General features: G+C 41.4%; 2 protein-coding genes across 2 annotated transcripts; one reads left to right on the forward strand and one right to left on the reverse strand.

Moving 5' to 3' along the window:
* Nucleotides 1-47,667: 47,667 nt before the first annotated feature.
* On the reverse strand, nucleotides 47,668-116,025 carry mtss1lb (MTSS I-BAR domain containing 2b). Its single transcript, XM_054610777.1, has 15 exons — nucleotides 115,939-116,025; nucleotides 96,730-96,791; nucleotides 96,012-96,085; nucleotides 65,186-65,270; nucleotides 64,315-64,406; nucleotides 63,185-63,259; nucleotides 59,157-59,314; nucleotides 58,079-58,186; nucleotides 57,824-57,921; nucleotides 56,358-56,502; nucleotides 56,143-56,217; nucleotides 52,579-52,734; nucleotides 51,884-52,066; nucleotides 50,426-50,591; nucleotides 47,668-48,651 (listed from the first exon to the last, which is right to left on the reverse strand). Exons 1-15 carry the CDS (start codon nucleotides 116,023-116,025, stop codon nucleotides 47,765-47,767), a joined length of 2,451 nt encoding a protein of 816 aa, XP_054466752.1. The 3' UTR covers nucleotides 47,668-47,764.
* A 15,296-nt stretch (nucleotides 116,026-131,321) lies between these two features.
* On the forward strand, nucleotides 131,322-138,171 carry dhcr7 (7-dehydrocholesterol reductase). Its single transcript, XM_054615032.1, has 8 exons — nucleotides 131,322-131,408; nucleotides 132,052-132,166; nucleotides 133,576-133,798; nucleotides 133,896-133,986; nucleotides 134,084-134,297; nucleotides 134,439-134,643; nucleotides 135,628-135,759; nucleotides 135,970-138,171. Exons 2-8 carry the CDS (start codon nucleotides 132,060-132,062, stop codon nucleotides 136,432-136,434), a joined length of 1,437 nt encoding a protein of 478 aa, XP_054471007.1. The 5' UTR covers nucleotides 131,322-131,408; nucleotides 132,052-132,059; the 3' UTR covers nucleotides 136,435-138,171.
* The last annotated feature ends 6,008 nt before the right edge of the window (nucleotides 138,172-144,179 follow it).

A 144,179-nucleotide genomic window follows, 5' to 3' on the forward strand; every position in this document is an offset into this window, starting at 1 on the left:
CTAGAAAGGTGCTATATGAATGCAAATCCATTTACCCTTTACCAACACCCACCACTGCATTTAATATGATCGGTTGGTTGGGCTTTTTTGACCGACAGATGTTATGGTAGTTATCTACAAAGCTGTTACCATTTGAAATCTTTTATGATTGTTGCTCGAGTTAAAACAATGATCCAGAGTTTACATGCTTTGTTGAAGGTAAATGCTGCAGGAACCTTGTGCCAAAACTGATCGAGGAAAGAAATGTTTTTTATAAATAGTATTAAACTGCTTCACTGAGCCAGCCTTCTGTTTATGTATTGTTCTGTTTCTGTCAGTTATTTTGATATGTTTTTTCTTTGGTGTAACGGTTTCCTTTGAGCAAGGCATTACTCTTGCCTTGTACTGTATAGTATCTGAATCATTTCCATATGTTTGTTGCATTTAGGGAGGAATCAACCTTCCTTGTTTACTCCAGTTTGTGATTTTTTGACAAATTCTACAATGCTTAATGACAGCAGTAAGAAAGGGGAAAGTCAATGGCTTGCACAGGATGCATATTTTATAATTTTATGATTGTAATCATAAATGGTATATCATTTATATCCTTTATAATAGATGATCAGTGTGGTTCTGGACAGATTGGCTTGGGGCAGAGAAAATAGACCAGAAACTCTCGGTGAAGATTACGAGCTCCGTGGTGCGTCCTGTAGGAACAGCACAATTGGGTCACGTGGTTTCGTAAATTGCAGGGCTCTGCGGAGCTCTCGCATTCAGTGTGGACATTACATTACATTCAGGGCCCAATATGTCCTGTGTCTGCTGTAAAGGGTTTTTTTTTAGGAGCTGGACACAAATGCAGATACAATGAGGCTGAGATAGATGGTAAGGTTAAATAGGTTTGAATGAAAAGGAGTGGAGGGGCTGGAGCTCCACAGGAGGAGGTCAGCAGGCAGCACAGAAGAACAGCCTGGAAACCTAAAGGGGCAAGCAGACTGTGGGGAAACGTTGAAGGCCGCTGAAGAGTAATTGGATTGATTTTAATGGATCAGTTGAATTAATGAAGGACACATATTGATCCTTATATACCACCTTCTCTTTAACTGCCTACTAGAGGAGACATGAAAAGGTGTTTCCCTATTATTTACAGATTTACAGTCTCTAATTCCACTATTGTTTCAATCAAAGCTAAGTGCGTTTGAATCTTACTATTCTTAAATTTACCATAATTGTTTTATGTAATGTTTTGCAATATTATCACTAACTGTTTCTGTTAAATGTATTTATTTTACTGTAGTAATAATGAGCTGGAATCTATCAGACAGGTAGATGTGTAGTTATGCCTTTAGCCGGCGTAATTCAACACCGGACATATCCTCATAAAAAGGTTTGTATAATATCTTATGAAAAGTAACTCCTAATTTTTCTTGCTTTTGCCTTCGAAAGCCAGCAACTCGTGTCAATTACCCGTCCACCTCCCCTCCCGCCCTGTGTGTTTTTGCGGTTCTTTATACTTATTGACTTTATCCTATACTTCCTTGTTCATGATTACGTGGATGACAGACAAAATAATTATGTGGGATATCTATAAATTACACTGTATTTTTTTTCATGGGCATAGCTATGAATGCTGGATGAGACGAGCCTAAACTCAATAAAAGGACGCAAAATGCATTAAATCCATTTGGAGTGTGAGTATCACTTGGATAGAGGGAGCGGAATCTACGTTGGTGTGGCTCCGAAATAGGCAGGAACCTGACATGGCCGGGGCAACATAGGAAACAGGTACGCGGGGAGTACACTGCATGTGCTGTAAATCACAACTTCAGGCTGTCAGATTCACAGGTTAGAACGAGACAACTTGTAAAACTGACAGAGTGAAGCCAGAGACACTGCCGTTAACTCTCGCAAGCCTTGAGAAGCAGCTGGGAAGTAATCAGGGAGATGCAGATGCAGCTGGGGTTGAGAGACATCCCAGGGCCGACTGTGGAGCTGTCAAGTGATGCAGAGAGCATGACGTGACCATGGTGCACGTCGAAAAAACAACTCCTGCTCTTTCAATCTAAGCAAGACCTGATGTCTATCTCTCTTATCAAATTCTATTGTTGCTGTTCCGGAATAGACAAATATGAAACAACTAAATATTAACATGTGCATGACTCGTAGCTGAGCATACGTTTTCTGGCAAAAGTTCTGAATGTTTTTGGTTTTGGGGCCTCAGATGACTAGACACAATCTGAGGAGATGGGGCTTACTTTATTTAAATGTCAGCTCTATCTATGTTTTAGTATATTCAGTTGGGCACTGTGTTGTTTGTGTGTGTGTGTGAAAGAGAAATAGAGAGTAAGGTCACGCATTGTGTATCTAAATCTTTGAGGGAGCCGGTGAGCCTAAAGTATTTATTTTTAGATTTCCTTCCACATGTTTTGTTCTGACATGATTTATTAAGGAACAGGAACTGTCAGTCTCTCATCTCAACCTCTTTGTCTGCAGCTCTGTTTCTCCTTTTTCCTCTTCTTTAAAACAATAAAAGGGCATTTCCATTGTACTATATTAATAGTTATTTTTCTTATATTTTATTTCCCAAGTGATTTTATACTACACAAGAAGGCATGTGTAATGCATGTGGTTGCAATGCTTTAGATCTGAGTTCCTAAACTCCTAAATAATAAGCTTAGCACCAATCACACTGTATTAAAAATGATCCAACATTTTGTCAGCAGGATCTCATTTGGATATGTCAAGCAAGGTGATGATTCCATTTTTAGCATGTCGTTAATTGCAGCCTACTGTCCCCACTTCTCATCCTGATGGTGGCTCATTAAATCCTATAAATAATACTTAGTCACAAACACACTATCACACTATCACACACACACACACACACACACACACACACACACACACACACACACACACACACACACACACACACACACACACACACACATTGCTAAAGTCACCAGAGGGTTTTAGAAATTATTTTAGCATAATCTAAAGCGTGACCAAAAGGGGACCTCCAAAAATGTCCCCTTATGGCTTGAAGGTCCCCTGTTGGTAAATGTGAATTTGCAATTCACACACACACACACACACACACACACACACACACACACACACACACACACACACACACACACACACACACACACACACACACACACACTAACTACAGAATTGAATGAAAAACTAATGACATGGATGTAACACATATTTAATCATTACCCATAATGATCAGTCCATTCATTTAAAAAATATTAACAAAAAAAAATCACAAATCATACTATAACGTCTGTGTCAATATACAAAGAGAGAAATAATTATTGATGGTGTAAGACTCAGATGTATAACTGCCATGTATTCATACAATAAATAGTATCTACAAAATCAGATCATGCGGTTAGAATGTTGACCTCACAAAGTGCACATCTTTTTTTCTATAACCAACTGCATACGAAATGATAAGGTGGAAATGAAAAATAAAGTAAGAGATGTTATCTAAATGATAACAAAAAAACATTTCCAATTCCACTACTTACATGATCTATTTTGCTTCACATATAGCGATCTGTATCATGCCTATCATAGGGGTATTCATTATTTTTTGGTAATAAAGTGTAATCAATCTTTTTTAGTCTATTTTGATATGAGCAATACAGACTAAATAATGGATGAAGCTACATGTGATGAATAAATGATCATACAACACTATAAATAGCCATACCCATGCATAATGGTTGGGCTGCTTCTGTTCCTGTTGCTTTTATTGAAAATTACCCGAGATCAGTATTGATACATGCAAACATGTGATTTAAGGTGTGTCTAAATCAATGCCTGGCTACCTGTGGGAGGGTAAACCAGGTTTGTACGTGTTCTCCCACTTCCATAATCATTGAGATTTATAAAACAACCTTATTAAAGACCAGCATCATACATCCCGCTGGTATAAAAAAAAGTGATGCACGTAGACTTTTGGTCATTAATGTTACTTTTTATGCATTCGGATCCTGGTCGGTCAATACTTCAGAAATACTGATTCAGATGTTCAAAAGCAGATTTTCAATGTCAAACGAGCTTGTCTCATGAATCTACATTAACCACAGGTACACTGCAGTCAATCATTAAAATATTACTTTTTTATCTCCAAAATAACTTGTACAACTTGAGGAATTCAGTACTGAAAGTGTGAAATAGTGAATACTGATCTGTATGTTCAACACAATAACCATGTATTCAAATACAAATGAACTGATTAATGAGAACAGTTAAGAAAAAAAGTTCCTGAGAAAGAGAGAAGTTCCTGTAAGGTGTTGAATTTAATTAGTCAATTCAAACAGTGTAGTTTAGTAAGTCCCTGAACACCTCTAATTTCAATAAATGTCACAATCCATTTTCCCAGCCTCCTTTTTATCTCATGTAAAAGAATGAAGACCTTTAAGCTAAAGTCTGCTTCAGATCCATTATTCTTGTGATCTCAGTTCAATCAGTTGAGTACATTTGAACATTTCTTTCCTGAGGCTATGAACCCTGGAAAAACAAGGCTTTACTATGTAGTGTCATTAAAAGACAGAACCTACGGGCGCTTTATTAAATGAGGATTTGCAAACTGAAGGTGTGCCCTCACTCAGATCAGGGAAAATATGATTTCAGCTGTCATGCATTTCAGCAGTGGAAGGATTTATTAGTATTATTATATCCGCAAGGAGGATCATGCGAAGATCATGATGTATTTAGTTGGCTCATTTTTATTGTTTTTTGTAGGTTGTGTTTGGCTAACGCCTAACAGCTAATGGAACTATCAGTATAAACACTGCTGTGCCTCCCTGAGTTTAATATTTGTTCCTTATTGTTCTTGGTATTTTAATGACTTCATTCATTCTGGATTAATCACTTGCCAACTTATCAAGGTTAACTACCATTTTGTTCTTTAGGGATATTTCTTAGTCGTTCTCTGTTACCAATCAGTAGTGATTGATGCATCGCTCATGTCTACAACATTTTTAGACGACACAGAAGCCAGGCTGTTCCCTTCACTGTTCCTACTTATACTTACGAAAAGTAATGATTGTTGATTTCTATTTTATCCACTTAATCATGATCAGGACGCTTATGAAGAGTGACAATGTCCACGTAGGGAGGTGGTCATGGGGAATGGATGGATCAAACAAACACAAGACTTTAACCCAAGAGACCACTGTTTGTGTCCCATGTGAACTTACATTTGTGACGTAGCTTACATACTTAACTAACACCACGTGTGTAATTTACATATTTTACACAACAAACATACTTATTTTAACCCAAACTACGACCTTTTCCTAAAACCTTACAAAGTAGTTTTGTTGCTTCAACAGGTTCTGCACTACACATGCACATTGATCGCTTGTGATGTCGGACATTTGTCGGAGAACACACAAATAGTTTATCTTTATATATAGATTAAAGAAATATGCTCATTTAAGAGTTGTCATTTCCAGCTCGTCTCATTCCCAGGGCGTCAAATAGTGTCTCTTTGTCGCGCCCCTCAGCGTCTATCCCCAATGCACAAAGCACCTTTTAGCTTCTGTATGAGATGCAATAGGGTTTTAAGTAACTCCAATAACAAATATTGCTAACCTTTTTTTTTCCAGTGTCTCTTAACTTTTGCAAATGTCACCATGTCCACAGTCGGCCTGAATATTTCGCGCTTTAGAATACAATTTTTATTTGGCTTCACAGTGACTTTCTACAATGAACTTACAGTCTTCCTCATGTAGGGAAAAATATAATTCTGAAACATCTAAGCCCGTTTGACTAGCGCAGTATAAAACAATACTCATTAAAAATGTTGGACCGGCGCTTTCCCTGCATCACATCTTGTGAAATGTCAGTGGTGCTAATATAGCTGCCAGCTCCTTCCTGCCAAAATCCTAGTTTACACATAATTACCTTTGCATGATTAGCACACGTGCAGTGTTCCCGCTGTGATAGCTCCATCTCCTGCCAGCGGTTGGTGTGTATCATCCAATTGTTTTACATAGGATTGCAGCATGTAATCAGAAGCATGACAGCCTGAATTTATGAATTTAGCATATTGACATTCTGAGCCAGCAACAAACATAAACAGACATAGTTACTTAATTATACATTTTCTTTTGTATCTGAATCCCTTACTTGCACAAACACACCACCTTTAATCTTTAATGAATGCTGCGTTTTGGATCATGGCTGGTATGTATCTGTGCTAAACTGAAAAGAGGTCAATGCTACTATAAAGTAGGGTATTAACCTTGTGTGTGTGTGTTTGTGTGTGATCACTTAACTCTTAAAGACTCAATAAATGAAGAGGTGCTCTTTCTCTCCTTTGCTGTGTCTTCATCTGTTGATTTCCCCAGTGAGTGATTACAGGCAGATGAAGAGGATGTGGATCGCTAGCCACCTTCTCCGAAGACGACTGCCGGCTTAACCGCCCTATAACTCCATTCTCAATATTGATCAAGGGCGGGTGATGCACCATCACGAACGGTTTGAAATAAGAAGATGCACCGATACTGAAACTGAAATCACTTTGACTCAAAAGGTCGGATCTGCTACAACTGACAAAAGTCCACTGTTATTTTATAATTAACAATTCAGTACATTTCATCAAGTTAGGAAAGCAATGTTTATATTGAACCCGATGTAGCCTTACACATATAAAAGAATGATCCCAGGCATGCAGTTTATTAATCAGACACGGGTATCGGATCGGTGAAAGCCAGGACTGAAAAAGTCGGATCGGTGCATCTCTAGATTTAAACACAAACTGCAGGTGTGCATCCGTGGGGAGAAAGATGAGAAACAGATTGGATATAAAGAGAGCAAACAATGTGGGAGGTGATAGAAGGAGAGAGATTATTGTTTTTTTGGGCTTGTTTATGCCTCAGTCTGTGTGTCGGTGGGCTTGTGAGAGTTGCGCTGGATGTAATTTGCTGCAGCATTGCAGTGGTGCGGTGGGTAGTAGCTCCTGAGAGCAGCCATCTCACCTCACTCATTAGAGGGAGTAATGAATCGCTGACTATAGATCAGTGTCAAGGGGCTACTCCACTCCGTCTGCCCACTGCATCAATGTGTGTGTGTGTGTGTGTGTGTGTGTGTTACTGTGGATGTATTTGTGTTCTGTCAATATGTGTGCATGTCAGCATTTTGTGAGTTTTTTTGTCTAAGTTTATGAATGTTTTTATGTGTGTGTACCTTCTTAGCTTAGTGTTTTTCGTATAAAAGCAAGATTACCACAAGATATAGAAGTCTATGCATAGTCTGGGTGGGGCTATAACTAAGGTGCATGTTCTGAATCCAACATATTTTGTGTATCTATTTGAAAGCATTATGCTAAAGGGGCATAGCTTTTCTCTACAACACACGCAGAGCTGGATTCCTCCGTCATGTCTCGTCACACGTACCCTGGGCCCCATCATGCATCTGTCTGCCACCACCATCCTCTGGAATGGGGTTATGGTCTCCAGGTCAAGACTAAAGGCTGAGAAGGACCTCTCTGGGCTTCACTAAGACACACATTCACAGCTTTCTCTTTTGTACAAACTAAATTCATGAGTGGTACAGACTTCTCGTTCGATCGTGTCTTTCTCCCCGGGAGAAACACACACACACACACACACACACACACACACACACACACACACACACACACATAAAAAATGAATTTGCTGCCCGACGGTGTCACATCACCTACTGCATTTCGTAATATTCTCAAACCTGACATCTCTGTGACTGTCATTTCACCTTGACCGCCTCCCGTATCTACTCTGGACCAGTTTGCTTTAAAAAAAATTGTCGTAACGTTGCCTCTTTATTTCTGTCACAGTACAGCTCCGCTCTGATGACGCGCTGTCATTAATATTTTCTTCCCTGGTGCTGCAAAATGACTACATTCACATCTGGTCTTTTAGTCCGCTGGTTTCTGACAGAAGGACTTGAAGCTCTGCATTGTGAAAGTCTTTTTTCTTTTACTGTTTGGTACCATCTGTGTAAATAAAAGTTACCCAAAAATGCTCATCTATAGCCCTATATAGGGCATTCCCAACACCATCCTGCTACATACAGTTCAGGTTCCCCGCCCAGGTCTGAACTTTTTTGCTCTGCGCTGTTAGCTGCTAACCATTGGCTCAGTCATGTCAGGGTTCAGAGCGGTGTGCATGCAGGATATTCCAGCTGTGTGGATTGTAGCTGCTGCGGTAGTGGGCCAAACACATGTTGCATTAAGTCGATGAACGCTTGCGTTGATTGGCTGCAAGACAAACCATACAAATAATAATTCCTAGATCTGTGAACAGAAAAGATTGATTGCAGGTATCGTACAACTAGATAAGTTTTACTACTACTTGGTACTGTTTTTATTTATCTTTTATCGATACCAATACCCAGCCCTATCAGATGATTTTATAGGCGTTTAACATGCTGATCAAAGGTCATGTACGTGCACCTATCCTAAAAAAGCAAACTGCTGCAAAAAGTGTTTGCAGTTCGCCCAAGTGAGTTTGTTGAATCCGAACACTCTTATGAGTATATCTTAAAGCAAAAAGGACGAAAAAAAAAAATGTTCTTGCTTGAGGCCCAGTAACACTGTAATCACAGCTCAGACAGTATTGAACGGACCACATTGTTCACACAGCAGACTGCTCAGCTCTGGCCATACAGGTTGATCCTGTAGGGACTTCTGCCGTGTCATCAACCTCTGGGTCAGTGTCATTCAGTCATTCTTTGTGTATGCAATTGGAGCATGTGTGCACAAGTGATTCGGCAAGCTGGAGATTTAATTGATTAATTACAAATGTTTCTTTGGAGGGCCATCATCATGCTACCCACCCAGTTACCCACCCAAAACCCTATAGAGACTGTGTCTGCCCCACGGCCACTTCAATTATTTAAAGTCAACAGAAGAGGAGTTATACAAAATAACTTAATAAAAGTTAAGGCAACCAATGCAACAGTGCATCAAAACAGGACAATTAAATGTGGACTCTTAAATATTAGATCTCTGTCATCTAAGGGTGTACTTGTAAATGATTTAATATCAGATAATCATATTGATTTATTTTGTCTTACTGAAACCTGGCTGTGTCATGAAGAGTACGTTAGCCTTAATGAATCAACTCCAAGTTATATTAATACTCATATTCCTCGAGGCACAGGCCGAGGAGGTGGAGTAGCAGCTATCTTTGACTCAAGCCTATTAATAAACCCTAAACCTAAATTGAATTACAACTCATTTGAAAGCCTTGTTCTTAGTCTTTCAAACCCGAGCGGGAAAGCATTAAAGTCAATTTTATTTGTTATAGTGTATCGTGCACCAGGTGCGTATTCTGAATTCCTATCTGAATTCTCAGAGTTTTTATCTAGTTTAGTCCTTAAGACAGATAAAGTTATTATTGTAGGGGATTTTAATATTCATGTGGATGTGTATAATGATAGCCTTAGTACTGCGTTTGGTTCATTATTAGATTCTATTGGCTTCTGTCAGTGTGTACATGAACCGACTCACTGTTTTAACCATACCCTCGACCTTGTTCTATGGTATTGAAATAGAAAATGTAATTGTCTCTCAACAGAACTCTCTTTTATCGGACCATTATCTAATAACCTTTGAATTTTTTCTACCAGAGTGTACGCCATTAGGCAAAAGTTTCTACACTAGATGTCTATCTGATAATGCTGTAGCTAAATTTAAAGAAGCGATTTCTTCAGGGTTTTATTCAGTACCATTGCTCAATATAACAGAGGACTCCTACGCTAGCTTTAGTCCGTCTCAGATTGACCATCTTGTTGATAGTGCTGCATGCTCACTGCGAATGACACTGGACTCTATAGCTCCTCTAAAAAAGAAGCTAATAAAAGAAAGGAGGTTTGCTCCATGGTATAATCCTCAAACCCGCGATTTAAAGCAAATATCGCGAAAACTTGAAAGGATATGGCATTCCACCAATGTGGATGAAGCTAGTCTGGCGAGACAGTCTTAAAATATATAAGAAGGCACTCCGTAATGCTAGAGCAGCCTATTATTCAGCATTAATAGAGAAAAATAAGAACAACCCCAAGGTTCTCTTCAGCACTGTAGCCAGGCTGACAGAGAGTCACAGCTCTGTTGAGCCGTGTATTCCTATAAACCTCAGTAGTAGTGACTTCATGAATTTCTTTAATGATAAGATTCTAACTATTAGAGAAAAAATGTATAATCTACTGCCCTCAACCAGTACCGATCGATCCACAGCTGTAGAACCTGAAATATATTTAGATGGCTTTTCTCCCATCGACCTTCAACAATTGACTTTAACTATTTCTAAGTCTAAACCTTCCACCTGTCTCTTAGACCCGATTCTGATTAGGCTGCTTAAGGAAGTTTTACCTTTAATTAGCAATTCTTTATTAGAAATTATCAATCTGTCTTTACTAACGGGCCATGTACCACAGGCCTTCAAACTAGCTGTAATTAAACCTCTTCTTAAGAAACCTACTCTAGATCCAGAGGTGTTGGCTAACTATAGACCTATATCTAACCTTCCGTTCCTCTCTAAGATCCTTGAGAAAGCAGTAGCAAATCAGCTCTGTGACTTTATGCATAACAATAGTTTATTTGAGGATTTTCAGTCAGGATTTAGAGTGAATCATAGCACTGAGACGGCACTGGTGAAAATTACCAATGACCTTCTAATAGCTTCAGACAAAGGACTTGTCTCTGTACTTGTATTGCTAGACCTTAGTGCTGCATTTGATACCATTGATCATCAAATCCTATTACAGAGATTGGAGCATCTTATAGGCATTAAAGGAACCGCACTTAGCTGGTTTAAGTCGTATTTATCAGACCGATCTCAGTTTGTATATGTAAACAATGAAAGCTCGATGAAAACCAGGGTTAGTCACAGAGTTCCACAGGGGTCTGTTCTTGGACCTATTTTATTTACCTTATATATGCTTCCCTTGGGGAATATTATCAGAAAACACTCAGTAAACTTTCATTGTTATGCAGATGATACCCAGTTATATCTATCAATTAAGCCAGATGAAACTAACCAGTTCTCTAAACTTCAAGCATGTCTTACGGACATAAAAACCTGGATGACCTGTAACTTTTTAATGTTAAACTCTGAAAAAACAGAAGTTATCCTACTAGGCCCAGATCACCTTCGAAATCAATTATCTAACGATATAGTTTCTCTAGATGGCATTGCTCTAGCATCCAGCACTACCGTTAAGAACCTTGGAGTTATCTTTGACCAGGATCTGTCTTTTAACTCTTATATAAAACAGATCTCAAGGACAGCCTTTTTTCATTTACGTAACATTGCGAAAATCAGGCAAATCCTGTCTCAAAGCGATGCTGAAAAACTAGTTCATGCATTTGTTACCTCTAGACTAGATTACTGTAACTCCTTATTATCAGGCTGCTCTAATAGGTCTCTTAGATCTTTACAGTTGATCCAGAATGCTGCAGCCCGTGTTCTAACAAAAACTAAGAAAAGAGATCATATTACTCCAGTATTAGCTTCTCTGCACTGGCTCCCTGTTAAATCAAGAATAGAATTTAAAATTATTTTACTTACCTACAAAGCTCTAACTGGCCAGGCACCGTCTTATCTTAAGGAACTTATAGTTCCATATTACCCAACTAGAGAGCTGCGCTCAATCAATGCAGGGTTACTTGTGGTTCCTAGAGTATATAAAAGTAGGATGGGAGCCAGAGCCTTCAGTTATCAGGCTCCTCTTCTGTGGAACCAGGTTCCAGTTTCAGTCCGGGGGGCAGACACACTCACCACTTTTAAGAGCAGGCTTAATACCTTCCTTTTTGATAGCGCTTATAGTTAGGGCTGGCTCAGGTTCGCCTTGGCCCAGCCCCTAGATATGCTGCTATATGCCTAGACAGCCGGGGACTACCTAGGATACGCTGAGCTCCTCTCTCCTCTTCTCTCCCTCCATCTTTATGTATTAATCCCCTATTTATGCACATTACTGATTTTGCTTCTTCCCCGGAGTTCTTGTGCTTTCTTGCCTCGCAGGTTCCCAGGAATCGGGGTTATATTTGGACTGTCATCGTGCCACCTACTGAGGCCCTGCTGACACCCACTACTACTACCACTATCATTATTAGTCACATTACTATTATTATTGCCTGTACTATTACGCTTATTGACTTGCTTGTACCCTGGAGTCTTTGTGCTTTCTCGATTCGCAGGCTTCTATAAATCGTGGCTGTACCTGGACCGTGGTCGTGCATCCTGCTACGGCCCTGCTGACACCGACTGCTACCACCATTATTATTACTAGTCACATTACTATTACTATTACCTGTACCATTAAGCATTTTAGCTTTACTTCCACCCTGAAGCCCTTTTGCTTTCTCGTTCTGCAGGTTTCCATGAATCGTTGTGGTACCTGGACCGCAGTCGTGCCTCCTGCTGTGACCCGACTGACACCCACTGCTACTTCGATTATTATTATTAATCACATTACTATCCCTATTTTCATAACTATAATTCTACTGTAATAATTGCTGCTGTTATTAAGTAGTCTTATTATATGAATCATTTACGTCATATACATTGAATGTGTTGTATCTCTGTTATGCTGTTCATTCTGTACACATGACATCTATTGCATTCTGTCCATCCTGGGAGAAGGATCCCTCCTCTGTCGTTCTCCCATAGGTTTCTTCCTTTTTTCTCCCTGTTAAAGGGTTTTTTTAGGGGAGTTTTTCCTGTGCCAATGTGAGGGAAGGACAGAGGATGTCGCATGTGCACAGATTGTAAAGCCCTCTGAGGCAAATTTGTAATTTGTGATTCTGGGCTATACAAAAAAAACTGAATTGAATTGAATTGAATGTCAGCTTCAACGCTAATAGTGGGTGCTCTCTCTCTCACTTAAATTCATGGATTTCACACACACACACACACACACACACACACACACACACACACACACACACACACACACACACACACACACACACACACACACACACACACACACACACACACACACACACACACACACACAGCTCCTGAAATGACGGTTTGAGCTGTGGAGAGACATGGAGCTGGAATCAAAGGCATGGATCAATTATCCACAGTTACTACAAGAACACAGCTTCAAAGGATACATATCAGATCACAATCTCTGAGGGTTATGCTTTCTCCACCTCCTCTCAGATTTCACAAACACACATACACAGAGAGAGAGAGAGAGAGAGAGAGAGACAGAGAGAGAGAGCACAAACGGACACACACACATGCGTGAGGTGTGAAAACATCTCATTTTTACATCTCTGCATTTGCTATCAGTAATGTCATCAGCGACGGGGTACTTCTATTTGATCGATTAATCCCACGGATGAATGTTGTCATTCATAACTGCAGATGGAGTGTTAAAAGTGCATCATTAGTTTATGAATCTGACCCACTTACAGAGGATGAGACAGAAGGAAACAGAAAGAGAGAGGGTGCTGCTTTGTCGGAGGCCCCTTGAAACCAAATTAATGAACTTGAGAAAGTGAGGAGGCAGCGTCACACATCAACACATGCAACACCGTGGAAGAAAGGGAGGCGTACATTCCGTCGGTGATGGAAGTGTTCACCTATTCAAAGAAACACAGCAAAATGGAAAAAAAAGAGACATGAATGGCGGCCTGAGCAGTGAGACGTCGAACGAACCCTGGCTCTCGCTGAGATGCTCCGGTTTCAGAGGAGGAAAAAAAAAACGAGGCTGAGAAAAGTGGGCCTCCAGATGTGACTCCTTGTTCTTACGCCCCCCTTGGCATCATCTTCTGACGGCTGGAATGTGTTCAATTATATTCATAAATATAGGATAGTCTCACAGCTGACAAATATAGACTGGATTTGTATTATTTAAATGCAACCTGGGAGGAAAATTACAGCGTGAATATGCAAATGGGTTAAGAAGATTAAAAAGATCAGCAAAAAAAAAAAAAAAAAGTAGGAGCGTATATGTGGCATGGCAAGGTTTCACAATAACAGGGAGAGGAGAGGAGAGGAAGAGAGTGAGATTAAAAAAAAGAGAGAGAGAGAAACGAAAAACAGAGCAGAGGGAAAGAAAAGTAGAGAAAAGAAGAAGAGAGGAGATTATGAGAGATGGGAGGAGAGGTGGGATCAGAGGAAAAATGAGACAAAGTAGGAGTGTTTGAGAAAGGAGGTGTATGGAGTTGAAACAGGACAAAAGGAGGAGATAAAAGGAAGGAGCAGAGGTGTTATCTGTAAAGAGGAGAGGGAGCATTATGTGCAGGGAATGATACATGCAGTGGGCCTGCTGAGCTCTTTTCTTAAAGAGCAGAGGGGGCCAGACATAAAGACTGATGCTGATCTTTATTGTCCCTCACTTGGACGCCTTCAGACCTCGACTACAACGCTGCCTCTGCGCACACACACACACACACACACACACACACACACACACACACACACACACACACACACACACACACACACACACACACACACACACACACACACACACACACACACACACACACACACACAGGTTCACTCTGCTATCCCATTCACTGTACATTCAATGCCATACTCTCATTCTGAGAATAACAAAAATAAGGAAAAATAAGAAGGCGTTTTGAAAGAATCCACTAAATAAATCATAGTATGAGCAAGGCGTCTTCCCCTCCTCCATTGTTTTTGAAATGAATTTGAAACTATTTCTAAGTCTTACACAGCTAATAAGTTGCCATGGCAACGATACACGTAAATCTTCCCTATCCAAGTGTGGCTCCACCACGGTAATAAACATTGCAGTATCGCCTAGTCTTCATCTAGACGACAAATTGGCCGTAGCCATATCTGTTCTTTATAAAAAAAAATAAAAAAAACGTGTGTTAGTGGGAGAAAGATTGACTGAAGAACTGAGGACAGTGGGGGAGATGAAGCAGAAGATCTGTAAGGCAAAGAGAGGAGCTATGGTGTTCAAACTGGGGCGTTCAAAGCTTTTAACAGTTGCTATCACTCTCCAGATGTCTCTCCACAGAGGCGTTTCATTTCAAATATGTTCAGCAGAATCTTCAATCTACACTCTGTTTTTTTTTTCTTCTTTGGAACCGTATTAAAGTAAAAAAAATTAAATAAAATAATAAAGCCTGTAATGTACAATTTACATTAAATATTAAAACTGTCTCAAGAGTAGAACTAGATCCATTTTTAAAGCGAGAGAATCACTGTTTCACTGTGGTGGTGCAATCCCCCAAAACCATGTTTATAGCACATCTTCTAGGCAGGCTGTTGGTTCAATTGACCTCGGTGGGCTGCTTACAGTATATCTAGTTAGTCAGTTTAAAAGATAACTTCCAAGCAAATGAAAATAATTATAAAAAGTTTGTTTTTTCTTCCAAAAAACTTCATTGCACGGCCTTCAGCGTGCAACTAGGAAAATGTGTTGAAATCGGACTCTTTTGAAAGCAAAGACCCATCAAACAGAAATCCCTTCCTCAAAAGAAAGCCTTGTAATTCTGTCAATACATTACAGGATTAACTCAAGAGAGGTTTCTACTTTTTCAATTCTCATAATGAATCAGTGTGTTGCTTCTTTTCATATTGTCTCAGAAGACTAAATCACACAAACTGTCTGAACATTAACAGAAAATACATCTATCCAGAAAATTAGAACTCTCACATGACTCACAGATTTATGAGACAAAGCAATACTAAAGCTCCTGAAGCCTGTCTTAATGCTTTGATTCACAGTTTTTTTTTTTTTCAACGTAATAAAATCTATGGGGGGTAGCTGAAAGTATTGTTTAGAAATACCAAAGGCTCAATCACTTTGCAGGCGGGCGCTGAGGTTTCTGGCTTTCAGAAATCAAATCTCACGACCGGTAATCAGTTTTGAAAGAAAATCTCCCTGTGCATCTACTTCCTATTCCCACTCTCCGACTAATTGTACTTTTAACTGCTCGGCGATTGAAGATGGTGCAACGTGCGATCAAGGGGGAGTCACAACACATTTCAGTAACAAAAGCTACGGAACTTGCTTTCAAGCCAAAAAACATCAAATGACAAGAACTATTTTGTGTTTTTGACAAATCCTCTCTTCCGCAGATATTTGTCTGGGATGCGTGCTCTAATTAGTTGGCTTGCTTGTCTCTATTGTGAAGCGGTGTCTGTGTTATTTGTGTCAATTACCGCTGTGTGCGTGTGCAGGGAGTGTATGATCAATTCTGCTGTCACTCGTAAATATGGATAGAGGCAAATTGAGGTCATGTAAAGACAATGAAATAAAAAAAAAACCAATATTAGTAAAAATACTTTTAATCTTGTGTCCCAGTTTTAATTGCTTAGTTATCACATTTCTTCTGCCAAATATAGGCCTATGTAATAAAGACATAAGTAAAACATATAAATCATTATATCAAAATGCCTGTTCCCAAGATTTTTGATTACACATACTAGCTTGGTGTGTAGTAATAATAATTTTTGTTTAAAAATGTACAATTAAAAAAATAAAATCCTATTTCACTGGCCTTGATGTTTCCTAGCCAGCATAATCTCATAAACACATAGATGCCGGTGCGTCCGTCCTCTCTCTCATACCTGCTTCGGCATTCCCTTCATCCAGAGCAAGTACTCCTTATACCTCATGCCATCATTTTTACTTTTGCAGATATTCAATATTGTATTAACCAGACCTAACCATAGCTCTCAGTTGAAAAAAAATGCTTCCATCACATGTGACACATGATGAAACATAATGTGAAATGTTGAAACAGATTAATTGATGAGATCAACAGAGATATCATTAAACTTGCACTTTTAAGTTAACTTGATGATTTTTTGTGTTCTTCTATGATCACTTAAAACACTATTAATAATGATTGGTTGTTTATCAGTAAACATATTTCCAAAATGTTGTCTATCAAATGGTAATTATTCAGAATTTTGAAATAAACCAAGCAAATATATTTTTCTGTTAGATTTTTTCAAAAGGTAGCCCTCCATAATACTGTCTAACATTAAGGTAGCTCTCAATCTCAAAAAGATTGGTGACCCCTGTCTAGAATGTATGTAATAAATGTCAGGAACACACTTAAAGTTTTCAGAACAACCAATGAAATACTTGCTCTCTAACTTGCTGTCGTTTCACTCAGGAATGTGTCACACTGTGGAATCTAAACAGTTAAATGGGCCCCTTCATATCTTCTCCACCTCCACCAGTGTCGACTCCATCGGGGGGATATTCCTGTTCCCCTTTACGGCATCTCAACCCCCTAAAAAGATTGATGACATCACCGTGGGGTCCAATCGTCAAAGACTCTTTATAAACTTTCTTATGCACCCTGTCATTACATTTATTTCACTCTTAAATGAAGTCTCTCCTGACTGAACTTCTATTATCTGCAGACAAACAGAAGCCGAAGTGTCACACTGGGCTTAAATAATCACAGTGTGGCTTAGGTTTAGCACTGCAGAACGTCTGAGGGAGAAACAAAAACCTGCCTCGTAGTGTTCTGGGCTTAATCTGTTAATGAAGGGTATAATTATGCAACATCATCAGGTAGAAAATGAACCAGTCCCTAATCCCTCCCACCCAAGCTTACTCATTGAAAGAATCAGTGGAACTGATTGGGGGAGAGTACATTGTGGGTGAAAGAGCCAATTGAATTTTCCACCTCCTCCCTTCCCCAAGAGACCGCGCTCCAACAACTCTCCCCTTTTTAAATGTTATTGCATTTACAAAACCATTAAAATATGTGCTCATTTTTATCTTTTAAATAAGTAATTGGAGATGCCAGCTCTACACAGTGGCTTCTGCAGCAGCAGCTAGTTGATATAATTGCAATGTACGCGTGACTTGAGTATAATACCAATTAGCTGTGTTACCTCCTTGAAGAGCAAACTGTGTCCAAATAAACACATCTTAATTATGCCCGCAGAGATTTGGAGTTGGAGAAGACACAATTAAAGTGGCTAATTAATTCAGTGTTTTATCATCACAGTTTTCCTCTCTTTTTTTTACTCTTCTGGTTTTTACGCCAAGAATCATGCAACTGAAAGATTAATAAACCATTCGTCCCCTCCACAGGACGTTGGGTCAGCCTTTGTAGTTCAGTGTCCTGGCAGCCATTAGCCTCTGTGGGCTTAAGAATAGGGGACCAGCGAAATAGAAATTCACATGGTGCCACTCTCACTGAATGTTCTCTACATTTACCAGGCCAAACACCCCACTTGGCTTCAATGCTCCAGTCGGCTTGAGGGACTCTATACCCGTAAAGCCTCTCAAACCTGACAATGTTTCATTTTGTTTGAGTTTAATCTATATGTTTAGTCTTCTTCTGTTCTGCCTCCGTAACACCATCAACTGGGTTCAAGGAGCCTTAGAAAACTCTGAGGGACATCTTTTATTTGGTTCAAGCTTCTCCACAGCAGTCCAGCCCTATGCCTAGCCTCCACTGAATTATCAAGTCTAAGGCACCAAAGCATGCTGGGGACTTGTGACGAGGTACCCCTGTGGCCCTCAAGGAGTCTAGTTAGAGTATTTTAAACATGCTACCACTGCAATTGAGCAACAGCTCTTGTGGATTGGAGCATAATAAAGTAAAACAAGGTTAAAATTTGATTAGATCATAATAAGATACATGCGATTGTACAGTAACTGAAGTTAGCTAACAACCAGACATTTCGGAGCAGGACGAGTCTCTGTGCTTCCATCAGATCAGATAGGAGGTTCACAGTAGGCCAAGGCTGAACCGGCACAGTACAAACGCAGGTTCAAAGTGTCAGTCCCCAGAGTGTCAGTTACGCTCTTGACATTACGTTGTGAAGAGAAGCCGATCACACAGTGAGTCAACGAGTCTCTGTGGCTTTGTGAAATAGCATCGTGAAAAAAAGCTTGCATCAGAGAGTGACTGTACTCATTCTCTGATGCAAGCTCTTACATTATTTTATCTCAAGCAACAATGGAAGGAAGCACTGCAGACAAGTGAAGGCTTCCTTTTTTACTCGTTTTTCTGAGACGCCTTTTGATCTCCCTGCTGTAATAATTATGTAACACTGGATTCTGAAGAGACTCTTCTATTGATAATGCTCATTAGTCACTCTAAACTCCTGTATGTCTGTAGAGACCCTTCACACATGCACTGCAACCCGGAACTTCTCTAGATATTACCTAGATATTAAGGAGCTGTATTTGAGAATGCAAAAATCCGAATCAATTGTACCAGACATTAAACTGACTTTACCCAGCTGGCTCCCTGGTTCAAAGTCCATGCAAACTGGCACTAAAGCAGAAGACTACAAACATCTGAGGGTGAAGAAGAAGGGTCATTGGACGAAAACTCCGACAAAAATATTTTGGGGACTTCTGTCAGTAAGGGACAACACCGAAAGCATCCGACAAATTCAAGGAACCGCTAGAGACTTGGGTGATTATGACCAAAATACAAACACAATGTCCTGTGTCCTGCACACCTCAGCGCCAGGCCTCGACTAAACCATAGGGAGTATTCCCAGTAGGCGAGAACCCGTCTCACAGGGACAATCTCCTGTTGTGTGCTGCATGTGTGAAGGGAAATGCTGGACAAAGGCTCTACCAAGACCCTTGCTGTCTGTCACGTGAATGTCAAAGCCCCTGAGAGTTAGCGGCATTACCTGACTTGTCCTTAGATGTACCATGTTTATGTCTGTCGGCTCCACCTCACCTGATTAACGTTAGTGAGATCAAAATCAGGATATCAAGAATGCTTTTTATGCGTAGATACCAATGTTTAGATGTCATCAAGATCACATCTTCAAGTCTTTTCCCCCGTTTTATAGTTACCTAAATAATCTTTGTACGGTGATGCCCAACAGAGAGAAATTATCTGTGTGAAACACAACACTTTGCTCTTTAATAAGCATAGCCACAAGAAACGACAATAATCTCAGATAAGATAGTCAGGGTATTTAAATCTTGCTAAAATGTCTGAAGCCGCAATATGTAAGAGAGCGATTAGGTAAGGTCATGTCATACATCATGTCACCTCCCACTAACAATAATTACAGTACCTAGAGGAATTTCACAGTAGGCTAAGACTATGTTTAAGTGATTTTTTGGAGATTTTAATACTTGATTATGGAACCAATTACTTTCTAATCAGTGTTGGGAGCCTAAAACAATGTATAAGTTTGCCATTAGTTAGCATTTCCCTGTTCCTCCCCTGAGCAGCCTGGCTCTGTGTGGTTGGCCCATGGACGGGGCATCGCGGACAACTCGGCAGCCAGGCTGCCGGGCAGCGAGAGCGGGGGGGGGCTTTATTGATATGCTAATGCTGTCCTTCATTAGTCGCCTTTAATTAGAGAGTGTGCTGCTGTGGTGCTTCTGGCTAAATGCAGCAACCAAAACCAGATCGCTTATCAACAAGCAAGGGACACACACCAATACCAAACAGCCTGGGAGAGAGAGAGGCAGGGGCATCATAAATATATGTTGATGAAAAGCAAAGTTTTTTGGGGGGGAAGTTGAGGGAAAAGAGGGCAGAAGGATATTGGAAAATTGGTAAGGAGGAGGAAAGAGGAACAAAAGTGAATTATTTTGCGAGGAAATTACGGTGTATAGAGGAAAACATGTTTATCTCTCATCCAGTCAATAGAAAACCCAGTCACGGTTTGATCTGTTGCAAAGCCACTTGATATATTCCACATTAAGCAGGGCCTATGTTATTTGATTTCAGAAACCAGTGGATGTTAACCATGTGCAATCAAAACATAGCCAAGCCTTTTAGATCCATTCCCTCAAACATGGTTAGTAGGTTGTACTCATTTATGACCTTTACTTGCACTCTATTGAGTTATTGACTTCCTGTCTAGTCTCATCCACCAATGTTTGTAAATGTAAATAAATGCAAAATAAAAGTATAATGTGCTAGGTGCTACAAACATGCCGACTGAAGGTTGGCCAAGTGATTTACAAGTTTGACTGATGACGGTGTCGGAAATCTGGAGTGAGTCCAGTGCTGCGTATTAGTGAATAAAAGTCAAGACAGACAATTTGACTCCTTAAATGTTGGGTACTGCATAACTGTAATAATCTTTAGTTGTAGCCATCACACCATCCAACACCATAGCATTCTAGACACTTAGGGGCCCAGACTGAGGGGTATAACAAAAACTACTTATATCATAAAAAATTTAAAAAATATATGTTTAAACACGCCCTATGCTATTTTCTGGGTATTTAACATGGTTTAATGTAGGCTACATAAAAATAGTTAAAAAAATATTCATGGGATATACATATTACATACATAGGGTATATGAAGACTGACTCATATATAAATACATATACATATATCGGTAGACGCTACAATTTACTGATATTCCCCAAACGTCTCTTATATAGCCTACAGCTGTCCAGCCACTCCACATTACAGCCTGTAACAACAGCATGAGACGACTGTTTCAAAATCAGAGAGAGCGCTTGCTGTATTTTGAATTTATGAATGATTCTCTGTAAAAATCAGCTGGGGGCGGTGCGTAGAAACAGCTGTGGCTCCATGTCGTGAGGAGTTGTTTATTCCCGTTTCCACATTAATGGAAGACGGCTCTGCGTCACCTGTAGCCGGGCCTTTTCTGGTCCCAGCTACAGTATTTTGTAAATCTACAGATACTTCCTTTGGTGACTATGATTTGGATTGTCGTTATTTATCTGTGCTTGTTGTTCTAAACTTTTTGTATTAATTTCATTGAATTGTGCTTGCATTGTTATATAACGCAAAGAATTTATGCTAAACAAACAACTAATGTGCATTTCAATTAGGCGTCATTAGCCCCGAAACACTGAATCTCTCTTTCCGTACTAGTATAATTTGTTCATTTGTTGCGTCAAAATTCATAGGCACCTGCTATAACCGATCCAGTCCACCCGGAGCTCTCCCTATCACGATTCTCTGGCGCCGTCTTGCTGATAACGTTGCTGATCATTTCTGATAGTGTAATCTATCCATTTACTCTGGCTCTGCTCAACTGGAGTAAAGGTATACAGATAGTGATGTCATAACCCAAACTTGTTTCTCTAGAGTTTGGTGATGTTTTTAGGCATGGCTGGTATGATCCTTAGGGGGCCCCAGGGCAAAACTGTGAATTTCTCCCTCTCTCTGGTGTATGTTGTATGGAGGCTATCCAATAACCTTCAAGGCCCCATAGAGTACACAGAGCAAACAAAGCATGACAAGCTTCATTATATTTTGCCTGGAGCGATGCTGGAATACCACTCCCAGGTTTGCTGCTTGTTAAATAAGTAAACAATTATTTGATTAAACATAAATATACTGAAGTCTGGCCACTGCACAGTTCCTTGCTTGGCCTGGTTGGCAATCCAGAATGGATTTAAGTAAAATTAATGCTTGGCATTTTGAGCTATACCTTATCCATAACAATAATGCTAGCACCTGTGATCTTAATGTTAATATCGGTGTGTGTGTGTGTGTGTGTGTGTGTGTGTGTGTGTGTGTGTGTGTGTGTGTGTGTGTGTGTGTGTGTGTGTATGTGAGCATTAAAGGTATAATCCTTGTTGATTTGGTGACCCCTGTGGTTTCTGGTGGTAATAGCAAGTATAGTACAAAACTACAGCAACACTCCTTAAGAAGCTGTTTTTCTGAAATAAAATATAAGAGCTGTTTCTGTTTACAGTGCAGCAAAACAAACAGCATTGTTTTAATGAAGAATTCAGTCAATAACTGACCTTTTTCCATCATACCATGAGCAACTGCAATCTGATTTAATGCTGCTCCCGGCAAACATTTTTCCAGGTGTAGGAGAGTGAACAGTAAACAGTGAGGCTGTTAATGAGATATCAGTCCAAACCGTAACTCAGAAACACGAGCTGCATTGTTTCCTTGATACCTCCAGTGTGTGTGGTGGCAATTTGAAAGTTGTGGGAAAATGGCAGACACCCTCCTTTGGAACCAGGCGTCAACCTCCGGTTCTGCTAAGTGAAGCCAATGCTGAAGTGTCATAAACCTGCATTCTCTCTACTGACCAAATGCACTTTGGAAACCGCTGGGAATACTGGTGTCAGGAAAACATTCCTGAACATGCCTGAGTGGGAAAGTTTTTGACTTCCTGAGACACCATTAGAAAAATGAAACTTGTGTGGGACCATAACAATATTGCTCCATTATTTCCAGGGCAAAATAAAATAAAGGTAGAGCACAGAGAATCCATACATGACTGTGTTCAGAGCAGTTGGACTCTTGGTCTGCTAAGGTTTACTACTTGCTCACAGAAGAAACTCTATTGCATCGAACTCTGACCGCATCAAGTGATTTCTTTGAAACGCTAGTTTTCTTTTAAGCTTAAAGTGCGACTGAAGAAGAAAAAGTCTCACAAGCTGGCCATGAGATGTCCTACCAAGGCCACAACATGGCACTCATGATTTGAAGGACTCTCTCAAGTGCTGCTGCATCAGTTAGTACATGGCAGTTTATATTCTGTTATAATTTATGCATGTGTCTGTGTAGTCATCTCTCAGTTTTACTTTTCAAAGACATACTTTTTCGCGGTGTGTTTTTTCTGTTTTGTCATTCTCTCAGTTGTGGACATTCTGTGAGAGCAAACAGCCCCTAATTTACCCAGACAGGTTTTCCTCCATCAAACTTCTCTTCTCAAGGCCACTCGGTATGCAGATGAGACGCTCTTGATGGTTTCTGAGGTACTCTGTGATTTCTGATCCGGCTCCTTCTTCTCATCTCTCCCTGAAGCCTGACAGGCATGTTGGGATATGATGAGAGCCACAAAATGCAGAGAAGACAGACGTTTTTCTGTCATCTTCTCAGAAGCCAAAACTCCAGACATCCTTTTCATCTCCAGCAACCTTGCTTTGTTATTCTCTCCACTGATTCTTCCCTTTCTCTTCCCCCCCACGCACCCCCTCTATTTTCAATAATATATACATTTAAACATGAGATCTGCCTGATTCATTGTGAGGATTCACAGTAGGCAACATATCAGTGCGCTAATCAAAACATGTCACTCTGTAGCCTTGTTGCTCCATGATTAGAATTTCATCAGCAGCAAAACTATCACTCTTTATTTTCCTCCTTTCCCCTCACTCTCTCTGTCTTCGCCTGCAAACAATTCGTCGTCATGCTATGTCCACTTTTGAAGTGCAAAACCCTTTTTTAAACAACCATTGTCTTTTTGAAGAGTTTGTTGTCTTCAGTTGGTATGCATCGTAGTATCTCAAAGTTCAACTAACATTATAAATTCTAGTGCAGTGCAGAATGCTTGGCCTGTGGTTTTAAAGCTTGCAGCTTTTTGGAGAACCGCTCATACAAACAACTCCACCATGGCTCAGGAAAGAAAACACCAGGATCAGACTTTACTGTCATGGAAAGTGGGCAAACTGGCCCCCCACTAAAAAGGGCCCCTAACAGGTATAGATTTGTTTTGATGTCCTCGCTTATCATACCATGAACTAAATTAAATAAACGCCCCATAAGCACTTAGAAAATATGCAACTTAACTGTATACTACTTACCGTGTGCTTCTTCCTGCTTTGACATAACCACAGCATATGGATTTAAGTAGCGGAGGTAATTTGCTGGCGGTAGCGTTATTAGTGTTATAAGTTAATATCAAGTCTTACAGCGGAGAAATTTACTCACGTGGAAAAAGAACACCCCATGGGCCGCAACATTGGTGAATTACACTTAGCAGAGATATTCATTTCCATATTGGTAAAATGAGTTCCTTGCTATGAAATATCCTCCAAAGGTATACAGCAGAGGATGGATATAATAAGGGGAGGTATTTTGCTGGAGGTCAAGCTGTTAGTCTGAATGACAAAAACATACAAAATTTAAGTTGTAATGGCAGAGTGACGCTGTTCCTGTGTAAGAAAATGGCCAGCATTAATTTAGCTTTAGCGGGCTATATCCAGGATCCAGCAGCAAAAATGAACTGCATTCAAAGAGCTGCAGTCTGCCTGCTGTGGATGACATGCTGGACTTAGACTGTAGGGCCCGTACCAGCGGCTGCACAACCGTTTGCACATGGTCAGGTAAGGCATGATGTCCTATGAGTTGTTCTTCATCACAGGGGGGCCAGAACAGTCTGATGCAAAGGCCATTGATTCCTGATCATGTACACCTCAAAAGGACATTATACTGCATGTACTTGCGAAGAAAAAAAGAAAGAAAGAAAATTAAGAAAAATTTGTTTGTGTTTTCTCAAGCCACTCACTTTTGTAACCCTCAGGGAATTGCTTATACCTGGAATAATTATTACCATTTCATTAAGTTCTTATGCAATGGAAAAGTTGTTCACAGCTCCAGTACATAGGACGGACGCTAGATTCCACTTGGCAACAGGAGATATTTCTGGTCCGCTGAGCTCAGAGAACCCATTGGCTAATACGAGCCAGAAAGCTAACATTATGCAAGATTCCAAAGTCAACAACATTGTGTACGATTAACAGAAAATATAATTAGGCAGTATGTTCAACAACAAGACTAGCTAGCTATCCAGTCATGTCATTGTATGAAAGTCAATATTTTCATGAAATCTCGATTAGCATATTACGTTTAAAAGCAAATGAGATGTAATATGCCATCGCTTAAGTGTCAAAGTTCAGAGGGGCAGAGTAAATTAGATATTAAAATGTTTTTATGTTTTTCCATTTTATGTTGCCGGCATATCAATTTAGAACAGTGAACAAACAGTGTAACCTGGAACTACTTAGTAGTTGACCATTATCAAATTAATGGATACCCTGCAGCCAATCAGAGTCTATGGCATAATCAGAGTTTATTAATATTGAACGTGTCACATTTTCAAATTGCACTGCATTCAACAAAGCACTCCATGGGGTCCACAGCAATACAACCGCCAAGCGGGAAGTAGATCAGATGAGCGGTTCTCCAGATATGTGATAAAACACAGAAAGAAATACAGAGAATAATTGCTTTATAGTGAGATGTTCATTGACATAGATGGCAGGAAAGAAAGGAAGCGAGGAAGAAAGGAGGCCAAGAAAGAAAAACAAGGCAAAAAGAGAATAGAAAAATTTCAGAGAGTGCCGAGATGGCTTCGGATAAAGAGAAGCAATCCATAAAAAATGTATGATAGTTTCTAGAAGCCATATTCATACCCAGACTAATCAGATTGTACAATTGATAATATATGAATCTGCATGATCTCACAGTCAGATATAGAGGGTCTCTCAATATCAAATCACTAAGGGAACCCAAGCAGAAGCAGGATATAAGCAATGAATGCTGCAAATTAAATACCAATAACTGGTGTTTAATGTGTAAAGATTGGGGACTTGTAAGATCATTGAACCATTGTTTTCATGCCCCGCGAGGAGCACGATATCTTCTCTTTCATAGGTGTTACTCTGTTAAGCACCTCTTCTGCCAGACTGTGCTGCATAGATATAAACTTGAGCTTAACTTGGCCCATTTGTTACTGGATAAGAATTTCAATGCTGTCAGCTTTATGCATCCCATCCATCAGATCATCCATTTGTACTGGGCCATCCAAATGTGTGGCGACTCCATAACTATTCTATCTGTGACTGAAATCAACCTGTTAATGTTCTGATGAATGGCTGGGATGGATTTGTACTGAGAGCCAGACTCCCCTACAGCTTGCAATAAACCTTGACGGTTGGTAATAAACACAGATTGGGTGATGTGGCAGCATGTTTGCTACCAGTAGATTTGATATAAAATTAGTTTTAACAAGCTTATTGATTTGTACAACTTCTACTTTAGCATTCTCTGCTCATTATTAACCAGCTTCTTGTACCACATTCAGAAGTAGCTGGGGGCAAACTCCTTTGAGGCTTAAAGCCACATGACAATATACCCAGCTCAGGGATGCCCCATTGGCTGATATGTGGAAGGTTGTATAAAATGTTGTATAAAATGTTTCCCCCTTTTCAGTTCTTCCTACCGACCTCATTTACATTTTGTTTCATGATTTGTATTACTGATGACCCTGATTAGGGGGCCACAAGCCAAAAAGTGTCGGTCTAACAATTAAGTTTCTTCTGAACACAAGTGCAGCTGGATATCTACCTCTTCGGATTTTTACCCTTATCCATGCACCTTGGCAGTTGGTGGAGTTTGTGGTGGAAATCCAGACTCCGCTCCGACAAAAGTCAGGTTCTTGGTGTGTCTGATTTCAAGAGCTTTGTCCCTGTCTGAAACCATTTCACTATGGCTGTGGTGAATCATTGATGACAAAAATACACCATATTCCTCCCAGGCGGCAACCTCTGTTCAGCCGAGTAAAGCCAATGCCATAATGTAATAATATTGCACTACCTCTACTGACTAGCAGGGGGCGACTCCTCCTGTTGCAGAAAGAAGTCTGATTCTATGAGAAAATGACTCTGCTTCTCACTTTATTTATTACCTCAGTAATTATTGTAAACACGAGTTTATGGTCTCAATATCTAGTTTCAAGTCTTCTTCAATACAGCGTGATGTTCATTTAGTAAAATATGGTCCATTTAGACTCAAATAGACCATAAAGCAGGGTATGCTTCAGGGCTGGCTTACTGAGATTGACAGGTACACAGCGTCACAACGTCATTCCTCCGCATTCCAAATATGGCAGCTTCTGTTCAATGGTTGCGAAAAAAACAACAGCCGTAAACCAAGATGGCAACAACGAAATCGACAAAGTCAAGGCTTCAGAACGGCAGTCCACAAACTAATTGGTGAACTCACGATGACTACGTCCACTTCTTATATACAATCTATGATTCCTCCAGAGAACAAGCTGCAGCTAAAAAAAACTCGCCCACAATCCTTAGACAGAAACAACAATGTGGTGCTCTGTAAACTCTGCAAATTGAAAATAGCTTAACACAGCAGTGCGGCTGCTAGGTATGAACAGTGCAGTAAGCAATACCGGAGTGCTTTGTCAAGATGGCAACAGCAGAAAGACTGCATCGACTGTTAACTTGTATTGCTCAACATGCATTGATATATTATCAACATGCAGAACGTGTTTCTGTTAGTAGTCATCACTTGAAATAAGTTTTGCTGATGTTCTTTATTGCCCGATTGTCATCATTTCTGCACCGCTGCTGTTATAGTAATGTCATGTTAGCTAATGTGTCATTTAACATTGTTATTCAGTCGTTTTATAGTTTCTGTTTACTTTACTGATCATGTCTCAGTGAGAAAATTACTTCAACTGATGTTTAAAGTCTGTGTCTGTTACAATCTGTAAATTGTTTCAATTATTTCTGTTGGCCCACACTGATAGAAAAAAAACCATTTGATTATCTTACTCCAGCAATTAAATTTATCCATGTCATCACATATTAAAGTTTTAAGTCAAGTACTTAAATGGAGATCATTATTCTCCAGTTCAGGGAAAGGGTTGATATGACATACAGTGATTTAATTAATCTATGTGTCATAGCAATCATTTGGAATTTGAGCTCCAGTATTCAAGTAAGGCCTCTGACAAATAGGGTCTATTATCTTTTTACTTTTGTTTGTTTTCAAGAAAAGATGATTGAAGGAGTTTTCTTATTTTTGGGGGGTAAATTAATTGCTATATTAATGGGAAATTTGAAAAATACACTTTAGAATTATTTATAAATTACTCCTTAAATCAATCAACAATAGATGCAGTCCTTCGATCAGAGGATTCGTGTTCGATCCCCAGCTCCGCTAGTCCATGTCAATGTGACCTTTGGCAAGACACTTAACCCCAAAATTGCTCGCTTGCATGGTAGCCCCTCCCATCAGTGTATGAATAGGTGTGAATGGGTGAATGATGTCATGTAGTGTTAAAGTGCTTTGAGTGGTCGGAAGACTAGAAAAGCGCTATACAAGTACAGTCCATTTACCATTTACACATTTTCTGTAAATGTCAAAGAGTTAATCGTGTTATAATATCTAAATAAAAAGTTGTTATTTAGATCTAGAATATACCGACCACGGAGAGTTGGGTGAAGCATTTTGGCAAAGTCTGTATTTTACTGACATTATCGCACAGAGTGTGTGATTGTCTGAACCCAAGTCTTGTACCTAAGGATAATAATACTGCACTGTGTGACATAGCTGAAAGGTGCACAGACAGAATGTAATATCTGTTAGACCAAACTCTGCAGAGGCCAAACTACAGCCCATCAAGTTCAGGATTCAGTCAATCCTCCCAAGCTGCTCCAGCTCTGCCTCAGCTACCAGCAACACCAGTTAGAATCACATCTTCTTTGCCATTTCACAATGTTGTTAATCCATATGTGCTGTAATATCCCCTGAACATCCACACTACATCCACACAGATGTTTTGTTTTAACTTTTTCTGATTAGACTGCGTCTCACATAATTCCCAGCAAAGCTCCACCTCACTGGAGGTCTCATCAGCAGGTTAATGGAAAGTATGTGTCTGTTACAATCTGTATGCTGGGCCTTTAATTAAATACCTGACCTGGCATTGCTTAATCCTGTGGTGACTGGTGTATTAGTTTGATGTGATTATTAGGAGAGGTGTTAACTAAACATGTACATTTACGCAAATACTGCACATAAATACATATAGTATTTTCTTGTAGTATTTCAACCTTATGCTGCTAATTCTTAAAGCCTTAATATGTGTGAAATAAATCATGAAAGTAGTATATATTGCACTTACTCTGGAGTGAATTACAGGGTTTCCAATAATTCTGTCCACTAAATATTTTTACTATGGTGTGCAAAATGTCCTGAAACTCTCGTTCTCAACTCTGCCGGTTTTGATGCTTTTATTTCAAAGGCAAGATATCCGTAGTTAGTTTGACACAAACTATGATCTGGCCTGCTCCTGGGTTATCTTCTTCTTTAGTTCTGTCACAGTAGGAGAGCAGGCAGCAATGAAAGGACCCAAACACAGACCAGGTAGGCAGTTTGTGCCAGTTGAATGATTAAAGAAAAGACTATCTTACAAATTGAGACCTCAAAAAGCAGACAGATAATGGAGGAACTAAACTCCATGTACAAACAAAGAATGAAAGACCAACCTTCAAAGGACAAGAAGAAGCACTGAGACTTATACTCAAGGAAAGGAGTGTGATAACAAGGGACTGGTGACCAATTAAAGGTTGAGCTGGGAAACAGCAGGTTGGAGGCTAGCTAGTTTGGTGCTAGCAGGCCCCAGACTGGAAGCAAGTAGGCTGGATGCAGGTCAACTGGGAGACAGACTGGGAATCAGAGGTGTTGATTAAGTCCAGAAGCCACCCAGCTCAACCATTGCATATAGAGCATGCCAGATGATTAACAGCAGCCTCTTTACACAGAGAAAGAGGAGCAGAAACAGGCAGGAAACAGTAAGCAAGGACAACTAGTGCAGAACTCCGAACATAAATAAAGAAAAACCGACAAAGAAACAAAGGACCTGGGCTAGCATGTGTAGTAACTGACTAATGGGGATGTGGGAACAGGTGACTGCTGGGCTGATTGGAGACAGGTGAAACTAATCAGTGCGAGGCAGACAATCAACAAAGGTGGGAAAACACACATAAGAAAAGGAAGTTAAAACCAGAGGGGACACTAAGGGAGAATGAACTTACAAATAAAGCAAGAAACCTGAATAAATAACATGTAACAAGGAAAAAAATAAACAAACTGAGGACAATAAAACTCACAACACATCCTCCAGAAACGGATGTTCAAAAATATGCAGTACAGTCTAGTCTTTACGTAAAGAGTCAAAGGGCATAGAGCCAGACTGTAACATGTGATGTGATATTCATTCAGTCTTGTTAGTTTTTCCTTGTTCAATGTTATTCATTCATGAAGTGTCTCCTGTTGTATTATGATTCTCACCTCTTTCATTGCAGACAACTTCACTTCCAGCTTTTCTGTGTTTTCCAACCTCATCCAACCCAATCCCAAAGTTACCCCTAAAGCCTTTAACCCTGAACCCTCAGGGACACCTGGCTATGACTAGGACAGAATTCTGCTGTGACATATCTCATAACTGTGATGACACCACATCATGTTATGTACAGTTGTGGCGTTTTACCTGACCTTTTTTATTCCCTGATTTGAATTACCTTAGACAGTTGGACAGCCCGAAGTCGTCTTTACGGTCTGTGAGTGTGGACAATGGGATTGGGCCCCATTGCTCCCTTTGTCCGCTACCAGTTAATCAAAGTACTTCCTAGTCCAGTGCAAGGAGAATTAAAGAGATATTACGGCTCCATATCAGGTCATCGCATTGGGGTACAACAGATGCACAGAACTATCTGGTATGCTCTTGCCAAAAGGCTAACTAGCTTGCGCATGATCATAAAACATGAAGACGACTCATTCTTTCTGTTTGATTCGCTGAGGCGTCCGCATGAAGGTGTCATAGTAGCCTACTTTATGGGTGAGAATAACAACTATTGAGAAGATCTTTAATAAAAGACCAAAACAAATACTTTCTTTTCAAAAAACATTATGTCGCATATCAGCTATCAAGCGTACCCGAAACGTTCTGTCAGGCCAAGCGCACCCAAAGAGTGCGTTCCTCATGGTATTTAGACCTTTCTTTAGTGTAGCTCTAATCGCCTCAGCCTAGTGATTTTGGATAGTTTTGCTTTATAGTGGATGACAGGTCTGACGTAGTCTTCTTTCACAGAGAGCTTCTTTTTGTTCTTTTCCTGCTCTTAGGCTTTGGCTGTTTAATATAAAGTTTACCGACCCAAATTTTCAGAAAAGTCTTTGTAATATTTGTTTTTTTTCTCATTAATACTAACATTAGTGTATTGTATATTGTGGCACAGCAGTAGGTAAAATAATTATGCTCAACAACCTGGAAAATAGGTGCTGCTTTGATAATTGTAAATTCAATAGTGCGACTAAATGATGTGTGACGTGATGTGGAATTGGTCTTTTTTTGCTCATGGACACAGGACACACTTTACATCCCAGTGCATGAAATCATACACAACAGATGGGACAGTGCTCAGCAGAACAAAGGATGTGGGAAAGGTTCTGACTATGAAGTAAAGTGTGACAGTATTCATGTTAGATGATGTCACCAGGTTTCCGGGGCTCCACGCGTTGAATGTAGATTTTAAAACCTCTCCAGCATTTGTGATTTCTGTTTCTCCGGCTTCATCCTCACTGTCGCTGTGTTTTGTGTAAGATACAGGGACACCTTTAAACCGTCTTTTATCTACAAAGAGACTAAATTGACATCACACACACACACACACACACACACACACACACACACACACACACACACACACACACACACACACACACACACACACACACACACACACACACACACACACACACACACACACTGCACTGCACTAGCCATCTCTAGAACAATGAGCAAATAGGCAGAAGGCATTTATTTACAACATTTGTATGTTTCACACACTCTGCCCTTCAAAGGGCAAAATCAAAACCATAGAAAATAATGTGGATAGGCAGAATAGAAGGAACAAATACATACATAATATACACAAGCTATATTTTTAAATAAATGCAGCAGTAAATATAAAATCTCTCTCCTGATTTAAAAGTAGCAACTGTCTCAGTGTGTCCGATGTGAGCTTGTTACAGCCATGTGTAACTAAACGCTCATTTCAACATGTTTGATCTTTGAAGTAACAAGCTAGTCTCTGGTGACTGAGGAAGTTCAAGTTGTAAGAAGCAACTTTGAGATGTATTTTTCCCTGAACCAGTGGGTAAACAAGCAGAATTTTTTTTTTTAATCAATGCACAGAAAGCACAACTTCCACATGCTGCAACTGTCTAATGATGTGTTCTCACCAAATGCGAAGCAAACTTTTACATAGAAAGTCTACGCAAAGATGAGTGAATTTAAGCAATTTGTTCGGGGTGATATGGCAAATATGCGAATTTTGCCTCATTTGCGAATTTGCGTTAGATTCTCTTCCTGTTGCCACTGAGCTCCTGACGTTGTTGAATCAGAAATGGAGGAAAACATTTTGAAGTCTTCTGTGGACACCCAGAGCTTTTTATTCAAACGTATAATTAAAATGCTGAGAGTACTTAGTGGAAGTTATGATCTCGAAGATCTTCATGTCGTTCGCTTTGGTGGCACCTTTGGCGATAAGAGGTAATGGCAGACTTATTTTATTGTTTTATGTTTTTGGATCTCACTTACCAGAAATCCAAACAGTGTTGTGTGTGTGTGACCGCAATCAGTTGGTATTTGGGATTGAATTTGCACTTGTTTTTGAAGTTTCATGGTTTGTAGTCATTGCTCTTTTCTTTGGTTGTTCGGCTATAGTAGGGTTAACTCGTAACCATACAGCAACCTCCGGTTCTGAGAAGTGAGTAGTACCTTAATTCGCATTCTCTCTAATGTCCATCAGGGGGCGACTCCTCTGGTTGTATAGAAGTCTATGAGAAAATGACTCTACTTCTCACTGGATGTACTCCCTCAGTAAACATTGTAAACATGAGTTTATGATCTCAATCGCATGATGTGCTACCAGAGCCCCGTAAAAACAGTACGGTGCTTCACACACAAGTGAATTTAAGAGTAAGTCTGTTGATCTAGCCCCGCCCACCTCTCAGGTGGAACAACTACTGCTGGGCGATGGAAAATTTGTCACTAACTGTGTGCCATTTGTGAATTTTTCTGGGAATGATTCCACTGACACCCACTTGGTAATACTGCAAATGCTAGGCCTTGTGTTACCTCATTCGTTGATAGAGTGACTTAACAGACATTTATTCAAATGAAAGGAGAAATGATTACTTAAATGATTACAGAGCAGATAACCATTTTTACTGCTGTTGGTGTGGGGTGCCAAAAGACAAATTAACACACAAGGACACTCTCACTACAGCAGCTGCCAGTTTACCACTGTGATCATAAAACCTAGTTAAATATGAGTTAATATTTGGTGGATTTGCTCTATTTGCCTTCAGATAACATAAACTCATCCGTCACATAAACACTAAACCATATTCCCAAGTGTGGCTAGTGACGTGTGCTTGGCATGGCTCTAATAGTTTCAGAATAAGCTACTGTGCATGCGGTCATGTAATGAAGAAATATATTGATTGTGTGGCTCATATATTCAGTCATCTGTCTTTAACTGGAGGACATTTTTTCACACTCAAGACCTTCCTTGGCAGTTTGTATGCTTTTAATTGACATCAGCGTGGTATTCAACTGCATTTCTTTGCAAAACTAACATCCATGAGAGTGTATAGAGTGTAGAATAAAAGGTGGTTGAGAGTTTAAACCTTTTTGAACTTCATATGCCACTTTGTCTGCATGCTGCCAATTCAAGTAAGTCTTTTCAGTGCGTCACTCAGCAGTCTGCTACTAGTGGTGCTAGTGCTGAGCCATTGCAACATTTAATTAGAGAAGCAACATGAGAAGGACAGAGAGGCACACTCCCACTCACTTCTCTATCGTTTCAGCCGAGCACACACACACACACACACACACACACACACACACACACACACACACACACACACACACACACACACACACACACACACACACACACACACACACACACACACACACACACACACACACACACACAAAAGACAGTACATCAGGTTTACAGTCTCAAGCTGCTGCAAGTTTGAATGAAGCGTGCCTCCCTTCCGATTAGTTGTGGCCCACATATTCTTTATTAAAGTTTCTTTGTGCAGTTTGGTGCTGGTAAAGTGGGAGTAGGTGTTAAGTAAAAGACGTCTGTCCTTGCTCTGTCAGTGTGGTTTAATCAAGCCAGGCTGACAAGATGTGCTTCAGTCCACCAATTTACTATTCAGTGATTCTCAGCAGATGATGGCTTTGACATTTTGGGGTTTTTTTGTTAGATTTTTGTAGATAAAGAATGAAGATTATCGAAACGTTTGCGTTTGTAAGGATTAAGTGCTACTTCATGCTTAAAAATAGGTTCCGTATTGGCTCTTTGACTCTTTTTGTAAGGAGGAAGTCTTTTTTTTTTAAATTTACCCATCTTCATACTGTAAGCTCACAAATAAAAGAAAAGCATATCTAGGCGGCTTGTCTGACATATCTGGATGTAAATGGCCTGTATATAGGCAGGGTGTATCATCACTGCTCCATCTGCCTCAGACCTGGCTTCTGCATGTGCAAGTTAAAGGTCTTGGGCGCCCCCTAGCAGCTCACAATAAAACACATCTAATTCCTCCCCACTCTCTGCTCATTTCCACCTCTCTGAGTACTCTACAACTCTTTGTCATTGTAAATGACCTGGAACAACGGTGGAGAGCGCACACTCAGCATTCACTTAGAGAAACTGTAATGTCCACTAAGGTGTGGACAGGACCTGGTTTAGTGTCTCTGTTCTAGTGATCCTAATCAGTCTCTGTATTATTATGGAGTGCAGGGCCACATTGAGGGAAAACCTAATATTTTGAGAATAAAGGCTGTGATATATGTATCGGAGCCTGACTTAATTTGGAGTTCCCAATGAATAAAAATGATTGTTCAGATATCAGTTCATTATTTCTAAAGAAAGCATCAACAATTCTCAACATGACATTTCTTAACGCAATGACGTAATCCGTGATACCATCGCTTTTTCTGTGGATACCAACTATGCTGTATTCATTGTCTCAGAGCTGATGTTTCAGGTGATCGGAGATCTTTTTTGGTGCCCAGCAACCAGTAGATGATGACTCTCATTGATCTGATGAGTTCCTTCAAAGTCCTCATCATGTTTTGCCAGAAATAACTGGTCTCAGACCAGCCAATCAGCTGCAGTGGCATGGTTTTCCCTGCCTGAGAATATTGTAGTGAGCCTTGTAGTCAGAGGTGTCTACAGTATAGGTTCTGGGCAGAGTTTTATGAAGGTTGCACCCTTGGAAAAACTTTCAAAGTGCTTTACCTCAGGCGTGATTCTTCTGCTACCACATGGAAATCAATTTGGAGAAATCGTCAGAAAGGATTTCAGAAACTTGCCAATCAAGCTAGCCCCAGCTAGCTTTCTTAAGATTGTGAGCTGCCGAGACCAGGATGTCCTCAGGCATGCTTTAGATGTTTTTTCTTCTGTCGGTGTTGATGGTCTTATAGAAGAGCCTAACAACAGTGAATGTAGGGAGAGGTTCAATGCTGCTTTCCTGCCAGAAATCTTGGATGAGATATGTCACAATATACACTAAAAGCAACACCAAAGAAAGTGGTAGGGGTATTAAAGTTCCCTACAGGGACGCCATCAAAAGGAAGCAGACATGACTCGGCACCTGAAAATTAGGGAACCTAATGAGCAAAAGTTTGGGAGGTTTTTGAGGTTCTGCATTGGCTTTTGTTTGTTGGTCATTGCTGGATGTTTCACTTTTAAATAAGGCAAAACAATTAAAACTTTTGTAAAAACTGTGCAAAAAGACACACATTAATTAAAACATGGGCTTACAAGCAAGCAAATTCTCTTCACAAAAGGCTGTTCTGATACAATGATATATATTATCTTGATAACAGAGAAATTGATTGATCAGTGTGATCAACTTGTTGCCTTGTTATTGGTTGAAGTTGGTGGATTCCATTTATGTCAGGGACATAAGTTATCATTGTTTGTATACTTGACTTTAAATTGTCTTTCAAATACTTTCAGGACATTAAGCTGATATTACAGACTCTTTCTTGATATTTTACATGCAGTTCAAAGACTGATTCTCTCAAGGTCATCTGCAATCCCCATGCATAAATTCATTCTGAATGACCAATGTTTGTATACTTAACAAGTTAGCTAAAAACGGTGTGTGTAATAGTGTGTTTGAGTAATGTCTAAATGGCATACATGAAGGATTTTAAATATATTATTTTGCAGTGATAAAATGTCACTGTACTTAAATGTAGGTACTTGTATATAATTATCTCCATTTTCTGCTACTTTATATTTTTATATTCAAATTTGCATTACTCTCACAGGGACCAGGTAACCTTTACCAGTGATATTTAAAAGACATTTTGCTGATGGCTCAAACTTAATTATTTAATGCTGGACCTTCACCTGTCATACAATATATTCACATTTGCATTTCTATTGTTTAGTATAGTAAATGATTTGAATACTTCTTTGACCGCTGTTATTCTGACAGATCAGATAATAAATAAACAATATGCTCAGGTTACAGAAGCTGTTTTAACCCCTGAGTTCTCATTGAATTCCCATTGGATTATCAATATAATGTAAACTGGAATAAATAAGTGTTCAAACATAGCACAATATTTGCATAATATTTATAGAGACAAACCTTCCAAACTATCTGTAGGTGTGAGGTCCGGCTATGTTGTGGCATCCTCTTGGTTAACTCATATAGGACTTTCTTTTTCCTGGCAGATAAAAAGCAAAGTGCACATTGTGCAATGCAATGGGTGAAAATGGCACATCACATGGGAACTGGCCTTTTTTGGGTGCTCTCCTCCTGTCAAACAGCAGCCTCCTCAGGTAGGACGGACTGGAGTTTGTCCTCTGCTGCTCCATAGAGTTGCGGCAAGGAGAGCATGAGACTGGGCCATTCTCAGTGCAACCCCGTGCAGGCCTTTATCTTATTGTGTGTGACAATATATATTCAAATACAGTAGTTGTAGTCAACAGAAGCACTGTCAATCACACTAGAAATTATGGTGTATTTTAAATATCCCCATACTGACTGTCACACAGTTGTTTTATTGTTCGATTTTGACATCAGATGAGTGCAACGACTTTAGAATACATTCAAATCCATAACATTTCTGAAGAACCGTGTACCCACTCCTACACAGTGTGTACATAGTGTGTACACAGTGTGTACATAGTGTGCACATACTCTGTTTATTTGCCGCACTGCATCCATAAATGAAGCTTGCTCGTCCTGCGTAATGGTCCAAATGATTTCTACGCTGGAACAGCTGCATTTCCCTGACATGCACATTTTATATTTGCTCCTGTCCACATGCTGATCTGCTTCATGAGGCTTACTGTTGATGACAGAGACGCTGCGCTCACCAGAGCTCCACTCCTTCTGGATCCAAAATCTTGATCACCAATCTCATGTATCTTAAGAAACTACAGACATCTTTGAATAGCATGCAAATGTAACCATCATAGCCTTGCAGTCGACCACAGCCTGTAATATTGGATTTTTTCTAGAAATAGTTTAACTTTAATCTCATAAAATCCTAACATTTTACTCTCATAATATTATGACTTTATTCTTAAAATCTAAAAATGTTTTCCCTTCAATGTGGCCCTCATACTCCGCTGTACTCCATTTCTCATGTATAATGGAACAGGGCTTTTCTAACACTCTTTGTCGGTTATTACAATGCCTACATTTAGCTATAAAAGCTAGTGTTGGTAATACTCATCATACATTTTTTGGGGTATATTTGTTTAGATTCTCTTTTGATCCCAACAATCAGCAATCAATAAATCAAATCCTCTGACAAAAAAAGTAAAAAGAATCTGTTACATTTGGCTGTAGAAGGATTGTTATGAACACGTTCATCATTTCCTTAGGCACAAATGACTATTGCAATAATATAGATGTAATTTAACACAGCTGTGGTTTCCAACCTTCTTAAAGCAAAGCAGTCTCTACTGGCAACCTCATGTCATGAGCTGTATAATGAACACACAGTTGTGACAGGTTTAACCAGAGCCATGTTCAGTTCATACATTGTTTAGTATTTAGTGACCTGAAGAGTTTAATCTTTTCAGTATTCCACGTTAAAAAAAAAGAGAAAAGTCAGAGAAAAGAACAAAATTTGGAGAGACAGAAATGTTTTTTATCCCTATTCCATATCTTGTTTATCATCCTGTGACCCCTTAGATTTAGGGGCCACAATTCAAAGTTGTTTTTTTCAGATAACTTGTGGAATACGGTACAATTCATTCTATCTTACTAATGCAGAACAGCATGAGCTTCAGTACTCACAATTATGAAATATAAGTTGTCGATATTTTCATTCAAGGACTAATGACATTTTCTCATTGGTGTCTGTTCCTTTAAAGATCGAGATAGAATCCAATAACTGACTAACTTTTATTGTGCTAGATGAGTTGGAAGGCTACAAAATTTGCTTTGCATTGATATTTGGTAGTTTTCATCTGCTACAACATTAAGAACAGTTTGTACACAAGTGTCTTCTTTTGTTTATAATTTCTGATTTAAGTTAAGGGAAATTTCAGCTAATATATAATCACTTCCTCACATTTCATCACACAGACTATTCACTGTTAAATAACAGCATGACACTGTTATAAATGTTTAAGTTCATTGACTACAGTTAGCCTCTCTGACTCCTAGCGACCCTCAGCAGGCATACGAATAATTCACTGACCCATATTCATTCACTTCTCTCAGCGCACAGATTCTCCTGAACCGACCTTAACCCCAGTCTCCTTGTTGAATAATAAAACCAGCTTCGCACAGCAGCGCACAGTTTAAGTACAACTTTTATTAATACTGGAATCATCACAGTGCGTTTTGTTACATTAGCAGTGACTAAAGTTAACAAAAAAAAGGGTCAATTTTACAAAAAAGGAAGACAGAAAAAGAAAACCTTATCATCAGCGACGGAGGCCAAACAACCGTAGAAATCAAGTCACAATAAATTAAAGAAGAGCAGAAGAGGGGATATGAGGAGGAGGAGGAGGAGGAAGAGGAGAGAGAGAAAGACGAGACCAAAGCGCCTGCAGAGGCTACGCGGCGGGGGGGGAGGAAGAGAAGCAAGAGATCGGTTTGTAACGAAATACAAAGCAGATGTTGTCACAATGTTATCCTTTGAACAGAATTGTTCCAGTATCAACGCCTCATTGGTGAGCGGCGGAGGGATTTTGTTGTGGAGTTCATTTGGAGGCTGAAGAGAAAGAAGAAGAAGAAGAAGAGAAGGAGAGCGAGCGAGAGACACTACTGAGAACAAGAGCGGCGACAGCGAGACATTGAGTTCAGTTACGGTGGCACCAGGAGGCCACTTCGGTCGATCCGCTCTGCACGGGTGATGGGAAGTTGCAACATGTTTCATCATGATCCCCTGGAGGACTATAGCGGACCGTCAAGAGACTTTGGAGAATCTACCTTAGTCATGTTTGCTTCAGACGAGTGTGACGAGTGTGTGTGTGTGTGTGTGTGTGTGTGTGTGTGTGTGTGTGTGTGTGTGTGTGTCAGTGTGTATGTAGTGGGTTTCTTCAGTATTAGACAGCAGGGAGGATTGACAGATTGTGTGTGGGAGGGAGGGAGGAACAGTAGGGGTCTTAACCAAGTGTCCCTGTGCAACACACATTCATGCACTCATACACATTCAATATAACCTGGGCAGATGGCTAAAGGAGTGGGTTGTACATCGATGCAGATTCACAATTCCTCGAACAATCTGTCCTTCACTGGCACATCGCAAGGTCATTCTTATTTGAATCAGTCCGATAAAGATCTTCAGCGTGTTCAAATGGGTGTAACTCGTATCGAAAACATACAGTACGTTTTCACGGATACACATTTTAAGGGAACTAAAGTTATGAAGAGAAATATCCCACATCACAAATAAGGCAGTGCATCGCAACATTCCCTTATAGATTTGTGACGGTGTGTTCATGCTGCGAGTGATGTTTCACAGTGGAAGTATGCCAATTTCCTATAAATCTGAGTAACCAGGGAAACTCATCCGAGGTGCGGACGGTCAAAAAGTTTATTGGCTGAGAGAAGTTGGCCACGGTAAAATGTTCATCCACCCCTCAATGGGCAGACCGGGCGTCTGTTTGTATCCTTCTATTAATTCCTTCTATTAATTCCATTGCATCACAGGTTGACTTTGGCAGCTCAAACCGTCCTCGATCTCTATTCCATTATTGTAAGTCTACAGAAGCTGATAGCTGAGGCAGTATTGTGAGTTTTTTTACTGGCTTGCAAGGACTGTTATGCAAGATATGGATTTAGCCATGCAGTGCCAAAATTTAGTACGAAGAGCGCATCCTACATGGTTTGCTAAGGTCCTGTAGTAGAAAAGGCTGCATATCGGGGGAATTGAAACTCTAGGAGAGTTTTGAGAAAAGTCAAAAGGTTTGGATGAATGCTTCATTTATCTCTTTACTTTACTTTTCAATTAAGACTTTGCTATTATCATCTTGTTTTTAACATCTACTTAAGGTATGATATATAACATATTTTTTCCTCTTACTGATGAAAACTCGAATTCATGGGTGATACCTTTTCTCAGTTAAATCCACTTTTGTCCTTTACAGTCTTGTTTAGTCTGTTTTTACCAAAAACTAATGGCAGCTAAGCAATTGTTAGCAGCTTTATTAAATATTTGCCAATTGACAATGCTGCAGTTGTTTAACTTTATAATTCTTCCTATCTTCTGATATTGTTCCATTGCATCTAAGAATTTTGTGCTTTAATTGTCACTTGTGGCAGCTGTTCAATATTAGTTTCCCTTTGATTGGACTTTTTTTTCAGCCAGTTTAGCTCAAATTAACAGAAGTACCAATACCCTGTATTGAAGTGTTTTGACACTAAACATAACATTTCCAAATTACAAAACTGCATTGTACATTTTTTGACTATATTTATTTACATCTAAGTTAAATAACACATCAAATGTTCTTGATTTAAGCTACCAAACTACCATGATATTTTAATTAACCTAATCAATCAGTTTTTTTGCGTTTTCGCATGTTTAAAACTAAGATTGTTAGTGGGGAGAAAATATGTTTACCTTGAGAATGCAGTTTAGTTCTATGGGAACGTTATTTTGTAGGAGTCGGTTTAGATGGTCTAACCAACCCTGTGCTTTACACACTGGCAGATTTATTGTGACGGCAATGTGGGTAAAAAAAAGTCCCACTGCATGTTGAATTACTGCTCACATTTGCATCTTTTGACAGAAGCTAACCGAGAAACCATCAAAGTAATATAAGCTGCCCGTGAGATGATGCCAAAAAAGATGTCTTTAGAAAAAACCTGATCAAAATTAATTAAAATTTAATCTAGCACTGAGATGGAGTGTCAGACCTCCATCTGCCTGCCTTGGAGCCAGCACATGTTACTGTGTACAGCGGGGAGAGGTTTAACCTAGCTAATGCTTCCAGCCTTTCTTCGAACAACACACCCCGGACCCATAATAGTACCACCCGTTAGCCATTACCACACACACCCACATCTGAACCGTGGCACACACACATACCTTACATACAGAGACACACATGGGGAGGGAAGAGAGTGAATGGGAGACGGTCAGAGAGAGAGAGAGAGAGAGAGCTGAGCTAATACTGGCTCTGGAGTGAATAAAGACTTCATCAGAATTATGTTTCATTAGCTTTGATGGGCTTCGAGGCACAAAGAGACCGAGTACAGCCTAATGGGACTCTCATCATGACAAGCACTGTTTTTTAAACTTGTCAGCATCCCTGGGTGTTCTGCGCCAGTGGATGGAGGTAAGAAAAGGAGAAGATAATGGAGAGGAAAAAGAAGAGAGGGATACACAGGTGTCAAAAAAGTCTCCACACATAAGAACGTGAGTGTTGAAACGCAAATTTGAAAGTTGTTTAACTTGTAGATTCTGTAGGCCTACACCTCCAGGCTTTACAGACTATGGTGCTGTTGAGTGTTTACTTGTCCATCTACCGTAGTCCCAAAATCTCAAAAGACTTATCCCCAAGTTTTCATTGAACAGTAAAGAAAAAACATTTTTAAAACATTTTGGAAAATTAGCCTTTTAGCCTGCATTATTCATTTTCTTTCTTCCTGATGTTTAATAGCTGGTAACCAGCCAAGACTCCAGGAAGTAAGGGCACCTGGCCAATAAATGACCCAGCACATTGTCCCCCATAAAACCATTTTAGTTTATACTATATCTGACTTTAACTTTAGAGACAAATTATTTAAAGTGGCAATAGGCAAGTTTCTGCTTCACCCGTAGCATCTCAGAGTACCATTATTGTTAGTGGCGCTGTCACAAAGCTATCCACTGTCACCGGCTGCCATCTCTGGTACTGGGGATGGTTACTGCAAAAAGTTAAATTAATAGCTTCCGATAGCTACCAGGGAAAATAAAAGTGCTAACCTCTTCCTGTTTGGGTTGCGGAATGGTTGACGCACTTCCTTTGTGCCAAAATGTGAGCTTTAATTTACCAAGGGCAGACAGGATTGCATAGTGAAAGCAAGGCTAACAGGGAACCAATTAAAATGCCAATGGTATCATTATTTTTTTAGCCATTCCATTTTTTTATGCTAAGCTAAGCTAACTATCTGCTGGTAGGTATTTCCCAAAATGTCAAACAAGTCTTTTAACATTCGACAGTCTGCGTAAACTGATATTAGTCATAGGTACATACATAATACTCAACAGCACTATAATCTGTGGGGCTAGCTGTATGTATGGAGACACAGTGTCATTATTTCAACTTTGAATCAAGTGTGCTTACTATATATAACTGACTGTAAAATGAAGGAACTGCACAATGTTACATGTTCGTCCTAATCCAGATGTTGTCCAGCTCACACATAATTAAAATGCAGTAATGTCAGTGAAAGTTCCAATGGGATATTTTCAACCTTTAAACTCAATAAAATTCAAAAATGTTACTTTTTACAGTGGTATTTGGACACGCTGTACAGTAGTTAGTGTATCTTTCTCAGTTGAGGAGGAGAGGATTATATTGTGTATATATCCTATGATGTGTGCGTTTTTGTGTGTTTGTAGACACGCATGCCTGCACGCAAGTCAACCTGGCTATGTTTCTTTCCATGTTCCTACAGAGCGTCCTGTTTTCAGTGTAGCCCATTCCTTGCCAACAAGCCAGTAGGCCTACTTCTACCCACATACACGTACACTCGTAAAAATGGGCATATTGACACATCTGTAGCAGAGAGTAGTTAGTTCAGCTTGTTCAGACAGTTAGTTCAGTACACAGTTAATTCAGCATGTTAAAAAAAAAAAAAAGACATTATTGTTTAGTTAGATAACTTTTTTTTGTGCTGTTAACAGGGCATTTTAAAGGAAAATAGCAATGTTGTGTCTTACTCCCGTCTCACACTCATTCTACAGTCAGCAGTGGGATCTGACTGTCTCTTCACGTACACTTTGAGCATCCTGGTTGTTGTCCTGAGTTGTTATCCATCATTCGGGCAGTATTAACCCTTTTCTCAAAGCAATAACTTACTGTAGGTAACTGGCAGTGAAATCAGTTCTTTCAGTTTGCACTGAAATTAACAAAACATACAGAACATACACATTCAGACTACTGGGATTGGCTCTATCAATGTCCTCGGACATAAGAGTGTCTCTAAAATCCAAATCATACCGTCAGAGCCGTGCCATGTGGAATTGCTTTCAGACCGGGGAACACAAATATCCTAAAGTGGACAAAACAGTGGTATTTTCCTTTAACGCACCCACACTGGAGCATCATTGTGAATGTACGTACATGCACACTACCGCTGTATTGCTTTCCTACGGTTCAGATGAGTCAAACCCGCACCGTTCGATGCCACCCCTTTCACCTTGCAGTACATTCAGCATACGTACGTTTATTCATGTACAGTGTGACCTCGGCGGGCGGTCTTACACAAACTCTTCAGATTAACATTTTTTCACCCAAAATGTGTTTTTTTGGAGGAAGGGGGGGTGGGAGTTATGGTGCCCAAGCCTGCTGCTCTCCCCTTCCACCCTCTCACCCAGTCAGATTCAGCTGATACAACACACAGCATCCACATGTGACAGCACACATACAGTAGTTTCCCCATCAAAGCGAATATACGTATGCCGAAGCACTGCTTCAAAGATCAACACAAAAGAAACGTGTGCTGGCAGAGTGTGCCGATGTTTAAAAATTGCAAAACATTCTCCTATCTTTCTCTTTAAATGAAATCATCATCATTTCTCTTAATAAGCAGCCACGGCTCAGAAATAATTCAACAAAAAGGGGCTTGTAAGAGCGCTGATGAACAGCTATGTTCAGATCACTGCTAAGAGCATACAGACATGTTGATGAAGAGTTCACCAGCTAAACAAGGACACACTCACTCTGGGCCCACACACCCTACATCCATGTGTTACACAGCTTAGTAGTTTGTGTATCAACTGGAGTTTTTTTCTTCTTTTTTTTTTTTTTTTTTTTTTACATTTATTAAAAGTAAGACTAAATATTCAAAAATACTGCAGATTGATAAAAGAAAAGAAATACTGAAACTGAATATTCAATGTAATATTTTCTAACAAACCTTTTATACCAAATCTGTGCGCCTGATTCCCATTTACAAGTACAGCACATACAGTACATATTGTATGAACAGGCAGTGAAATGCTCACTCCACACACACACACATCTCCCTCTCTCTTTCAGCTCAAACAGTCCAATTCAAACCCTCCTGCTTCTTTGTCATGTCAAAGTTTAACATTTTTACGTTTCAGGGGACACCGCTAATTAGAAACCAGTGTTGTGCAAGTTACTCATAGAATGTAATCAGTTACTCAACAGCAACAGCAGTTGGTTACATTACTTCAGAGAAGTCATATCCCCAACTGAAGCCCTGGAAACAGACAAAGCTACTCTTTGCTAGCAAGCTAGCAGCTAACTGCCCAAGGCTAAGCAACGAACTGTACGCGTGTTCTCTTCATGCTTTTGCCTCTTATGGTAACATTATCGCAACTATAATCCTCTGTACTAGGTTCATGAATGGTGTCCTTTTAAATGACATTTTTTGTTAAGAATGAAGGTTTTAACGGGAGCCAATCTGAGACAAAATTCAGCTATGTTCAAGGTTTCCCATAATGCAAAAATATACAATATTTATAGGTGACACTATATCTGCAGTTGAGCGGGCGTGCTGATGTGTATTTGCACTTCAACATGAAAGTATTTTTGGACATTGCCAGTCCAACAGCCATCACTGTTGAACACGCCACAGCAAATGTATGCCTTTCAAATGCATATCCAACAAACATAATCTACATGTGCAAATATATTTAAAGTCTATTGTCAATGAATGCTTAAGTATGGTTGAACCCAAAACATTTTTCTCCCACATTGTATCCGTACAATATCTAGGCGCGTTGATAGTTTTGGTTTTATCTGTCCAGGATTTAAGATTTCTGCCTTTACCCCAACACAATGGCGGTGAATCTCAGAGACACATAAAACCTAAACTGTTTGCATGGCTACTGAGTTTGTCACTTGGGTCAACCAACCATTTAAAGCATATATCTATAGTAGTCTGACCTTTCTGTACAGTGTAATTTTTTTTTTTGCATTATGTGTTCAGATACAAGTGCAACAACATGATGACAAGCTTCAGTACTGTTCTCAATCCAAAGCTTGTAGAATCTTTAAGATGTCCATTCCATTTTCAGATAAATATCTTTGCTCTACTTTCTTTTCCCTTCTCTCATTTGACCAATCACTCCAATTCAACCAGTCTTCATCACTTCCTCTTTGTCCTTCCCTGTCTTCTACCTCTTCTACGAATTCAATAATTTACTTCCCCCTTATTGGCAACCGTCTCTCTCACTTTCACGCTCCCTTTCATTCAGTTTGACAACCGTGACACCCATTGGCTGTTGTACATACTGTATTACCTACCAAAGTGCTTTACAGTTATTTATTCAGCATTTTTGTAATCCATTTCCTCCACCAGAAAGAAACAGGGACAGGGAGAGAGACACACGCCAAAAAAACGGCGAGGCATGAATTCACAGTCGATGTGTAATTTAGCATTCCTGATGATTGCCTGAATGTGACAGAGGAGAACCTTGCGGTCCCCCATCGATCCTCCTCTCGGAAACAAGAAAATAAAACACATTTATTGCTCCATTTCTGATTCAACATTGTCTCTCTGGTTCTAGAAAATATATATGAATATATCTATGCGCCTGGGTTACTTCTCGTAACTTCCCGATCGGTTGTAACAAGGTAAATGACGTCACGATAGGAACAAGAAAACACACGTACGACACACAGGAAAAAAAAAGCCCTGCCCTCGTTGGGTGACCAGCTGTCCTGCAGCAGAGCTACCCGCCCCCCCCCTCGCACACACACAATCAATCACATTTTCACACGCAGACTTACTTTTTCACACGCATACACATGAATCAACACACACACTGCACACAAACACACAGAGAGAGGGGAAGGGGGCACTAGCACGGTTCAATGCCAACAGTATTCTTTTTTTTTTTTTTTTTTTTTTTTTTTTTTAACAATAGGATGAACCAGAGGAAACCTCTGGCTTGTTAGCTCCCCGTGCTAATACCAAAGCTTCAGTTCAGTGGACTAATAAGTACAGTATGTTGCTGCTAAAACAGCCGGGTTTCTAATCCAGACGGTCACATGGCATTCTGACCCCCCCCTCTCTCTTTCTCGCCCCCACAGCACCCTCCTTCAGTCCTCAGTCTTTCATCTGTGATTAGACAGCCGGGTTAGTTGGGGAAGAGGATGGGGAAGGGTGTAAGTCGACAAACGGATCCCAGTCTTCCTCTCTTTCTTTTGCCTTTTCTTTTTTTAGCTGTTTTTCCTGCGAGTCTTTTCGTCCCTGGGTGAAGGTGTAGAGAAGACAAACATGCGTCCAACACACACTAGTTATAGTGGCCTGCTAGGAGCCTGTCAATATTCAGTATGTCACTTGTAATTGTCAGCATGAGTTAACATTATTAATGTTATTATTATTATCATTATATTATATATCATTTACTCTAATGGTGTCTTTAAACTTATTTTTTGTGTTTGTTTTCATTCATCTTCTGTTATATTATAGCTTTCCCTACATAGTTAAGTGTCTGTGTATGTACTAGGCGGTTGGGTTGCACCACACCAACACCTGACTCCCTACTGGCTGACATGTATCATCCTCTCGTTTCTTGTCCTCCAATCACAAGATGCGCGGCGCCGAGCGGTCATTGGAGACGGTCTTGCGGAGGCGGACTCCTCTCCTAATGGTGGTCAACATGTCACCGGACCCTTCTGCCCCTTCTGTCCCCAACGGAGCGTTGGAGGGTCCGGTTGGCGGCAGAGCTGGGTCATCTGGGAGAGCGGGAAAAGGAAACTGCCCCTCTCCGAGGGCGTGCGCGCTGGCTACCAACTCGCCAATCTTCTCCACTAGGCTGTGCCGATTGGCCGCTATCATTTGATCCTCCTCTGATCCGGCTCCTGAGCCAGATCCTATTGCAAGGCCTCCATGCTGCTGGGCGTAGACCTCCAACGCCGCCCCCGATCCCCAGGCGGTGTTAGGCAGGCTGAGGCGCTTCGGTGATGCCTTTACATAATCAAGCGCTCCCTGCCCATCCTCGACTCCGGTAAAGAACACACACTCCTCACTGCCCACGCGCACCGGCACACCGCCCGAGTGCCCTCCACCTGCGTACCCGCCACCAGCTGCGCCAGGTGAATGCGAGTCTCCGGGAACTGTGGGTGTCTTTACGGGCACGATGGGGGGTCGGATGGGGATAGGTCCCGCACTGGACAGCGTACGCCTCACGCCCGGTTTGGTAGACGGGGTTCGGCGGATTGTGGCGGTGCCTGGAGTACCTGCTCCACCTCCACCAGGTCCCCCGGGTTGTCCTGGTATGCCATGACCCCCAGGACCAAGAACCCCACTGGGTAGGCCGGCTGTGCTGGCTGGCCTCTTGGTCTGGATCATGCGCCGGTAGTTCTGGGCGATGTTAGAGTGTCGAGGAATGGTGGAGGACTTGTCAAACTCTGTCTGTCCATCTGGTCCTTCAGCATCACCGTTCACTGAGTAGCAGTCATAATCTGAACCTAATATGGAGGGGAAAGAGACTGTTGAGTGTTTGAGGAGAGAATTTCTATCAAATGAAAGAGACAAAAGAAACTGTACAGTTGTCGAGTTATTAGATCAACACAGGGATATAAACTGCATTTGGATGGCGTAAGCCAAAAACTGACAGCCAGCATTGTGTTGCACGAACACGTCTAATATTTTTTAATTATCTTATTATTGTCATCTCTAAGCTGTTGTCAAGGTAACTGTAAGAACTCTCATATACTGTGGAAGCTGCTTGAATGATTAACTTTGTTTGACTTTGGTAATTCGGCAGAGCTAAATATTTATATTTTTAAAAAGATACTTTCAAAATAATTTATAATATCATCCTTTGACAGGTTGGCCTTCCTGATATTTTGCAAAACATAAGATGATGAATGTGGAAAGGAGATATAAAAAAAATTAGTTACTGTTACATTATAAAGAGAAGTAGAGTATTTACATGTCTCCTCAGAAGTCAATGCGTGCTGCCATGACAAATGATAACTCAGGAACAGCTTTTCAAGCTTCCACTTATAACAAACTTTCTTCGTAGCTTTACCTGGTTTTTAGGTTTACTTAGACAATGAAACTGTGTGGTTAGGTTAAGGCAACGAAACCTTTGGTGGTTTGGGTTTAAAAAAAAGACATTTGTTTGTTTGTGTAAAATAACTAAGCTAAACCGGCTCTACTAAAGTCTGTAAAGTCCTTAACAACCTAGGGTAGAATAAGTAAACGTTGACTTGGTTTCACACTGGACATGAACTGCGGTCTCCTGGGTGTAAGTCTGGGTATACAAGTTTGTCTGACCTCTCCCTCCTCTCGCTATTGAAACTACTCAGTTAGTCTAATAGTGACGCAGATGGCGTCCGTATCAGAAGCCAAGGGGCACTGACCACGCTGGAACCTGACACTCTGGGAGAGGGACCGGGTTGCTTTTTCCACTGACCTCTGCATTTTTCACTTGCAATGATGAACTTTTTATTATCTTTGTCAGATCTCCACTGTTGACATTACTGTTAAGCATAAACATATGGCAATAAAGGCTAAAGTAAATTTCTAAGACACATTTGGGTGAATGTAAACATTCCACAGGATAACTGCTGCATGACTACATGAATCTTCCACAGCATCACCCACGCCGTACGTTTAGCTTGATTGACATTCTGGCTCTACTTCTGCCTTCAGAAATATAAAGTGTTTCTTTTCACAAAACTTTTAAATAAAAATGTTTACGCTCACTGTGGTTTTTGCTTTTGTTGTAAAAAAGTTAATGAGCTAAATGGGATATGGAAACGTCTTTGCTGAATACATTCCGACATAGCGAGCATTTAACTCACAAGAGTGCTCAAAAGTACAAATGTAAATGCTTGTCTTTGTCTCTGGACGGCATGAAACATGGCCAATATTAGCTGACATTAAAGAACAATACAATTAGACAAATATTACAACTTCCTGAAGACATCTCTTCATTTGTTCATCGTTGATGGGTTAGAAGGCCAAGGTGACTTGGTTGTTTCTGCTTCTTCTACTGGCAAAATTAGAGCCATTTGTAGCCTAGGACTTGTGACCAAACTATGCTGTAGCCTATTGTGTTTGTTCAAAAACAGTTGATTTTTTCCTCCTTCCTTTGGCTTACTTACATTGAAACACAACTAACGCAGCAACAACAACAATTAAACAACCGGAGGAAGAAACCCGGTTTCTCCAAATAATTATGGGTGAACACTCGAAGTTAATAAAAAGGCGGATAGCTGATTAGAGTTTCACCTTGCGAAGGAATGGTGTCCTCGGAGCAGGATGGGGTTGTGGTCTCTGTGCTGTAGCCACTGGAGTACTGCAGGGAGTCTCTGTTGCTTTTCTGCTGCTCCATACTCAGTCCTCTGGTCAGCACCATGGCCAGGTCGCTGGCTGCTGGAGACACCTCCTCCCCATGCTGAAGACGGACAGAGCGAGGCCGCGTTGGTAAGATGTTTAAAAAACTATATTCCAACTTCTCAACCTTTTGTCTGATGGCGCCGCGCGAGTGGCTGCCTCTTACAGCAGCTCCTGCTCACCTGTGAGCTTTTTCCTTTAAATTGTGTTTTTTTTGTTACTTTCAGTTATTGTTGTTTTTCTACTGGGTTTTTTTATTGCTTATTTATCTTGTCTTCTTCTACTATGTCTCTTGTGTGCACTTTACTCTACGCTGCTGTAAGCCTGCAAATTTCCCCGCTGCGGGACTAATAAAGGATTATCTTATCTTATCTTATCTCTTATCATATGTGGGATAAGTAAGAAATGTGATGAGCTTCAATGAGCTCAGATATAGATGAGTGAAGGCAATGCCTGTGCTAATAATTCACAGTTCACAGATCACACTCTCCACAGTAAAAAACGTAATGGCGGCTGAAACTCAACAAATGCTCTAATGCTGTAGGAACTCCATCCATTTCAATCTTATATGAATAAATGTATCATAATAATTTACTGAATTTATTAAAATTCAGACTCTATCAAAGTTCCAAAGACAAAAAAAAGACAATTTTTTTTTTTTTTATATAGGTGAGTTCACATGTTGTAATTGCTGCTCTTTATTTCATCAGCCTCTGTTATTTACGTAGTTAACTAACTGGATATAATGTTTTCAACCAACCTTTGTCTGTTTACAATCACTTTTAATGTTGAGACACATTACTGTACATCTCCCATGTTGTCTCTGGTGGTAAGCAAAGTAACCTGGTAACCTACCCTGAGTGGTCTTATATGTGCTTGTATTTATGCATGGGTTCATCTTAACACAGGCAGGTGGAATTACCACTACTAATTGGTTTGGATTCATTGTGGGTCAAACCCAGGGGAGGCAAGTGTGCTGATACCTGTACATGTATTTTTATAATGTTCTCGACTGTATTTCATATTTTTTATTTATCGCACCCTACCAATTTTCTTTTCTTTTTCTTTTTTATTTCCCCTTCAAAGAACACCAGTGAGTGAAGGGGGGACCATAAGCACATATTTGTATTTTCTGTATTAACTTTATAGCATATGGCAGATCTGACTGGGCAGCTTTTCAAACTCAATGTACAGATGCTCTGCTGTTGCAGCTGATTGACCCCCAAATCCTAGCATGGCTACTTATAGGCCGTACAAATGTTCCAATATCCTTCCACATGCCTGTCCTAATCCAATTTTTAGTGTTGTTCTACTGTAGTTCCCCTTTATCTCCGGGCTGCTTGTCGCCGTTACCTTGGCAGCGATGTTTGCCGGGGTCATCCTGTGTCTCTGTGCGTCATCGGGGTGGGACGGCCCGGCATACCCCTGGGAGCTCGGCGACATCTCGTTCTCCCTCAGTCTATCCAGGGGTTCCTTCCTCCTCTGAACTGCCGCCGCCGCCACCGGCTGCTCATACTGACCTGCTTTGGACCAATCCTGAAGGGGCGAGTCAAATTAATAAACAGGAAGCAGCCAGGTGGGATTAGCAGGAGAGACTTGTCCACTATCCAGCAGTTTGAAGCCCTTCATCTGAGTGCAGAGAGAGGGGGCCTTTACGGGGTGGGATTGTGCGTGGGTTGCATGGAAGAGAGTGTGTGTGCGTGGGTGTGTGTGGGCAGGGGGCCTTTTGGAGCGTTTGAATGTGTTTATGTTGATGAGTTCGATTGGTCAGCTCTCCACATCCTGCTGAGTTTTGGCCAATCTCCAGTAGATTGCAAAACCAGTGAGTGAGCAAGGGGAGGCCGAAAAAAATGAAAAATAACAGAATGCATGCACACACAGCAGGTGGGGATGAACACTTTAAGGAAGTGAGGCAATGTGGTGATGAATTAATCAGGTGTCGAAAATGAAACTAAAACAAACCCCGTGCATTGACTGAAATGTATTAAAAACAGAAACAGAAGGGAAAAGGTGCAACTGAAGAAATGGAAGCGAATGGAGAAACAAACCTTCCAGATAGGAACCTTTGATGTGGGAGAGGAGGAGCTGGATCCGGGGGGGCAGTTATAGTGTGGGGACTCAGGAACAGGAAGAATGACAGAGAGAGGCCTGGAGGAGCCAGAGTGAGAGAGAGCGGGGCGGAAGGTAGCGAAGGACGAGCCAAACTGCGGGATGAGAGACACAGTCACGTCGTCAGAGGAAGACAAAGACAGAGACAGAGGGACACAGAGACAGAGGCAGCCGGCTGGGGTGGAGGATCCACACCTACTGCACAATACACACTCACACACCACGTATCAGTGTGAAACTGAGCAGCAGGAAGAGATCAGCATCAGATTTAGAATAGAAAAGGTCCGAACATACAACTAATGGCTGCTAAGTCAGTGATTTCTAGAGAGCCTACATTACACAGCTACAATATACATATCTGTTAGGAAGGCAATGGGATGTGTTAAAGCAGCATGCATTTAAATAATCCGACGCCTTTTTATTTATAGACATTTTCTTCAGTAATTCTGCATCATTGTAGCACAGAATTAGATGATGGTAACATGATAAAAAAAAACTTTTTTTAATGTGCTTATAAAACAGTTTTAATATTGGTGGAGCACTGTTTTGGATCCAAAGTCAAAAAGTCATGCTTGGATTGTCCCTAAAGAAAATCTTAGAGAAGCATCTGTGCACTGCTCTTTATCAAAGGTGGGAAGTTAACCTTCATCCTGTAAGTGTTTTCTCTTGTAAGACTGACACTATGCTTGTAAACTCTGACAAAGCATACGTTTCACCTTTGTCTCCAAGTTTTTGGGTGCTGCGTGTTCTTCACTTCGTTCTTCGTCTCATTGCTGTCCCCCTGAGGACTGAGTACTGACCTTCTGCAGCTACAGTCATTTTAAGTGTTTCTTTCTTCCTATCAGCCACAGGGGGCAGCAATGAGCCAATTCTACTTTCAAAAAGAAATGGACGTGAAACAAGATGATTCAATTTATGCTTTATCATCAGAGTATTTGGCTATTAATGATAATTACTTGGAGACTGTAGGCCTGCAGGGACGGGCTGTCAGTGTTGCTGACTCGGTGACTCTCTCGCTAGATTTAGAGACTTTTAGTGCTACTTCTGCAAGCTACTTTAATTTGGAAAGAGATGGCAACACTGGGCTGTTTTTGATTTGTTTTTTCAATCTATTGCATTTTTGCTCATTTCTCAACATTACCAAACGTAGCTGTAAACGGTTACACTCAGTTAGACTTGGTAATACTACCAATACTACCAAGACTGTTTAAGACCTGTTTACACAGATACAGATATTAAACTTTCGCTCTACAGCGGGACGGTGGTTGTTGAAACTGATATGGTGTGTTTCAATTATTTTAAGAGTACTTAAAATACCAAGATAATGTGAGATATGTGCAGAGGAGAACATAAGTTTCATGGAGAACATAAGTTTTATCAGAAGAACAGAAGCTATCTTGATGTTATCAAGGTAACCAGTGGATGTGGAGCGAACAATCCATCTCCAGAATGCACGCCACCCCAAATTGGAGATGTATCACACACTCACTGCCATCAGATGGTTGTAAAGGCGTTAATCAACTGAAAGAGAAGGCCGTCATACATGCAAGCTGTTGCGGATGACAGATGCTGCTTAAAAAATCCGACATGAATATTTAGTCTGCCTCGCGAGCATCATTGGATTTGTATTCACGCTGCAGACAGATGTGCGTGCTGGTCAAATGATGCATAATGAAAAAGGAGAGAGACAAGCTCTCGAGCATAAATAAAAGGAATCTGTGATTTTGGAGAGGTTTATGTGAGTGGGCCTGCACCAGCTGAAGTGGTGAAAACAGCACAGAATACAAGCGTTCTGCTCATACTTTTTCTGTTGACCTGATCTTAGTTGGGGAGTGGGGGGGCTAAATTGTAAGTTTTGCTGAATTGCCGGTGACACTCCGCTGCAGCGAGCCACCAAAATACAGCAATATATAAAACATAAGTAGGTAAAAAGAAATAGTCCTTTGAGTTTAATTCCCTCAATAACATACTGTTTATTGAGGAAAGCATGGAAATGCATTTATTCAACAAAAACCTGATGTCGGGGGAGCGTTTTTTTACTCATTGTTGTTTGGCAGGTTGATGGCGGTTGATTTGATGGTGCTTGATATTGTACCACCACAAAGCATTCTCTGCTGGAGAGTCCATTCAGCCCACAGAGAGAGCTGCTACTGTCTGTTCTGCTGCAGGTTGGCCTAACTATCCAGATGTCTCCCACTGTTTTTCAAAAATCCATCAAACTCTTTACACAAAACTCCTGCTACCTTGGTGAACGCACCTGATCATTTTAAACAGCATGTGTGGTGTGGTTTTGTCCTATAATGATTTTTATACTACCACAATCATCACAGTTGTTTGAACAATAGTCCCCCTCTTTCACCAAAAAATGAAGGTTCAGCCACCAGAAAACAGTATTGGAAAGAATGGAACTGTTTCAGTGAAAATAATTGTTGAAAGGTTGTTGAGTGAAATTATAACTGCAAGCTGTTTTAATGGATTTCTGAAATCACTTAGAGACCAATTTGGGTTGGTGAGAAAACTTGTTGCGGAACAGATGGCAGAATGTCCTCTGACCGAGGCAACGACATCAGAGGGTTTAAACTTTGTATGGATGGAGGAATAAAAAAAACTTACTGTCCCATTGTGTGGCTGCAACAGAGCCGATTGTCTCCTCGCGAATAATTTATTTACCTTAGTTGCCCAAGGGAAATTCCTGTGTTGAGTTTGGCCAAAACATAACCTTGTGCCTTGCTTTAAAAAAAAGGTGCCTGGATGTCACAAAAATGTCATAAAACAATGTATTTACGTTGTTTTCCACTTTCACCTAAATCTTTTAATCAACTTCAGTCTCTATCATCACTACAGCACCAAATAGTCATTCATTTTCAGAATTGTAATCCTTTAAATGCTAGTTTGTTTAAATAATGGCACTGTTTTATTAAAAAAAAATATGTTTCATTATTTTATGTATACTAAAGGCAAGAGGGATTCCCAGCAACATTGATTTTGATACATTGCATCAAACAATGCAGTGCTCCATAATACAGCAGCAATGCTAGTGGAAACCAGGAGAAGAGAAGCATGTATTTGCCCCATATGGCAAACATGAGAAAATGACTCAATCTAGTGGAAAATAGTAAATTCTACAATTTTGAAGCCAGCACGCTACAGGTTGAAAGCCTAATAGAATGCATGAGTCATGCTGTGATTTCCGATGGATCAAACATTGGGGTTTAAATATGTTTCAGTTGGGACATATTTGTCTTTAAGGATCTTATTGCCTGAAAAAAACGCAGCCACTGTATGCCACATATGCATAAACACAGCATTAACGAGTTTAGGACACACTCCCTTCAGAGAAGGCTGGTAAATATGGGCAGTATGTGCACAGATTACAGGATTTCTGCATGATGAAGCACTTCTTCTGTTTGTGCCACACTTTCAATTATTGAAACTGTTTAGTGGTTTAAGTGCTACGCTGCCTATAGGACTGCTTATTGTACAGTATGAATGAGAGTACTTACAGTGGTGGGGGAGCTGCATTCACTGACTGACTGGCATGTTTCTGAGGCCTCTGACGATGCGGAGCTGGAGGACTTCTACAGCGGGAAAACAGAAAAAACACAAACGAAAATATGATCAAGAGTCCATGTGTTTGTCCGTGTGAGCACCATGTCTCCAAAGCTTATACATCCTCTCTTTTTTCTTTTAAACATGCTAAAAAATACCAGTGAATTACCTGGCTAGTGATGTCAGAGGGCATAGGCGAGGGGGGCTTGGAGTAGATGTTGGCATCCTGGGACACGAAGCCCGAATCGTGGGAGGAGACGCTGCTGAGGCGGTGGGCGGCGATGCCCCCTGGTGGCAGCGGCTGATGCGGCAGGCTGCTGCGGTAGCGATAGGAGGAGGATGAGGAGGAGGAGGTTGGTGAGTGGGGCTGCGAGCCTCCACCACCTCCGCCAACACCGCCGCAGCCTCCCCCGATGAACGGGAGGCGCTACTGTGGGCGCTGTTGACACTGCTGCAGGGGGAGGGAAGGTGCAGAGGAGCGGGGGGGGGGGTGGGGGGGGATGGAGGAGCGTGAGGGGAGGATGAAGGTGACGTTTGCCATCAGTAATGAGGGTGGATGGAGCATGATTACAGGGACGTGTAAAAAGTGTTGGGTCCGTTTAGGAGGACAGAGTTGAAAACAAAATTTGGAGATGGGGGGGTTGATTTTTGGCGAAGGTGATGAGGTTGATGATTGGAGGATGATGGAGGGGTTGTGTGATGAGGTTTATGTGGTGAGGCGAGGTTCAGGAGTAGTTCACAGCAAGTTGTTGGTTCAGCAGACACATCAAAGTCACAAAAGAGTCACAGTTAAAAAGAGGAAAACCCCGAAGAAAGAGAAAGGAATCCAGGTAACCAAAGAAACCAAGAGAAAGAGGGCAAGTCACGTGACCGAGAATGAGAGGGCAAGTCACGTGAACACAAACAAGACGCAACAAAAAGGAATGAAAGACAGACAAGTGGAGAAAGAAGCAAGCACAGAGAATGGCAGATGTGGTAAGGGCAAAGGGGGGGGGGGTAAAAGGTGGGTGGGGAGGAGGGGGAGACAGAGAGTGTGTAAGCTTATGAGGCACACACACCCAAACACGCACACACACACAAAACACTGCAGGCTAGAGGCTGTGATCTCACATGCTTTAGAGCGGCGCCTTGAGGGCGACTGCTGCTACATGCAAACACTGACGGGGAGTGATGCTTTTTAAAAAGACCTACAGAAAATACATTCCTAGTTTACGGTCTGATTCTTGTAGTATTCATTTAGCTTTTTAAAGATTCTGAATGTGAGTATTGGATGCATTTGCAACTAAAATTCAATATGTTTAGCTGTTCATGTAGAAAATCCACATAGTTCTACAGAATGTGTCTGTGTCTGAAGGCTTGTGGTTCGTTTATCAGGAGGTCGCACTAAACTGACAAACAGTAATGATGGACTGAACACAGACAGACGACTGAACAGTCACAGTGAAACAGAAAACATCAGTGAAGGCTCCTCTTTCTTAAAATCACTGAAAAGCACCCTGCAGAGCGGGTGTAGGGTGTTGCTCACATTTGTGTGTGTGTGTGTGTGTGTGTGTGTGTGTGTGTGTGTGTGTGTGTGTGTGTGTGTGTGTGTGTGTGTGTGTGTGTGTGTGTGTGCGCGTGTTTGTGTGACAGCACCTGCACATGCTGCTCTTGCGGGAGCAGGAGCTGCTCGGGGACGAAGGAGGGGTCTGATAGGACCAGCTGTAGTCGGACCCCTTCAGATCCTTAATCACCTGAGAGAGAGAGAGAGAGAGTTTGATTAGTTTATTTCTTTCTTCTGTCTTTTTTGTGATCCGTGTGTGTGTGTGTGTGTGTGTGTGTGTGTGTGTGTGTGTGTGTGTGTGTGTGTGTGTGTGTGTGTGTGTGTGTGTGTGTGTGTGTGTGTTTAACCTGTTCACTAGCTGGGGGCAGTTTGTGAGGATCGGTCGTCAGCACAGTGAGGTCATCGATGATGGCCTGGAGGTGGGTGATCTCTCCCAGCATGGCGATCTCTCCGTTCTAACAACAAGGAAAAAGAACAAGGACTCTTATTTCCCGCTGACCTCGGTGTCCTACAATCAAAGTCCAAAACACACATCAGACAATAACCAGCTCTGTACTATAATTCAGAGGTGAGATGTTTTACCAGACTCATTACTAAATGTCTTTTGTCTTTTTCCTAAATGTCATTTTAATACCACTTAGACTGTCACTTGTCAAGCGCCAGATATTCCTACAGGTCAACAGCATGTTTCTCCTGGTTTCCTGTGACAGCTAAAACGAGGCGTCGGGGCACGGTAGCTACGATCAATGTGTCAATCATCATAGAGGGCAAATCTTAAAATCGAACAATGAAATTAAAATGATGTTGCAAATAAGGGACAGTGAGTAGACTGTGTAAAAAACAATAGTACTTAGTTTTACCCTAAATTTGCCATATCACTATATATATATATATATATATATATATATATATATATATATATATATATATATATATATATATATGATTTGATATAATATAAATATTCTGTGATATAATATTCTAGTGATATTAATTTCAGTCATATTTCTCAGCCACATACACAGTATTGTGTTGTACCTCATGATTAATAAATTCTAATAAATAACATAATATTAGTGTTGGACTTATTGTACTTATGTTTGGTTTAATAAAATCCGAGGCAAAAAGGGTAATTTAACCTTAATGCAATATCATAATAATTTACTGTGATATTAATAGTTCTAATCTGATACGGTCACATCCCTCTATGTCAGTTCCTTTGCAGTATGCTGCCTCTCAGTGGAAATCATGTGCAGTGATGGTGTCTCTTTTTTTTTTTGGTATTTTTTGCGATCACACAGCCGACAGCCCTCCAGTCAAATGAATAAAAGGCACCGAGCGTGGACTGTAGTCAGTGGAGCTGCTGGGCAACAGCAGATGTAGAGTCTACGGTCCACGCTTTGCAGAAAGTTTCCCCCCCCTCACCACAACGGGCTGCAGGAAGCCGATGACGGTGCAGAAGCGACCCCTCTCCTCCACGAGGGCCCGGCGCACCGCCTGCTTCTCCGTCTCCTCCATCAGCAGACACATGTCCGTCACGTCCTGCATGGCGCTGTCCAGCTGAGGCTGCAGGTCCACTCGCCCTGGGGTGGGGGTGAAGGGGGGGGAGGGGGGTTAGAGAAGACACATTTGAGATGGAAGAGAGTCAGAAGGGCAAGTCAGAAGAAGCATGTCAAGTATGAAAGGAAGAGGAGAGGTGGAGAAAAGATGGAGGTGGAGATTGTGTCGGTGTTGTAAAGAGAAGAAAAGGTGTGTGGGGGAAAAGAACAACATTAACACGAAGATCGGCTATATCTTGTTACCAGCCCCTGCTTCCCATAATGCACTGCCCCATCAACCCTCTGGGTGAGACTGAGGGAGCAAAACACTTTCTCGGATGTTTCGGTTCGGTATTACATTTTCATGCTTTATATTAAGCACATCTTTAGACAGACAGCAGCCACCCTAATGACACAATGTCCTGCATACTAAAGAGCATGTCTTCCCACTCCTCTTTTCTTATCATGTCCCCATAATGTCTTTGCGTGTGCGCAGGTGTGTGTGTGTGTGTGTGTGTGTGTGTGTGTGTGTGTGTGTGTGTGTGTGTGTGTGTGTGTGTGTGTGTGTGTGTCTTGGTCCTGCCATCAACCTGTGGCCCGGTCCATCTACACACCTGCCTGCAATCAGCTCATCATCTCACACACACCTGCGCATCCACCCTCTCATCTTCCACCTCAGATGTCCCATCCTGTTAAAACCTCACTCCCTGTGTCTGTGTCTTTATGACCTACATCTTATCCTTTATTAAGCTGGGTTTATTGGCTGTAATATTTCTCTCCTTTATCCTCAGAAACTAAACAGATTTGATTTGTAAAATACAAACGCTTTGTCACGTCCCTCAGCATCCGATACCAACATCCTTTAGCATGCGTATGAGACGCACTGGGCTTTCAAGTATAACTCCAATGTAAACCCCTCAGAATCAGGATTAGACGCTCTGAAAATGCTCTGGAAGTATGATGACAGTGTTTGTGTATATTTATATACTCTGTTTTTTTTGTAGCTTGGACCACAGACATGACGTTTCAGTAAAATTCAACAGGAAGACAGTTCAGTCTTGTGGATACTAACAATTCTATTACTCCATATGTCTGTATCAGCTAAGACTTGGTCTAAATGTGTGTATAGTAAGTTGATCATAAGGTGTGAGTGTGTGTGTGATTTCCCCCTTTCTGCCAGCGTATCAGATGTAAAACAAGGTAATGACAGCACAGAGCCCAAACACCAATAAAGTGTTTCTGCCCTTAAACTTCACTACTCGCTGTTATCACGCAGCGACCCGTTGATGACTAAAGGTGAGACGTAGAAAACCTCAATGATATCTACTGTTAAAAGTAAGAAAATGTGAAATGCAATGGATGGAAAGCCAGACATGAAATAAGTCCTTGTAGTGTTACAGCATGCACAAGAGTCTCTGCAGTAACGGAGATGGAATGACAGGAGAAGAGAGATAAGGGGGGGGGGGGGGCATGACAGCAGAACGTCAACCTGCCGTGTGACTACAAAGCTCATAGTAGAAGTCATGCAGGAATCATGGAAGAAGTTAAATTACATCATGCGTTTGTCGGGGGGGTGAAACTGCACCACTCCGACTTCTCCAACTGACTACAGAAGCTCAACTCTGATCGGTCACCTGGAAACAAACTGACGTGTGAAGCTTCTTTATGAACTGCTGTGTTGCAACTACTTTTATTTTTTTTTAAAAAGCTGGCTAGCTGGTTTCATATATTTCTTTCGAAATAGAAATATATTTAAGACCATTTTGATATCTATTACATAAGCCCCTCTCAGCTTGAAAGAAACCCCAAACATGTTGGTGCATTAGATGGAGCCCAGGGGGCCCCGAGAGCTGCACGTTTAACAGGTTCAACATATGGCAATTAGTTTGTGGTAGTATAATAAGTGAATTGATTATTGTTTTAATGCTGTATGCACATCAATAGCACATTACAATCTTTAAATGTAAAATTATATTTATTAAAAAGAAATTCTGTAGCCTGAGTATTATTGACCAATCATGTTCGAGCAGGCTCTGGTTGAATGCAGGTAAACAAAGTGACAATTATTAAGCTTTTCTATTGGCTTAAAAATTAGCTTGGTAACTGGCTACTCTTGAAAAACAACCCATACGTACACTTTAGTCTTTAAACTCCAAATTCAGTCTCAGACCAATGCAAGATGGGTTCCAAGACTGAGGCCACACAGGAACACACAGTGTCACCTGCAACTTGCATGCCTTGAGAAAAGAACACTTACACTTTTCAGCTACTTAGACTAGAGATGACCTGAGGGCTTTACTGAATGAAATGAAGGAAGTAACACAGGTGTAATATGGCCTTGTGTTTTTAAGGGTTAAACTAAAACAGTATGGGATTGAACACCTCCATTGTTAAGGAGGATAAAATCCACCTTTAAAAACTCAATCTTTTTCAAGTTACCACAAACTAATACCTTATTTCTTTAGGGGCCCCCAGGTTGGTTTGTCTATGAAATCAACTTTCATGACTGTTGCATATTCCATAAAATAATGCCCTAACATGTAAAAAAAAAAAACCTTTTCCATGATCACTGGGTATCACAAATGTAGCAATAAGCCCTCAGTAACATGCTGGATAAACTGTGTTGAGCTCAACTACACACATGCGTGTTTGGCAGTCGCGGAAGAAGGATGAGAACGTGAGTAAAAAAAAGAGGAAGTGATGCAGCAGAGCTGTAGCTAGCGGTAGACTGATACTTACCCTGGATCTCTATTACAGGGGGCAAAACCACAGGGAGGGAGAGACGAGGGGAGACAGCAAAAAGGAAGCAAAATAAGAAGAGAGGAAGAGGGGGACAGAGAGAGAAAAGGGGGGGAGAGGGCAGACATAGCAGAACTTATTGTTAAGGTTAGTACAAGCAAAAGAGCAAATTAACTGCTGCAACCAAAAAACAAATAAAGAAATAAAAACACCACCAAGCATCAGCACCGACGGGCCGACCAGTCACTGACAAACATAACGGTAAAGGACCCTGCACTGTTTCCAAGTCAGTTTTACCAAAAACGCTTTGCTTTAATTATTTCATTAATTGTATGTATCACATTTCATGTATTACAAATATTTCTTAAAAAAACCCAATAACCATTCTAAGTACATCATTTGTACTCAGAGTCATTGAGTTGTCTTACTAACAAAAGATAAATGACATAAATAAAAAGAATGACATTTTGAAATTTCCTTTTTATGCATCCATCTGCCCGGCAACTGTGGAAGCTGCTCCATAAAAGAAAGCACTAATTATTGGTTGCTGCATCACTGAGTGAAGTGTTTCAGGACAAATGAGAAACAGACCTGCAAAACACTTCAGCACCACAAGATGGCAGTCTAAACCTACCAATTATTTTGCCATAGACTGAATGAAGCCTTTGGTTCTTGATCTCGACAAATGACAACATTGTCTCTCTGTGTGTGTGTGTGTGTGTGTGTGTGTGTGTGTGTGTGTGTGTGTGTGTGTGTGTGTGTGTGTGTGTGTGTGTGTGTGTGTGTGTGTGTGTGTGTGTGTGTGTGTGTGTGTGTGTGTGTGTGTGTGTGTGTGTGTGTGTGTGTGTGTGTGCAGTGAGTAAAATCACTGTATTTTTGTCTGTTTTCTAATGATCACTAATACAAATAACATCCAAACCATAAATCAACATTTGATCTAGTTATAGCCAAGTAATATAGTTGTTGGTGTTCATTTACTATTCACTAGCAGCATCACTAATGACAGTGATCACAGAGATACCACCTGAACATGAGCTACACAGAACACCACTGATTCTAGTAGAATTGATGTCATCTTTGTGAGCTTGCAGAGACACTGTTTGACCTCTACAATGTGACTTTCTGTCTGTTGTGTCAAATGTAACGGGGAGCTTGAGCTCAGCTGCTGACTGTTACCTTTGCGAGCCTTCTTCTGTAGTTTCATGGTGTCAGAGGACTTCTTCTTGATCTCGTGGCGTGACCTCTTGTACTCTGGAAACAGGACGAACAGGGCTGCTTTACTAACAGGGAATGTAAAGCTCTCTGTGTGAATTCGCATCAACTTACATTTCTAATATAACTTCAATGGAAAAGCTATCAGAAGCTATGAAACCAAGAGCTCTCTGATAAAGACTTAACATAAATTAGAGGAGAACAATGATCCTTATTGAGGACAGTCAGCTTTGAACAATATCTTTGTGTCAAGTGAGGTGTAGCGGAAACTGTCAAGAAAGCATTTTTTATGTGATCTGTAAGTGATGAATACATTTATGATCTTATCAATCAAGTACTTTAGCAGTCCTTCCCTGTTTGTCACTATTTATGAAATATATGAGACAGTTACAACCTTAACTCATAATCCTCATAATAAAGGATTTATTTCTTAACACCCTTTGTAAGAAAGAACATAAATAAGAACAAGGGTATCAATACGGTGCAGCATGACTTGCAGTCGGTCAGCGTAATTTAATTTCCCCATGTGATGGGGAACTGTCCGATGAATGAGTTAGCCGTTATGTTACTGTTACAGCCTCTGGAGATAATCGGTATTGTTGGTTTGTTTGTCTGCTGAAAAACAGCTGGCCCTGATTGTCATGAAACCTGGTGGAAGGGCGTAGCATGGGCGAAGTAAGAAGCCTTTACTTTTTTGAGCAAATCTGAATCACAGGGCGGATATACGCATCATTGTTCACTTATGGTATCATGTTACCTGGTAGATTACTTATTGTAGATTACATGTAATGGCGATTGTTGAGGCGATAACTCGTAAACCCTCTCTCATTCTAAAGTATTAGAAGTCTAGGCCTGCAAACTCATGAGAATATTAATCAAATTGGGTTTCCTGTATTAGATTTCATCGTGTCACTGGAACTTGTAGCGACGTCCAATGCTTTTTTCACCTTCACAGTAATCAACAACCATCGCACCTCGCAACATTGTTACTTTTTCTTGTAAAGCTACTTCAGCCGGGCACCATGTCTGGGGCTAGAACTTAATTCTGCAGAGGTTTTTATGAATTATCTTCATAACCTGCGATGCGTTTGTACCTTTGGCATGATCCTTGTCCAGCTGGTTGGCTGTCTTCTTCCAGTCCTCAATCTTGTCCTGGAGAGGAGTGATCAGACTCTCCATCAGAGCACTGTGGGAGAGATTTAAGAGGGAAGGTACATCAAATTAAAAAACAGATTGGACGTGACTCCAATAACTACTGCTTTACTTCATTCAAAATTCAATGGTAGGACATAATGTTCATTGTGTGGTTGACAAGAGACTGACTTTGTGTAAACAGTAGCGACCCCCATGTTCCAAAAACCAAGCCCCATTGACATTCTGGAATGAGATCCTAACATATACTTCCCTCCACGAGTTGTTCCACTTTGTAATTTAAGTATCTGGAACACTGCCCCTGTCCCTTTACATGCATACATATGTGATACAATTGCACACATTTGCAGTAAATGTAGGTTTATTGGAACGTGTGCACTTGTAGACAAACAAACAATAGCCTTTGGATTGACTCAGCCTTCAAAGGGATCCCTGTCATTAACCATGGTGATAGATCATCATCATCATCATTATCATCACTATCAATGTAATAGCTTGAGCCATGGAAAAGTCATAAGAAGAGCATGGAGAATGAAGGGAAAGGCAAACAGTGGTTGAGACAGACTCTGGGTGAGGTTTCCAGAGTGGTCTGTGTTGTGTGCCAATAGCTGTATCCATTTACAGTCATTCCAAGATGTTCAGACAAAGCAATGTTCTCTAATGGAATCCATGCAGCCGAGAAGAAAACTTCTCATAGGGAGCATCATAACACTAACGGAAAGCCCCGATGAGCTACAGGGTAAGGTCAACAAAGGAAAAGGAAAGGACGGAGGTGATGAAGGAAGGGGAAAATGAGCGAGACATGTATCTTACTTGGTAAACTGGCGGAGCTTGGCTTCAATGCTGCGATGCCTCATGCACATCCTGGTCAGAGCTGAACCGATGTCCCTGGTTGCCCCTGGAGACACAAAGCAGCCAGGTTCATATGATGAAAGACACACACACACCCACACACACACATACACACACATACAGATGTTACCAACAAGTCTCATTGCACATTTACCACCAAAGGCCCTTTTGTGCACCACAGAAACCACACGAAGCTGTGACCGATATTTGCATTACAGCTATTAGTGCTCTGTGTAATGTAAATGCTGGTGTAAAGCATTGTGTTCTTCAAACAGATATCCTTTTACATTCAGCCAGTATTTACACAAGACCCCGATCTGACTCCCGTAGATACTACACACACACACTCCCCGCTTCGTCCAAATAAAGTAGTGTCTCGTGAGTGTGTGTGTGTTTGTACAAGAGCCAAACTCTCAGGGACCCAGTTCCGTATGCGGCTAACCTGCAACTGTAAACAGCAGTCTATTTTAAGGCACAGTAGGTCCACGTGGAAAACGCTGACCCCGGAGTTAAAGTCAGTTTAACTGATGGCAGACACCGCTAATTTCCAAACAAGGTGCTCGCCGCTGCTGCCGAAGCACAGGTGGAGAGCAAAATGGGATTAGAGCTTCACTCTCATGTTATGTACTTAAGAGACTTTCCAGCAGAGGTATGGTTAATATAGTATACAGCGCCACGTGAATACCATAATCACCACTGCCACAGAAATGTACACACTGGAAAATTCAGATTAAAGAGCAGCCAAATGGGATTTCCTCAAGAGACACTGTTTATCAAAGGGGCTTAGACGGGCTTACACTGGAAAACGCAGGGAGAGCAGAAGGGGGGCGGGTGTTATTGGAAAATGTTATGCACCAGATTAATATTTTCATCAATAAATTGAAAAATTCAGTGCTTGAAAAGAAAATGGGGGATGGAAATTTCTCCAAAATGATTCAGCCAATGATTTCAGAGTGAATATTAGGAAGTTCTTTGACAATATTCAAATTTTAAATTGCAAAGTGTTTGAGTTAAGATTTCTTGTTTTTGTCAGAGCTCTAAGTTCACAACACACAAAGCAGCACTAGTAACACTTTAGTGATAGGTAATGTCGGATGGTTGGTCAGTCCACCACTTATGAACAGACTGAATCACCTTATTCAGTTTTGATGCCCTCTTTTGTCACCATGAGGTGAACATTTTGGGTTAGGAATAAACTATCCTGACAACTTAAAAAAATGGATTGTTAATAAGTTAATAAGTTTGGTGCAAACATTTAGGGGTCCCCCCAGGAATGATCGTTAGAGCTTCGGTGGCTTCATGTAGTAGCATTAGCTGATCAATTACGGTTGTTTGAAACCAAGTATTTATTAAATATAAAGAAATAATGACACCATCATCCTCAACTTTACTTTACTTCTAATTAGCAAATGTTAGCATGATAATCTACGATGGAACATGTTAGATGTCACCTGCTAAACATAGCACACTGGCTTTGTCATTGTGAGCATGTTAGCATGCTGAGGTTAGCACCAAATCAGTAACCAGCAGGAATAGCTAAAGAAAGCTGCGACAGCGTCTGACTTCTGATTCTGCCGCGATGTGCAGCCAAACTAAAAGTTGGGGATAGTTTAACTTTTGGTACCAGGAGCCAATCGGCAAACGGAGTCCTGTGACTAATGTGAGATGCCGACATATGTTACAAAGATTTTTTTTACCGCCCGAAACACATAAACATAACTCCCTGCCACAGATAAATGTAAATATTGATGTGAGCCACACTTCCCGGCTGACTGTTGTTCTCCAGCCAAGTGATATTTCAAAAGAAAACACAAACGAATATGAAGCACATTTAATTACAGTGTAGTTCAGGGTGACGGTTCATATGCCGTGTGTTGGATAAAGTTGCATTACCTCCTACATTAGATGTGATTTAATAATGAGTCCTGCCCATTGACTGTATATAAGAAGCGGACGTAGTCATTGTGACGTCCCCCATTGGTTTGTGGACTTCAGTTTTGAAGCCTCAGGCTCTATGATTTTGCTGTTGCCATCTCAGAATACGCTGTAATTTGTTTTGTTTTTTTTGTAACCAGAGGAGTCGCCCCCTGCTGGTCAGTAGAGAGAATGCAAGTTCAAGATACTTCCACATTGGCTTCACTCGTCAGAACCGGAGGTTGCCGCCTGGTCCTGCCCTGGTCCCATCAACCCAGAGTGCCTTGCTCCTAAACACTTTTAATATTAATTGTGTCATTTCCTGCCAGTCTGTAGATGCAAACCAGCAACCAGTCATATAAGGCACATACTCACATATGTTACCACATACCCATACACTCACAAATGCCAAACCACACATTCTCACACACACACATACACACATACCCACACTGTGTGTTGTTCACATCCAGAGAGAAGTGCTCCATTCATAATTAACAAATTCCTCCCTCACGCCTCCTGTTCTACCCGGCAACCATTCATTAAAGCAGAGCCTCCCTCCCCCAAACACACACATTCACACACGCACTCGCACACACACACACACACACACACACACACACACACACACACACACACACACACACACACACACACACACACACACACACACACACACACACACACACACACACACAGGCTTCAAGTTGACACCATGCATGCCGATAAGTTGTACAAATTAAACAGTATTTTGAACTGTGCTTCGACGGTGTGATCAATAAAAGGGTTCTTGGGGAGAGAGTGAAGCAAATAGTCACATAACTGATGAGAGAGAAGTGTGTGATATTGTGTGTCGGAGGAAAAATAATTATTGGGAAAGAAATGAGAGAGGACGAGTTGGAGGGAGAGATGAGAGAGGATGAAAACGAGAGGGGTCACTTCGCACATTTTAATGAGCTCACTGCTGGCGAGAGAAACATGGGACTGGAGTTACAGCCAAGTGTGTGTGTGTGTGTGTGTGTGTGTGTGTGTGTGTGTGTGTGTGTGTGTGTGTGTGTGTGTGTGTGTGTGTGTGTGTGTGTGTGTGTGTGTGTGTGTTTGATCTCTACATTTATGATGGTCCTCTTCCTGTTTGTCTGTTATAACCTTTCCTCTCAGACTCTATAGGAGATCAACAACAGAACACACGCTACTCACATCTGGAATACAGCTACTGTGTGGGAATATTTGTGTGTGAGTGAGTGCTGATTTGCTTCTTCTGCAAATTCAACATCTTTTAGCACCTTATATGAACTTTTGAACTACGCTTAGTCTGCCTTGTTTCTTGCAAAATTACCAAAACAAGTAAACCTTGTTTAATACTGTTGTACTGTATGTCTAAGAGGGTTTTGATTAGTGAGATACTGTAGATCGGTGACATTGAAATAATAATTTGGCAAGAAATATGGCCAAAAAAACCAGACTTTCCCGACCGAAGTTGGTTTCATTCAAAACGTATGCACAGTTTCTCTTTCTTCCTATTCCTATTTTTTTTAAATTTCATTTGTGCATATTCATTTGGCTAAATCACTGTTACATTGTGTGACTGTTGTTACTTACAGCTGCACAAATTAAATAAAATATGATATAAAAAATGGACAATAAATATTGATCACACATACTGAGGTCTCCACAAAGAATTATCACCAACTCTGCTCTATTGTTGCCCACTACCGAAAAGCAGGCGGACAAAGATAGCAAATTTGCTTATGAATTTGCTATATACATTTTTTCCCCCACTCCTCATAAATAAAAGACACAGACACTGTAGACAGGTACTGTTATTAACTTGATATACATTTTGAATTCAAAGAACCAGAGAAGGATGTTTAACACCAGTATCATTCCAGTTTACCTACAGTATTATTGTAAACTATAGCCACCCATGCATCCAGTGTTAAATGTTGCCTTTCTAAAATAATATAAATTATATTGGGTATACAGCCAAACAGAGTCGTAAAACCTTCTATTTAAAGCAGCTTCATAATCCATTCTGTTTTCAGTGGGAGATGGATGTGAAAGTCAAGTTCAAAGAAAAAGGGCAGAGCTTATGGGACCTCCTTTTGCCCAAAAACATATTACAGTTTTTTGCTTAATACAATTGTACCAGTATTCTGAGATAAACCCCTAACCCCCCAGCCCCTTTTTTGTATGTCCACCTTACAGAGAGAAGGAGGTACTCCCTCCTGGGAAATATGACTCAACTCTTTCTCCTTCCTCTCCCCCTGACTCACTCTCCCTTTCCTGCTTTTGATCTGCTTCCTGGCTGTAAAAATACATGTAAGTCTGTGTATGTGTTTGTTTTGAGGGACAAACCCTGTATACTACCCTTCTACTGTAGTTTTTTTTTTTTACCATTACAGAGCTAACAATGACTTTGATAACAGATTTTATTTTCATCCAATGGCCTTCACTTTCTGACTGTAATAATTTAAATATACAGCAATATAGCTGCAAGCAGGTTTAGGGCTTCACAAAGCTGAGCAAAGTCACTTAATATGATTTCATTCTGTCTAAAGAAGGAGTGAGACCAACCACACAGCTGTTTCATCATGACAATGTATGTAGACGTTCAGTCATTTCACACTCAAAGTCCCTCAAAGTCATATTTCTTGGCATTTGGGGAAAGGTTTCAACAGCTTATATTAAAATGTCCAGCATGTCCGGTGACGTTTAGACGAACCATTATTGATTCGTGGCCACATTCTCATTGATCAATATCTTGAAAACTAAATAAATGACCAACAAGCTTTTGATATTTTGATTGGCTTGGTCCAATGATCAACAAAAGAGTGGCAACAATCAGACCTGTGGTTTAGAGGGAGATATCAAAAATGTGTTTTTCAAAAATGTTCAAGTGGCTTTTTTCGTAGAGCTGATTAAACTGAACATGGGTGTAAAATTTGAGTCAATTGGACTTTCTGGATGAGCGGCTTGGGCTTTCCAAAATCACGTGTTTGGTCCTTAATTTCAGCAGCACTATGTGGTCAACTGGAGCCTTATTTCTCTGGAAGCACTCCCACATCATTTCTAGTTATTGGGACTAATTTCATGTTTCTAGCTCCTTCCAGCTCATGGGGGCTTGAGCCCTAATGATAATACCGGTGCAGATAGTGGAGTACCATCATGACCTCATCGTTACAAAATGACTGCATGGAAATGTAAAAATGGTATGGATAGAGTATTGTGTATAACAGTGAATAAATAACTTATTTTGTTGGGTAAAATCATGAACAGATAGTGTTGAGTCATGATTAAAGACTGGGCAAAGTGTTAGTCTGTCCAGTGAATGGCGATGTAACTATTCTTCCTTGTCACCTAGCAACTGACTTAACTGACAGGTTTGTTACGGTTTCCATGACAGCCTGGATCTTGGCCTGTTGCTAAGGTGAGAATCAGAACGTTTGTTGCTAAGGTCAAATTGTCTGTTGCTACGGAAATGAATGTCTGAACTTCACTACAAGAGAGAGAGACTGAAGGACAGGGAGGGAATCTCACACTCACACACACACACACACACACACACACACACACACACACACACACACACAGTAACCTCACTGTGTAGACCGGAAGAGGGCTTGCCTCAGAGAGAGTGGGGACAGGAACAGATAAACCAGCACACACACATACATATTGTGGAAAAATTATATAACTAAATTTTCAAGGTTTTCATTTTTTTTTTTTTTTTTTTTTTTTTTTATAATAGTACAAGTACATGACACTTTTTATTTATAAAAACCTGTTTATTATCTGTTGTATGTTCCCATGCAACTAAACTGCATTCCAGGGAAATGTTTTTTCTCCCAGTTTACAACAAGTTGTGATTTCTGTCACTTGAAATCAAAAAAAATTATAAATACTACTTGGTTATGTTTAGCAAAAGATGCTTTGACTTAAAATGATTACATTTGTTATGCAACTTTAGTTACTTATGTAATGTTAAACATTTGGCGAAACGTTTGGCGTAATGTTAAACATTTTGTGTATCGTTACAATAAGTAAACATTGAAGCCTTTTTGTGATTCATTAAAAACAAACGTGAATCGGCAGACAATGTGTTTCCCTCAAAAATTGTTGTATGGGTACATCATTTTTGGGACACCGGGCAGTTTTTTTAGGCTTTAACAGTAAAAGGTTTTGACTGCCCGGGACCACGAGCCAGACCTTACTTTGTTCATTGCAGGTACTTTACTGTGTTACAGTTAGAATTACAAACACACATATGTGCTGTGCAATAGTGTTGCTTTCCCAGAGAATATCAATGAGCCTCTTTAAACAGTCTGCTCTGCTAATGATAACACGCTCTCTCTCTCTGTCTCTCTCTCACTCTCTCTCTCTGCCTGGGGCATCTGTGGCCTTCCCACCAGTGCATCTCCATGGCAACTATTATCTATGATCTTGCAGAGGGATTCGTCAGCCTCTGTCTCTCCATTTGCTGCGCAATGCAAGCAAACATGCAACTGCAAATCGTGAATGGTAGCGATGACTAGATGCCTGTTTGCCAAATCTATACAGCATGTGTGTGCATGTTTGTGTGTGTAGTGTTTTTAGCCTTTTTTTATGTAACACCAGGTAATGTAGACAAAGTAAAAAAGTTGTCATGTTTTCTGTGTTAGATATGGAACAACTCATATTTATATGGACCAATACATGGACACACACCAGTGCTATCCTCATTACTCAAACTTTATTTTATAATATCACCTTAAAGCACGTAGCAATGTGTGGGAAGACACACACACACACACACACACACACACACACGCACACACACACACACACACACACACACACACACACGCACACGCACACGCACACGCACACACCATTTGATGTTACTTATGTAAACATAAATGGCAGAAATCTACTATTTGGACATCTGTTTTGTCGCAAATGGATGTCATTATTCTTTCATGCTCTGTTTCGTACAATGTTACACTACCGGACCACAAACCGCAGCATTGCCCTCACACACTCTTCACTTTGATTGCTCTGCACGATATTTACAACACACATCGTACCCATGACATCACATCTCTTTTTCGGGGCTGACTACTGCCTGAAGGATACTGGTATCAATGTTTGGGAGTTTAAAGTGTTTGATAACAATAACTCGGTGCATAATCTTTTTCTTTGTACAATCTTCATATGGGTCTCCTACTGAGGATTATTTTTTCTTTTCTTTACAAAATGGGACGTTTGCGACTGTTTACATTTGAAAAGAACAACCTATCTGAGCTCTCTGCTGAACAAAAACAATGTACTGTAAAGGTACTGCAACCTCTTTTTATACATCGGCCGATGACACTGACATCAATGTACATTTATCTGCAATTAGCTGGTATCTTCCAATGTGTCAGCCTGGCTGATTTATTGGTCTAGGCCTGAAATAGACGCCTCCTACCTAGACAGTCAGATCACACACAAGCTGTGAGCAGAAGCAGAAGGGCCATCAGCAAGTTTAAGAAGACTCCCGAACGGCCGATCCATTCCAGGCATAATCGCCTATTTTCCAATTTCTGATGTCAGTAGTGACTGTATGGACCTCGCATGGGTCAGCCTGGCCTTAACAGCCGACCACGGCACCGAGCCGGCTGTCCGACTTGGCCATTGTACTACTTTTAATAGTGAGGGGGATACAAGCAGCCCCTCCCAATTTGGACTGATCCTTGTTTTTGTTAATAACTGATTTGCTCAGTAATTTTCATCGCAAATGTGACAAACTGTGTCTCGTATTCCTGATTACTAAGCTTGTATGGCCAGATTCAGTGCAATAGTGACATGCTCATACAAACTGAGGAGGCAGGTGTCAGCAAGACAATCTAAAGTGTCTTGAAGGTCTCCGGCATCAGCAGATTCTGCTTTTACTAGAAAACCTAGTGTTAAAATAATGCCAAATCATTTTTTGACTAGAGCTCCATCTCAAAGTCCGGGGCAGAATTCAGTCCCAGTAGGTCCCTGGCCTTGAGAAAAAAAGTCAGCTAAAAGCACATAACTGTAGCCTTAATGAGCAGCAGCTCTTCCAAATGTTCATTGTTTAAGTATGCAAAAAAATATTATCATAAAAGCATAAAAAAAAACACCTGTCTATATTTAACTAAGAGAGCATCTACTGTAATGTTAGAACAACACAAACACAGGACTTTCATCCAGGAGACCGCTGTTCATGTCCCATGCAAAACTACAAGTAAACATTGCCATTTTGTCACGGAAGTTGTAAGTAATGGAAGCTTATTTTGAAAAGACACTATGCATGTGACAGGTGTGACACACCATACCTAACACATCCAAAGCTGACATGAGGCTACCTTAAGCGCCTTAGCTGGAAGCTTAGGGCCACTGACCAAGGGTTGGTATTTGAGGAGTTGGGAGTGAGAATGTGTTGGAAAAGCAGCTCAGCTTTTACCTTTATGTTTAATCCAAATGCTGTTGTTGCTTATATCGATGTAAATCAGCATTGTTCCATTAGCAGATAGCAATTGATATTGACAACACACACACATATGATCTAGAGGGCCCAGGTCCAGATATCCAAAAGGGGAAGGTCTGGTGTGTGTATTAAGTTGATAGATTTTATCAAAAGCTCCCATAACCTACTGGGAATAAGGCAGTGTTTAAATTAGATGTAAGATAAAGGGTTAAATGGAAGGAGGAAGACAATACTAGAAAGAGAAAAAGGAAAAGGATGTAGTAGGTGATACAAGGAGGAAGAGGAACATGGAGTCGGGGATGACGGTGCTCTTGTGTCTTGAGCGGTATAACAAGGAGGGAGGGTTAATGCCAGAACAGGTGAGGCTGCGGTTGCCAAGGTTACAGACGTCTGCGCCAACCGCCCCTCCATTCCCCGTGACACCGGCATATCTGTGGTGACGCAGCAACAATAGGAAGACGGGAGGGAGATAGACCGAAAAGGAAGACAAAGAGGGGCAAAGATGGAGGTGATGAGGTGACAGATGAAAGGGGGTGGGGGGGGGGGGGAGGCAGAGGCAGCAGAGAGACTGCAGTAGTAGCAGTGCCAGATAAAGCAGAATAATTCATGAGGCCTACATTCTCCTCTGACTATGAAAACCAAGTCAGAGATTGTGCTTCCCAGACAACCAGGCAGCCAGTCGTCATCGCGGCCAAAACAAGCCACCGGTCTCTGATACATTTACACACACTGAAGTGTGTTCCAGGGTAAATCCTGTGCACCAGACCACAAATACCGCATGCTGGAGGAATGCATTACAGCTTGAAACATGAGACTTAAGCAATAAGCCACAAGAGGCCGTGGTTCAGAAGGGTTTTAGAGGAGAAAAGAAGTGACTGTGTAAAGGCTCATTAGGTTGCTTATCAATATTGTAGCTGAACAATGTGGTGAGCAAGTAATATTGTGAGTGATGACATTTGTGACTCAATGAGGTGATGATATGGGTAAGGTAAGCAGCTTTGTCCAATCAGAAATCAGAACATCTTATAAAAGTCATGTCTGGTTTGCACAGTTAGCATGAATCCTGCTGCAACACATCGCAGCAAGACCATAGCTGTTGATTCGTGTGTTGTTACAGCCAGTACATCAATTTTAGATGAGCTCATGGCGAGTCTGTTTACCTGTCTGCCCTCTGCTTAGATCAGAGGCAGGAGGACTCAAGGTTTCCAGAAGGAATGAGGCCACAGTGGGCTCGAAACCAATGAGAGAGATTAAGTCAGCTGTTTCCCCTGCTGAGCTCCATCAGCAACTAGGAGCAAGTCAACACATCGAACAAGATGAATGGAATGTGAAACAATGTCTAAACCCTATACCGTGTATTGTGGCCATGTTATCATATATGGCAGTAAAACATTCTGCTGCACTTCACTTTGCTTTATTAAGCTGGTGTTTTTGGCTATATTTGATTTTGTATGGTTGGTGTTTGAGGCTGTTTCGGGTTTTATTAAACACAATCCTGTCAAATGACAGTATAAAAAGCTATGCTACTATCATATTTTTAAGCAGTTGTAGCAATTAGGGGATCCATTGGCAGAAACAGAATGGGATATTAATACCTCTTATGTGTATAATCACCGGGAAATAAGAATATTTGGGGTTTTGTTACCTTAGAATGAACGGTTTAATCTACATACGGATTGGGTCTTTTCATGGAGTCAGCCGCCATGTTTCTACAGTAGCCCGAAATGGACAAGAATGGACAGACACTCGCTGTAGGGCGATTTTTTTACGTTTGGAACAAGGGTGCTTGCAATCTGTACCATCACAGCTAGACGATGCCAAATCCTTTACACTGCACCTTTATGCCTATTTTGAACCATTTGATTGTAAGTGTAAAACAATATATTTCAGCTGATGGACTGTAAGGGTTCAATGTATTCTCATACAACAGCTTGATACTTTATTTTTTGTGCATTGTTTTACAAATGTCCGAGCGACTGATAGGAGCGATCAGTGCGCCTGCAGTGTTCAGGCAACAAAGCTACTTGGTTGCGTACAGGGAAAGATCTTGGTTTGGGGCCAATATAACTTTGGAAGTGGAGTTACTTAAGTACGGAAGTTACGAGACAAATAAGTCAACGTTGACTTCTAGGTTCACACTTGACATGAACAATGGTCTCCTGGGTGAATCTGGTGTTTTTAGACCCATCCATCCCATGCAACCTCCTCCCTATGTGGAGTTTGACGCTCTTTACACTACTAGGTGGATCACATAGAAATTGATTACGAGTATAATATACCAATTATGGTGCATTACTTAAGAGCATTATAGCTATGAGAACAGCCTGAAAGGTTAAATGCCCACCTTAACTCAACAACAAATGTAACCTGGTTTGACCTCCAAATGGCTTCGTTAAACTCAAACTTGGCATTTTGTGAACCAAAATCCAGCTAAAATATTCAAGCTTTAAGAGGACAGGAACTACAAGTTGTTTCTATCAGACAGACATTCTTCCAGTCGACAGAAATTGATATTCACAAACACACCCCAACTTTGACCTCGGATGGTCATGGTGAGGTCACTTCCTGTCAAAACACATCTCTCCACCCCAACTGCTGTTGCCATGGTGACAGGAGGATAAGATTTCCAGTGACGCTGTGCTGACACACGATCTAAAGGTTAAAATAGGCAACACATTCTCATTCCCAACTTGCCAAATACCAACGCTTGGTCAGTGGCTCTGAGCTTCAAACTATGGCACGTGTCAGTTTCCACTCACCTTGCATCTTAACAGGATGTGGCTTAGAGGTAGAGTGTGCTCTAATTGGAAGATTGGCTGTTTGATCCCCGGCCCCTCCAGTCAAAGTCTCCTTGGACCAGGTACTGAACCCCAAATTCCCCCTGAAGGCTGTGCCATCAGTGTGTGTGTGTGTGTGTGTGTGTGTGTGTGTGTGTGTGTGTGTGTGTGTGTGTGTGTGTGTGTGTGTGTGTGTGTGAACAAGCATTTAGATGAGATCATCATGGGCAGCTGGCAATGTGAACTTGGCTTAACTTGAGTGCCTAACAACTCACGCCACTATCGAGTGACTAGCGACTCACTCGACTAAACGTGTCTGTAAAATGCTTTCAGCTACATACAGTTAGCACAGAAATCTTTCAACTTTTTTTAGCTAAGAAAGTATCATTTATCTAGTCTACATCTTATTATCAGACACTGTCCTCAATGAACCCATCACGCTGTGATAAACCTTAACAATCGCTATTCTGGTCCAGTCTGGTTGAATTCCCAAGGCCAGTGAATTCCGTCTCCAGTCTCCCAAAACAGTGCATGCCATTAATAAGCATGGCGTACTGACTTATTGATTTCAGAACATTAAAGAAAATCTGTCAGTCCATGAGAGCTGGACGTTCACATCCCGCTCTTTGCGACGTTCGTCTGGTGTCTGGACGGACACAAACACAACACTCGTACTGAACCGGCTACTACTAAAGGTGTGTGTCAACATGCCTGCTGATTCGCACATCTAAATGAAATCATCCGTAAACTGAAGCTAAACTGGAATATTAATATGTTTGTGCAATGGGATACCTGCAAAGGTTTTCCCAACACTTTCTGTTTATCGGTCTAATAAGAGCTGAACCAAAATCCCTTGTCAGTCTCACTGTACAGTGAATTGTGAAGAGATTATTTCTTATTCAGCCCTGATTATCTACTATTACTGCCTCAGAAATGACCCTTCATGGTAATTAGCACATCATGTAATCACTTATTAGATTCTTCTAAAAAAAAAAATGATGATACTTTCTGTCATTCTTCTGTCATTTTTGAATTAGAAAGAAAAGGTATTTTGTACTGTATGTTTGATATTGGCTCACTGTTTAAAAACATAACCACTTGATTGATGTCATCCTGGCAGCTCTAGCTACGTTTCATTGCTCTCATCTTCATCTGGTTTTGGCCTTTATCATTTCATACCAGTGGTGGTAAATGTCTCACTGATGAGAGCAGGAAAAGATTGCCAGAAATGGTTGACACATTATAACACAGATCCAGCAGTTTATAACATCCAGCAGTATAAAAAGCCCGAGCTGTAATCACTACTGATTTAGCCTGATGGCCTTTAAGTGCTGCTAGAAATCACATCATCAGAAATTGTACATTTATTTTACAACTGACCCCAAAAAAAGACTCCAGTTATCTACATTATATTCTTTTTTACTTCACGTACGTAAACTTATGTATGTAACTTAAATTAAGTAACAAGGAGCTTATTTTAACCCAAACCATAATCTTTTCTTAAACCTTCCTAAGCAGTTCTGTTGCCTTAACCAAACTGTGACTGATTCACAATGTTAACCATGTCTTTTAAACTATGACTGGTGTATTCAGGTATGTGTTGATGTGTCTGCTCCACCGGTAGGGCACTATTTAGGAAACACTCCTTTGTGTGGTAGACAGCAGGACTAAATAGCCTATGTGGTCCTATGGGTTGGACCTGGCCAGTGAGAGCCTCGAGAATCAGTCTCGCATGGAAAGTCAAATTGGCAGCAGCCAGTTCTAGACTCCACAGGATGTAAAAAAAAAAAAAAAGGATATGAACAATTTGCTTTGTACCTTTATGTTATAATGTTACATTGTTTGTAAATGTCTCAGAGAGATCTGGTCATTTTACAGACAATTCTATCCTTTTAATTAGCTATATAGAGTTTCTTGATTTATTATCCAGATGTCCTATAGAACATATGTTCATTTTGCAATAAATAAAAAAAAATGTATATACATACTGGGAGATGTTTTATCCATATCACCAACTCTAATGGGAGTTGAAGGAAAACAAGGAATAGGGAAGCAGGATGATAACCACAGTGAGGAGGGAACCTACTTTGTGTTATGACAATAAGTCATCTTGATCAGAGGCGCCTCAGTACATCTGTGTTGGACAAAACAAGGTCGGAGCCAGAAGCTTCAGCTCAAAAGCATTAAAGGAACCTGACTTTATGTGTGTATGTGCATTTTTGTTTCAGGGACAGCAGCATGTTAAACTCTCTGCCTACAGTTTTCTGCTCACAGATCCCTGTCTAAGGCAGAGATGTGTTGCTTTCCTCTCATATGGGAATAAGCATCCAAACAGCTCAACACCTCAAAGCACTGACTTGAAAGTGTAGAAGCCATAAAAGAGCATAATAGGAGTGTTCTGTATACTCCGTCTGCAAAGAAATGCTCTACTTTCTCTCATACATCTAAACTCACATAGGGTTACTGTGTGATGCACCGTGCACTGTTTTTTTTACATCACAAATAAAACATTGATGTCAGCCACGAATAAAAATCAAACTTGTTTCCAACCTTGACATTATTAGAGCTTACAGAGTGACCTTCATGTTTCTTCTTTTGAATGAATGCGAATTCCATCACTCTTTGATGGAACCTGAGATGATGAAAATATGACGTGCAACTGCAAGAAAAGCATCGATGAGACCAGGAGTGCAGAGTTGGTGAGACATAATAGAATTTGCTTTAACATCATAGAGGAAGCTCACTGCAAGGCAATGTCCCGTTGGGCACACATGCACAGATGTTTGCACGGATACTCAGCACCTTGGACCCATTAACATGCAGGATACTGCGGAACAGAGAGTTGTTCTGGTGTAATGGTTTAGAGTGGAGTCAGCTGGGCCTGGGAAAGCATGCACACTCTCTGGCTTTGATTACAGGGGCTTAAAAACTCTCACATACACACCAACACACATACATGAATACACAAAGTGAAAATCATGTACACACTCTTTCCCCAGAGACCAAAGCCGGGCTGAACTAAAGGCCTCCAGACAAGGGCATGTTTACTCAAAAAAACGGGGGGCGGGATCGTCGGCGGAGGACAGTTTATGCAGCTAAAAATAGCAACGCAGAAAGTGAAACCAGCACTGACATCACTCAAGTAACTGGAAAAAGACAAAAAAATTAAATCAAGAAAAATCTAAAGTTCATAGGGACTTAAAAGGCTTTACCCTGGATCTGTCTCCCTGTCTCTGCTCACCAGTAAGGACTGGTGTGGTGTGTTGTAAAGCACAAGGCGAGTTGATAGATAGGCCTCTAGGAGGGCTATATAAACATGTCTGGCCTCATCTTACCTGTTGCAGCCTCCCCCCAAACTATGACCACAAATCATAGACCTCTGTGTGACTGGAAGACTAGCTGGATGTTTGGCACTTTGGTCTTCCAGAGGGAAATCATGCCTTTAGATCATTTGCCTGTTATACAGCTCATTTCCCCCCTTAAAATGTATTCTCAATCTCAATAGACCAATTCTAAAACGTTTCCTGCTGCTTTGTTTGGTATTCTTTTCAGAAGCTCGAGATCCCAAATGCTTATTCTTGACCAGATCCAATTCCCACAAAATAACACACAATGACAAGCCAAGAGTTAGCCATTCGTCCACGTTCGGGTTTTATCAGGTATCTGATTATTTGGGGGAATTTGTTAATAACAGTATCCCACTGCTGTAGGTCCCTGTGTAGAAGATAATCCACATTGTTTATGATCGCAATATTACATGCAAATGACGACAACTGGAAAATAAAAGCCAAACTAATTGCAGAGAGGCAATAAGCATTCAGTCCCAGAGGATCTGAGAGCAGCTGAAGATGGTGATATTATTAAACATAAACTAAAATCCCATCCATTCAGTCTCACATTAATGTATGATTTTATGGCTTTACTATTAATTGCTTATTATTACTTCTGGTATCTTGAGTTTTTTATGCAATGGTTTTAGTATTTTATTTCCTATTTTATTTTGCTCTTTTTTACTGTTAATCATTTTTTACCATGATCCATTTAATCATTGTTGGATTTTATTATTTCTTTTTCTCTTTTTTATTACTTTATTTGGCATGCATTAGTCTCTTCATCTTCTTTTCATTTCCGTCTTGTTTTCTCCATGCCAATAATTTTTAAAGCACATTGAATTGCATTTCACTCGTTTGAAAGATGCCTCATGATTACAACTTGATTGATTAATTGATCAATGCGACATACAAAAAAATTAATTGCCCTAAATGACCCATCACCTCTGAATAAAATGCTTCAGCTACTGTTACAAATGTTACATTTTATTGATATAATCAGTTATATTTTTGACTAGTCGTATTCAATTGTTCTACATTTCGTTTTGGGGCTCCACAGAATGCCTTGTGTTTCTGTTAATCCACATCACTCATGGACAAGAAAGTACATAAATCATTTTGTCAGAATGGGTTAAAAACAACAAAAAAGAATCCTATGAAAAAGGAAGACTGTTGTAGGGATCAGGGTTGTGTGCAAGCAGCCGCCCTGCTGAAGTGTTCATGGGCAAGAAACTGATTCCCTAGCAGCTCCATGCTTGATTACCTCACTAATGCATTTCAAAACATCTCAACCTTTACCATGGAAAAGCAATATCACAACATCACCACACGTCCCATTACTGTTTCACCTTCCCCTTACTCTCACCCAGCAACCTGACACCGAACTGGAATCAATGAAAAGGAAAATCAATTAAAAACACATTTGTGCACCTCAGCAACACGATATCCATCTGACGTCTTTCCTCTCGCTGTTAGAAAGTTGGAAATTTGAATTCCACTTTGATGTCTTGTATCAGTTTTACATCAGTGCATTCTTCCATCCATCCATCCATTTTCCGTAACCTGCTTATCCAGTTAAGGTCTGAGAGCAGCTGAAGATGGTGATATTATTAAACATAAACTAAAATCCCATCCATTCAGTCTCACATTAATGTATGATTTCATGGCTTTACTATTAATTGCTTATTATTACTTCTGGTATCTTGAGTTTTTTATGCAATGGTTTTCGTATTTTATTTCCTATTTTATTTTTCTCTTTTTTACTTTTAATCATTTTTACCATGATCCATTTAATCATTGTTGGATTTTATTATTTATTTTTCTCTTTTTTTATTACTTTATTTGGCATGCATTAGTCTCTTCATCTTCTTTTCATTTCCGTCTTGTTTTCTCCATGCCAATACTTTTGAATGCACATTGAATTGCATTTCACTCGTTTGAAGTCGTAGGCGGTGCTTCTCGACTGCTGCTGTTGAGTGGCTGATTTTCTGCGCCGTCTCGACTTCCTAACCTCTCGAGGCTACGCGACACATGATCTTCAAGAGCTCCCTCTCTCTCGCTGCTCTCGCAAGTGAAAGCTTATCTCCGTAACATATTTCTGCTGGTGTGTGTGTGTGTGTGTGTGTGTGTGTGTGTGTGTGTGTGTGTGTGTGTGTGTGTGTGTGTGTGTGTGTGTGTGTGTGTGTGTGTGTGTGTGTGTGTGCATACTCTAGCATCACACTGAGGCAGTCAGCTGAACAATATTGTAAAGCCGCTGGGAACTTTCCTCACTTTACTCTTGCAACAGTTCAATAAGGATTTTAACATTCATGCACAAAGAACAGAGGGTTATCACTGGAGACCAGTCACATGCTCTTATCCATACACAGAAATATCTGTCAAATGAGTCATGCAATCTGGTCTGGAGTTTTTTTTCATTAAAATAACAAAAATGAAAAAGGTCTGCCAGTAGGGTGAGATAATTTGGCTCATTCTCTGTGCAGTTCCATGGGGAATCTCTAGACAAACCACCACTACGTGCAAAATATCTTAAAGAAGTCCATTAAAAGAATATTCATGTTGGAATTTAACATTTTTGGAAAGATTGAGAAGAGATTGATACCAATCTCACAATGTACCAGTGGATTAATTATGTTGCCTGAGCCAGCAGCTGGAACTATAAAACAAGAACAATGGAAGCATCCTTTTGGTTGATCACAAACAAGCTCATGTGTCCGTCCCCGGTGCAGCGGTTATTGTCTTTCAAAGATTCAAGAATTACACAGTGAGTTCAGGGGTCAGGAAATAAACCCTGCAGGCGGCAACCTCCAGTTCTGCTGAGTGAAGCCGATGCGGAAGTGTCTTAAAACTTGCATTCTCTCTACTGTCCAGCAGGGGGCGACTCCTCCGGTTGCAAAAAGAAGTCAGATTGTAAAGAAGTCTATGAGAAAAGGACTCTACTTCTCTCATGATGTATTTCCTCAGTAAACATTGTAAACATGAGTTTATGGTCTCAATCTCTAGTTTCAAGTCTTCTTTAATACAGCATGATGTTCATTTAGTAAATGATGCTCCATTTAGAGTCAAATAGACCATAAAGCGAAGTATGTGATTGACTGGTTGCTGCCGCTACCAGAGCTGTATCTGGCACCGATGGCAACTTCCGTTCATTGTAATCTTAAAAACAACACAGCGACGGCGGCGATCCAAGATGGTGATGGCAAAATCCCCGAACCCGAGGCTTCATAGCGGCTGTCCACAAACCAATGGGTGACATCATGACGACTATGTCCACTTCTTATAAACAATCTATCCTTTGAACACAGGACCGTTCCAACAAGATTTTCTTTGTGTTGTTTGACAGCCATGATGGAATGGCTAAGCTTCAGTCAAGTCGACTGCTATTTCTTGACAGGCACTCTAAGAGAAGAGCAACTAAGAAAGAAACTCTCACAAACACACAAACACATTACACAAAGCCCTGAGGGTGACTGCTTGTCATGCCTTCCTTACATGCCGGCTGCGTGTAGAGCGCTTGGAAACATGACTAACATACATGATCACACCCCGCCTGGAAGAAGGTGTTCGGAATTCGCCGCTCCTCCACACGGCACGTCACCAATTTACACACACTCCATGCATACATTCAGCTTCACATATGCTTCCATGTGTAAAATGACCACGGGTTCTCACACGGTCCGAATAGCACTCGCACGTTAACATGCACAGCAGCAACCATGCTTTCCCCAGATGGAGGAGCATGCAGCATGCCATATGCATGGACGCATCATATGAGCTGCTTTAGGGCAAGAGAAGTGTATGGGTGTGTCGGGGAAGCAGAAACAGGATTATACACACACACACACACGCTTATGAATGGATATTAACCCTTATTGTAATTATAATGACTGTTTAATCTCACACTAATACGTCCCTCGGTGTCTGACAGACCAAGACGATTTAAATTAACACGTGGATACGAACCAATGCATGCCTCTGATTAACAGCAGCCATCATACATTGTAATCCTTTTTCCAATGTGTTTCTGTACTCTGGATGGTGAAATCAATCATGTGGCCTCCGGCAATTATGAGAACACAAACAAATTAAATATGCATATAACTGCATGTATAATGTGGCGGCATAACCAGAGAGAGCTGCGCTGTCAGACCAGAGGCTCGGCTGTGCTGAGTCACACACTGCAGTGGACTAAATATAGCATTGTGGGTAATGTAGTCCCGGCATCATGCATGCTCCTCCGCCTCTCCGCGCACTCCTGACCCCCCATGGATACAGTACAGGGAGAGCCGGATTGGAGGAGAAACTAGCAGAATGAGAGAATTTTACAGATGGATTGTTTAATGTGCAACACACATACAGAAAGTCTGGGAAACATCAAATAAGCTCACTCACACTCACACACACACACACACACACACACACACACACACACACACACACACACACACACACACACACACACACACACACACACACACACACACACACACACACACACACACACACACACACACACACACACACACACACACGAGGTGACAGCGTGTCCCTGAGAACACTTTAGTTCTGAGCAGTCTGGCTGGTAGGAGGTCAGGTAGCTGTGGGAAACACTGCTCCGCTGTTACTGTTACTAGCGTCTCCCTGTCTCTAACAATGCCTTCATGCAGCAACCAGTGACTCTCAAGAGAGCAGTCGACATACCACAACAAATAACCGGGAGCTTCAAAACATTCACAGAAAATAAATGCACAGAACAAGTCCGTCAAACATCAGAATCGTGTGAAAGAAAAACACATCAACTGCATCACACAAGATGAGTTTTTTAGGTCAAGAATGAACTTCCACATCCAAAGATATCTCAATTGTTACTGGAATAGAATTAGTGGGGGAAGGAATGTCTGACCCCTTGTTAGACAGAGAGCCCCCAAAACATAACACACTGGCATCTGTGTGTGCGCCACTGTTGCCATGGCAATACGCCAAGTGGCAGAGGCAGAGCCGCAGCGGGGAGACAGAGATGAAGGGGAGAGAAAATTTTAAATGGAATGGATGAAAGATGACATATGCACGTACCTACAGGTTCACAAATAGACGAGTGGGCATGGTGAGGGACAAACGGAAGCTGAATAGGTAACAAAACATGATGGGGGCAGAATTATGGCTAAAGGTCGCAACTGAAACTCGTTTGTCAAGCAAGAAACGTGAAACATTCGCTGGTTCCAGATTCTCACATGTGAGAATGTGATGCTTTTTTCAGTTTTATGTCTTTGAAAATTGAGAATCTTTTGCTTTTGTACTCTTCCATCCATCCATCTTCCGTAACCGCTTATCCAGTTAAGGGTCGCGGGGGTGCTGGAGCCGATCCCAGCTGTCAATGGGCGAAGGCAGGGTACACCCTGGACAGGTCGCCAGCCTATCACAGGGCAGACATATATAGACAAACAACCATTCACGCTCACATTCACACCTACGGGCAATTTAGAGTCTTCGATTAACCTAAGCTGCATGTCTTTGGACTGTGGGAGGAAGCCGGAGAACCCGGAGAGAACCCACGCTGACACGGGGAGAACATGCAAACTCCACACAGAAGGTTGTCCAGCCCGGGAATTGAACCCGGGCCCCTCTTGCTGTGAGGCGACAGTGCTAACCACTACACCACCGTGCAGCCCCTTTTGTACTCTTGGACGGACAAAATAAGAAATTTGAAGAAGCGTGTGGCATGACGGGTCGTGCGAGCGTGATCGGGTCGTGACATATGACGCAGAATTTATGTTTTGAGGTCAAAATATTGAGAAGATTATTCAAGACAAACCAGACAACGTGCTCAGCTGACGGTGACCGTAAGAAAAAATGACCAAGCCTCTCTTGCTCTTGGGTTTATAGTGGGAGATGAGGAGAGACCAGTGTGTATTTTATGTCTAAAAACAGAGACATCTGACAGTATGGGACCCAACATATTTATATTATAATTCCCATATCTCTACTGTTTACATCCCCTATGTCGCAACGAAAGATTAAAACAACCGTTGCCGCGGCAACTATGCAGAGCAATGGGTGGAGCATCCCTTTAAGGGCGTATTCTGCTCATTACGCTCGGGGGTTTACAGGATCATGTAATCAGATGTAGTCGATGGAGGGTCCTCAGAGGGATAGCAGTATGGGGACGAGTGTGTGTGTGTGTGTGTGTGTGTGTTTGCGTAGAGCTGAGCCAGCAGCAGCCACAACAGTTATCACGCCTGGCTGATGGCTGTTAATGCTGTGGATTAACACCTTTCTCTCACTGACTCTGAACACACACACACACACACACACACACACACACACACACACACACACACACACACACACACACACACACACACACACACACACACACACACACACACACACACACACACACACACACACACACACACACACACACACACACACACACACTTCTCTCCAAGTGCTGCAAGTGTTCTATTATATTTAGACAAATTGAGTGAGAGTTACTAAATATTTGATGATAAACACCCCCAAAGAAGGACTAAATGAAAAACACTGAATCTACTGTACATTTTAAAAGAACTGGACGCTGCAGTAAACAGCACATCAAGGATCCGACTACACACCATAACACACACACTCTCTCTCTCTTGCATGCATGCCACTCCTCACTCCAGCCTCTTGTCTCATTAAACAGGACTTGGCCTTGGAGCAGCGAGACTCACTGAGCTCAGCTTCCCATGCTTACTGAGTGAGTGCCCTGTGCGTGTGCGTGTGTGTGTGTGTGTGTGTGTGTGTGTGTGTGTGTGTGTGTGTGTGTGCAACAGAGCATGTCTTGTGTAGTTGACCTCTGGGACAATGCTGCACTGTGACATCAGGAAATGTCCTTATAGAGAGCTGCCAGAGACAGAGAGAGGCATGGAGGGAGGGAGAGCAAAGGAGGAATGGGAATGATGGGAGGAAGGATTTGATGGGAGAAACGTGTTGGGAAGGAAGACGGAGCAGAAGGGGGAACAAGAGAGGAGTATGGATGGGATGAGAGAGAGGGTTAGAGGAAGCACAAGAAGAGTTGGAGGAGTGAGGAGAGAAAAGCTCCATGGAGGAGGGAGAGAGAGGGAGGGAGAGAGAGGGAAGGTGGAGAAAAACACTGAGGTTGAGGCTTAATTAAAGACAATAATGTTGTTTTTTGTAGCCGTCCACAACAACAGGCATCTCAGCCATGGCCTACTTACAGAGGGAAAGGAAGGAAGGAAGGAAGGAAGGAAGAGAGGAAGAATGAAAGAAAGAGATAGAAAGAAGGAAGAAAGGAAGGGGAGAAGGAAAGAAAGAAAGATGGACGAACAGACAGACAGAAAAGCAGAAAGAAAGAAAGTAAATAATTGAAATAAAATGTGTGTAGGGTCTAATGTGTGGCATATAAGGTGACCCATTAGGATAAATGGAATACAATATTCATAAATATGTTTTCATAGTATATAATCACCTTGAACCGTATTCATTAGCTTAGAATGAGTCGTTCTCAGGTCCTCTTTACAGAGTTTCCCATGTTGCATCACCATGTTTCTACGGAACAGAGGGGACAAACCAAACACTGCCTCTATGGAGAGCCTTTAACATTTTTACGTTCCTGGAAGCCACTGTAGTTCTACGATACTCTTAAAAGGGGAAGTAGTTGGCAACCTCACCGCTATTTGCCACTACATCCTACAAACTCACTCTTTCATGTTAAATCACTCACTGAATAAGTAAAGTAAAAGCGGTGCATAGAAAGTCATTTCTCATTTCAGATCTGGAACCGTTAATCTTTTAATTGATTAGTCAATCGTGGAAATATGTATCTAAAGACTGGTTTGATAAATGATAAATAGTTTTTGTAATTCTTTCAGAGAAAATGCAAAAACTTGTTTCCCAGTATTGTATTTTTCACAATTTATTGACAAAATGTATTCATTAAGCCCCAGGAGATGCACTCACCTCCCAACAATGGCAGTCACTTACTGTTACCTACCTAAACCGGTTGATTCTCTGACCGCCCCAGTGGACATCGGAGAGAGACACAGACTAGATTATAGATCTGTATCACATAGATTATAAGTGGAAATGTATTCAGTGGGGTTAAGGTGAGGTGGGAGCTGACTAATCCTGCTGCTAACCCGGTCATATACACTACATTCCTCGGCTCAGACCCCTTTGGCTGCATGATCAACTGTATCGGATCAGATGAGCCTCCAGTTGACTGTGAATGGCGTGCTATCTGTGAAACGCAATTAAGCCATCTTGCTCAGATTTCTCCTCTCCTCTTGGCAACAACATGCCTATTTTTTTCTCAGCCACCACTTCCCTCTCTTTCAAACACACTCACTCTCTCTCTCGCTATGTCTCTCACTCTCTTTTCCTTGTTGCCTGGCAACCTTGCTCGCAAATGTGATCCCCCTTGTCCGTGATTGGCTGAGGGGACGGCAGATCCATGTCGGAGTCGGAGCGAGAAAGGGGGGGGGGACACGCATGCATCACACACATGCTATCACACACATGCTATCACACACATGCTATCACACAGCTGAAATTAGTATAAAACACATACTCTTCTACGGCGATGCCCACTGTTCCCATTGCATGTCATTTCAACAGGCATGCCTGCATGTTTACACACACACATGCCTGAGAGCTAATGTGCATGCATGTCAGAATTGCATGTGAAGGGGTGAGTGCGTGTGTGTTCGCGAGCGTCTCTGTGTGTGTATACGTTGTGGTATAAACTAGCAGGTGGTCCTTTACGGTGGGGGGTATGCCCGATGCCAGCTGAATAAGGGAAACCATTCTTGCCGAGTTGCATGTGTGTGTGTGTGTGTGTGTGTGTGTGTGTGTGTGTGTGTGTGTGTGTGTGTGTGTGTGTGTGTGTGTGTGTATTATATTAAGTGGCCTCACATCGGAGCCTTCCGTCTCTTCCTCCCTACCAGGGAGTCATCAGTGAAGCCAGCATGGAATGCCCTGCCAGGCAGCCAGGCTACTTAATGGGGGAGTGTTGAATGCTTTTTTTCTATTATTCTGAATGAACACACACACACACACACACACACACACTCACACACACACACACACACACACACACACACACACACATATGCACACTCAGCAGACGAAAAAACAAAGGAAAACAAGCAGCAACTTTTGTTTCTTTTTTCACTTACCTCCGACACAACAATATGATACTGAACCTTCTCTGTCTCTCAAAGTACAATTTATTTAACTTACAATTCCATACTGAGTCAGCTGGAACACCAGAACGCTACCATCTCGAGGGTTCTGGTGTAACCAGCGGATCCAGGGCCAAGACTTCTTCGTCTATGGTCCGGTCATTTTTAGTCTGATTAGCAACTTTGGACGCCAGAATGGAATTAGAGTTAAGAGACGATATTTACTGGTAATCTCTATAAACAGAAATCTGCATATGAATGCAGACAAAAAGTTCATTTAAAGCTTAATCCTAGAAGACGATAGTCAATGGACTCTTGAGATTGCATTTCAGGCCGATGCGTTCCTCCTCTTTTGCTCTCCACATGGACTGTTCACCTGATTGGTCAATACAACTCAGACTACAGACGGACATCAAACAGAAAGCTTCCGATACCAAAACCCGGTCGCCTATGGATTCTGCATTTTTGTGTAGATATCTGTTCATAGAGATGAAAAAACTTACTTAAGAGTAACAGATAAGCATCTAAAGTAGGTAACTAAAAGTAATGGAGTTATGGTTAAAACAACTACAAGTAATGGTGGAAGGGTTAAAATAGCTGAAACGAATCTATAAATGGTTGAAACATTGAAACTTCACCAAACCCACATGAACTTGTAGCTGGTGTAGCTTAACCAGACAGGGCAGTAGGGATGAATAAAAGGTTGGTATACACTGACTTAGCTGATAGTCGTATCCAGTCAAGTCAAAGGCCTGTGGTTAAAGAACTCCCTTTAACAATTCCCCACAACTATCCTCTGTCCGTTTTCTGTCTCCATCGCTCTGTATACACTCAACGCCCTTCTTAAGCATGGGCCTCTCTGTCTTTTCACACAGTCATCACTCCATTCCTCAGAGGACTGGAACAATCCACAACTGTTGCGCTACATCATTTCACTGCCATTTAAGCACATGAAGTATCATTCTCCACACAGCGCCACTGTGGCTCAAATCTGAGGTTCTCTATTTACAGGAAATCAATGTGCTCTTCTTTCTTTTGTCAGGTGCTGTGTGTCGAGGTTTAAAACATCCTCAAATTAAAATTCCTAACTCGGTGTAATGAGACCACGGTCACAGCAGTAGTATTATTGTAGTGTTTCTCAAAATCAAGACCACATTTTCCATAAACTTCATTGCTTCCTGCCCCCCCAGCTCCCTTCCTTTGGCTCCACTGAAGAAGATAAACATAGTGGAAATGAGTTTTCCTGCCTATTTGTTTCTCCTTTCGACCATCTGAAGTTGTTTCTATCACTCTTGTTCATTTGATGTACACTTGTAGATGTGTTTACGATGTGACAGAAAAAAGCAACAAGACCATATGGGTGTTGGCACCATCAGCCAGAAGACTATAAAGCTAGGGCCAGTGTAGCACTCTTTGATTTGGGCTTTCTTACACTCAAAGATGATGTTTTTATCCCAGAAAACTGTTATTTTCTAAAATAATCGCAAGATTGGATAAAAAGCAATTAAAGGCAATATAGTCAGTAGCACAATACATCTGTTATCATTGACTTTACTTGAATTCATTTAGTCAGATGACTCTGCATTCACCGAATGCTGATTTGGTCACGTGCATCTTGCTAAAAAGGTAGCATTCCTGAGCTACAATCAAATCACTATAAACATACTCTGTCTATTATAATTAAAGAGAGGGAAGAAGAAAAGATTGAGCAGTTTTCCTTGTTTAGGCATTTTAGGATGCACAGAGAACACGAGTCTTAATATGTGGAAACAAAGAACAGGTTCTAACATTCTATCTCCTTCAGTTTGAGTTTGTGACCAGTGTCTTTTGATCTTTCAACACCTTCTCTAACTCATCAAATATGGCAGTTGGTCAGTGGCCCAAGGCTTTAAACTATCACGCCTTACGTACCCCTTTAATGTTTGCACGTCTCAGGTTCCGCTCGTTACAATCACATACTGTGTTTTCAAAGGAAGTACGTTGTCATAGCACAAAGGGTCACTGACCAAGCAGTCGTATTTGACAAGTTCCGATTGAGAACGGGCTGGATCATCATGAACACCTTGAGCTGGATTTACCATGAAATGGACTGAGCACTTGGCTTCTGCATTTCTTGTCAGTTTTTAGAAGACAACCTGAGAAATGCAGTGTTGTCAGAATGACTTGCCTCGGCTGGTTATGACCTTAGATGCAAAATATTTCATTTAATTTCATCAATAATAGTACAGTTGATGTCAAAGCAATAGAGGTTAGAGGGCTGGTCATGTCCTATTCATTCACAGAACTAGTTTGGTCCTTGCTGACCTTTAACTATCTTGAACATGCTGACTCTGATATTTCTGCTGGTTAGACCTCATTTTGTTCTGTGTCTTTCTTTCATTTAACTCTAATTTACATATTCATCTAGTAATTGCTGCTTCTCCATAAATTGTGATTTAAGTCCTACATCATCCGTGGCCTGTTAAAGTTTATAATGTATGTATCCATCCTAATATCTTCTTTTCAGCTATGAATTTATCCGTCTTATTTTCTATTAGGAATCAGTCGCCGTCTGGTAAAGTAAAGATCAATATATATTAAGAGATATATTGAGATGTCTGTGTCTATATGCATTGGAGCATGTGCGTGTGCATGTTTGTGTATTATTGGTATTAATATGATTTATGGTCTTGATTATGAAAACCTTGCATTCAGATGCAGCCACTCAGACTAGCAAAAAAAACGGCAGGCATTCTGTACTGTTCGATCATCATCATCATCATCATCATCTCTCACACACACACACACACACACACACACACACACACACACACACACACACACACACACACACACACACACACACACACACACACACACACACACACACACACACACACACACACACACACACACACACACACACACACACACACACTCTACAGTCATTTAGCAGACGCTTTTATCCAAAGCGACTTACAATCAGTAGTATATTACATATCATTCACCCATTCACACACTGATGACAGGCTACCATGCAAGGTGCCACCATCAGACTCTAACTAACATTCATGCAACATCCAGTCCACACCGATGACACACACCCACACACAGTGGAGCTATTCAGCTGATCCTTGTGCCAAGTTTGCATAGTGAGAGACCTGGGATTGACCCAGGTTTTACTGCTGAGAGTGTGTAAGGAGATGAAAAGAGAGAGAGGGAGTAGGGGATATAATGAGAGGCATCATCATCATCATCATTATCATTATTGTTATCGTGGGAATATAGAGAGAGGAGTTGATGAGTCAAACAGTGAAAACAGAAAGTGGTGCACATGTGTTTTTCTGAAGACGGTTTCCCTGAACACAACTTATACATTAGTACACACACACACACACACACAGGCGCGCACAGTGCTGACAACTTTAAAAACTGAAGCCTGTGACTTGTTTTTTCTCAAATATATTCATCGGCTCAGCAGCTTGTTGCTGATAGCATTCATACTAACAACCAATAAAGTTATTTTGAACCAGTGATGTCTTAGTTAAGTACTTTATTACGAATGTGCCTGTTTCAAATAAATAAAATATCATCTGAACAGAGAGACAATTCAGAGTCTGTGGTAGAACTCAATCATGACTCATCATTAAAAGGCCAGCGAGGCCGATAAATCCCAGCTGCTTCAAATGTAACAGCAGCCCTATTTGTACATGCTCCTTTTTTTAATAAGGTTTCTGTCTTTCCAGCATGAAAGAAAGTGACAAGAAATCACTTTAAAATTAAACTCAACAAATAATATATGTCAAAACCTGACTGTGTGTCTGCTCACTGATACTGAAGCGAGGATGAAGAGGAGTTGTTAAACAGAGCTAAATGGACAGGTCTTTAATCGTGGGAAACACCTCACACACACATACACACAGGGCCTCCATCTACCCACATCAGGGCAGCAGGCGTGTTGTGTGTTTATGTGCTTCCATTTTGCTGCGGTATGCTGTAACACACACACACACACTGCCGGTTGGCCCTGGGGAAAGTGAATGTTTGGGCTATAAGAGGGGAGTGGAGAAGACATCTAAAAGTGCACTCAAATTCACCCCTCACCAGGGAATTCACACACACACACACACACACACACGCACGCACGCACGCACGCACGCACGCACACGCACACCATCAAAAGCACAAACCATTTCCCTCACCCTCCATTGTGTCTTTTTTAAGGTTTTCAGTTTGAAATGGACAACTGAATATATCTGGTGCCTAAAGCAGAAAACAAGGCGTGGCCATGATCCAGCAGAACAAAACCACAAGTTGCTTTTCTATGGCACTATTTCCCGTTGGAAACCTCACACAGTATGTGATTGAGTATAAAGCTTTGTTCAATATGTAGGCCCACACTTTGACCAGAATGTTTTATATCATACAGAAAATAACGTAACATAACACATTATTGTACAATCCAGGATTTTCTGTCATCTCTTCCCTACATTTCTCTCTTATGTTCGTTCTCCCTAACTTGTGTTTGCATTCTTCTGGTCCATATCCTTATCTTGTCTCCAGCGCTTCATCATTCTGCTTCCCAGCCAACAGCATATGCTTTCTCTGCCCGCCCCACTCTGCCGAACACCCCAGGTAATACTCTCCAAACTCTCACCCCTCTCAATTCTCAAATAAAGATGCTTATGAACTTTTGCAAACCTCTGTCCAAGTTCTACTCTACACTACTCATCTGACCCCTTGGAAGATGGGCAAAAGGAAAAAGAGACAAACACTGTGAACAAATTACAGCAACCTCCATCCAAGTTTCTTTGCACCGCAGCTGGATTTTTGGGATGTCACGAGATCTATCAAAAATCTATCTTGTCAGCCTTCAAGTAATGCGTCAAGTAAGCCCAAGAACAGACCAAATATGGCACATGTTTGAGTAGAAATCAGTTGGTCAATTAATAAGCAATACATAGACTAGGCATAGTCGACCTGTTTTAATATTGATGTCATTAGTGGCTACACAGTGCCATTGGATTGAACTGTAAAAGTCTGGACACCATAACTACCAGCAATATTCCTTTTATATAATATTCAGGGGGACATTTATTTAATTTTATATACACCCAGCTGGGGATACGCTTTGGTAAAATTCTGTTGACAGGCTGTATGAAACACAGCCAACGCAGGCTCATAAATGGGAGAGTCGGTACAAGAGCACAGCACAGGACCATCAGTACCCTTTGGGCTCGATTCACACACGCACACAAACACTGTAATAAGCGGCACATTGATATAGCGAATGGCAGGAAGACAGAGCATCATTATTGGCACAGTCTTCTGCCTCCATCCATTTAACGCGTCTATTAGAGAACATCACACACTGAGAAAGAGCAGCGATTGTACAGCAACGTGACAAATGGACTCCAGCACGACTGACTCATCAGTACAAAAAGTACAAAGAGCCTCTGATGCATCTCAGCCTGCGTCTTCGTGCCAACGTCATTTAAGTTATATTTTTGCCTCTCTGTGCGCGTGTGGCGGTGGTAGTGATTGTTGTGGCGTAATGAGCTGACTGAGCTTTGTGATTTCCTGTCTGGCCTGTAAAAGCAGCAGGAGCCTCTTCCTGTATCCTCATATGTGGGGTCCCATCTGGGGTCCCACACACACACACACAGAGACACACACACACACACACACACACACACACACACACACACACACACACACACACACACACACACACACACACACACACACACACACACACACACACACACACACACACACACACACACACACACACACACACACACCAGCATCCCATTAACTGTCACAACAGGAGGAGAAACTCCCTGTGTTACAGCCACGTCCCACTAGTTTCCCTCTCTTCCCTCAGTGCTTCTATAGTATTCAGATGGCCTGCAGTGGGCGGTGAGTGTTTGTCTGACCCTCTCAGCTCTCAGCCCACACTCTATTAAAACTAGCGGCCAGCTTGAAGCCTACGCAGGGAATATTGAGCATGTCGAGCCAAAAACACAAATAGAATCCATTGACCATAATTCTAAAAAGTTCAGTGGGGTTTTTTTTTTACTGTAGCATTTGCATTCAAATTTTCAAATAATCCAGGATGCGTGCGCAGCAGGGGGTAGAAAACACAGCGCCACTGTGTCATGATAGCTTAATGGACATTTTTAAGTATTTAGAAATTAAACAATTTGCAAAAAAACATGAGTTAAATGTACATTTTCAACACTTTTTGCCACATACAGTACCAGTCAAAAGTTTGGACACACCTTCTCATTCAATGTTTTTTCTTTATTTTTATTTTTTTCTACATTGTAGATTAATATTGAAGACATCCAAACTATGAAGGAACACATATGGAAGTATGTGGTAAACAAACAAATTCTCAACAAACTAGAATATGTTTTATATTTTAGATTCTTCAAAGTAGTTGAATGAGAAGGTGTGTCCAAACTTTTGACTGGCACTGTACCTCGGTCTGGCTAGCAATGAAGACATGGACATAAGACATGAAATTCTGGGTATTGTCCAAGTTTTCGTCTTACAACTTTAACCCTTTCTTAGTGTGTTTCCAGCTCATGGAGGTGGATTGACACATTTTTGTACCCTAAAAATGGCTTGTTTAGTGTTTAGTTGGGCTAAGCTCCACCCTCTTGGGTCACTACTGGTTGCAACAAAAACAAGATGGCTGGAAACACTGGAACAAACCAATTGGTGACATCACAGTGAATACTTCCACTTATTATATAACGTCTAACCAAAGAAAAACATGTCGTTTGCAACACACTGGAATGGAAAGTTGACAAAATCCGTCCTGCTACACACATAGCTTTTATTGCCCTCCTCGAGATACTTGCATCATTTTTTTTTTGACTCCATAAACAACGCAGTTCAACTGCTTTGAAGTTTGGGCCAAAGCATACCTTCAGGCCGCTGGAAAAACTTTCATCAGTAAAAGGAGAATTTTGCAGCCTGGTTGATAAAATCTCAACAACATAATGAGATTCCTAATAGTGCTGCCATGTGGAGGGCAATTCAGAGCAGCACAACACAACACAGCAACGGCAAAGGGACCTCACACACACACACACACACACTCTGTAGCTGTTATCCTACCTCTGGTGTTTGTAGCCATGTCTGCCACCTTCTGAAAGGCATCCAGAAAGGCCACAGCAGCCAGAACAGTGGTTCTAGATGAAAAGAAAAAGACAATTTAATTTAAGATAAAGTGGTAATAGAGTTTGAACTTGTAAATTAAATCGTCAGTTTTTTCCATTGGTAATGTAGAGATGGCATGTTTGATTTGGACAATTCATTTTAATATAGGGGATTTGAACCATTAGTATGGTGTTGCATCCAGTGGTTATCTTCCTCTGTAACCCCGCCACAACTACAGGAAAAACTGTTCAAAAAACATTGAATTTTCTTTGTTTATTTTATATAGAAACTTTCTTTTACATTTAATTTTTTTTGTAAATGAGGTTGAATTAAAAGCAGGCAGGTATCCCATAATTATTATAAAATTCAAGGAAAACAACCCACAAAGCTTTTACATTATATCATATTGAGGTCTAAATCTTTTTTTTCCAGACCAGGATATCACAGAATTCTTGTCAATTCAAGGAATGGCTACTTCACACAAAAAGAGCATCAGTATCAGCCAAGAGGAAAAAACAAAAGCAATATAGGCAGTCAGACCCTCTTATCCCCAAATAATTTAATTCAATGCAGCTTAAAATATTCTCTGGTTATTTTTTTCTCAATAGTGAAAACAAAAAAATTTATAAGTTTGTCGGTAATGTCTTATTTTGTATTGTTGTCAAAGAAAACTTACCGGAGCTGGGAATGCAGCTTGGTGGCCTTGGCGTTGAAGTCTTCCCACACAGGATAGGAGCACTGGGAACACACAGACAACAATGGACATTAATATTGACTAGATATATCGAATATTGATAAATAAAGTTTCTTACATACATAGCGGATGCCAGGAGAGAGAGAGAGAGAGAGAGAGAGAGAGAGAGAGAGAGAGAGAGAGAGAGAGAGAGAGAGAGAGAGAGAGAGAGATTTCAAAAGTGAATAAATGTTTGGGAAATGACACTGTATTGGATTTAATAAAGACATTTATTAGTGGAACTTCACTAACGCACCACTGTACTTAAAGGAGCAGTGTGTATGATTTAGTGGCTTCTATTGGTGTGGTTGTAGATTGCATTCAAACAAAAGCCCCTCCCTTTTCAAGTGTTTCAAAGAACTACGGTGGCCTTCAGGTAACGTTAAAAATGCAAAGTATCTCTATAGAGCCACTATATGGTCTGTCCCTTCTGGGCTACTGTAGAACCATGGCGGTGCAACACAACAAACTCTCTTTATTTCAATATAAACGACTCATTCCGAGGTCACGAAAACACAACGATGCTTAGTTTCAGGTCATTAAACGCTCATGAAAACATAGTTATGAATATTATTTTCTATTTCTGCCAATAACCAGATCACACACCCTTTGTTCTCCACCTGAACCTCTGCAGGTTTATAAAGTATCTCTTTATTATTCTAAGCTTCGGTCATCGATCAAATTCCCTATTCTCTTTCTACACACACACACCACCACCCTACTCTCCCCCACCCCCGTTTCACCCCATCTAAACCTTTTTTCCTTTATCCCTCAAAAACAGCAGCCAGCCCTCGTCTCCTCCTCATGTGAGCATGTATCTCATGTCTACCAAAACACACACACACATACACATATATATATACATATATATACATATATACGGATCACTTGACAGCCACACTAGCATCAGGCAGCATCAAAGGGTCTGACTGCAGCAGCCGGCACTGCTAACTCAATTCAAAGCTGAAGCCGTCTCTAATGGATGCTGCTCTCCCCCACCCTCCCAGCCCTCCCGGAGACTTGATGACTGCTCTATCACACACACCCCCTCATCCTCAGCACACATTAAATTATACTTGATCCAAGTTAACCTACAACCCTGTTAAATGCCTGTGAATTGTCTGCATGGGGGTTGTGGTTGTATGACGTCCAAGTATCGTTACAGGAACAGAAAGAAATCTGGCAAGACGGAAAAAGGAAAGTTAAGGAAATGCACAGAATAATGTAAAATGAAAGCGAAGGAGGAGAGGAGGAAGGAAAGTGTGTGTGTGTGTGTGTGTGTGTGTGTGTGTGTGTGTGTGTGTGTGTGTGTGTGTGTGTGTGTGTGTGTGTGTGCCCGGGGCATCCTGTCGAGATGTCAGACCGGCACAGACAGTGAGGGTTGTACACTCTTTGATCTGGCCTGTTTGATGTGGCTTAATTTGGTCTGAAATCACAGTCCTATTTCCCCTTGGTACCAAAACGTACCCCTCCACCAACCACACACACACACACACACACACATTAAGCCTGCTCCCTCCCCTTTGCAGGCTGTTTGAAGTGCCCTATACGCCCTCCTCCTCCTCGCACACACACAAAACACACACACACACACACACACACACACACTCAAGCAGCCCTGCAACTCATCAGCATATTTTGTGCATTTCAATCCAGTAAGAAAGCCTGGTGGCCAAGTGATGATAGAGTGTGATTGCTTCCGGATCCTTTACAGGCAGGTACACCCCACACACACACACTCAAACAGACACACACACTGCAAGGTGGAGTACTTTAAATGGATGACTTCCTGAAACATTTCACTTTGACTAAACCAAGTCACCTGCTAAGCTCCCTTTTAATGTGAGGGAGTAGAAATGCAGCAGCACTGTGGATGTCCAGTCTGTGTTTCCAGCTAGACATTAAGAAAGCGTACTCCATGACTGTGTGTGTATCATTACTTTCCTCAAGACCCTCTTCACGGTCTCAACTCTCTACGTAATGAAGTACATTCATAAAGCCACTGGATATGCGTGAATACTCAATATTTTTTCTTTTTAGGACTCAAACACATGCTTAGGACCTTTATGAAAAAAGGAGGAAATCACTTAGTGTCCTATGTAAAGAGCTGCAGTAGATGATTATATAACCCCCAGGAAACCTTTGATTTTCTCAGAACGACCGATCAAAGAAGCCGTTGTCGAAAGATTACATTTAGGTGTAGATGCTAATAGAATGGAGGCTTGCCCAAAAAAGGCAGCAGGACTCTCTATACAAGCATTCCTAACATAACAGAACATGTCATGAATGTTCATCTCTGCAGCACAACACAAATACGGTTATTAATAAATGTGATTCTTCTCTTTGATGGATCTTTATAGGTCTGCGTGTTGAAGTTGGGGAAAGATCTTACAAAGACGGGGCCTGTCTGTCCGAGGTCAAAGATCTGCTTTGTGAATTCTCCTGAAATCAGTTATAGGACGTCCGCCCGCGAGCTCCACGCTCCATAAATGTGTCTTTGAGAGTGTTTGTCTCAGCCCAGAGATCTCAAAGACCGCGACCGTAAACCACTGCGCTCACATGACGGTAGGACGCGGAGTGTCACGGTGGCCTTGGGGGGGGGAATACATCAGTGTGTGCGTGAGAAACAAAGAGCCAACAAGTATGAGAAAAAAAAAAAGCCATGGGATTGTATACTATTACATCACCGCTTCCTGTGTCACCCAGAAAAAAGTCATCAGGGCAAGCATGATTTCCACACACGCACGTACGCACGCTGCCCGATTCATCCCTTTGTAAACGTATCACAGCTAAAAATATAACCTCCCTCTCTGCTTCTTTATGTTGCTTTATATATTACAGTGCACCAGATTATAAGCACTCAAGTGTGTTGTGTCAAAGGTTTTGTACCATCACAATGTTTTGGGGTTAAATTTGTTGGATGAAATGAGGGAAATCTTCCAGCTCTGTAAACCTCACCTTCCTTTCTTTTTACCCTCCCTTCCTTCCCTTTCTTAATCGCCGTCTCCGTCAGGATTGAGTCACTCTGAATGTGGCAAGCTGTTGTGCTGCCGGCCTCACATTCAGGCAGTCAATATCAGGGATCTCCGAATATCGCAGTGATAACCAATCACACCTGAGATCCGGCTTCTGTTCTCACCCATGAACCCCTTTGACTGTGTGATTGGTTTTATTTATAGGTTCATAGGTCATATGTCTGATATATTGTAAATTCCAGAATTTGTTGTCAGTGGTACTATAATTCTAGTACAGTTCCTATGGAAATGCATTTAATGCCCTTTGAAATAGTTTAAGTGTTTGGCCAGCATGTCCACAGGTTTTCCTAGTCTAAATATCTGCATGAGAGGAAGCTGCACGTCCCTGAGCCGTGAATTTGTGATGTTTGAGAAATGTTTGTTTGCTTGAGTTTAGTCTTTCTGCTCAAAAAGGTTAACTGTTCTCATTCTACTACTACTACCTTTGGCGTCACTTTCTAAAGCAGCTGGTAGCCAAGCGGGTCAAGCTAGGATGCTTTACTACGGTGCCAATAAACACATGCTTAACGTTTACTGAATTCAAACAGAACCACTTGATCTGGCAACAAAACCACCGAGTTAGGTATTGGTAAAACATCATGGTTCGGCTTAAAATATGTACATCGACCAAGTACAACCGAACACCAGTCTCCTGGGTTAAAGTCCAGTGTTTGTTTCTGCTGTTATGTAACTCAGTTCCAAAGAAGGGAATGTTCCCTTGTTATTAAACGTCACTACAAATAAGTATGTTTAATGCATCTTTAGAGGGCACATTTGAATGATATATTTTGCCATTTAGCTTCTAGTGAGGGTAGACTGATGCAACCTGGGTTGAAGTGACACTAATTCCAGAGATCCTCCCTGATTGGCCAGAGACAGCAGGTGAAGGTCTTGGAAAACAGTAAACTGCTTGGTCTGTGTTGTTTACTCTCCAGAGAAGTAGAGGAAGGCCAGTGGTTTGTGTACCGGAAGGATTGTTCATATTTATTATCTAATATTATAGGACATTAAGCGATGAACCTAATGAAAGTGTTTATGTTTCTCCTATTTGTGGCAGGTCTGAATAAATGAGATTTTCGGGAAAATCAACACCTACATGCAGGTCCACTATTCCCACTCACACTACAAGTACAACATTTTAGACTAGAGTATCAGTGTTTGTCGGGTATATAGTAAGAACAATGGGACAATCCGAGTACAAAAAATGGTTGACAGTGTGAAACCAACAAAGGTTATTTTTAATGCTTTTTGTTACAACAGGGAAACCACCATGCTTTGGATGGCAGTAACAGGAAGTTGAATGTTTCCTCTTGGCTACAAATAAGCCCCACACTGCTAAAGTGATGCAAATGGATCTGGTGTTGTGCCCATTGAATGTTGTTTCTGCCAGTCGGAGAAACAGTCGACCAATCAGAGGTTAATAGGCAGGATTAAGAATGGGACGTCAGCCATGAAATATGGTAACAAGCATGCATGGGACTTACGCAGCTGTAAGTGGACTCACTTACACACCAACTCTTTAATGGACATATTTATTTAATCAATGTGGAAAAACAGGAAGTTATCCCTGCATCCGCTACTGCTGAAATGGACATTGGATGTGTCACTCTCTACAGATTGAGTTGGGCAATACCCAACAAAATAACACCTTCCCACAACAACAAAATCGGCCAACACGAACACAGCGTGAGGCTGAATAAATGAAGCAAACACAAAAATGGCAATTCAGTCTGATCAGGCTCGCATTTTGGTGAATCTGCACAAAGAAAAGTCATGCTTCTTGCTACTTGCAGTTTCTCTTTGCACTGTAACCAGAATCATACAAAAAACAATCACTTTGACACGTTTTGATACTGAAAAAAACATCTAAATATGATTATGCGAAAGATCTGATCAGTAAGGAGGATTGTCCGTTTTACATGATTTCTAAGCAGATGTATGGAGGTTTTTCTGCTGTCATTATGTGTTTCCTGATTTTTATACAAATAAAAGGTAAACTGTGCTTTACCCTCCACTTGATCCCTGATCTTAAATCCAACAGGAACCCTTCCACCGTCTTCTATCCCTCTAATAATAATCCCTCATTCCTGCAATACACCGTTTTCCCTTTATGGTCTTTCCTCCAGTAATCCTCCGTTTCATCTGGTTCTGACACTGGACTCTGGGGTGCTGTCAACAGTCCTCTGGCCTAGTTCTCAGAGCACCATCAGTCCACCCCAGTCTGCCCAGCACTTCGCTGAGAGCTCCACTCCACCACTCACTGCAGTGGATGAGGAGCTTACTGTCTCCCCTCTGCCTTTTGTTCCCTTTGTTTCCCCCACAGCAAGACAGGAAAACAGAGGAAATCCAGCAAGAGAGACAGAGGGGAGAGCTAGGACGGGTGGAGGCAGGCAGAGAGGGATGTAGGGATTAGCCCGATTTTTTTGTTGTATAATCGAGCCAATTCACACGTTAAAAGAGAAACGCGAGAGCCAAACAAAAGGGGCTGATTTCACAGTGCTTCGTTCTATAATTGACTGGTTTTGAGTTTTGAAAAAGAAGATCACACTCGTTTTTATCAAGGTTCAGCATAGATGTATAACCCACAGAGGAAAATGCCTCATGTTATCACGTCTCCCAGAGAGAATGGGACCTTTTGTCACTTACTGTATATAGGTAGGTCTCACTGTTCTGAATTAAAATCCTGAAAGGGATTGAATACTGACATGTGTTAAGATGGGCCCGTAAACTGCACTTTGATTCCTAAGATCAGATTCCTAAATCTGATCTTTTCCAACTCAATAACTGATAACTACAGGGCCTACTGGACAATGCTAATTTGCTGTTCCACTCCTGTCACTTTCCTCTGAAGTTAAATGGCTTTCTTGACCCTGCAAACATCTCCTTGAAGTTTGGATAAAATGGTTTCACAGTGGTGTAACCTGTCATCTGGATCATCAGTAAAATGTCAAGTTATTCCTCAACCTTGGGCCTATCTCTCGCCGAAAGTCATCAGATTGCATCCATATGTTTGTTTAGACATTCTGCTGTTAGATGAGACTACCTTAACTAGAAAAACGACAGCATTGGATTGCTTTGATCAAATATATAAAGGAAAAGCAACCCTTGTTAATGAGGTTGGGTTGGACCGTGGGTGTAAGAAACATCTGACGTTGCGGGGGTTTCCCCCAGGATACCCGAGGTGGTAAGATGCCCAGATTGATGCATCTTCAGCCCGTTTTCACTCCCTACTCGTCAAATACGGGAGCTCGGTCAATGGCTATGGCACTCTACGTGGCTGTAGTTATGGTTAGAGTAAAGGAGGTGGATAAAGAGCGATAAAGTCAGAGTAGGGAGGAGTTCATGGTGGAATGTTTGACACAAAAACATACATTTTCGCACAGGAGACTGCCGTTTGTGTCCTGTGTGAAACCAAGTTACGAAACGTTGACTTATTTCAAGTTACGAAACTTTCTGTTATATAACTGTTATATTACGTCTCATACGTAACCTAGTGAACTACTTAAACTGTCATTTTAGCCCAAATCACAATCTTTTCCTAAACCTAACCAAGTTATTTCCTTTGAAAACAAGCTTATTTTTCAGAAGACAGTGTATGCATGTAACAAGCAGGAATTGACACGCGCAAAACTTTGTTTTTGTTCCCTTTTTTCATAAATGCATATTACATTTTGGGGATTTTAGCAGAGACAGACCATCTCTGATATTGAACACAATGTTGCCCAAACCTGACCAAGTATTTTCACTTTCCTAACTTTAAGTAAGCCTCAGACATAGAGGTGGAGCTGATGACTAACAAGGGCGGAAATTGTGATTTATTTGATATGAGCCTTAACATTTTTGAGTAGACTTGTATTTCACTTGTGCATTGTGTAGGAGTCGTGGTTTCCTCCAGCATGCTGAGTAAAACACCTCTCCCAGCTCATTGGCTGGCACTGTGTTTCAAAGGCAAAAGGATCAGCATGCAGATGAGGAGACAGAGGCTGCCTCGCTGCATAATTGATGAAGTGCAGCAGCTAATTCCAATCTAAACATAGTGATGAGGGGGAAAAGGGAAACCATCTGTGTGTTGTTGTGTCTCTGTGCAGCAAGGCCAGGGATCACAGACGCCCTATCAGTGAAACATCTGCCCGACGGGATGTCAGCACCATGTTTTTTGGGGCAAAACAATACCGATGAATGACATAATATGGCAGACAGGCGTAGCCATGAATGTATGCATCTAATCAGTCGATACACAACATGCTACTGTATCACAGCAGGAATGACAGAACAGAGAGGAGGAGGGGAAAGACAGCCATTTGGATTTTGACCCATCCAAATTGGAATATCATCTTCAACTTAGAAGGGTGGTTTATGGTAAAGAGTAATTTAGCTTTGCACTTCCATTAAGTTGCAATTTTGCAAAAATCAAATCTAAAAGAAAAAAATAAAATAAAAAGGCAGAGACAGCAGAGTCAGAGATATCCTCATTTCTGTCCTTCATATGTATCAAGCTTCAAAAACACTCAATTACTACACTTCCCATAATGCTGCATGCCAACACACTTATACATAAGAGTGAATATTCTGACATGAATCAAGTAAAGTAGAGAGAGATTTACACACAGGACAGACAGTGCACAATGATTAAAAGACAGGTCCGGGGCGGGGCCATCTACATTATCTGTCATTGGGTGGTTTGTTCACAAGCAGCCGTCAATCATCCAGGCTCCTATAGGTACAAGGAGGTCGGGTGAAAGAGCCGTGGATGCACGCTGAGGCGCTTCTGTCGGACCACTTAGTGTAAGTGACAGTGCCCGTGACCCTCAGCACTCAGATATATGTATGCAGCCTGATGGAAAAACCCAAACAGATGAGACTGAGTGGGTCCTAAAAACTCACCACTTGGAGCAGATTTTGTCTGAAGTTTAAGAGACATATGAGGATGGATATCATTATCCAAGCCCAATTTAATAAGGTTTGCAATAATTTGTTGCTTTAGAAGGGTTACCGTTGACCTCCAGAATCAGTCTGTGTTGTCGACTGGAATGTTTGAGTTTCATACCAGGAGGAATTCAAATCGTTGAAGCTGCACAATGGGGTTTTTTCCACAATACCAATGGGTCAAATGAATATATGGGTTGCTTGTAGTGACCAACCCACAGAGATCTCTCCTCCACCTTTGGTCTGCCTCATCTCCAGCCTTTTACATTACATTACAGTCATTTAGCAGACGCTTTTATCCAAAGCGACTTACAGGAAGTGTATTCAACATAGGTATTCAAGAGAACTACTAGTCACCAGAAGTCATAAGTGCATCTCCTTTCTTAAACAAGCATCTCAAAGCATAAGCCAGAGCAAAAGTGTAGTGCAGAGGCAGATTACTACGAAAACAATAATTGCAACAGACTAATCCGAATATAGTAAGTGCTACAAACTACTACGAATAGGATAAGTGCAGTAAACAAATACAAATTCAATAAGTGCAGCGAACTGATACGAATACAGTAAGTGCAGCAACTAATACGAGTGCAATAAGTGCTACGACGAAGGCTCCGGGTAGTGCTTCTTGAAGAGGTGAGTTTTCAGCCTGCGCCTAAAGATGGGCAGCGACTGCTGTCCTGACGACAGTGGGGAGTTCATTCTACCACTGAGGGGCCAGGACAGAAAAAAGCTGTGACCGGATGGATCGGCCGCAGGGACCTCTGAGCGACGGGGCAACCAATCGCCCCGAGGCAGCAGAGCGAAGTGGTCGGGCAGGGGTGTAGGGCTTGACCAAGGCCTTTTAGCTTCTTTCAGCACGTTTGTTTTGATTAAGCGGCCTGCAACTTAACTGTTTCGGTTCATTCTCACAGCTTTGATCAAACTCGGTTTCAATCGCAGAAGGAAGCTGTTTTCAATCATTTATCTTTGGATAAACCAACGACCTGCCGTGCACCAAGCAGCACACAGAATATGTTAATGAGTTAAAAGGCAGACATTCGTGCCGATAACCATATATCTGCAATATGCTAATAGTCCAAAACATCTGCATGGCTTCTCAGTCAGGCTATGATTTAGACAAACATCTTTCAGCACTCTGTTCAGAAGAGTTTCCAAAGATGATGGTTATAAATTTACTGTTGCATGTAGCAATTTTGCTGATGTTGGGCTGTCCTTGGCCACCGCGCAATGTGGAAGACGCTCTTATGACTGAAAGGAGGCAGGGCTGCACAGCGCTACAGGATGCTGTGAGAGGAAGAGACTGTCAGTGCTGATGGAGAGGAGGGGCGGGGTTTTTCATTATGGTGGAATGCAGATGCAGCGTCGTAATTTTCCATTTCTCTGAATTCCTCTACAGCTGTACCTTTCTATTAAAAATTCTGCAGCTTGTGGAAGAGGAATATACTGCATATACTGATACATTAACCTCTGCTCAATCCGTAGTCCGATCCCACTATCATGCAAAAGCCCACACACCTAAGTACATAAAAATCAACCATGTCTCTCTCTAAAATTAAGATGTGATATATAGAGCATGAAGAGAACTTTCTGTTCATTCAGTGGTTTCTTTCTGAAACGAACAAGAGAATATTGATTTGCCACATTCATTGTTATTCTCTGTCCTGTTCATAATGATCAGTGTGTTTTACAGTGAACAGCTGAGTGTGATGAGAAGGCTTTGACAGGCCTGACAAAGGGCTCAGTGAGAGAGGCCGCCTTGGCGGGCTCCCAGCAGCCTCCACCGCCTCCCACCACCAGTCCCTCCCCATTCATCTCTGCCGGCTCTAACGAGCCCCGGGGCCCTAACCACCTCAGAGATTTTAACGAGTTCTAACGAGGGAGATGCTCCTTTCCTCGTCCTGTGATGAGGCTGGCACTGTAGCACCTATTACTTATGAAACTGAACTGAATCTTTTGACATGGTTGTTTCTGCATTGTAAAAAGTTTCAAGGTCATCTGAATCATTTCAAATCTGAACAATGCACATTAATGAGGCAATATTCCTTTAGGCTGCAAAACATACCAAGCCTGCTCTAAACTGGCTTCTTCTTCTTCTGCCACTTAAAAAAAACAGCTTCCCTCCAAACTGGACTCCTTCACCTTATTTTACACCATTTTGATATCTTTAAAGTCTTAGTCAAAATATCCTAATGTCCCAAAACCACAGCATTTCTTACAGTGAAATGTCTGATTAATTCATTTCAATGGATGTTGCTATGATACGCGTATTGCTAACAGAATATTTGCATAAAGATCACTTTTGATTAAATTGAGCTCTCACATTTGTGCATTTAACAATCGCAAACTGCCGCAGGACTTAAATTTGAGAAAGCAGAAAGCCAGAGTCAAATAAAAAAAAAGCTATGGGACATATTTTTCTTTGAAATTGCCATAATTAGCAATCTTAAATTATTTGAGTGAAGGTGAGCGTTTGTGTCACGGGTGTGGTGTGGACCCAAAAGCAGTACGACCAGGAGACAGATAAAGTTCTGGAGCTTTATTCAAAGCTGAGCACACAGCAGACATACAGGCAGGGTCAGACTCACATTGGGAAACAGGCAGGGGATCAGGCAGACGGAAACCAGAGGAAGCGGAGGCTAAACTCGTGGTCGGGGACAGAAGGCTAAGGCGGCTAACCGAGGCACAGGCAAGGTAGGGAAGTCCAGACAGGCCGGCAGGGTCGGCAACGGGAAATCAGTCCACGGGAAATTGTTGGAAGGTCTGACATAAATGCAGCGAGTGTGTGACTGACTGGGGTTTAAATACTGCAGGGTGTAGGTGCAGCAGAGTGAGCAGGTGAGAGTGACTGTGCTGATGAGGTGGGTGTGGCAGACAGGTGCACTGCATGAAGCTGATTAGATGAGTGAGGGAGAGTGTGGTGAGAGAGAGGGGGCTGGGCTGTGAGCTGGAAGTGGAACTGGGAGTGGCCGGAGTGAACTGAGAGAGAGTGACAGGCAGGTGAACAGAGTGAGCCAATTAGGTGAGTGAGACAGAGTGACAGGGAGTATGGAGCTACTGACAGTATGGAGGAAGAACTGTGACAGTTTGTGTCAAATCTGAATAAATTCCCTCAAGGTGTTCCTGAGATATCGCGTTCACAAGGATGGGACAGACACAAGGTCACAGTGACCCTGACTTTTGAACTTTGACGCCCAAAATCTAATCAATTCATTCTTAAAGGACTCTTCGAGGACATTTCTGCTCTGAAAACGCCAAATTACCTGATTTAATGAGCTCCATTTGCTTATACAACAAATAATAGTCAAATATCACTTCCACTAGGCCGACAGATCACAGGCATACACCTCACAGCTAAATGATAACTTTATGTTGTATGTGCCGATGTGAAGGTTCCGGGACGGAGGATGTCGCATGTGTACAGATTGTAAAGCCCTCTGAGGCAAATTTGTAATTTGTGATTTTGGGCTATACAAAATAAACTGAATGTTTTCAAAAAATGTATCTTTCACATGAAATCCTTAAAGGTACAACTCCAGTGAAAGGCAATTCCATCAGCTCCCTCAACATGTGCATTAAAGTCATGTTGACTAACATAAATGTTGTTATTTTGCCTAAATCATTTTTACTACCACTAAATATTTCAGTCAGGTTGGGAACCAATAGGTTTATGTATAATCCTCCTTGTTGCCTTTAATGCTGCAGACTTTAAGCAGGCATAAAAACAAGTTGTTAGAGGTTGAGGAGAAGATGGCATCACTTTAGCTGGGAAGTTATATGGCAAATAAGTCAACATTGACTTCTCGCTTCTCCTTTCTGGTGTTTCTAGACCCACCCGTCCACCCCTCTTATTCTTATTATTATAAATGCTAATTAAAGTGCATTTCTTTTCATATGTAGAGTCACAAACAGTGTATGAGAACAGTCTGGGCTGAGCTTCAGCATTTGGCATGGACTTGCTGGATGTTGCAACACATAATTACTTTTTAAACAGTTGACGTTCACTTAAAATCACATTTGACTTAATAGGTCCACTCAATAAGGTATTAGCATTAAATGATTGCAGAAACACAGCAATCCTCCTACCAATTATCTGCCTGATATAGACCAAGATAGATACAAACCACTCTTAACAAGTTGTTAAAGCCAGCGTTAATTCAAAACATATGTGCTCAGTGGAGTGGTTTTAGTAGCTGACTTTGCCTCGCTGAAAAACATCGACAGCTGTCTCTGGAGTAAGAGCAGTTTTCATGGAAGACATTTTGACATGACATGTAAATGACTGCTTTGGTGTTCTGGTAGTGTGCATGCTGGTTCTCTGACACATCTTTCTGGCTTACTGGGAGACTTGAATAGAGCTGAGTCATGGTTCATGTTATAGGTAGCCACTGAGCTTGTTCTTTTATACAACAAGTCAAAATGTCTTCTGTGAGGAAGGCCTATTGGACAGAGGGAAGTAGGGCTGCAATGGACAAACAGGATCCATGATGACGAGAGAGCGGTCTCTGTCTCTTTGACACGCATCCCTAGTCCTCTGTTTTATGACAGCACTGCGGTGGGAAGTCCCCATGGACCACACAGACACAAACACACCACAGATTGGACTAATGATATGCTTCCACAGAGAATCTTCAGTTCCACAGCGTGGCCCAGAGTCATAGGACGTAATTGTCACAGGCTTTTTAAAGGGCTGGACAACAACAGGCAGTCTCTGTGAGGACACTGACCAGTTCACTTCCAGTTCTCCTTGTTGGTTGATGCTGTTGTTTTTCCAGCTTGCTACTTTATGTAATGAGACAGACGGGCCTCAGACACTGTTTCCACTGAACCCCGGTGCTGATGGAATTTGCTTCCCCAGTTGTAGAAAGACAGACAAATGAACCACTCTTCATCAATTGCTAAATGAAAGCTTTCAATGCATTTTACAGTCACCATTGAGACTGTAAAATGTTGTTTTGATACTTTTTAAACGTAAATTTGATTTCAAAAGGTTCATTTCAAACCCCAGAGTGAGGTGACAATCTGGGCATCTGTGCAGCTGCTGCGCCTTTATGACAGACTGACAACTCACCTGTGTTTGTCCAACAGTGGGACTTTGGGGGCATCCGTCAAAAGGTATCCTCTGTTTAGACCAAATGTGACCTTTGTGGTCTGGATGCCAGGTGCTAATTGACAGCAAATCTATAAAAATGGCTGCCACTCATTGCTGCATTTTGCATCTATTAGACAGATAGAGGAGATGGACAGGAAACGACGGGTTGAGAGGAGTAGACATGCAACTAAGATCCCCTGCTGGCGTCGAAACGGATTCTCTCCAGGCATATTGGTACAAGTCTTAACAACAGATCCACCAGGACAGAGCTGCACCAATGTTTTAACGCCATCTCTTTGGAATTGAACTTGTCATAAACACTAATTGTACGCCTGCATTTAGAAAGAGTCACGCCATGGGTAAGTCATCTGCATGAAAGCACTGCTGCAAGACTGCAGTGACACTGAACTCAGATGCATTTGTTGGTGTATGGTAGACTACACACACTGCAGAGTGGAGCATGGTCATGGCCAGAGGATAGAAGCAAAGCAGATGTGGCTGGCCAACAAACCGCAGTCTCTTCCTGGTTCCCACCATAACTGAGCTGAGGACTTAACTCTGCACAACTAGAGATAAAAGAAGTCTTCTTCAAGGCAAAACAATGCCTCTATTTATGACTGATATATGTGTTCATGGGATTATTGAAATCCTCATATCCCATAGCTGTATACCATCCCTATGAATCAACCAGTGAACATTATGACCGTAATTCTACTGGATTCCAGTACAGAAACAAAAGTATTTTGTATATTTTTGGATTGAGGAAAACCCTCTTAGTCTGTTGACACTATTCTCGTCCGTCTCATGTTTAAAAATAGGGTTGCAACAAACTATTTTTAATGTAGTCTATAAATATCAAATCACAAGTTCTGAGAGATTGAAAAAAGAATTTCCTCAAAGCTCCTCATTTAGTCTGAACAACAATCTACAAAATAAAATGGAATCAATTTATGTTTTGGGACTCTACCAGAAAATGTTTAAATGCTTTAAAGTTCAAAAGAGAACATTATTTTCTTCATATCGTCTTTCTTAAAATATACCCGTATTCACCCTCTCTCTGAAACGCTCCGTTTAAGGGCGTGTGTCTTTAAGCCAAGTCTGCTCTGATTGGTCGGTGAGAAATATGGAGCACCTTTGCAAAGGTAGTTCCCAAGTGGTGGGTGGAGATGCATGGGTGGATGAATGCGGTATATTCTAACAGGCCAAACCTGAATGGCTTGTTGAATCACGTTTTATGTCGTATCACGTTTTACTGAAAAGCCCGACTAGCATAAAAAAAACTGCCTGGGTTGTGTTATTTCAGTTTGTGGGTTGGCAAGCACTTTAGATACCCAAATGTATGAGCATGAGCACTAAAATAAGTGACTTTTACATGATATATCTCCTTTAAAATGCAGTGCCTGCTGTATTTTAACCACATATAATCAGCATAAGTCAATATAACTGGTGATTAAAACTGTGTGTGTATAAATCTGTATACAAGTATATATAAGTGGGACTTTTTTTGGGGGAAAAAAATGATTACCAAGATAACTGCAATATCTCAGATTTACATGTGCACATGTGTGTGCTCGTTTTTTGAGGCCGATACTGACGTTGTTTGAAATATGGGACTTATATGTATGCTGGCATTTTCAACACCTGAGACACAGATTGTATATTTAGTGTATCTCTTAACAGTTTTTTTTATATTTCACACAGCAATTTAGGACTAAAAAAATGCTTGAGCTAATAATATGCAGGTAACAGAACAGGACTAACAAGGTCAAAACTCTCCTGTTTCTTAACGGACCAGGAAATCATATTCTTCTTTACAGCATCCTGCTGCCACTGTCAACCAAATTTTACATATACCCAGTAGCCATCGGTCCATATAACCAGCTGACCGTGAACGTGACCTCTGCGTCTCATCATATTACCCCTCTGTGACCTGTGTGTGTGTGTGTGTGTGTGTGTGTGTGGGTGTGTGTGAGTGTGTTATTCACTAGAGCCTCCAGGGATACATATTGGCAGACAACAACATAATGTCCTTAAGCACATCCACACACACACACAAAAACAATTTAAGAACATACGGGAAGGTTTTATATTGTATTGTATATTTCAAATGCTACACATCCTCATTTTAAACACAGATGGAAGAATCTCAACCACAAAATGCTACTACGACGTTATGACTGATGTTTTGTTATCATGAGCTTCTTGGCAGCTCCCATTGTTAACCATTATTTATTTAGAAATGATCAGGTCTATGCAACGGCAGAGAGACCAAGGCCAATTTGCATGTATCGTGCACAGCCCCACACACACACACACACACACACACACACACACACACACACACACATAAAGTGGACACATAGAGTGATGGGCTGCATTGGGTGGAGGATCTGATCTGCTTAAGATAGAAAGAGGAAGGGAGGACCTGGGGAGGAGCAGGTGGAGGAAGAGGAAGATGATGGAGAAAGAGGAAGAAAAAGTGCTTTCTAAACAGCTTGGATTCAATCTGCTGACACCGGCAGACAGCAGCATTTAGCGCGGCGCTCTTCCTGAAAATGAGCATGACGTGACACCTGAAACCACCAAGGACAGGTTTAGGTCCACTGGCAGATTTGAAACCAGTTAATAAACTCGGGATGGCAGGATGGCTTACTGGCTACAGAGTCTCATCAACATACAAGCAACTGTTCATCCAGTGAAACTATTCAGGTTAAGACATTCGATTTGATTCAGATTTTTTTTTTCCTCAACTAATTGAATTGACTTTCTGCCTGTAAAATGTTTGAAAATAGGGAAAAGGGAATTATTTAAATTGCTTATTTTGTACAACCAACAAGAATGATTCCATTTGAGCAGATGGGTCAGAGAAGCACTTTGCTTGAAAAATGAATGGAGTATCAAAATAGTCGCAGATTCATTTTCTGTCAATCAACTGATCAGTTAATCAAATAATTGTTTCCACTTCCACCAAAGTATGTCATCTCCTCGCTTAACAGCGATGGTCAAAAATATCAATATTGTTACTAAATTTCATTGTGACACATATAAATGAAATTGATATACTAATAAATTCAGTTTAATAACATTTTGAAATCTATTTGACTGATTTGATAGATATTTGAACATTCACATCGCAAATCAGTTATTGGTACACAGCAACCAATCAATTCCACGTGTTCTGCATTCCTTTTGTGGCCTATAAGTGAACACAGTGCATGTGAACATGGATCACTTGGACTGTAACAGCTGAGGAAGAAAGCATGCATGTTTCATTTAGAAAGGTCTCATTGTGTCAACTGTGTAATTGCCCCAAGTTTTACATCTGCTTGATAACCAAATCCTTAAAAAAAGACAGCCTGTTTCCCAGAACTAATAAAGACAAAACTATTAATCCAGCATCTCCTTCTGACAGATGGCTTCCTTCTTTATAAACATTGATCAAAGCCACATTGTTTCCTGTTGAGTGTGTTTGAGGGCCGATGACTCAATGATTCCCATCCACTTCACTGATGTTCATTCATTGCCTCCACTGGGGATTCGGGGAATTGAGACATGGCAGTAGTGTTTTCTGGCCCAGGTTGTAGTGACCCACATATATCAGAGTGAGCTGGATAACATAAACAAGAGGGGCATTAGAAACCCAATGAATAATAGATGAAAACAGAGAGAGAAGGAGAAGCAGCGAGATGCCTTTAAAGGGGTATTCCTTGAACATTGATTGCTCTGTTGTATCGGGTGAGTTTGGGCATCAGTGTCTGAGAGAACAAGTTAAGTACAATACAGAGATAAATACTATATAAGAACATCTAGAAGCTTTGGTAATATTTAGATTTGGTGATGATTCTGAGAAAAGTCAAAGTGTCAGCTGAAACCCCAGCTTTCTTTAAACGACATGCTGCACTGTAACCCAGAGGGCATGTCAGCCAACCTATTCAAAAGACGACCGCTGCTAACAATGGACCAAATACCGTGTGGGGTCATTTGACAAGAAGCATCTGGGACGTTACTAACTGTCCAAATAAAGACATCTGCTGAAAAGAATCTGACATCTCGCTTTATACCTTCATCCGTGTACTCTGTCGAGGAACAGTACAGATGCTGTGTCATAGGTGCTGATGTTGCTATGCAACCAACCCTGAATGTTTTTTGGAGGGATGAGCATCATTACAAGTCTGTTATCATCTCAAAATGGTTGTGTTTGGCAGAATAATGATTTCCCGTTAGGGGGAATTGTGATGATTTATGATCTGCACGGTGGATGCTTCCCATTCTACAGCTCTCAGAAGAATCTCACCCCAAAGAACAGGTGAACAGCCTGTGTTTCTGGAACTCCTAATGTCCTATCACAAGACGAGAAATGCCATGTAGACAATAACACTCATGCTATGGAGCCTGCCATCGGTTGAGACTCCATTTAGAGATTTTAATTTAGTAGTTACGCTGAGGAAATCCAAATACTAAATACCAAATACCAAATACAAAGTCAGAATCTGTCACAAGGGAAGGTTTGGCATTTTTCTTGAAAGTTGCTTTAACGCTTAAAGGACCAATGTTTAGGACCAGGCAGCTCCCTCCTGTTCTTTATCTATATGCTATAATAACTATATTATATAACAACAATTATCTCTGCTTGGGCTCATACAGTACACATTTCGGACACCAAGTAAGCATAACAGACTGGGGGAATACTGCTTGAAAAAATAAGGGCATTTAACAGGTAAGGATGGTCTAACAAAAGATGATATCAGGATGCATTATGGGAATTGTAGGACCCTGTGTTTTTCAATTTGCACCATTCTATTTGAACTTGCCCTTTTCAGTTCCCCAACTCTAAGGAGGCGAAATAGTAAAGGAGTGGAATGCACCTTTAAAATTGCCCACATTAACCTTTAACTATTCTTTATTCAGTCATTTCACCAGGCAATATATCAACTATTGGAAGTATTTTTTGGTCAATGTATCATGAGTAGGATTAGTATTGACTGGATATCCAGTATCATACTTGTATATCCCTTATACACACACACACGCGTACTCACTGCACAACAGACAGCCAATAATCTCTCCTTGACCTCTACCATTAAGGGTCATAGAGATGACAAACAAAATGCAATGAGTTTGGAGATCAGACTGCATCTTTGATACTGAGAATGATAGACAAAGGGAGACAGACAGACACACAGACATGCAGAGCTTCATGGGCGTCTGACAGGCAGACATATTGACAGAGACTGTACCGTGAACCGTTTAGATGGACACTTTCATCCAAAGCATCTGCATGGGTGCGTACCGAACCACTAAAGCCATGACACCAGCCGCTGTCGGTGACCATGCCGGAGTCTGACAGACAGACAGACAGACAGATCATACAGGCAGACAGACAGACAGACAGGCAGGGTGTCTGACGGCTGCGAGGCTTCTCACGCCTTCATGTTTTCCTGCCGGATCGGCCTGACAGAAAATCAATGACGCTGCACTCTCATGGAGAGACGCACAGATACAACAAAAAAAAAAAAAAAAAGAGCCTGAACATGAGACGGTCCACCGTGTGTGTGTGTGTGTGTGTGTGTGTGTGTGTGTGTCTCTTATCATAAAGGAAAAACAGATGATTGTGATGATGATGATGATGATGATGATGATGATGAAGCACCATGTCCACATGCGTATGTAACGGAATGTGTCCTAACAGTGGTGTGCGTCCAAAAAGGCCCGCTCGCCCCATAGAACCGGTCGTGATGGATGGAGCTCCATGAACCAATGCTGTTCTGATCATGGCACAGTTTGTCAGACGCATTGAGAAAAAAAAAAACCTTTGTGGACTGTGTTTTTTGTTTTTGCAGGGGGGGGGGTTTACATGCGCAGCCAATATTCTGAGGTGTGTGGGGGGATTCGCACCAAAGCATGACTGTCTGCATAACGGTGCCACCGCTCTCCATCTTAATGTTAACATACAATAATAATCAGCATTAGTGTGTCCAGACATTTCAAACCAGCTCCACTCTGATTAGGCTGTATGATTATTATTATTATTATTATTATTATTATTATTATTATTATCAGGGAAGGAAGCGCGTGCCGATCCAGTGCAATGTGATAAAAACAAAAAAAAGCTTTTTTATTTACCTTCATGTCGTTGACAATGGCCTGGAATAGACCCCCGAGGGCCCCGCATTCCTTCTCCACGGTCTCCATGTTTGCCAAATCCACCATTCACCGGAATTTTGCAAAAGCGCGCACCGACCGCGCGCTACCAACACTCAGCAGAGGGGAGGAGGGGGAGGGGGGTGTGGGGGGGGGGGGAATAAAAAAAATAATAATGAGAATAAATGCCAAAATGTATTTCCACCCAAAAAAAAAAATCACGACCGGGCTCTCCCTTGCTTTTTCCTCTACACCGGGAGACCGACAATAACGGAGGGAGATGCAGTAAGAACGGGAGGAGGAGGAGGAGGAGGAAGAGGAGAAGGAGAGGAGGAGGAGGAGGAAAAAAAAAGAAAAAGATGCCGAAAGAAACGGCTCTGCGCTGCGGTGTCGTCCAAACGAAGGGAAGATGGGTTGTGAGAGAAGATGGTTTCTCTCTCTCTCTCTCTCTCTCTCTGTCTCTCTCTCTCTCTCTCTCTCCACGGCTCCGGGTCAGTCAGGCGCGTAGCGGGGGTTCAGATGGCACCGGGACGACCGCTCATCTTGGCGCAGCCAGCGCTACGCAGTGTCGGCGGGGGACGCGCATGTGAAGGCAGAGGAGAACCGGAGCCCGATGGATCGCAATGTAAGTCGGGGTCCGTGTCTTTGGATGTGTGCGTGCCTGCGTGCGTGCGTGCGTGTGCGCGTTGGTTAAAGGCAGTGCTGTGATTGGCGCAGAGGCGGTGGGCTCAGCGGTGCGGGCAGAGCAGCCAGTAATACGATCCGTGCGACTGCAAAGGAGTCTATCCCCCACACCCCCCCCCCAAAAAAAAAAAAAAATAAGGGAGGCTGGACCACTCTGGACGGACCTGTCACATGGCCACACGCACACGCGCGCACGCACATGCACCCAACGCAGACCACCAGGGGAAAAAAATAAAAATTCTGCAGAGGGTAAATGTCACATAGATTTAGCGAGCAGGAGGGTGCGTGCATTGTGTAGGAATGTCTGATGAATCACTTTTTCTTTAAATATATCACATAACCTTTCAGTGACCTGTAAGAACTGTTATTCAGGGTTCTATTATATGACCCTACTTTAATAATGAGGAAGTATTGATTTCCTATAAGGCACATCTGTCTATCTGGCTTCTGGCTTATTGATATGGAAAATATAGTTCCATAAGATTCATCCGCCCAGTTTGAATGAGAGCTTCTCGTTCTGTGTAGAGATAGTTTAACTCTGGTTTGACCTTTACTCCCTGTCACACAGGCAGTTTGTATGAAGAGCCCAGCTTTTCTCTTTGACCGTGTAGAAAAGAGCTTCAGTGCTTGCTCCTATTGACGATGTGCAGCCCCAGTGTTGCAAACTGTATGCAGAAGCCAATGTGCTGCCACTTAAATGTGTACAGATGATGTTAAGACAGCTCTCTTTACTGTACTCCACTCTATACAGCTCACTTGTGGTGCGGTTATAGTAAGGCAAAAAGGAAAAAAGATTCAGGTGGCATTTGATGATGCATTTAGAGTGTTGCTCAAGTTACAAGATGGACAAGTGCAAGCCACCTGTTTGTGACTAATGATCCCAACTCTCAGGGTGTGTTGAGGAACTGATGTACAAATTCAAATGTTGATTGATTGAATACAATTTTTGAATCATATTGGCGTCAACTGAGCCGAAACAAAGTGATACAAGGTATTCATCTTTGTTTGTGTGTCAAATGTCTCAATGTCTTTAACCACTGTTGACCTTTGAACTGCAATGATTATACCTGTGTCTTGGTGTCCTCGTGTTGTGTGTATTCGTTGTTGTTTTTTCTTTCTTTTATATGGACCCATATGTCTGAAATAAAGTAGAATATATTGTATTCTTTGTAGAAGCACAAACGTCTTGTATACTCCTTTTTTCAACTCCTTTGGTAAAATATTGCTTGTGGGACAGTTTTTATGCCAGATATTTTCACAATTTCCTGTATCGATAACTTACTACTCCTGAATTGCCTCTAATGCTAACAGGGTTCTAGCAGTTGTGTTTTGGAGGACTGCAGATCGTGGAAGATCCACAGAGTGAATTTGACGCACAAGATGTTTCTAATACAAACTTACTAGTTAATAGACTTAAACCTGCAAATAAACAGTGAGCTGAGGGGAGCGACAGATGCAGGTGATTCTCTGTAGGTGGATCAGTACGAGCGACCCCTTTCACGTTTCAGGTTATCATTTGAGACATTGTAATTTAAAAAATACTGATGACAGCGTCTTTAAAAAAGTGTAGACTATGCATGTCTCTTATGCCAAGAAAAAGTAACATGGTTGAAGAAATCTGATTTGGCCAATAAAGGTGCACTGTGTAATGCTTTGCCACATTTCACCACAATCTAAGTCAACAGTCATTAGTTGAAATGAAAAAGCCAAATTCTAACTAACAGCAGGACAAGAATACACAACATTTGACCAAACAGCTGAAACTGTGACAGCTGGTCAAAATAACACTGCTATCTTGTATGTTCACTCGTGGCATCGGCCTATCATTTACGTTAGACTTTTTTGTGTTTACTGTACCACAAACCTGGGACTGTGCAGTCTGTGTACACTTTGATATTTTGTTGCAATAAATACAAATTGACAGAAAGAGAAAATGACTCCACCTTCATTAATCCAATAAACATACTTTTAAAACGCACACTGACCATGGACCAGCTCTACACTTCGTCCTCTCATGTTGGACTGAGGACAGATTTTGCTACAGTGACTCACTATCGCCTCTCCATGCACAGATGGCTCTACAATACACGATGGGCTACTGAATCTCATCACAGTAGACAAATCTGCAACACAATACATAGACCTCTTTGACATATAACGTCAACACTGTGACCTCTTCACATTCTGATAATAATCTTAGTTCATTTTGAATGTTGAACAAAAAGCTGGCCAGATCTTCATTGCACCCTTAACAGTTTTGTGGATTTGACCTTGACAAAATGTATTTAGATGACTGTGGTCGTATTTCGTAATAACTCCCATTTCTATCACCATGCCTGAGCTGTAGAAAGTAATTATGCAAACTACAAACATGTTTTGCTAGGTGGCTGTGGATCTGTGTCAATGTCTTACACCTACACAACTCTTGCTTTAAACATCATAGTTTATTTGATTTGGATAAAACTAATAGAGTGAAGAAGAGGCACATGTGTCTGCATTAATCTGGAGTAAAAAAAAAAAAAAAAAAAAAAGCCAAGGTATTTTGTGTCCATGATTCATGCACTTGTCTTAGAGTGCAGTGTACAGTGCAGAGCAGTGCAGATCATTCAAGTAACATGATACTGTAAGCAACTAGAATGATGGTTCAAAGGTCAGAGGTCACAGAGCCCTGGGTATTCCTGCGACCACAGATGGATTGCATCAGGGAGAGGTGCTGGGAAGCTAAACAGCAATGGAGAGTGGTAAATGTGATCTTTTTTCTTGTATCGGTTTCAGGCAGTGAGGTGTCACTGTCACATAATAACCTTGTGATGATTTCACAATAGATTGTGGTGTCGTTAATATTATATTTTTATTGGAACAGCCTTTGTGTCCAGTCCAGAAGTCATGAACTTTGCTCTAAATAAGTAGACAAATGCAATATCAACTCGAAAATCTGGTTGTTTTTTTCTTTGAAATGCCTAAAAAACTGAGGCATTTATAACCATTTAGGTTTCCTTGTATCTTTAGAGAGCAGGTGAAAACACACACGACACACTGGTTTATAAATAGACACTAATGTTCACAAACACACATGCTCATCTCTGTGCTCATGCCAAGTTGTTCAGCCTCCTGAGGGAGACCTCATATGGATACAGGAGAAGATACACTCAGGTGAGCCTCTCCAGTATATGTGTGTGGATGTGTGTGTGTTTGTTGCGTGTGTGTGTGTGTGTTAACACCATATGTGCACTCTATGTGTTTGTGAGCATTCATGTGGTTACATTGGTCCTCTGTGGCGACCTTGACAGAAGGAAGGATGTACTAGATATCACATAGCCCTAACCCTTCCTGTGTGTTTAAGTGTGTCCTGTACACAGTTGGTTCACACACACACACACACTCTCTGGCCCAACGTAACACCAGGCAGATTGACCCGTTCCCTCAAACTTTGCGGGAAACTAAAGAGAAGTGTTCGGACGCAACGGAATCCTCATTCAGTCCTCATTGTCTCCCATGAGGCCTTTTCCTGAAAACGGTCTGATCAGTGCAGAGAGTAAACAGACTTAAAAGAGTCCTGAAAACAGTGTGTGTGTGTGTGTGTGTGTGTGTGTGTGTGTGTGTGTGTGTGTGTGTGTGTGTGTGTGTGTGTGTGTGTGTGTGTGTGTGTGTGTGTGTGTGTGTGGGTGGGTGTATTAACAGCTGTGTATGTTGATGTGACAGATTCCAGCCAGGTTAAATGAATTTGACAAGGTTTTACAGCATTCCTGTCTGTGGACCTGGTTTCTATTTAAAGATGCCTCACAAACAGCTACTGGAGGACCAGACGGTCTTGTTCTAAAATAAAAACCCTGACCCAGTTCTCACCTAGTATCCTCTTGGTAAAAACATACCAATTCTGAGAAAAAGTCTACCACCAATTGTCCATTTTGTTGTCCATTTATACCTGCATTATAGACATGCCATTTTCGACAATTTTTCTTCTAAAAAGTTATTTCATAGCAGCAGATTCTATAACGTAATCACGACATAGTAGAGTGTTGGAAGAGTGGTTATAGGTCTGCAAAAATCACTAGGAGATAATCACACCTTGCCGTGGAAACTCACTTTAAGGCCCTGACGCACCATGCTGACGGTCGGCCAATGACGGGCCCGGTGAGCGTGTCTGGAGTTGTTTTTATGAAGTGTGTCCCGCAACGATTACACCAATTGTCTGTTGTTTGGCGGCTTTTTGGGCCGATTCAGCATGTTGCATCGGCAAGACAAACCCCTCTGATTGGCTGTTCAGCTTTAGCTAATCAGTATAAGAGAAAGAAAAAAAACAAAAGTGAGAAATGCAAGCAAACAACTCAGGTCAGGAGGGCACACACAGAAGGCTCTTCTCATTTTTCATCTTTATCCCATCGGATCATTCCAAGACCTAAATATCTTTGAAACGACGGCAAATTCTGCGTTGTTTCATGCATCATCACACAGCTTGTATATCTGCAGTTCTAGGTCTACAGGTTTCCTTCTGAGTGATGAATAAGGACTACCACCATCTGCTGGTATGGAGACTTATTTCCTCTCATGCAGGCACAGAACTTGCGTGCTGGTTGGATGTTTGTTGAAGGCGTGTTCAAGCACATCTATTAGGCAGAGAACAGGGCATGTGAGACTACGCAACATTTTCCCTCCATCATATCTAGTTTTTTGATGTTGGCCTTTATTTGACTGTTGCATGCTGGGGGTTAAAAATTGAAATCTCACTATTTATACTAACTATTTGCTGGACCAATTAATTAGATAGATTTTTAGATTTGCATGTGGTAGTCATCTTAGTATTTCCAGAACTATTTAACTGCACAACACACAGTAATAAGACACCTGTTAGCTTTAGCTAGCTAACAAGACACATGGAATTCCAGTGAGAAATTGCAGCCGGTAGCATCAATAACGCCAAGTCACCAAGTGTAAGACTCAGTGTGAAATGAACTCTGAAATGGTTTCAGACTATCAATTGGCAGCACCGTTTACAAGAACAGAAGTCTTCCTCACACAAGCAACTGATGATGAACATGTTTCTGTTTCAGGAGATACAATGAAAGGGGCTTCAGATTCCTCACCTATTTTAGCGTAGAAATGACTTCAAATGCTATTGTTAAAGGTGGATTTCAATTGGTTAAAACCGACACCAAATCAGCTGTCTTTACTTCTATCTTTATGAATATATTTCAGAAATGTTTTGGATATTGGATTTTTCTCATTTCCGTAAAAGATGGCTGTGTTAACTCAGATATAATTGAAATTGAAATAGTTATGGCCCCAAAACAAAAATAATTAAATGATCAAGGTCTTTGATCTTTTGTCGAGTGGATGTCCCAACATTGTTGGATGACAAGGGAGAATATTGATACCCATTTTTTTGCAAATTGGGCTCTAAACATGTTGGGAGTCATTTTTCTTTAGGCCCTCAGCAGTTTACTCAGCCAGATTACTAGACCAGGTTGAATAGGTTTGAACTGTGATTTGTCAGTTTGTAGTATGTTCAGCTGATATTCCAATACAAACTAACCCTAGAATACCTTCTATATCTAGACGTTTTCAGAATAGCTTTGCTAAAGCAACACACCTGTTATTATTTCACCTTGTTAAAGGCATTATTGTGCTGTTCACATTGTCAGTTATACGTTTTGATGCTAACCTTTCTGAGTTTCTTGAACCAGTCGTTGGTCATTTCTTCTATTCTCATTCAGCTGTTGCTCAGAGGTATCTTTGTCTCTATCTGACTTCTCGGTTGTCGGTCCGGTTGAGACATAGAACAGCGTTTTATTCTCCATGTACAAAACAAACCCTTCACACAAAAATACTTTCTACAACCTGAATGCATAATATTTAGAGCAGTCCTCTCAGCCATCAGACTGTGTATCATAGAGGGGGAAAGAAACGTAATGTTTCTCATTAATTCAAATAATTGGTCTGTTTTATTCTAATACTTTTGATATAAACAAACCATACAGGCATTAGAAAAGTTGTAGATGTAGTTCTTGTTTAGGGTTGCTGTATATCTTTTTAGAATTCATGTCATTCCTCAGTGTATTTTGGAGTGAAAGCAGTTGAAGCTCTGTGGTGGGGTGGACCCGATCCCCGTCCCGGGGTGGGGTCAGGGGTCAGATGTCAGCTGACCGTAGAATCTGCTGGCTAGGCGTTTCTTTTGAGAGGAAGCAGCAGAACTTGAGCAACTGATGTTGCCTGTCCCGAAAGCAGATGTGAGCAGTTCCCAACACAACAGTGTGCAGATATATGTGAACTTGTGTCGGTGTCATCGGGTGAGCTGATGATTTGATCATCAGCTGTAAGTAAGCTAACTAGGACTTTTTGTTTTGCTTTGACCCAAGAGGAACTAAAACTGGCACTGACACTTGCTACCACAGCATTTGTCAGCAATACATAATTACAGAAAGCAGAGTGTATGTGTTTGTATGTATGTGGCATAGAAGATAATACTATTTCCATTCAAAACCTCAATCAACCCCCAGTCTGATATGGGGCGGCTGTGGCGTAGTGGAGAGCAAGGTAGTTCTCCAATCAGCAAGGTAGTTCTCCAATCAGTCGGTGGTTCGATACCCGGCTTCGGCAGTCGATGTGTCCTTGGGCAAGACACTTAACCCCAAGTTGCTCCCGAAGGCTTGCCATCGGTGTGGACTGGATGTTGCATGAATGTTAGTTAGAGTCTGATGGTGGCACCTTGCATGGTAGCCTGTCATCAGTGTGTGAATGGGTGAATGATATGTAATATACTACTGACTGTAAGTCGCTTTGGATAAAAGCGTCTGCTAAATGACTGTAATGTAATGTAATAATATGTTTGTATGTGTCTTTGAATGGTTACTTAAGAGTCTTACCTGTGTTTCTATCCTGCACAGTCGAGTCTTGTCTAACCTCACCAAACTGTCTACCGTTTGCTATAACCACAATCTTTCCCTCACCATTACAATACAATAGATTGCCATGTGCGGATACTGTAGTAATCCAGAATTTGAAAAACTTTTGCAATTGTCATTAAATGCATTCCAGGGTGTTGTTGTTTTTTTACCAACAACCTTTAACAAATCACTGTGACAAAAAATAAAATTCATTTGTGATCACTGTTAAAGCCTGAATAGGTTTAGTCAGTATTTTAGAGATACTGAGGTGAACTAGGGCTGCATGGTGGTGTAGTGGTTAGCACTGTCGCCTCACAGCAAGAGGGGCTCGCTTTGGAGCAAAGCAGATTCCTCGTTATCCAGGAATGTTGGAAAATATAAAGTATACAGAGACTGGTGTAATATTTTTGTTACTTCACCTCTCCATCCGTGTCATTCATTTCATCTCATCTCATGTCTCTCTCCCTCCTTCTTTCTCTCCCCTTCCGTCACGTTTTTTCTCTCCCTGGCTTCCAGAGTCACTCCCTCTCTGTGCGCTGAGTAAGTCTCTGCGTCTGTCAAGTGTCAGGACCAGACGGAGTGGAGGAACGTGCGCAGGATCGAGGAGAGAAGAGACAAAAGCTCAAGACATAGGAGTGTGGGAGGTTGCCATAGAAAGGAGGAGATAAGGGAGGGAGAGGAGTACAGAAGAGATCCCAATTTTTATTACAATACTGTACATCTCCTCCTCCTCCTCCTTCTCCTCCTCCTCCTCCTCTGTATGGCAGAGCAGAATGTAGGTCTGCGCTTGCCTACAGCCATCAGCAACAATCAGTTCTGCCCCAGTTACTGACGCATCTCACAGACTGAACACACACACACACACACACACACACACACACACACCCCCCACACACACACACACACACACACACACACACACACACACACACACACACACACACACACACATCACAACACGCAGACGTGCACACAAGAAGGCACATAGAAACAGACGCGTTTACAATATGCTTTGCAGAAGCACACACAGAGGGGAGCAGTGTGACAGAAGTACACACACACACACACACACACACACACACACACATGCACATGCACACGTTGGCATACAGAGGCAGGATCTGCAACACGCCTGCACAGACGCATGCAGACATCTGAAGATATGTCACACTGTAGCAGAGGGAGCGCTTGGATGAACCAGTTTGATGTTTCTAATTAAAATATCGCCATTCTGTGCGTATGTATGTGATGCAGACTCAACCTGCCGACTGAGCCGGCTCAAGTGAACTGCTGAAATGTGAAGAATGTGGATGTGTGTTCTACAGAGTTCACAGAATTTGGGTGGAGCATTTTTTTTTTTTTAATTCTGATTCAGATAAAATCATTTTTAGATCACAGCTGTGACAGCCGACACAATGTGAACCTTTCAAGTAAGTATCCTTAAATTGTCATTTAAGGATACTTAAATATATAGTTTCTAGCTATTACTACCAAAATGGATGCACTGCAATTTGTAGATATCCAACAAAATCAGTTCATATGTGATCCATGTAATCATAAACAAGGAAGTATAACGACCCCAAAAATCTCACACAGGGTGGAAGGGGAGGGGGATGGTTTCAACGAATAGCGATTTTTCAACGTTGATTAATTTGTCATGTAACTTCTGTACTTAAGTAACAGCACTTCTGTAATTATTTTAACCTAAACCACGATTTTTTCCTAAACCTAACCACGTAGTTTATTGCCTAAATGTCTTGCTGGACTTAGGAATGTAAAATAAGTAGTAACTCGTTATGTCCTTTCATCTTCACAGGAAACAACTTAGTTAGGTTTAGGTAACAAAACTACTTGGTTAGGTGCAGGAAAGATTGTTGTTGAGGTTAAAATAAAATAACTGATTTCTCGTGTCACAGGGGGAATGAAATGCAGTCTCCTGGCTGAAAGATCGTTGTTTATTGGACATCTCACAGACTTTAATTTAACAGACTTTGGTTTTTTAATGTACTTTTTTTATTATTTGTTTCCGTTGAGGCTCCAGGCATCTGCATAAAGTCCACTCATGACATTAAAGGTAACATGGACTTGTGAGGGTTGTCCTTCGTGGGGTTGCAGTAGGTTTTATTAATTCACAAACCAGGAAATGAACCCTGGACCAGTTTCCAGGTCAGTTCTCGGACAAGGACAAAAAACTCCTTAAACTTTTGACCTTCCCTTTAAGGGAAAATACAGTACACTGTAAATGTGTTTTATTGTGTCACTGAGACAAATTTCCTTTCAGCTGCATGTAGGACTGTTTGAGTTTATAGCACATATATACTGAGGGCAGAACAAACATGGTGGACTCCCACTACCTTAGTAATCCAGGGCACTATTGATCAGTACCAAATCACTTGATGGACCTATCCTCATCTGCTCAACATGCTCCTTGCTCTCCATTCTGAAACCCAACACAAACCAAGCTGTGAAGCACTATTTCTCGCAAAATAAATTAAAACGGATCATCTGCGCTGATATGACGCACTTTTTCCCAAACATCCTGAGATGTAATTAAAGGTCCTCACTGTTGGAATGTATTTAATCTGAATAAATCATTGTGAAGTGACTCACCATGATGCCCATCTGGGCAGCTTTCTAAAGGTCCCATGAGACGCTCTGTGTTTTGGTTTCATGACTTCCTGTCAACATGGTCTCACAAACATTACCTCCATATTCAACAACACAACAAAAAGTGACTTTTTTTTTTTGTAAAATCGCTATGAATATGTGTAATGTGCATGCTGTAACAATTATCTTACATTAATTTATTTATTGAGTTAGCAAATACCAGTTGGGGACAATGGTACTCCATGTTCTCGTCCTTTTTGTTCATGATATGAGATCATCTTGTAATCTAACCTTGTACTAAAGTTGCTTGAAATAAGCTAATTTTGTATTTCTAGTGTTCAGAAGCATTTACTTCAACTGTACTCTGTTCTTTTCTGGAAACACAATAAAAGACACTTGGAAAAAATATAAGCAGAATAGCATTGGTTTTGTGAAAGAGATACAAATATCCATCCATCCATCTTCTCTTCCTGCTCTATCCAGTAAAAGTTGTGTTGCAAATAACAATCATTATTCCTCCAAGAACATTTGAGAAAACAATTAAGATTATCATTACTTTAAATCTACAACAAATAACATTGCCTACTAATTAGTTTTGTTGCCAATTACACAGCCATCAGTAGGCTTCTACCAATACCATCTTAATGAATAGCTTTTATTGTCTGACTGATAACGAAGAGTTTCCTCAGAAAACCTCACAGGTCAGGTAACGGAGCCTAAAACATCCTCCGATGTGACTGAAATCAGACGCAGTATGTGTCAGATGAGAGCTCTCATCAATCTGTGATGTATTCGTTACACATACATCCGGCTGTCAGCGGGTTGTTTCACACTTCCCTCTCTTCTGACACCTTTTTTGAGGAGGTGAGATACAAAGGCAACACTTTCTATTTAAAATATGGGGACAGAAAAAACCCTACAGATTCTTGAATATAAATGTCATATGACAATGCTGATGGTGAGGCTAACTAAGCAGGAGAGGGGGGACGGGGGCATTTACATCAGGACAACAGGAGGGAGGATCTGCTCTCATTACTTTTTCACTTTCATTTATAGTTAATTATTTAAGAGCCGTGTCGTACTGCGTCTTCGATACAGCACAGGGACCATCGTATTCATAAGAGGCTTAAACACCAAAAGAGGGACACACACTGATACACACAACCGTGGCAGCACACGCATACACAATATTCATAAATTCTGAACATTGTACGTACGCACACACGCTGTTATGCATACAGACACACATGCACTCTCCCAGGAGAGCTGATTAGGGTGAGATTTGTCAAGCAACCTGCCCCCCCCCCCCCCACATATGTGCTATGCATACACTCATACACCCCCCCCAACTGCCTGCTCTGTTTATTTTGATCACACACACACACACACACACACACACACACACACACACACACACACACATACACACACAGAGCGCAGTCCTCCCTGGACTTCTTTTGTATTGACCCATTTATTTTGAGAATATGCCATGGAATGTACTGGAAAAAGATCAAAAAATAAATAATATATATACTTCTGTGGCAATTTCATTGTGAGGTATGGTAAAAAAATATATAATGTGCACACATTTAGCTCAATAGTATACCATTTCTTCAGCTTGTGTACAGAACAACATCCATGGTTCAAATGCACCTTACGCTTTCCTCATACTGGCCCCAAAACTCTAAAAGCAGACTTGTAACGGGATCTATACCCGAGGAAAAATGTAATTTTTTCTGATTTACTATTAGTATGATACAGACCTTTTTGCACTTTTCACACACATTGTCACTCCCAACTCATGAAATACCCCTCTAGTGTCAGCTCTAGTTTCAACAAAACCTCTTAGTTAGGTTAACGAATAGAGCGTGTTTGAGGTTGACTTGACTGGCTCTCGTCTCACACAGTTACCAAGCGATGAAAGAGTCATGTGACTAACAACTCAGGTGACAAAACTTCAACATTAACATTTAGTTTTGCACGGGACAGGAACAACAGTCTTCTGGAGTAGGCTCTTGTGTTTGTTTGACCCATCCGACTCCCATCTCACTTGTCCTATGTGGACTATCTCGCTATATATACTGAGTCAGTTGCTCTGAGTGTCTCATAATTACTATGAGAAGGGTGTGATTCATCCTGTAGTCATTTCTTATTTTATTTGCAGATATTTTGACATGTCACAGCAGGAAAAGGTGTGGATAAAAGAATAAAGAACGACTGCATTCCTTTTAGTTTAGCCACTTCAAGGGCCCTGGTATCGTGCATGTTGGATCACTGGTGTGGCCCACCGGGGGACACTTTAATGTTATTAGTTAAACCTCTTAAGGACAAGATAAATGTTTGTGTATGTGAATATGTCTGCTGTTCTGTTTTTATAAAGAAACAATGAGATCAGGGCACCAGGGCTGTGCTGTATATAATACACTGTCAGTGGCTCACTTTATAAAAGGCCTAAGCACCAAATTAAGATTTCAGACTCTTACGAATGATCAACAACATTTTGCGTCATCACTGACGGGTGTAAAGGCGTAAAACTGTAGCAAACGGATGCATTTTAAAATCTAATTCACAAGGTAACAGAATGTTCCAACACCACCAAAATCTGGTGTTTGTCTCAGACACATTGTGAAGCGGTGATGTCTGCTGCTTGGCCCAGATACATCATACTGTCTGGATACAGCATAGCAACAAGGCATCTGATCAAAGAGTATAGAAGAGAGGAATGAAACGAGGAAAACAGAATAAGGACTGGAGAAACACAGACTGCTGGAAATTAAAAACGAGGGGAGTCACAGAGGGAGCTAGGAAGGAGATTAAAAGATGGAGAAGGTTGTTTGAAAGAGCAGTAAAAGAAAGATGGAGGTCAAGTGATGATGCAAGATGATGCTACAGGGGGAGTTCTTCTGCAGGGAACCAGGATTTTGTGGAGAAGAAACAAATCAGGGCTACGTTCTTTTGTCTTATCTCAATGACAGAAATTAGAAATATCCTCCTAACATTACTGAAATGAACTAAAAACCTTTTTGGATACTGTCCACCGAGCACACAGCTGCATTTCTGACCAGCAGGGCCGGAGACTTGAAGAGTTTCAGAAGGAGCATGTTTGGTGCTGATTACATGAGGGGATAATACGATGCTGGAATGTCTTAGGTAGTGAAAAAAGCCACAAGAAGTGAGACAGGAATTGATCTCCATGCCCAACATTAGAGCCAGTAGTGCAGGCAGAAAAAAAGACCCTCATTAACTGTTCACATTTAACACATTCCAAAAGTGGACATAAAAATAACCAGGATTCTCTCACCCTCTCTAAAACCGATGGTGTTGGGGTATCTACTAAATCTGACTAAAATCTCATTTTTTTAACTATTGCTTGACTTTAGTTGAGATTTGCACTAATCGTGCCCTGATATCTGCCATCCACCTCAAAGCAATATAAATATCAAAACATGTTTGTATTATAAAACTGGAGCTAATAAAGGTTTCTAAATACAAAGTTGTCATTGGCGGAAATTTCACAGAGATTTAGAAATTTAGTAAGATTCAAAGACCATTCACAACACTGCGATAGACAATCGTGTTGTTTTTATCTTTTTTGGTCAGGACAAACTGGGCTTTCAGAATATGCACACTCTGGTGATGTCATATGGATTTCTAAAAAGTTAAAAATGGAAATTAAATCTTAGATATTCATATAGTATGCCATTACAAAGTAATATTGTGAACTAACTCCCTGCATAAGTTCTCCCCTCAAAGAGAACAAGCTCAGAGATTGCTGTAATCATACATGAAGAGCAAGTTATGTGCAGTGTCTGATTTAGCACAGTGTTACAGATCTGAACTGTCTTCATTTCTAAGAGTTTGGAGTGGAGGCGGTGAAATGGCCTTGACAGCAGTTTATGCTTAATTAATCCACTCAACCTGTGCAGTAGCTGTTACATCTTTTATTGTAAGTTGCCTGTCTGTGGTACAGCTGAGTACTACCCTCTAGTGGATAGTTTATGTGCATGCACCTGAATACACGGGGCCATTTGCATCACAAGTGCTGCAGATTGTATCCAGCATGTATCAGTATAATTGGGCAAAGTGAAAACATTTTGGAAAACAAAGGATATGTTACATAAATTGTCAAGGAAGGACACTTAACCATTGCATCCAGCTGTGACAACCATGATATAGTGTATTGTAAATAGAAAATATGATTTCCCTGTAATTCAGGTTACACAAGAGACAGTTATCATCCTCCAATAGAACTGCACTGCAGAAACTGGAAGGTTTACAGTGCCAGAAGCAAAGTGGCACATGTGGGGCCCAAATTGACGTTTTTTCTGTGCTCTCTGGTCATGTTAAAGGTTGTGTTATGCTCTGTTCTCTGGATTTATGATGTTGTACCTTCCATGTTCGGGTTGGTCTTAAATTTGATCTGACCGTTTCTGTAACAATAATATTTTAAGTGAGCTGAAACGCCATAGAATTCTGTAATCATTGTATATGGATGTATTGATGATAAGACTCACCAAAAATGAGTTGCTTGTCCAGAATCAAATTCAGCTTCATGCTGTTTTAAGCCTCAAACACTTCAGTTCAAGTATGAACTTAAATATTGATTCCATGGTTATTTGTGTTAAAGTGTGAAGTGCTTTTTGTGTCAGTTTTGTTATTGAAGATGGTATAATGCTACTTTTTCAAATCTCTATTTCCTATAAACAAAACGCACCCAAACATCCGGCTGGGTGTGTCCATTGCTTTGTTTTTAAAGCATTATAATTCAACCTCTGTTATCTACAGTACCAGTCAAAAGTTTGGACACACCTTCTCATTCAACTACTTTGAAGAATCTAAAATATAAAACATATTCTGGTTTGTTGAGCATTTGTTTGTTTACCACATAATTCCATATGTGTTCCTTCATAGTTTGGATGTCTTCAATATTAATCTACAATGTAGAAAAAAATAAAAATAAAAATAAAGAAAAACCATTGAAGGCCGGGATAATAATGACACCTATTTCATAACCAGGTCCTCGTTGTCTCTGACTGAACCAGTCAACCACTGGTGGATCTGTGAGGCGCTGGTGGCTCCAGTTCGTGTTGTCCAATCAGAGGCCAGCTCACCTCCCCCGGGGCCCGCCTCTGCTCGACGACCATTGGTTGAATGTTAATGAGCAGTGGCGTTATGGGCGGAGTCTGTGGCCCCTAAGGTGTCCAGCGGTCGACGTTACGTGATAAGCAGCAGCTGGACCCGGGAGGAAAGAAGAGACGAGCAGCCTGCTGTCTACGGGTGAGTGGTGCTCCGGTACGATAGGCACTATAAGCAGTGTTTAACGGTAATGCAAACCGTGTGCTGCTTAAGGAGCACGGTTCATTATACAAAGGACAATGCACGGTTAACGTCACCATGTTTATTTGAAGTAGGTCGTTGCATTTAAGTGCGCATGTAAAACAGAGCAACTCCCAACTTTGATATTTATGCACACGAGAAAAAGACTATAAGGTTTCGCTTTTGTTGACGTCAAGCACCGTTATGGTGTGTGTGTGTGTGTGTGTGTGTGTGTGTGTGTGTGTGTGTGTGTGTGTGTGTGTGTGTGTGTGTGTGTGTGTGTGTGTGTGTGTGTGTGTGTGTTTTAATAACCTCATTATCTGTTTATAAATGATTGGCTTGTAGAAATACACTACATGTCATAACACACTCACTTTAAAAGAGTGCACACAAAAAGACAGAATCAGACAGTAAAAAAAAAAAAAAGAAAGAAGAAGTTGACTCACTTTCATCAAATACACAATTAAATGCAATCAGAGCCATTTAATTGTGGCACTTGATGAATGCCACCGTGGGTTGCTTGTGTCTTTTAGTGTACAAAGTACGGCGTGTAACTGCTTGTATAACTGATCTTATCCTGATGACTTGACCTAACCTTCACCAGGAACAGGAATGAACGGTGAAGTGGCCATGGAGGCCTCCAGGAGACGAACCAAGCACAGTGCCAACGGGAAGAAATCTGAACAGGGGGAGCAGCCGGCCCAGTGGGGGAGAGCATGGTGAGTGGATGATGTCTCACAGGTTGCAAAAGGATATTCACCAAAAGTCTTATCACAAAGTTAAGCTTGTCTACAAACCTTCACCTCCCCCCAAAAAAAAAACGTGTTAAAGATTACTTTTAGATTAAAGGGAATGCCTTTAGATGACTAATTACTAAATAAAGCTCTGACAAAGTACTTGTCAAGCGAAAGACTCAGAAGACTCAACCCATTATTATCTGGTCATTGGATTATGGCATTAATACAGATCATCATACTTGTACTTAACAATGTGATGACCTCCATCTATTTATCCTCCTATCACAAATAAACGCCCTGAGAGAGCGGACAGGAATGAAACTAAACTGAAACCCAAACTCTGTATTTCATTTTGATAACTTGCGAAATAAAAATAAAAAACGCAGATAGACATCACTTCAACACTGTAATAGATATCATGCAATGCTGAATGCTGAGAGGTGGTGATAAGGATGGACTGACCTCATGTCCTTTGTCCTACTATAGTTGAACAAATAGAGTATTGTTTTCAGGGGGCATGCCAGGAAGTCAGGAGTGAAAATACAGGCTGCATCAAGTTCAACATCATTCCCTCAAAAATATCCTATATTAGCTTTTATAATTGATGCATGGCCTAATAAGATTGTGTCCTCTCAGCATCGCCCTGCGGCCCTCTGGTTCCGGAAACCAGTCAGAGATGTCGGCACAGGAACGCCGGGTTTAATAGTTTCCTTTGGATCAGGTCAATCCAGGTGCTTTTAATAAGCATGGCAGACATTACCAAGCCATCATAACATTTTAATATATTTGCTTGTACATTGTACTTTAAAGTGCATAATAGCATCCTTCACTTGAAGTTGATTCGTATTTTTTCTTATAAATCTGACAACACAGGGGTTAAAGTCAGAGGATGCACCATTTATACTTTTGGTATGGGATAGTATAAAAAATAAGGAGGCAAAGTTCATTGTCCCAAATTGTTTAGCCTGAGAAATGACTCGGTTACAGATATTTATTATTTGAAAAATAATGTTTCAAGTTTTAGATATACGGAATAAAAATATCATCTGTCGACACATGGGCAAGTTCGTGCATGTTTTATAGTCGTACATAGAAATAAGAAAATAATTTAATCTTAAAGAGGAATTTATTGTCAACACCAAACCTTGTTTTTATGTTGTTTCAATGTCCTGGTCTTCTCACACTTAATTTGACTTTCTAGTAAGATATTTGAAACATTAGGAACTCTCACAATATAGACTTTTTGAAAAGAAAAAAAAATACCAGTTAATTTGAATAATTTCTTCTCAAGGTTTGTCTGTACAATACACTATGACCCAGACACAGCTTTGATCTGCTCAGTCATTCTAACACCACCTTCACACTGTGTCTCACATCTGACTCATCCTCAGGGAGGTGGACTGGTTCTCTCTGAGCAGCGTGATCGGCCTCCTCTGCTTCGCCCCCTTCATCGTCTTCTACTTCGTGATGGCCTGCGATCAGTACGAGTGCTCCGTCAGCCAGCCCCTGGTGGAGTTGTTCCGCGGAGAGACCACGCTGCTCTCCATCTGGGCCCGGGCACCCTCCTTCACCTGGTCAGCTGCCAAGATATACGCCATCTGGGTGGGCTTCCAGGTAAGAGGAAAGAGAGTGAAGAGGAAGACATTGGGGGGGTAGCAACTGTCAGAAACTGTCCATTGTCTTCAGCTCTCGCTGTTGCCTCGTCCCTCAGGTGTTCCTGTACATGTGCGTTCCTGATGTGACTCATAAGTTTATTCCTGGCTACGTCGGTGGAGTGCAGGACGGAGCACGAACTCCAGCTGGTAATTAACACAATTAACACACGACTAGAACCCTATTTAAAAAAAACTTATTTCACAATCAATGTTATCAATCAAAACTCCTCGTTCACCACCACAGGCCTGATCAACAAGTACGAGATCAATGGGCTGCAGTGTTGGCTGATCACTCACGCTCTGTGGTACGCCAACGCCCAACACTTCCACTGGTTTTCTCCCACCATCATCTTCGACAACTGGATCCCGCTGATGTGGTGCGCTAACATCCTGGGCTATGCCGTGTCCAGCTTCGCTTTCACAAAGGCTTACCTCTTCCCCACTAACTCTGAAGACTGGTGAGCGCTGACACACATGTCCCACCAGGACAAGTATACACTATATATGTCTGCTTCTAATATCTTAAAGGTACAGTAGTCCTAGGTGTGGTACACAACTGTATCAGCTTCTTTTTTGTCCCTTTTTTGGTGATTCCGCAGCAAGTTCACAGGGAACATCTTCTACAACTACATGATGGGCATCGAGTTCAACCCCCGCGTTGGCAAGTGGTTCGACTTCAAGCTCTTCTTCAACGGCCGGCCCGGCATCGTGGCCTGGACTCTCATCAATCTGTCCTACATGGCCAAGCAGCAGGAGCTGTACGGCCATGTCACCAACTCCATGATCCTGGTCAACGTGCTGCAGGTGAGGCGGAATAGGGTGATCTGTGCACTGATCCCGTAGTAGTGCTGCAGAATGGAAAATGTAGAAACTGACAGTATATGATATGAAACTCGGCTGCTTTGACCTTTAATCACATGTAACTGTAGCAATGTCTTTATGATATGTTTGTCTCACACGTGTTGCTTAACGTCAGATAATCTTCAGCATTACATCCTTCACCTAAATGTGGAGGTTATGTTTTCATGTGCAAGAATCCTTCCCAACTCATTCAGCATTTACCCCTAATTGTTAAAGATTAGAGCTGATCGATTAACAGTTTGATTTTATTTGAATGATCGGATGTCGATCCTTACAATCCAGAGATTGAGTGAACAGCTAAGATCAACCAAATACTCATATCTAATGCAAGTATTAAGACTAAGTAATAATCACCAGGATCTGATTCATGAATTCTTCAATAGTTAGTCAAAAAAAATATATGACACACACGTGGGTACAAGGAAACAAAAAAGTATACAAAAAGAAGCAATAAAAATGGGAACTTATTATTGTTTTGGGATAGCACGACTAAATGACCACACACTACGGAATGGTAGGGTGAAGGGGGACTAACAGGAAAGTGCAAGTAACAACAGATTTATAAATGGACACAGCAACGTTAACAGGTCACTTTTCATTTTGGAGAAACATCCAACTGGCAGATCAGAGTCATGAAAAAGAGACAGTGGAGCATGTTGTAGTTAGACTCAGAGGAGGGAGAGTGAGAGGCAAGTGATGTTCACACAATGCCAGAAATCATGGTGAGTAGAGACCGGTGTAAAAAGTACATTATATTATACAGCCCATTAAAACACACAAGTGTCCATCATTAAGTTCACAGTCCTCGACTCTGAAGCCCTAGTTTGACTAAAAAGTGACGCCATCATCCTCTCATCCTTAATCTTTTTAAACACTGCTCGTTGAGTCATAATAAAGAAGGAAAATTGGTTTTTTTTCTTCTTGTAGGCCATTTATGTGTTGGATTTCTTCTGGAACGAGGCGTGGTACCTGAAGACCATTGATATCTGCCATGACCACTTTGGATGGTATCTGGGCTGGGGAGACTGTGTGTGGCTGCCGTACCTCTACACACTGCAGGTAACACACATTTGCATATCACACACAGTAATGATTATGTCTTAAATGTGAGATGACTTCTTAAATGGTATTTGTGTGTAAATACCTGTATCCAGTCTTTCAACTTGAAGCATGTGAATTATATGAAAAAAAAAAGAGTAGAATGTGAGAGTGTTAACATGGACATTCAATCAGTAGGTGTAAATAAATGAATGTGTTGTGGCTCTCCAGGGTCTGTACCTGGTGTACCACCCAGTCCAGCTGTCCAACGCCCACGCCCTGGCTGTCCTGTTGTTCGGCCTGGTTGGGTATTACATCTTCCGCTCCACCAACCACCAGAAGGACCTGTTCCGGCGCACAGAGGGTTCCTGCACCATCTGGGGCCGGAAGCCGGCGTACATCGAGTGCTCCTACCGCTCGGCCGACGGCGGCGTCCACCGCAGCAAGCTCATGACCTCTGGGTTCTGGGGAGTGGCCCGCCACCTCAACTACACAGGTGACCTGATGGGCTCGCTGGCCTACTGCGCCGCCTGCGGCTTCGGCCACGTCCTCCCGTACTTCTACATCGTTTACATGACCATCCTGCTGGTGCACCGCTGCGTCCGCGACGAGCACCGCTGCGGCAGCAAGTATGGCAAGGACTGGAAGCGCTACACGGACGCTGTGCCTTACCGACTCATTCCTGGGGTGTTTTAGAGTGGGAGGGGGGAGACGGAGAGGTAGGGTGGGGGCTGAGATTTAGATAGAATTAGAATGGGGAGGCCACATAAACAAGAGGGGGGGGTGTTTGTCATTTATACGTATCAAGAATACAGCAAACTGAGCATTTTAACGCCACAGTTGCATATATTTCTAATACACGCGTAGCCAGCTGTACATGTAAACTGTATGTGCAGGTACAGACTGGTTATTGCTATATTTCCCTGCCCTGGGTTATTTGATACACCAGTCTGCTGCTTTCATTATACTGTGACCTTTTAACCCACTTTAATACAACAGTCATTTATAGGAACCAGGAAGACCAGGCACAACTTCAACAAGAAGCCAAAATCAGGAAGAGATCGGTTCTGTAGCGGACTGTTGCCCAGAACAAAATACAACCCCATAGTTCATTTGTAGACGCAGCTTACTACGACCCACATTTACGTTTATTGTTGGGTGGCAACCTCTCGGGGCGGTGGAAATAATGAGCGAAGAAGGAAGTCGGTTGACGTAGTTTAAAGAGCAACGAAGGTCCGAGTAGGGAGGAGGTCGGGGTGGATGTATGGGTGGGGTGGATGTATGGGTCAAACAAACACAGGACTTTGACTCAGGAGACCGCTGTTAGTGTCCGGTGTGAAAAAGTCAACATTTCAGTTAAATCAACTTAGGTACATAAGTTAATTTACCTCATGTACTTAACTTACATACGTGGCTTAAGTTAAGTAACAAACTCATTTTAACCCAAATGATAATGTTTTCATGAACTTAACTAAACTGCCACGTTTCACATAGTTAACCACGTGTTAAACACTGCGACCACTCCGTTTGGGTTTGAGGACGTGTTGATCTCCTGCCACAGGGAGGGGAACTCATTTAGGAAATGCTTCTTTGGTTCCTATTAGAGGATAGCAACAAAGAACCTACGTGGTCTTATGGGTTGGAGGACTTGCTCATTCCACACATTGCTGTGACATTCCCATAATTCAGTTTGTCGATTTCATAGTCAAATATGAGAATTTGACGTTTTCCTGTTTTATAGCTTTGTAAATCTATCACCTGTCAGGATTTATTTTGGCTGCTTTTTCATAGAAAATGTATTTGACGATGTCACTTAGCACTCAGGAAGCCTTTGATGAGGGCTTTTCAGTACTCTCTGCATTTTTAGACTAAATGAGGGATTATAAATGAATAAGTGATATATTTATGAATCAATATTGACTATAATGTTTTGTTGTCGCCTGACTTAATGGACCAAATGTGATTGTTGGCTCTGCTGACAAAACCTGCCTCATAAAAAAAAAAGTTATGTAATCTTTGTGTAAAGGTTGTCTGACTGCTCAGATTTATTCACTCAGTCCTTTTCATAACTTACTGCCTGTGAATGTTGTTACAAGAGATTTGGGTTAGGTTTGGTAATTGCTTGTCTTGTTTCCTTCATTGTGGTGTCCAGTCGCATGTTCACATAAATCAATCTCGTTATAGACTCATAAAAATCCCTTTTACTCAAATTGAACAGTTTCTGAACACTTTAGATTATTTCACTAAGCCTGTAAAGTGCTCTGAATCGTAACAATTTTGAGTTAGCTGGATCATTGTATTAAACCAACATGTCGATTAGATCAAGCCAGGTCTATGCTGATAGAAATGTCCAACCATCATGTCTGTTTGGTGTCTGTTTTTATTTCCTCATGCCAGCACTGCCTTTCTTATGGCGATAAAGTGAAAAAACAAACCCTCATTTTTGCTATGACTATTTATTTCTATTTGCACACAATGTGAGTTTTCTTTCAGAAATAGTCACTGATGCATTCAGAGTGGGGAAAAGGTTCAATTTAGAGATTCTGTACAAAACTACATATGTTTTGGAATATGAAGGTCAACAAAGCTAATTCAACAGCATCAGCAGTATATAATGGTTTCTAACAGTGACACACAAGGTGAGCTGATGTTGTTTCTAATGTTCAACACTGGGGGGCAGCAGATGACAGCTAATCCCAGTGCTCAGCTCCAGATAAAGAGAGTTGTATTTGTTGACATACTCCATAGTTAGACTGGGTGCAGTCATGTAACTGTTTAAACAAACTTGTAGTCACCATTCAAAACTTTTTCCTAAAAAGTTTTTGCCATTCAGCCAATTCATACCCAAACCACTGCATTATCATGTTAATGCGCTCATTCTATTTTTTTGTAGAAACACGCACTGTGTTATCAACATTATTTTGTTTCAGTAGTGCTGCACTCATCCACAAAAATCTCAGAGGAAACTACAAATCAAAATTGCATCCGCACACAGCTCCCTCTAATTTGATTTGTAACATTTTGACAAACAAAAAAAGAACTCTACTGTTCAATTAGTGTACTAAATACCACAGAGTAAAGGAAAGGAAACCCTTGGATACACAACATTTAAAATGAAAATATACATTTTCTGTTTAAGAGGACCATGTGATATGATCAAAGGCTCCTTCTAAATTGGCCTTGTGTGGGATTGTTCGCTCAACTTTCCAAAGTCAGGGATGAATTTTGAACCCAAGCGTTCAAGATTTTTCACTTAAAAAAAAAAGCTGTTAGTCTGAAATTCTTTGAATTCTCTGGACATCTTTTGAGGTGGATCAGAGTGGGTGACGACGTTGCCATACATGATTTGACAGCTTGTTCTCAAGTGTTTTTAGTAATCCATCACCCCTGTGGGCCCATTATGCCATGTGAGCACTGGCCTGCTCCCTGAATCTCCCCATCAGCAGCTCCCCTATCCCTGTAATGATACAAGTTATGGATGTAAATCAGTTATGATAATGGAAGACTCATTGATTCCCCTCTGCCTTTGTTCAACGCTAATGCAATATGGGCCGGGTTCATTGCATTGTCTTACATGGAACCAAATCACCAAACATTCCATTCTCAAGTTAATTGATTCCCAAATTATCCCTGAAGGCGAGGAAATGTTGGTTGAGATTGAAGGGGCTCTGCTGTGATCGTTGGGTTCACTCATATTCCAGTTGACAAATAGCTCCCTTTGAAAGAAGTGGAAATCTGAAGAGAGGGATGATCGTTTTTGAGACGACACTAAAAGCTACGCTATTGAATTTGCGAGCCTGCGAGAGGGGATCATGCGCCCTTCCATATAAACGTCCAGCGTTCACAATCACCATATTGTGGAAGGCCCCTTTTTTGCAGCTGCACATTCATCTGTAATGAGGAGCAGGTGGGGGTCAGGGAGAAAGAAATAGCACCAGCAAAGTTGGGAGTCAGTTGAGTAAGATAATGAGCGTGGAGGAGTTTACAGAAAGCACAATGGGATACTTGGGAGTTGGTGCCACTCCTTCAGCTACAGTTGGCTTGATTTCCCGAGTGGCCAAATTAGTTTTTATTGGAAGCTTGGGGGGTTAGGAGACTTGTGGGTGAGAGTCGTAAGGCCGGGAGGAAAGGGGCACCTCAGTAGGGAGGCGAGTACATGATTTGTCAGCAAAACTGCGGGATTCACACGTACCATAAAGTACAGCAGACGTCTACAGAGCATTCCAGGCCCTGATAATTACATGGCGGTGAGTGAGGTCAGATACAGTGGCTGTTCGTGGTTTGGTGGCGAACGAGCAATTCTAGCCGCCAAAATGTTTGATTTGGTTTGATGGTTATTTTTATTAATAATAATAATAATAATAATAATCAATCCTTTATTAGTCCCACAATGGAGAAATTATTTCTCTGCATTTAACCCATCCCGGAGGAGCAGTGGGCTGCAATGAAGCGCCCGGGGAGCAACTTGGGGTTAGGTGTCTCGCTCAAGGACACCTCGGCATGTTGCCAGTAGAGGGGCTTGAACCACCAACCTTGTGGTTACGGGACAAGCGCTCTACCTCATGTGCCACAGCCGCCCCCATATTGCGAGTGTTTTCTTAATTCCATTCCTTATACTTCAACAGCCTATCAACAAAAGCAGTCACTAGTCTGTCCTCCTGTTTCAGCTTGGATCTGACTGACAATCAGTTGGCCCGATGCTTTGGTCAAGACTGAAATATCTCAATAACTATTTGATGGATTGACATATGATTTTGGACATTCATTCCAGGTTTGCTACTGACATTGGTGATCCCCTGACTTCTTCTCCGGCTCCACCATGAGGTTGACAATTGTGGTTTAGAGTGACATGTTTCCACGTGTATTGAATGGATTGCCAAAGCATTTCATGTGACCCCTCAGAACTTTGGTAACCTTTCAAATAGCGCCATCATTAGTTGATTTACTTGTTGTTTTCACTTTAACTAAATGTCTGCCAAACTAATCTCATTCCCATGAGCTACAGCTCTACTTCAGTGCTAATTCAAAAATAGCATGCACACACGCTTATCTAAAATGATGGCAAACATTATGCCTGGTTAACACTGGCATTGTCATTGTAGGTTTGTTAGCTTGCTGATGTTAGCGTTAGCTCAAAGCACTGCTGTGCCAAACTGTAGCCTTTCAGAGCCGCTAGCGTAGCTGTAGTAGCTCAGTCTTTTTTTTCTTCTAGTTCCTACTTCAACAGCCTAACATCTCTGTTTCCCTCATTGTCCATCTGCCAGACAACAAAAGCAGTCACTCAAGTCTTCCTTTTGTTTTTTCTGTATTTTTCCACTGGCCTTCCTTCCTTCCTTTTTTTTCTTCTCTGACCTCTGACCTCAAGTCCGGTCTGTCCTGTTAGCTAATGGATGGATGAGACATCCATAATGACCACCAGTCTAAACAAAAGGAGCCCTGCTAGTTTGATGCTAAAGGTCAGGGCATGTGGTTAACACTGGCTTTAACACGGCAGAGACCGCAAAATGATGAAATACAGTATCTGTTCCCCCTCAATTTACCAGCTTAAACTTTATGGCTCCAGACAAAAAGCATCTTTCTCTAGCCTGAAGCTAGACAACACGTCCCACCTAAACTCTTAAAAAACCTTCCTCTATTGTGCTCCTCCAGATGTATTGAAACTAGGTCTTAAATTGAGAAAAGGGGTCCGCCAAAATAAGCTGACAGAATCCCACACCTACATTTTAGCCTTGACTCCTTGTAAATCACAGAGAGAGTTGAATTAAAAAGGGATTAGGAGCAGGGAAAGAATTAGGGGGATTAAAAAGGATTCCCAGGCTGCGCCACAAATCCATAGCTGATGTGGTAAAAATGATTGGTTGTAGATGCTACATCTCATATTAACAAGGGGCTTGTGGGGTCGTAGAAAGCACTCTCTTCACACATCAGCAGGCACACCAGCAGGAGCTCAGGCGCCAAATCGCTCATATTTTACATGTTTGGAGTGAGGGAGTCAAGGGCCCAACTTCCCTCTTCTTCCTTTGCGTTGATAGTCAGACTCCACTTGAGAGCATCTTGAATCCTGCATTGCTAACGCTGATCCAAATTGAGCTTGACAGAGGGGAGCTGCTGTTGCTGTAGTCCGGTAAACACTTATACACTGTTTACTGGATTATAGATGATGCTGAGAGATCAGCAGCATTGAAGTTTACCCTCTGAAAACACAACCGGAGGGCAGAATGAGTAATTTACTTCCACTGAACTCACAGATACACATACCATGAACTGTGCAAGAGATTTGTTTGACACGTGCGGTTGCTCTGGGGAACAGGCAGACATGCGTCCGTGGGTGTGAGGGTGTGTGTGTGTGTGTGTGTGTGTGTGTGTGTGTGTGTGTGTGTGGCAGGGTCGCCTGGGTGACAGCCAGTTGTCCAGAGGGTAGGGAGCAGGGTAAGGGATATTAGTTGGCATTGGACTCCAGAGGTGAAGCTGTCAAACTGGGCTGAGCCTCAATACCAAGAGCCTCCTCTGACTTAATTTTCCGAGCTTCGCCAGGCCTCGCCCCACACCAGAATTTGGGATATTAGCTGGCCCGGCATTCGGTGACAGTGACAGCCGCTGACAGTAACTTGGGAGCCAGATTGATGGAGGTCCCAGTTATCCAAAACTCTAAAGCCTGCTTGCTATTTTAAGCAGAATCGGAAATGTCTTTTTCCACATCACAGCATGCTTAGAAAGTAGCCAAAGTTTGTCTTTTCACTTCAGCCAGTTGATGAAATACAAAACGAGATAAAAACGTGTGCTTTGCTCCCCATTCTCGCATGGCACATGCGGTTTGAAAATGCAATTTACCATTCAATTGTTTTGCATTTGTAATATTTGATTTCTGACAAAGGTAGACAAACGCTGTTTCTCATTCTAGCTAGCAACGATTTTATCAACTATAGATAATCTAACATGAGCTGGTGGAAAACTATGCACTTTGTAACAACATAATATGAGGTTGAAGCTGTCACCCTGACCAATTGATGGTTCAAATTGTAGAGAACACATAAAAATGTATACACGTTGTTCTTTTAAAGTAGCTACTTCATCTTAATATGATGATGGTGATTCACATTTAATGTACAAAAAGAGAATAGGGCTTTCAAAACTAACCTAACCTAATGTGGCTTGGGTTGCTGTGGTGTAAACTTCCACAAATCCGAGAAAAAAACAGGACAAAGCGACTGATGTTAGTCAATGATTTACAGTAAGAAACACCCAACTTATTGTGGATTTGCAGGGGATATTTGCGTGTAAAGGCTTCCGAGCAGCACATTTTGATTGTTTACGTGCTACTTTTTCATGCAGAGTCATCAGAGTTAACATACTTCACCCTCTTAAATTGCTTACCAGTTTGGAGCGAGGAGTGTGAAGGGGATTAAATTACGATAACACCAAGACAAACCATTTCTATGGAAGAAGGGGGTCAAAATGGTGGTGATAGTTGTTGAGTCAACTTGAGAGACAAGACACGGCTGTGAAACCATATCTGACCTCTATCTGGGACGGTCTTCCATTGCGAGTAAAGGAGATCAGTAAGTCCAAATGCCATGGCGTCCTTATAGCATCCAACTTCTCTTAGCAGATTACTGTATGTTGAAGAGTTGCTGAATGAGCTTTGCACTTTTCCTTTATCAATTAGCTGACTGGTCTGAACCGGATATGATGATAATTGAAGCGGCAGCAGCGCCTCCCGCAGCCACTAATAGCTTTCTCTTTAATAAATCACCATGGGCAATCACTCTTTAATTACCTTCGATCACACTCGCCACAATCGCACACCATTAAATAGATTATACATAAGGAATCCAATCTGAAGAACAACCAGAGGTTTTATACAACACAACGCCTGGTGTGAAGTCAAGCATTTCATAAGCCTCATATGTAGCTGTTCAATCGTGCCGTTTGTTGGCAGTCGATCTGTGTGTTTTCTTGCTTTGTTTCACACATTAACCATGCCCCCCACCCCCAGTGCTCAATCTACTCTACGAGCCCATCTTGTTGCTGAGCCCAGCTCTTCCTCGCCACATTATTAGCTCTGACCTTTGCATGTCGGTTCCAGCGCTGATGCCGAGCCAGAGAAACTCTGCCAGAACCCGAGCCAGAAATAAAGGGCTAACACATGTGTTGCATTTTATGAACAGTCCGGCCGTGGAACATACTTCTATAGGGATGAGGATAGGGCTCTGTAGGGACTGTTAAACCATGCGAGGCTCTCCACACTCACAGGGAGAGTCCATTCCCATCCACACCCTGCAGCTCCCCCTAGGCCAGATCATGAACTCTGTCCGTCTACGTATCACCCCCCCAACCCTTCACAGCTCACTTATTCCCATTCCCTTCTCCACCTTCATCTGGCGTGACAGCTCCGAGCACATGCTCTCGTCCACACCCTTAGCTCGACCTTGATCCCCCAC

Source organism: Anoplopoma fimbria, chromosome 2 (assembly GCF_027596085.1).
Source record: "Anoplopoma fimbria isolate UVic2021 breed Golden Eagle Sablefish chromosome 2, Afim_UVic_2022, whole genome shotgun sequence".
In the NCBI taxonomy this organism is placed as follows: domain Eukaryota; kingdom Metazoa; phylum Chordata; class Actinopteri; order Perciformes; family Anoplopomatidae; genus Anoplopoma; species Anoplopoma fimbria.

Excerpts from the sequence above, each read along its gene's own strand:
- dhcr7 (XM_054615032.1), top strand. The coding sequence starts at position 132,060 with ATGAACGGTGAAGTGGCCATGGAGGCCTCCAGGAGACGAACCAAGCAC. Across the intron at positions 133,799-133,895 it reads CCATCTGGGTGGGCTTCCAG|GTGTTCCTGTACATGTGCGT; the intron begins GTAAGAGGAAAG and ends CTCGTCCCTCAG. Across the intron at positions 134,644-135,627 it reads TCCTGGTCAACGTGCTGCAG|GCCATTTATGTGTTGGATTT; the intron begins GTGAGGCGGAAT and ends TTCTTCTTGTAG.
- mtss1lb (XM_054610777.1), bottom strand. The coding sequence starts at position 116,025 with ATGGTGGATTTGGCAAACATGGAGACCGTGGAGAAGGAATGCGGGGCC. Across the intron at positions 64,407-65,185 it reads AAGCTCCGCCAGTTTACCAA|TGCTCTGATGGAGAGTCTGA; the intron begins GTAAGATACATG and ends TCTCTCCCACAG. Across the intron at positions 50,592-51,883 it reads CGGCAAACATCGCTGCCAAG|CATGGGGAGGAGGTGTCTCC; the intron begins GTAACGGCGACA and ends GTCCGTCTTCAG.